This window comes from Callospermophilus lateralis, unplaced genomic scaffold, assembly GCF_048772815.1.
Source record: "Callospermophilus lateralis isolate mCalLat2 unplaced genomic scaffold, mCalLat2.hap1 Scaffold_96, whole genome shotgun sequence".
NCBI classification, from domain to species: Eukaryota; Metazoa; Chordata; class Mammalia; order Rodentia; family Sciuridae; genus Callospermophilus; species Callospermophilus lateralis.
This window is the reverse complement of record NW_027517776.1, coordinates 3,965,049-4,109,227: the sequence shown is the minus strand read 5'-3', so window position 1 is coordinate 4,109,227 and position 144,179 is coordinate 3,965,049. Positions and strand designations below refer to the sequence as shown.

At 43.6% G+C, this 144,179-nt stretch overlaps 2 protein-coding genes and 4 pseudogenes across 2 annotated transcripts; 3 read left to right on the top strand and 3 right to left on the bottom strand.

Moving 5' to 3' along the window:
- Window positions 1–46,588: 46,588 nt before the first annotated feature.
- LOC143641330 (olfactory receptor 287-like) lies at window positions 46,589–48,439 on the bottom strand (annotated as a pseudogene).
- A 15,927-nt stretch (window positions 48,440–64,366) lies between these two features.
- Window positions 64,367–65,288, top strand: LOC143641329 (olfactory receptor 226-like; annotated as a pseudogene).
- A 6,603-nt stretch (window positions 65,289–71,891) lies between these two features.
- LOC143641314 (shadow of prion protein-like) lies at window positions 71,892–72,447 on the top strand (annotated as a pseudogene).
- Window positions 72,448–75,374: 2,927 nt separating this feature from the next.
- LOC143641328 (mitochondrial ribosome-associated GTPase 1-like) lies at window positions 75,375–85,409 on the bottom strand. Its single transcript, XM_077108585.1, has 11 exons — window positions 85,301–85,409; window positions 84,933–84,997; window positions 83,031–83,135; window positions 81,602–81,682; window positions 81,145–81,201; window positions 80,835–80,925; window positions 79,170–79,231; window positions 78,663–78,759; window positions 78,239–78,320; window positions 75,889–76,001; window positions 75,375–75,529 (listed from the first exon to the last, which is right to left on the bottom strand). The coding sequence occupies exons 1-11, from the start codon at window positions 85,407–85,409 to the stop codon at window positions 75,375–75,377; spliced, it is 1,017 nt and encodes a 338-aa protein (XP_076964700.1).
- A 2,502-nt stretch (window positions 85,410–87,911) lies between these two features.
- Window positions 87,912–102,360, bottom strand: LOC143641327 (peroxisomal N(1)-acetyl-spermine/spermidine oxidase-like). The gene is given in 8 exon segments (XM_077108584.1): window positions 87,912–88,055; window positions 89,288–89,445; window positions 90,165–90,277; window positions 91,955–92,209; window positions 94,112–94,310; window positions 94,998–95,483; window positions 95,966–96,019; window positions 102,114–102,360. Coding segments are annotated over 8 exon segments (1,656 nt in total).
- On the top strand, window positions 102,359–109,934 carry LOC143641342 (enoyl-CoA hydratase, mitochondrial-like; annotated as a pseudogene).
- The last annotated feature ends 34,245 nt before the right edge of the window (window positions 109,935–144,179 follow it).

Below are 144,179 nucleotides of genomic sequence, written 5' to 3'. Positions count from 1 at the left end.
AAAGAAAGAAAGAAAGAAAAATTAAATGGCAGGGGATGCACTTCAGTTGTAAAAAGACCCTAGCTTCAATCTTCAGTACCAAAAGTAAAGTAAATGAAATAAAATAACTAAATGTCAAGTATTTCAAATGCCCTCAAAATCAAAATAGGTTTTTGCAAAATAAGATTTTCTTTGATTTATAACTTATATAGAAAATGGCATGATATGATAAGTTACTGACCTGAAAGTTCTGGTATTTTGTCTTTTCCAAGAGTATCATTAAAATACATAATTACAGAAGTAGAGTATTAGTTAATTTAAATGTTATTTAAAAAGTTATATCAACAGGGGGAATCATTTTAATAAATTCCCACAATGTCTAAATTACTAGTTTAAGAAAGAAACCTCCTTAAGTGAACTACTATATATTAGGCAAGGTATCAGAGGAAAAATACCTTGGGCAAACAGGGTTTTTCAAACGTACAAATTTCAACCAACACTTCAAGATCATTTTCTTAAGAGACTTCATAGTAGACCTGCTTAAAGTTTTCATTAACAAATAATGATTTGTCCTAATATCATACACAGCAAGCTTCTGTCTCCTCCAATATGGTTTACTATTGACATCAAAATACAGAGCTCTTGGCAGGGTTGATAGCTATGTTACTACACATTATTATTAAAGTATACATGCTATATAACTTTTAAACATTAAACATTATTATTAAAGTATACATGCATATATAATTTTTTAACATTTATATTACAAACTTAAATCACTGTTTTCTCAGCTCAAAACCAGAAATTAAAATATGTTTTTAAAAATTCAAATACTTTCCAGTTGTATCAGTCAATTGCAACACTTGTATCATTTCTGTGCATCTATATATCCTCTCAATTACCTTGCCTACTGCGTCTTTTGTCTTTTTATCTTCTCTCTCCCTGTAACTTGGTCCTCTACCTTGATCTTTTTCTGGGTAGAACTTTATAAGAATCTGTTCAGTCTTGTCTTACTTGCAGTCCAAGTAAGTTTATAAAGGCATGAGAAATAAGAGGTTTCTTCTCTCATCCATATTCCATCCCTTCTTCTTTGGTGCATTGATGGGGTAATAACATTTGGGAAACAATGATTTACAGATTTGTCTTACCTATTGGTCTATTAGGGGAGCAAGCAGATGTCCTCAGTTCTTTGTGAGAATATACTTCAGCTAATATTAATCAGTTACATTTGTGCTAGCTAAATCTTTCATGTCATTGTAACTTTTAATAATACTTTGTAATTTTTAGAATTATCATTTTATGCCAAATAAATTTTAAATGAATATAAGCTTCAACTCAATGCTTTTGAATTGATTTTTTAAAGAAAAACTGCAGTAGATTTGCAGATTCATACTTCACAACATTATTGGCATTGATTTTTTACCAGAAAATTGTTAGAATCAAGAAGGATCATAAGAGAAGGCTCCCCATATTCAATTAGCAAATCTTTTTTTTACTTGATATTATCCTATGAAAAGTATTGTTTAAAAGGTCCCAACTGCATTCAGTAAAGGTTCAAGCATATATTATTTTATAATATCAGCAATAAGTATGATATAACTTGATAAAATATATCAATTTAAGAAAAGTTTCCTGAACTTCAAACAAATAAAGATATGATCTATATTTGAATCAATAAAAAATATGATTACTGAGGTAAGTATGATAGATATTCTTTCTAGTTTAAAATGGATTTAGTCTTCATAAAAATAGTAAGAGTATTATTTCATCTGGTAATTCATATTTTCAATATAAGATATTCAATTTGTTGAAATGCTTATCCATAATATCTTCTTTATAGTCCTAGGATCCATAGTAATGTTTCTTTATTTCCTTTCTGATATTCGTAATTTGTATCTACACCCTTTTTGTTTTAATTAGTCTGCTGAGAGGTTTATTTATTTTATTAATATCTTTAATCAGCTTTTGTTTTTCTTCCGTTTTCCTCCTAATGTTTTCTGTTTAATATGTCATTGATTTTGACTTATGCTCTAAAATTTATTATTATCTAACTTCTTCTTGCTTTGTGTTTAATATTCTTTTCTTTACAGAACATCTTAGAGTGGAAGCTTAGGTTGATTATTTTAGGACTTTCCTCTAATAATCATTTGTGCTATAGATTTGCCTCAAAATACTGACTTAGCAGTCCACCACTAATTTTGGATAAAATGCATTTTTATTTCCACTTAGTTCAATTTTTCTTCTAATTGTTGTATTATTTATTCTTTTGCTATTTGTTATTCAGAAATATATTGATAATATACAAACATTTGTGTATATTTTATATATGTTACTAATTTCTGGTTTAATTTCTTGTCAAAGAACACATACTTTGTTGCAATTATTTAAAATTTACTTAAACTTATTTAATGACACACAATATAGTCTATATTGAAAAACATATATATTCTGCTGTTACTGCATCAAGTGCTCTATCGGTGCACTAGTCAGTTAATAATGTTTCTGTATTCTTATTGTTTTCTATCTTCTTTCAATTACTGACAGAAGAGGCCGAATTTTACAACTATAATTAGGAGTTTGTTTATTTATTTCTCCTTCAAGTTCTATCAACTTTTACATTATGTTTTTAAATTTCTGTTATTATATATTTAAATATTTAGAAGTATTAGGCCTCCTAATAAATTGACTACTTTTCTATTATTAAATATCCCTGACTATTTCTGGTATTTTAATACAGAAATACAATTAATACAATTAATCTAAATTGTATTTTGTGTGGATGTGATACTTTTCCCTTTAACTATAAAATGAAAAGTACCAGCAAAAATATAGTTATAATTAATTGGGAAAAAATGTCTTGAATTCTAAGATTTCTAAGATATTTTCATTAAAATATTAGGAAATATATTTAAATAGACATATTTTGTTATAAATCAATATATCACTAATAGGATTGGAGTATGGCATAATGAGAATAGCATGTACTTGAAATAAATATATCAGAGTTTCAATCCATGATTGCTTGCTAATTAACTGTGAATCTGTGTTGAGACCTCAAATATCCCTGACCACTTTAAAAAGAAACCTGGATCAAATGATCTCTAAGACCCCCTTCTTCCCCTGAAATTATATTTAAAATTGGTTTGTTTTATAAAGTCTTCTATATAATATTCTTTAATGCTTTCAAGAATATTTTGGGTGAATGTTCTGGAAAGGAAAGACAAATGCAATTTTAATTTTTAATAAATTTTGGTGTCATACAGACCAATTTAAAATCATGGTTGTCTACTACTTTCTGGGTATGTTACATTGGGGGAGTTACTTAATTTCTCTAATCCAAAGGTTTATCATCTTAAAATAGGAATAGCACATAATTCATAGAACTGTTTTGAAAATTAATAAATTAAGTTTGTAAAGTATGGTCCATAATGTGTATTCTAATATAATATGTGAAGGCTTGCATTAAAGTTTAGTACCTGTAAATACTTCTAATTAGAAATATGATCTTCATTAGAACTATAATTACTCCCCTCCATTTAGCACAGAGACTGGTATTTGTTATTGTTCAATTACTATTTAATTAACATAAATTCTCACTTCCTTTACCACCACATCACCTCAACCAGCAGAAATGCCCCACTCACAACCATCCTGCAGGGAATTTTGATTGCTTTAAAACACCGATATCCATGAGACAGAATGCAAGAGATTCTCATTCTCTGTCATATGACTAGAACATAAATAGAATAAAGACAAAGATCTTTGTCACATTTTATGCAGTTGACTATAGATCCATGCCTTAGTAGATAGCTAGTGGTCAAAATTTTTTTCGTCTACCTAATTCCAAACTTTCCTAGTATAATACATTAAAGATTGCACATAATCTGGGAATTAAGTTCATATATTAATTCTTTTTTGTTAATTCTCAAACTTCCTTCTAATTTTTCTACTTCCTTGTCAATAAACATTTGGCCCCTGTGAATTTTAAAAGTTTTCTGCCAGAGTTTTCTGTGTGTTTTGATCAGAAGTCTTATTTTCTAGTACAAGAGGACAGAGGTCTCATATATGCTGAGACTACCATGGGGACCTGTTTGGTGGCCTGTTATGGATGTTGTCTTAATCCTTAATACTATTTGGCTGTCTTTTCCCCAAATACCTAGCATGTCTAGATATGTCTAAACATGCATTTATTTCCCCATCTGCATCATCTTTCTTGTGATTCTGACATTTTAAATATCTATCTTTTTATGATGAGTTCGAACTTAATGGGAACCCAGATTGGTTGCTTTGCTTCTTATTATTGTCATATGATTGTGCCTGGCCCCAAATCGTAGATACTAATTTGCCACTTTGGGGAGCAGTTAAGAGTAACATGAAACCTTGGAAAGAGGAACCATTTTATCATGATGATATGAATTATATCTGTATAAATATATCTGTAATTTAAAAAGTAAAATATAAATATATGCACATAAATATCAAGTATATGTTATATGCATATAGCCAAATAAATGTTTGTAAAATAACTTATTTTTTCATGTCTAAACTGAGTAAACAGGAAATTATTTCAGGAATACTTGCTCCTTGGAATATTTTGTGCATGAAGAAATTAGTAGAATTTAAGTTCAGGATTTTAACTGGGGTCAAACATTTAGTTTAGTGAGCTAATGAATATGTTAATTATTAAGTTACCAAAACAACAAAACTTATTATTTGCTTACTTGTGTTTTAAGATTGGTTGACAACTGAAGTTTGGAAGTTTATTTATCCAAGATTACATAATAGCTCTCTCTTACCAAGGAAACAATTTAATTATGTGGATGTTTGTCTCATTACGATAAACATCTGAATTATCACATCTTATTTAAAAATAATGACAATCCTAATAAATCCTGGATTATCAGTTTTATTTATGTACTTTTATATCTAGAAATGTAATATCAGTGATATACTGAAATAGGTAGAATACAACTAAGGTGTCTTGATAATCTAATGGAATTCTTACCATTTGATGATCACTTCACTGAACAGGCAGAAATTTAACTCCATGTTTACATTTTATCTTATCTTAAAATTCTTAGTTATCAACGTGTGTATAAAATGATTTAAAGTTCTCATGAAGCTACAAAATCTCAAAAACACATTCATTGGTAGTTTAAAAATTCCTGGCAGAAAAGTCAATTATATAAGATTGCTATTAATTCTTGACCTGTGTTTATGATTACAGTAATGATACCCCATTATTAAAATGCCCTGTACCTTCATTTAAGTCAATGATTAAGTTACCTAAAACTCAAAATCAAACAGTTTGATGATTAAAAGATTAAAACTCTTTGGAGATATTTCTATTATTATTATTTTAAAAATATTTATTATTTAGTTGTAGTTGGACACAACACCTTTGTTCTATTTATTTATTTTTATGTGGTGCTGAGGATGGAACCCAGTGCCTCGCATGTGCTAGGTGAGCGCTCTACCGCTGAGCCACAACTCCACCCCCTTTCTATTATTTTGATACAAGATTTTTCTTGGTCAGTGTTAGCCATGGTTAAGTCTTACATTTACATGTGCATGACAGTGATTCAAAAACATAAAAGTGAGTATGAGTTTTGAATTGGGAAACAGGTATGTTACAAGTAGGGGCTGAAATAGCACAGGATTGTCAGGACTTTCATTCATTTACTTTCTTTTGTCATATTTTAATTCTGAATTTTCAGCTATACAAGTGTCAAAGTCTCCAGGTTCTCTATAATATACAAATGAAAGACAATTTCATTTCAAATCAAAGAAGATAAAACATCTTTTATTTTTTAATATCTGCCTCATATGACAAGAAGCCTATTTAATTAAATAACAAATAAAAGAAGCCCTGTGAACTGGTAAACTAAACTCAAAAACCAAGGAATTGTTATCAGACAATAAACTCAAAATAATAAATTGCTTCTTTATGAACTCTAGTGGCATTAACATTACAAGGCACATTGGTTGAAAACAGTTTGTCTTGTGGTTGCCCAAGAGATAAAAATAAAGCCAATTGTTCTTGATTTCTCCATTAATCTTGGAGAATGCTCACCCTGGTTTTATTGAATCTCCTGAAATATTTATTTCTCAGGAAAACTTGTCTTCTTGCAGTTTCTTTTAAGTCTCCATACAATGGTCTCAGTTAAATGTCACTTAAATATCTTGAACATAACCTACATGTTTTAATAAACCCAAATCAACAAGGGGTGCCATGTGAACAAAAAGCACTCTGTACTCTTCCTCTTGTGATTGTGTCAAAGAACTCACTAAGGGATTGATGAATGAAAGTGAGTTGGGCATTACCTAAAACATTCTAGGGGAGGGCAATACTAGATTTGTGATGTAAAGTGACAAGTTAAAAAACTATTGTATCATGCAATTGCAACAGAAGGGGAAATAATTGCAAAGAAATATAGCCTCTTGCCTTGAGACTATAAGAAAAGTACAAGTACATTGCCTTAATAAAGACTCTGGTAAGAAAAATTGAATAACATCTCTCTTTAATAAGCTTGAGTTGGAGGGGAGTAATTTTACTTTTGATAGGGCAAAAAATGTCTTTTGAAAATATTAAAAAGAAATAAATTATGATATGCTGTGAATCTTTCATTAGAAAATTTTTAAAAGTTGGAAGCCCATGTATTTTTCTGTTATTTAAACACAGTAACTCTTATATAGATGACTTTTCTCTAGCTGAATTTCCTACATGAGTTTTCTCAGCCTCTATTAACCTTGATTCTATTGCCAAATGATTATGTTATGATCTTAAGTGCTTACAAGTGGGATCAAAGGAATGTTTCAATGTTCTGAATTCCAAAGAGTGGTCTTATGTGCTATGATTATTCAGTCACCCAAACAAAGTAATTCCATGGAAAATTTTTTCATATTTCATTAAATTAACACAGATAAGTCTAAATACATATTCTAATTAGATCTAATTATTTACCAGATGAAGATGGTTCAAGGTATGATAGTTTTGTTTTAAATTTGTTCCAATATTGATGATATATGTTGATAAGTTGTTCACATATATTTACAAAACTATATATCATATAACTTTTATTCATAATTTTGTTTTGCAAAACTATACTGGAATCAAAATTGTGTATTTTTTCATTCTTTACAGGTATATGCCACTATTTTGTCTTCTGTATTTCTAAAATAACTTTGGTAACTTATTTATATTCATTGTAACTATCCCTGACATTAATGTCACATTTGTGGCAGGTACTACCCTAAATAGTTCACATTGTCTCATTTACTATTTTAACCACCTATTGATTAGGCAGTATTTTTACCCTCAGAATTTAGAGACAGAAGTTAAATAACTTACTTGAAGCTGCAGAGATGGAAAGGGGCAGGTTTAAAACACAACCTGACTTCAGAGCTAGAACCATTTCTATAAACCCTGCTAGAATTAGTTTTTAAGATCCACAAAAATCACAATTAAAAGAAAATATTTGCTCCCAAAAGCATTCTGTAAACTCACTTTATTGTCTTCAAAGTGTCACAGCAGAGAGTAAAGTAGTGGTCACTAGAAGTTGGGAAGGGGGACAGGAGTTTGGATAAGTCATATACAGCTCCATGGGAGGAAGAAGTTCTGGTGTTCTGCAGTGCAGTGGGTCACTATGGTTCACAGTAAGTTATGAAGAAGTAGAAGTGGGAGAGAGGATTTTGAAGTATCCCAGTGCAAAGAAATGATAGGGGCTGGGGGTATAGCTCAGTAGTAGAGGATATGTGTTTGAGGCCTTGGATCCAAGCCCCAACATGAAAAACAAAAAAACGAAACAAAACAACAACAAAAAAAACCCAACAATCAAACAGAAATGATAAAATGTTTAAGGATATGAAAATACTAACTTTGATATTTGATCATTACACATTATAAACATATATTCCATTATTATATTGTACTCCATAAGTACATGCAATATTTATGTGCCATTTAAACAAAGAAATTAAAAAACATAAAAGAAACCAGAAAATAAAAGGAGAAAAGGTGTCACAGTCATAGTAGAGTTTCACTTTTCTCTTAGAACCTTCCTGAAAAATAAGAAATTAAAACTTGTCCTCAACTTTGTCCTAAATTCATCCTTCAACTTATGATTCATCACAAAGAGAATGAGGAGAATTGCCCTTCTGGAGTATGTTTATTTTGTTGTAATAGGTGAGATTTCCTTTTATGGCAATGGGAGTAAATCTGAGCTCAGATGAAGGCTAACTATAGAAAAACGTATTATTCACTTTTCACTTTTCATCATTACACTATGCAAATTTATCATGGTGTATTTCCATATGTTCAACATAGCTTGTGTTTTAAGAGGGAAAAAGGTGATTCAAGTGTTCTTTTTCGTGGATTGCATTTCAGCATTACCTAAATATAGCACTAAACATACTCAATTTTTCCACTTCCTAAACATCTTTTATATGAGGAGGTAGGAAAAAAACTATCATTTTGGTTTTAGTTCCATTACTGTGGGAAAAAAGTAAAAGTATTAGGGGGCCTGGGGCTGTGGCTCAGTGGTAGAGTGCCTGTCTTGCACTTGTGAGGCACTGGGTTCAATCTCAGCACCACATAATGAAATAGAGGTATTGTGTCCATCTACAACTAAAAAAATAAAATAAATTAAAAAAAAGTATTGGGAAAATAACCTCCAAGTTTTGGGCAAATTCTAGCATTTCTTTGCCTTCTGCATTTTCAATTATGTCTTACTGAGGACCTCTGTTGTCAAAGAAAACAAAATTAAAAGCAATGAACAGAAAGGTGGAACATTTCTACTACAGAGCACAAGTCGACGAAGGGCACATAAAAAGCAGAGCTGAGTGCTGAGCTATGTTCTATTTTAGGGCAGCACTGGCCAGGAAACAATGTGCTGAGCTGTAAACGGTGGGAAGGTCTACATTTTTAGATCAGAAATCATCATTGCCAGCCTCCCTTCCCAGCCAGTGAGAAGTAACTACCTCTGCATGCTCAAGAGCAATACATTACATCTGAAGAGTGGTTTTTTGTATTCTGAATAATTTCCACATAATCTCATTTATCACAGAATACCTATGAATGGAGGTCTACAGGGGCTCAAATCTTTGCTCAGGTCCCACAGCTTGATAGTGGCTGTGAAAACACTAGAATATGGAAATAGCTTAAGTGGAGGAAAATTTATTATTATCAATACTTGTATAGAATCAGGGATACCTGCAAATGCATAGCACAAAACCTTAAGAAGTGCCAGGCCTAACAAATATGAGCATTAACAAACTTATGCTACTTCTCCAGAGTATATTTAACACTGTAGCTTTAACATAGTTTAAACATTTATATAAATTATGCCTTTTAACAATAATTTAAGGATAATTTTACAGCAGATTTTGTCTACTTTTTTTTAAATAGTGTAGGAGATTGAACCAGGGCCCTCTTGCATGGTAGATAAGTGCTCTACTGGGCTACATCCCCAGCCTTCATATCAGATGTTAAATATGTTTATCATAGCAAGAAAAATGCCCCTATATTCTCTTCTAAAAGATCAAGGCAGTACATTCATACCAAAAGTTCATATTTTTATTCATTGTTCATCCATGCAAAATATTTGACATTCTTTTCTTGCTTTTCCAGTTATTGTAATCGAAAGTTAAGTTGATATTCTGCACATGTTAGGATTCCATTTATCCCTTAGTCAATCCCTAGAATATTCTACCCTTTTTATTTATAAGGATAGAATACTTAATTAGAAGGAAAGTCATCATTAGAATAATCTTTCATCTTGGTTTGAAGTGATACCAGCATAAGTTTTAAATATTCTTTCTTAATTTTAACATTGACTTGATAATAAAATTCTACTTCGTTAATTCCTAAGTTACTAAATCACTTAAACTATTTTCTTTTAAAAATTATCATATACCAGACTATAAATATAGGATTGCTCTTATATTCTATCTTACATATAAAGTAATGGCCAGTGTGAAGTCTCTAGTCTGTATGGAATTAATAGACCAACAAATTTAAAGCAATATAATTTTGCAGACGCCAGTTTCTTTTCCTCCGAGTATATGACCAGATGCTGATCTAGCAAAAAATAAAAAAGTGTTAAAGAGTCACCTGCTAAACCAGGCATGGTGGTACAAGCCTGTAATCCCAGGAGCTCTGGAGGCTGAGGCAGGAGGATCACAAGTTCAAAACCAGCCTCAGCAAAAGCAAGGTACTAAGCAACTCAGTGAGACCCTGAGTCTAAATAAAATACAAAATAGGGCTGGGAATGTGGCTTAGTGGTTGAGTGCCCCTGAGTTCAATGAGTTCAATGCCAGGTACCAAACAACAACCACCACTACCACAACAAAAAAAAATCACCTGCTAAGTTCTCTCACAAAAAACTTATTTCCTTAGTGTAAGTTATCACTTTCTAGAGAAAGAATGAATCATGGAGAAGGGATTATATCCTACAGGGATTAATATCCAGGTGTCATAAATACCTTGTGTACTTACAAATAATCCATGAGTGAAAAATCCATTATATTTCAATACCATTTGGGTGTTTCCTGAGTATATATTCTCTTGTAAATGGACAGAACAAAAGTAGATAATGCAGGAAAAAAAGTTGTCGTATTCCTGGTATCATTTTAATGTATTATTTATGTTTTATGGCCTACATTTATGAATGACCACAGATTTATAATAGTAAAATAATTGGAAATCTAGCTCAGCAAGCAGTTTAGCACTTACAATTTAATGTGGATGTGTAACCAATGTGATTCTGCAATCTGTATTTGGGGTAAAAATGGGAGTTCATAACCCACTTGAATCTAATGTATGAAATATGATATGTCAAGAGCGTTGTAATGCTTTTAATAACCAATAAAAAAACAGTTTAGTTGGGTAGGAACAGTTTAGTGGAGTGGGCTGAGTGTCAGGATTGGAGACTCCTGCGGCTTCTGTATGTAAGCCCCAACTCCCTTCCTTTGCTAGGGACTAGTGATGCAGAATGACTTGTTGAATACCCTGTAAGAGGGAGGGAACCTGTCCTCAGCACACATAACAGGAACATGGAGGGAGTGAATGAGGCCCATGAAAGAATAGATTGCCTCTCTGTGTTCTCCACACCTGCTTCTGTTTCAGCCAGTGTTAGTGTTATTAGAGTTTGTATCAATTTCCAAGAGTGCCAGATTCCATGTCCCAATAATAGCATATGAAATAGAATCATTAATTACATGCTTTTGTTTTCCAAAATCTTCATTTCACAAAAAAATGGACTATAGAAGACTTTTTTTCTTTTGTCAGCAGACATTATTTGGTACCAATTGTTGAAAACAAAAGTAGTGTATGTAGCTGTACTACCAAATAATTTTTAAAAAGCCAATTAAGCACCAACCTGGTACCTTACTCATTACTGAAATTTGAAAATAAGTACAACAGGTCTGAAGAATTTAAGACAGCACTAATCAAATTGGAAATTGAGGGTGGAGAAAATCAAACACTCTGATAATCTTGAACTCACTTATTTGCATCAAGTAGAAGTGGTGTTATGGCCCTTATAAATGGCAGAACAATGATTCCAGCAGAACTGTAGCTCTTGGCACTGGGACCTCTTGTTTAATGGAATAAATGAATAGGAACAAAGGAATAATAAAGTTGGCTTATATAAAAATGCATAATATATGATTTTGAATTTCATTATGATATTGAGTTAAATATTGTGTGTGTGTATATATACACACATATACAAGCCATACAATATAATGAATTAAAATCCTTTTTATAAAGAAACTTAAGATGACTATGCATATAGAAGTTCTGACATGGTATGGTGAATGTTTGGGATCTCTTTTTACACATTTTCCAACCTCTTGGATACATACTAGTTGTTATAATTCAAGCAAAAGCAACATTTCATGACTTAAATTATCTCTTTATTTGAAAAGAAGTAATTGACAATTTAATTTATGTCAATGGCCAGTCAGAACCATAACCACATTCTAAGCAACAGTTCTGTATTAACATCTAAAAGTTATAATAATGGAGTCAATGTGAAGAGATTGGAATCTCATTGCCATTGTATAGGGGATCTGCGTTTTAACAGAATAAGTCTTTATAAAAAATGTCTTTCTGGAATCAAAAGCTTCCAACTCTGTTGATCCATCCAGCCTGGCTATTGCTCTATAAATTCAAGCACATAGGCTTTTTTTTTTCTTTTCTATGAATAGTAATACTCAGAACATTCCAAGGGACCAGACCATTAAAATGGAATAAAACAATGAGTTTATTATCATCACCAAAAGAGCATTTTGAATTTTATTAGAAAAAGCCAATTAAGATGTTATTTTCAAACAAAGGGCTTGGCATGGCTTCAGAAAGTTCTTTTCTAGAGTCGGGCAGGGTTTAGCTGGCACAGAGAACAGATCTTTAGTTTAGAGTTTTGACAGCTTTAATGCACATGCAATTGGGGATTTTTTTTAAGCTGATTCTCTTAAAAGCCATGCTTCCTGCCACTGTTCAACACAATTACCTCAATTTCCTTTTCCATTAGTACTTAAAACCTGCTGATATGACTATAGTTTTAAAACCTTTGTGTGAAAATGTAATTATGCAAATTTTTGAGGGGGACCTCATAATGCCTATGTTCTATGCAGCTGTATTTTTTATTTTGATATATAAAGTGGATAAACAGAATGATTTATGTGAGTATTGTATCCTTTGGCTATTCATTTATTGACAACTACGATGTAAGCAATTTTCTATCAGAGAAGTAAAAGAACATTCAGTAGCTTTATTTTTTTGACGGAAAAAATAGTGCATGTAGCTATACTACCAAATAATTTAAAAATTCTGATTTCAGGTGAGAGCAAATAATTGTTTTCTTCTTATTAAATTTGTAACATCAATATTTCTTTTATACTGTATTTGTTTTCAACAATTTATCTTCATGGAGTCTTTTATAACCATACATAATTTGTTTACTTCATCTTAACATCTACCTGATAATTTTCTGTTACAGTTTTGAAACTTTTTTGCACATATAATTATTGCTAGATGTTTCACATACCAAGTTAGAATTTAAAATTTAAAATATACTTACCCAGCACTTGAAATCCTTGCATTATTCTCCCCTTTCTGTGTGTGTGCATGTGTATGTATGTGTAGGTGTGTTTAATTCACATGAGAAAAATATCATCAAGCTCAGCCTGATAGTATTCATGAAATCAGAAAAGCTTCAGAGCCCAGGTGCTGATGGAATGTTTAACAGTAATGGATTAGAGGTGACTGAGGGTTAAGATGTGTCATTTTGCGTGCTTTGGAAATTGATATTCTAAGTGTCAGCTCTTAGATGAAATTACCTCTAAAACAATCATCTTTGGTTTCAAAATTTTACAATAAATATTTGATATTAAGGCAGAACTTTAAAACCTTTTCTAAAATTGCCTTGGGCTAAGAGAAATTAGATTTATAATAATTGAAGATAAATTTGCTGAAGTCTGTTAGCAGCATAGATGTTTTTTAAGGTATATAAATATCAGTATTAAGTTCCAACTATACAAGTTTCATTCATTTTAAAGTGGAACCTGGAAATCTGATTAGAATTGATTGTTGGAGAACTACAGATCAATATGAGAAAACATTTTTGGCTCTTTTATAAAGAACTTATGTCCCTATGTTTCATTCTTTTCCTCCCCATCCTCCTAGAGAGATACCATTTTATTCGAAAGACTAAATAATTGTATTCAATTCCATGGCAATTTTAGAATCTGCCTTATGCAGTGTTGCATGCTCCTTCTGTGGGTTCCAAGAGGAGTGCAGTATGAATTCTGTTGTCAGTGTCCTTCTCATGATAGTAAGCAGGATAAGACCAACACAGAGTAATTATTACACCAAGCAAACCCTAGGTATGCTTAAAAGAGGCATAGACACCTTTCAGAAAAGGACAGTTTTGAAAGAAAATTTATCTTAAATAAGTTTTGAATATTAGCTCTAAACTCATTGTAGGCATTAATCATTTTACTAGCAGGTATTGCAGTTTCATCTTGTTATAAACTAGATTGTGGGTAGATTAAATTGGAACACTAAGGATGAGGTTATTATATTTAACTAAGGGTTTCTAAGACTTTGAAGCAAATCAATTTTTCTGGGTTGTTTGTTTTGTTTTTAATGCAGAACTCTCATGGCTGCCTAACTGATCTATTGATAAGCAGGTTGACTCTTGTGTGGATAAATTGACTTTAAATGCCCAGGACATTCAAAGTCCTTAACTGTCAATAGTGGTGGTAGGGACTCTTTTTATAGTGATTTCCATTAATCTATTTCCAATTTGCTCTTGCTCACCCCAACACACACACACACACACACACACACACACACACACACACACTGAAAGGCATGAAAGAGCCTATGTTAAATATCATAAGTTCAGTACGACTTCATCATCAGAAATGTCTTTCTTGTCCAAGGACAAATTCCATGCCCAGAATATAAAAGTCTTTGTTTTTAGGGGCTTTCATTCTCATTAGAAGATTTGCACCCCATTGTGTGGTGACAAGCCTAGAAGTTAGAAGAAAATAAGACTTAAATGCAGTAGAGGAAGCATTCTGGAAATGACTGGTAAAGTTAAACCTGAGATCTTAGGACAGTGATTCTCAATCTTGACTGCATATTAAAGTTTTGTGGAAGCTTCTAAAATTCCTGATACCAAGGTCTCACTCTGAACCAATTGGAAACACTCCTCAATGCAATTGTGTTGGGAGGTAGTATCAAATGAGAGGCATCTAGGCCATGAGGGCTGAGTAAAAGTATTAAGGTTGATGCTAAGGAGACTTGAGCTGTGAAGCAGTTCTCTTGGGCTCTTGTACATGTGCACTCCCTCTCCCAATCGCTTGCGCACATGTGCCCTGCCCTCTGCCTTTCACAGTGGGATGATATAGCAAGAAGGGCTCACCAGATTCTGGCCCCTTAGTCTTGGACTTTCCAGCCTCTAGAACTGTGAGGAATTATATTTCTATTCCTAATATATTAGTCTAAGTATTCTGCTATAGTAGCACAAAATGGACAACAACAGTCAGAAAATACAAAAATAGGAGATCAAACCCTATCCAGGCACTCTGTTACAGGATCATAAGGTGGCCTTTCATAATATACTTTACCCTTCTTCTTAGCAAATTATCTTGGCTTAGGTTTCTGCCTTTGGTCTTACTGGTTTAGGTGTCTACTATAATCCTCCTACTACTATGTAGACAGGAGAGTCATGCATGAATGGCCCCATTCTGCTTTAGCAGACTATATACTATAGAAAGTAAAAGTCCATAGACCTCTAGATGATAGGCCAGGATTCCATTGAGGAATATTAGAAATTTCACTGGGAAATGGAAAGGATAAAAATACACTTTGTTATTATCAAGTATAAATAATTATATATTTATAATATCTTGGTTTGATATTGTACTGTCTTGATTAACACATTATTTTGTTTTAGATAAGTCAAAAAAGTTAAGTTTGAGTATGTAGCCAGTGGATATTTGTAATGTTAATATGACCAATTTACTATGTGTGGTTTTTTTAAGAAAAATAATAATTTTTCTACAGTTTGATGAGTTTATCTTTGTTTTAATATGAGCACATTTACATACTTTTATTAGATTATTAAACATAGCTACATATTTATAACTGGAAATATTATAAAAAAAACTGGGAAAGAGTTATGAAGAAAAAATAAATTAAGCAGTCATATGGGTAGGACAATTGAGTACCTTGGCTCTATGAAAACATCAGTGTTGGCTATAAATGACATGTCATTTTGTACTTTTTAAAATGTCAGTACTTTTAAAAATGTCATGAATTAAAATTTACATGGCCTTTGTCAAGATCTTATGATGTATATAATGTCTTAAATTATAGAAAAAAAAAAGATAAAAATCCCTCTTACAATTTTTTTTTGTGTGTGGAAGGTACACATCTATTGCCTTATAATTAAAATATACCTAATGTGGGAAAAATGAGAAAAAGCATATTCTTAATTGGATGCAGTTTAGGCAGGAGAAGAAAATCAAATAGCTACTTGATTAAATGAAAGAGCAGATAATATTCTAGGACTTCATATGTCTTTAGGATTGCAATCAGAGAAACAAAGATATTAATTCCCAGTTTCTACTTATAACTTTACTGATTGTTCTTTAATGGAAAGAGATGTTTCTTGCTTTGACAGAAATGGTTAGATTTATCATGCTACTATTATTTAGCACTTGGTGATAAGGCCTGGAATCTACATAGACAAAGTAAAGGAATTGACAAGTAAGAAATGCTTAAGATAACAGCCAAGAGTAAAATATCTATATCTGGCTTAGTAAGTTATGCAAAGCATTGTGTCTTAAAATGTAAATTTTACAACTGAGATTCTTCCCTGAATGGTACAATGAAATTGCTTTTCAAACTGGAAATTACTTCTGCACAATACTAAAATAGACAGGCTAGTAAACTATATGATCATGTAGTCAAAGATAGTTTTAATTTTTCACAGAACATTTCACTCACTTATTTGTGTTATAATATAGTTGACAGACCTAAATCTTCATCAATTCTGACTTGACAATTGGAAAAATTGCTCAACTTTGTTATAGTTTTCATTTTCCTAACATTTTGGGAGTTCACCTACCAAAATTGGGGGCAGTAATTCCTTAGACCACCCTGTAAGCCCAAAAAATGATGACTCATTTCCCCACCCACTTACAGCAGACTATTCAGCAAGGTGTACAAAATAAAGTATTCAAAAGCAATATTTTTCAATTTACCTTAAAGCCACACAGGCAATATATACAACAGCTTCTATTCTAGGCAGCTCACATGAAAACACAGATTATGCATTTCCCATACTTCATTCTTTTCTCTATTTAATCTCAGCAGTAAAAAAGTGGGGGCAAGGGGAAGATTGTAGAATGAGATGAGCATCACTACCTTAAGTACATGTGGGAAGACATGAATGGTATGACTCTACTTTGTGTACAACCAGAGATACGAAAAAGTGTGCTCTGTATTTGTAATATGAATTGTAATGCATTCTGCTGTCATATTTAACAAATTAAAATTTAAAAAATAAATAAAATAAACAGATGAAATAAAGGGGGGGAGTCAATGGAATAGTTATAGTGTAGGACAATAAACCAATCATGAAAGGAATGTATTTTGCGTATTCATTTGTTACATTTTAGAACATAGTGCCTGGCACTCCCACCCCTGTCTTTACTTTATTTAAACCAAAAAAGGAAAAACTAATTCTGCTTTGCCCAACCTCTACCAGTTCAGGCAGATGCAGGGAGCCACAGTGAGGTGCAGGGAGGGATTGCATGGGCTTTAAAATCTTTCTCTACCACTGACAATTGTCTCAATTCCCCTAAATTCATTTGCTAGACTATAAAATGAGAAAAATATTAGTTGTTCCTTAGTAATATCATTATGAATATTAAATAGGGTGATATATGAAAAGAATCCAGAGATTTCAGTTGATGATCTCTATTTCTCATTTTTATTGAAAAGTCAGAGAATCTATCCAGGGCAATGGGGGCTGAGTAGGGCTGCCCCTTCTGGCCAGGTTCCCTTTCCTCATTTGTGGTTTTGTGTCTGGAATCCTCAAATGTGGAGTTTTCTACTCTAGAGAAAAGCATTATGACTGACAAAAAAATTAATTTCTACATAAAAAATAGTTCTTCAAGAATACTGATGCCTTGGTAACATTGAGAAAGAGAGAGAAAAAATAGAATAAGTAGGATGATTTTTTTTTCAAAGAAAATACATTTAAAATATATCCTAGATTCATGCAGGATTTTTTTTAAAGGAAAGAGATCCATACATAAGTATCCTGATTCTCAATATAATTTGATTATGGAAACCTGATCCCCATGTCATATGAGCTGTAGTACTAGTGTGATTTGGTTCTGCTTCTATTTTGTTAAATATTAATAGGTGGACATTGCTTAGTACAGATATATCTTGAGCATATGATAATTCTCATTCTATCATATTTGCTATGACATATCTTTATTGCTATTTCTATTATTATACTTGTAACTCAGTGTATTAGATAAAAATTATTTCAAATTTAGTACTTGGTTTTTTTTTTAATTTGGGAACTTATTTAGAAAAAAATAAATCTTCTGGAAATAGTTGATATAAATGACAGCTAAATTTTCTCTTGTTTCCTTCATAACAAGTGGCAACCATGAAGCATGATTCATATTCCATTTTATTAGAGGGCACAAAGAGTTTACCTTTAAATTGTACATCTGCAAATCTAATTCACTGTGTTTTTAAAAAGGAAAAACTATACTTTTCAAGTTTATAAAGGGCTAGTTTCAGTATATGTTTATTAGAACTTATTTTTATTCTATACAATCTGACTATCCTAACCATTAATAATGATGTTACACAGTAGAGAATTTTTTTAAAAAAATTACCTTCAAAGTTTATAGCTAAAAAAAAATGCAGCACAGTTGCTTATTTGTTTAAAGAAAAACTGTGAATGTAACCTTCTTCCTCATCTGAACATCTATTCAGTTCTTTGTTTTCCTATTATCAAATCTTGAAATTCATTAAACATCTTCACAGTTGCCTCAGTACTCATTCTGTCTACCCACTTCTTTGTGTGTGAGCTCTCTTTTCTGTCTATGTTCCTGATCGAGTATACCTTTTTTATTAGTTTTTATTGGTGCTACCATTGTCTTCTCTGGAGCCCCCTGAGGGAGGCCAGAATGGACCAGGCTTGTAAGGGAGTGGGAAGAGTGTGGACTAAAGCTGACTTAATCAGTCCTATTAAGACTAAACCTCTCCTGTGGTCCCTGTCCCCAACTGGTGACATCACTTACCTCTAGAGAGCCACTTACTCCATAGGAGCAAGGGAAATGAATGTTGATGTTTTTATGAATTAAAATAAAGGTTGTTTCTCATTTTTATGTCTAGTTCTAGTACCATTCTAATCTTTATTTTCTAATAGTTACTAAAAGGGAAATTTAAAAAAAGAAGAATTGAAAAGAATTAGTACTTCCAGAACATGGGGGCTGGTGTTTTAGTCAAGTTGTGCAAGGTGCCTTGGGCACCCTGCCTGAGGCCCACACCTGATCACACAAGGCCCACCCCCTTGGCATACAGTTTCATCAGATTTCCTTTCTTGGGAGTTGAGACCAAAGATAAGTGCATCACTAAAAGGTGAAGAAATTGCGACACACAGGGAGAAGCAGATACTGGAAACTGTTAGTAGATTCCAAGAACAAGAAGAAGCCTTGATTCCAGAATCCTTGACTCCAGAAGTAGTTGGAACACAAGGAAGAGAACTAAGATGCAGGCTCACTAAGTTTCAGGATGGTAAGAACTAGACTGGAGCCCATCTAGTGGCAAGAACTGCTGAAGGAACAAAATTTCTCAGAAGGGAGACTGGAGGTCCCATTTAGCTATTAGAACTTCTAATCTATTCTAGCTGAGGTACCAAGAAACTATTAGGCTGATTTACTAGACTGCAAAGATGACTCTTCTGTTTTCCTTTTGTTCTTATTATATCTCTCTATCCTTGTTAAATGATACATATTTTATGGTATTTATATAGATATGTATAAATTTATATATACAGTATGTGTGTGTGTGTGTGTGTGTATATAAAACTTTTTTTCCAAAGGTAACCTGAGATATACCTGTTCTTAATAGTAGGTTTAGTACTGAGGCCTAGTTAAATGGTAGCATATAGGAATAACGAAACAAGCAGAAACTTCTATAGTGCAAAATAACTATTGGCTTGATTTGATACAAAGTATAATATTAAAATATTTACCAAGTAATCACTTTATGATCTTGATTTTATTGAGGCTCCAGCATTTCACGTTCTCTACAGTTGGATCAAGTTACTATAGAATTACTCATTGAATCCCATATTTACAGTTGTAATGCTATTTAAAGGACAATGATTTACTTTTTTAGGAAAAGAAGAAATGAAGGAATTTTTGAAATTATTGTTATATGAATTAAAATACTATGGTTATGTCAAAATTGTGGAGATATTATGAAGTACAGTTAATATGAAAAATTGCACAAATCTTACATTTACATTCTTGCACTCTGCATTTTCTCTATTTCATAATATTTTGAAATCTATTATAAAAAACATTAGAAAGCCTACAAATTTTATTCATATGCCTGAAGATTAGTCAGGAATTAAGATTGGATTTTGGGGCTGGGGATGTGGCTCAAGCGGTGGCGCACTCGCCTGGCATGCGTGTGTCCCGGGTTCGATCCTCAGCACCACGTACAAACAGGGATGTTGTGTCTGCCGAAAACTAAAAAATGAATATTAGAAATTCTCTCTTTCTCTCTCTCTCTCTCTCTCTCTCTCTCTCTCTCTCTCTCTCTCTCTCTCTTTAAAAAAAATGGATTGTGGAAGAAAACTTATGAAATAAGCTCATTTAAAATAATTAATTTCTGTAGAACAAACTCTGTTTTACATAGCCCTAAATTGAATCATCACCTTGATTTTTTTCAGATCACAGAGATGTTTTAAAGATAGAAAATGAGGTCACTATTTGGAAGTTTAACAAGAGATTTCTTTTAGGCATTTTCTTCTATGTGTGTGTGTGTGTGTGTGTGTGTGTGTGTGTGTGTGTGTTTTAAGTCCATCATTGTTTCTACCTAGATAATTAATAGATTGCATGTATTGCAGAGGCCCTTTCATGTTTAAACTCCATAATCTCTGCAATTTTCTAATCATTCTGTGCTAATTGTGTAGTTTGATGTACATATTAGGAATCTGAATGTGTATTATATACCAGATATTAGAGTTTCTAAAGATTTTTAAGCACCTTTATAAAAGTTTGCCACTTTGTTAAGCCTGGAGTCAAGCAACATACTTTAAAAATTAAAAGATCACTGTGTCTGAATATTTAATGCAATCATTATAGCCCTGCATTGTCAGTTTATATAGAAGAAACTAACGAGGCTATAAAAATCTGTTTTATTACAGTCTTTTACGAATGAAACAGCTGGAAAAACAGATGTAGTCAGCTGGCTTCCATTTTGCATTGCTTTCTATCCTTTAAATTCAGATTTCCTCTTATTCATGACCACATGCTCACCACACACATACTCCTTGGCTTGTTACTTTAAACCACATAGAGATTAACCATCTTTAGTGAAGACCAGTTTAGGAAATTTTTTAACTAAAATAAATGACACTTGGAAAGAGAATATGAAAGAGAATATGGATGTGTGTGTGTGTGTGTGTGTGTGTGTGTGTGTTTTCATGTGCATAGTGTAGGAAAACTAAATAAATTAGGTGATTGTAGTTGAATGCCACTGGTGATTGGGACATGTTTTATGTTGTAGTCTTATTTATAACAGTTTAAATGTGGTAAAATACTAAGTAATATCCTGGTGGCCAGAAAGAATGTGTATCACTTTCCTATATTTAGAATCAGAATTTTATTGCCAAAATTAAAATTAGATGTCATTTAATCTGGCCCTTTTCTATTATAGCTGAAGGATGCCCAACAAAATTAAAAATCTTGGCCTCTGGGCAGGATAAGTAGCAGTTGGACATATTGGTTACTTGTCCATCCCTAGCATCCCTCCATCCCCACTATTTTCTCTACCCAGCTGCTGAAGAAGTAAATAGCAGGATTGGGAGCAAACAGTGTAAAGAATGGTAAGAGATGAAGAGTAGGTCCAATCAGGATTCAAAAAGACATAAGAATGAAAGGTAAATTGAGATTTGTGAATTGAGGGCTAAAAACAAAGTTATCTGGTCTATTAAAATGCCCAGTGTTTGTAGGTAGAATTAAGATAGAAGGAAGAAAGAAAGCATGTATGCTCACCTACTTCCAACACCCCAAGTGCTAATTACCCAGTGTCAGGAAGAATCTAAATACACCTAACTTGGAAGCACCCTCGTTAGAGAAATTTGTGCTTTTTTTTTAAAAAAAAAAAATCTTTTCATGGAAACATGCATCCCTGAACTCTACATTTCTGAAAAATTGCCATAATCACTATGTGGGAAAAAATCTGAAAAACTATGTCTCGTAAAGTTTAATTCTAATGGGTGTGCATATTATTGAATGGCAATGTAAAGCTACTGTGCAACCATGAAGCACAATTTATATTCCATTTTATTAGAGGGGCACAAAGAGTTTACCTTTAAATTATACATCTGCAAATCTAATTCACTGTATTTTTAAAAATATTCTGTACCAAAAGCTACCAACACATTTAAATAAGAAAAAATAGTATACTTTAATACACGTTATTATAAATCTGCTGTAATTAAAATTGTTTGATTGCTCTAATTAAAATTAAATATTCTCTACTTAAAATGTATTCAGTAACTGATCTTCAGTACTTTGTATTTGCTGCCAAAGAGATGAATATTTATAGGTATATTTCTTAGTAAAAGCAAAAATAAGTTTATTTTGGGAGAGCTCGCTCAGCATTCATGTAGAACAAATATTAAAGCTGAAGTGAGTTATAGAAATAGTATTTGAAATATAGAAATGGCCTGAATTACTGTTCAGTCATGACACAGCATGAAAATTCTTGTAACTTTTTAAGATTTGTTTACATTTTTAAAATGCCTTTCTTTTTCATGATTGCTGAAGTGCAATTTAAGTTAATTTTTATCTGACAGGGTGATCTTTCTTTTGTTTTCCAATAATTATTTACGTATCTTATAAATGTCCTTTATATGGTCCCTGAATTATTTATGTAATCTCAGCATCAATGAGTACCGAGAATGCCATCTAATGCAAAATATACATTAATACATATTAAAATGACACCTCTCAGCCTTTTAAGATATTTCCTTTAAATAAAATAAATTTAAAATTCCGATTGCACACCTACTGTGTGTAAGCCTTCTCTTCTATATTGAACAGAACACCATTGATCTATTTCTTACTTTCTAAGAACCTACAATCCCATAAGGAGTTGAAGAGAATAATAATACAATTGATGACACTATTAGAAAGTAGTGTTGATCGAGAGATGAGGAAAAACAAGAAGGAATTCAAAATCCAAATTGTTCCTAGACAAAGGCAGTTTAAGAGTACACAGCCAGGAAAGATGACAGAGAGCATCTGATAGAGCAAAGAGGTAGACATCAGGTTCCCCAACTTGTCATGTCTTGAGTCTAAGACATCATATGAGGGACTAGGGCAATGTTGATTGTAGAGATTTGAATGCAGTGGGATTGGAGAAACCAGTGTGGCTAGTGTGTTGCCCAAATGATGATGCCTGTTGCCATGGCAATAGAGTTGGTTTGAGTTTAAGCTAAAACATCAGAATAAAAGGAGTTCTGGACAAGGAAACTATGGTAAACTTCCAAGAGGATAATGACTTTTAAAATAAGTAGAAATGCTTGATGTCATGTTTTCTCCCTCTTCCCCTTGAGTAGTCAGCTGATGAAGGAGTTGAGATCACAAGAGACTTCATGTGGCTAAAGCATAACATCAGGCTGCTCAGTCTTTTAACTACCACAATTCCTAGCTTCTGTTTTTTTTTCCATGTAGACTAGGAAACAATCTTGATAAACATCAGTGCCCTCTATTCCTTTAGAATGAATTCAACAGAAACAGTCTTTTCTTTTGTTAGAACAGTGAAAAATGGAGGAAACCCTTTATACTCCAACCTGGAAAGTCAGTAGGAGTTTAGTTATTGACTTAAGTAGATGGATTGCAAAGTACTTATGCTGAATCTTTAGACATTTTTTTAAAAAAATACATATTAGACAATATGTTTTCGAAGAATCTATGTGTGTCTGTGTGTGAACTCAAAACAAATATTGATATGACTTTAATGTCTGCTAGGCACTCTACCTTCATTCTTTTGTTTTCAAAGCTTTTTAGTGTATCATTTTTCTACAATTTCTGAGTACAGAGGAAGTTGTTAAATTACATTTAATAATAGAGCAGGGCATTTAATGTACATTAATTAAATATCAGCAGATGGTAAAGGGAATCCTTGCTGAGTATGAATAAGGAAAGAGAGAGTTCTAATTGCCATGTAATTAAGCTGAACCCGCAGAAACAATGGAGGTGCGATTACTTTTTTATTAACACATTATACTTACATGCGATGTGGAATTTAATTACTCTGTAACTCTTATTATGTTAATCCAAGTTGCTCTCACGTGGAGTTTGTCTCTGTTCTCAATAAACATGATGGAACAGCCTGAGTCCCATTATTTCTGAGCCTTTAGATTGTCATGTTGTGCAAGTTGAGAGATGGTCTCCATGTGTCTATGTGCCTCAGTGCCACAAGGAGGCTGGCAACTCACCTCTTTCCTGTTCGATGTTTGGAGTATTCCAAAATTCTAGCAAAGGGTAGAAATAGAGGCATGAAACTGTTTTTTCTTACTGTGATGTAGCTTGGAGATATCATACTTGACATTCAGGCCTTGACTGTGTAAATGAAACAGGAAAAGAGAAAACTAGTCAGTTCCTGCCTTGACATTAGTGTCTAGTTAGTATCCCTGAATTGATGGCAAGCCCATTCTCTGAGGGTATATTTGCCTTTTAATAATCAAAAAGGGTTTTGAATATAAATTTATTTATTAACCAGAAATTTATTGTTATTTTTGATGGTCATTGAGATATATTTTCGAATATCATAATAATGAGAGAACTTAGCTTTAAGCTTTTTCTTTTTTGTTAGTACTGGTCTAACTTCCACTAATGTTTAAATAGAATTCTCAACTAATTCAAGAACTTAGTTAAACAAAAACAAACAAACAAACAAACAAACAAAATAATACATTTTCCTAGTTTTACTGTGAGCAGGCCATGAGTAGTGCATTATTCTGGGATTGGTCTAGACCTACCAATGGGCACATGGAAACCCAGCCCTGGGAGACAGTGTATACACAGCCAACTCTGTTGTGATTCTCAGTATGATGGGTGCTCATAAGAATTCATGAGCAAAATGCCAATCTCTTTCTGGAGAGAAACATAGGTAGTTCTTCACTGATCCTAGTTTTTTACGTATCAGTTTTAGCAGACTAATATGCAAACCATAAAGATAAGCATTACTACTATTCATCACTCGAAGGTAGCCTTATATTTTTCTCTTCCTGTGACAGTACTTGGTAACTAACTGGTTCTCTGTACTCTTTCTTTTTTTCCCTAAGACAATAATTGCTTGGGTCAGGTATCACCTTTTTAGGATCTCTAAGTTCAAATATACCCAAGGCTGGGGATAATTCTGGGAAGCCCTAGTGAAACACTGAGGTGATTCAATTCAGTATCACACCATCCTAACTTGTAATCTCTTATTTTCATGTATGCTTAAGTATCAGTCTTCTTATGTGAATTTAAGATAAAATCCTCATCTTGCACTCTAATTCCTATAGCAGGATTTCCATTTCTGGGCTCCAGAATTGCTAACTTACCCCATAATAACTATCTTTAGAATTTAAGTAGAGGAAGTAACTCAGTCAGAATTCCACACTCCCCAGTTGATGGAGCTGAATTCATATCCAGGGCTGTTTGACTTTTAGTCCTGGAGTCAGTTAAAAAGTTCTGGTGACTTTAAAATTTGTTTGATTTTGGCTATATCTCTTGAGCTCAAAATTTTATCACTTTCATTTACCATCTTCTCTGAAATTCTGTTTGGAAACACGTACCCTAAAATTGTAACCATTAGGTTTCAGCGACTAAATAAGAAAGAAAAAAATTGAACACATTTCTGATTTTTTTAACATAGTAGTGGAAAAAAAATCAAGTACTGTATAGGCCTGACTGAATCACTGGCTGTCTGTGTTCAAGTTACTTAACCTCTCTGTTTATCTTTCTTCCCCTTAAAAGTAGAATGAGGCCTGGATCAGTGGTGCATGCCTATAATCCCAGGAGGCTGAGGCAGGAAGATCACAAATTCAAATGGTGAATACCTCACAGCTTTCTCAGGAGGCTGAGGCCAAAGAATTACTTGAGCCTAGGTGTTTCCGGCCAGTCTGGGCAACATAATGAGACTCCCCATCTCTTAAAAATTACAGAAAGAAAAATAAAGAAAACCGTTTGCTAAATAAATAAGTAAAAATAGAATGATAATTCCCACTAAATCAAATGTTGTAAGGATTAAGGAAATGAACACATTGTAAATGGCAAAGGTCATAGTCCTAGGCTGTTGATTTCAAAGCTTAGCCCAAACACTAATTAGTTGTATGACCTTGGCAAAGGTATTTTATGCCTCAGTTCCCTCATCTGTAAATGATGATCATAATAGTATCCCTCATAATTATAAGATTACAGTGAGGATTAAATTCAGTTTAATAGACAAAGCATGACCTGTCCTCTTTATCTGTAGATTCTGTATCTGTGAACTGAACAAAACCCAGCCCCAAAATATTCCAAAAAATATAGAACAAATATTTGTTTGTTGTCATTGTTACATTGTCTGGAACATAGTAATCATAATTATGTGGAAGAACCAGAATAATGCCTGATATGTGGTTAGTTGTTCAAAAACTAGTAGTTACTAGCCTTTGGACATTTTTAACCTTAACAGATAAATTCCAGTGATGACTAGGGCCAGTTGGTGACTGGGGAGTCCCAAAGGATCATGAGATCTTAGCAAGCCCCATAGAGTCTCAGGAACAAAATTATAACAGGAATCTCTTGTGATCACACGGTTTCTGTGTCCAAGATGTGTGTTTCTAAATGTTGTGTTTGAAGAAAGCATGTTTTCATTCTTCTTCTCCGAGGGAGACTTGAAGAAATATTCTAACTACTTACTTTTGTGCTATCTTGAGGACTTTTGAATTTGAAGATCATTTCAAAATATTAAGAGTCAGAGTTAAAAGACATTTGCTTCTGAGTCAAATATAAATCTGATCCAGGTGATGCAACGCCCTGGTTTAAGTATAGGGTAACTGAATCCTTGGCTACATGCAACCGTGTCCTAGGTCACATGTGGTTAGGAGCTTACACCCTATAGAACCTTCCCAGCTTGATACCAAAGGAAGAAAATGGCCATAGATACAGGTATTATAATTTTTTTTCATAAATACCTGCCTTTTCTTTCTCCATTAAGAATCTTCACTTAAAATGCTCATGGCCTCCTATATGACAATAATTTTGAAAATATTCCATTTCAAATTTGAAAGTTGTTTGAAAACCTACTTGCTCCAACTTTCCTTATCTTATTCTTCAGAGAAGCAAATAGACCCAGTGAGCTGATTTGCCCTACCATTTCCCATACCATTTAATCTATTGCCTCACCCTCACCCTAAGACAGTCTTTCCATGATCTCCCCTGAAACACCATTAGACTCAATGAGGTTGAAATAGCTAAATCATATCTGAGAAACAGAAGGAATGACATGGACACTGGTGAATTCAGCCCCAAATTCTTGTTGGAAACACTGCTTACCCGCAGGTTTTAATGAACAAATACAACCCATGTGTGAATAAGTGCAAGACCCCAACAAGCTCACTGGGTTGACAATAGCTGTGTTGCTATAGTTCCAGGAATGAGGTTTAGGCTTGCTCTCTGCTTCTGGAGCAGCTTGTGTCTCATTTGATATATGGGCCCATTCTCTTTTGAATCTATTGCTTCCTCCTTTGCTTAAATCCATCTAGAGGAATGTTATTGAGGGAGTGGCTTTATTATAAAAGTCAAATCTCTCTGACACATTTGTATTGTTTTGCCATGTGATACCCTCTTTCATGTCATGATCCAGCCCTCATAAGGTGCAGAGCAGGTGCTGACACCATGCTTTTGTATTTTCTGACCCTCTAGACCATGAGCTAGATAAATGCTTGTTCTTTATAAGTTACTTTGTTTCAGTATTTGTTATACAGTACAAACACAAACAGACTAATATATGCACAGTATAATTCCTCTTCTATTCATTCTATATGTATTGTTCAGAGTAATCTTCTTAAAACATGTTACTTTTCTAACTCAAACATTAAATTTATTGAATTTGGTTTTTAAGTTCCAATAATTTCCCCAGAAGGAGACACTGTGTTTTTTCTCCAGACACCATGTCTGGCCAGACCTTTTTATTTTGAGAGAGGGTCTTGCTAAGTTATTGAGGTTGGCCTAGAACTTGTGATCTGTGATCACCCTCAGCTGGGTGCTGGGATTACAGGCATGTACCACTGTGCCTGGCTCATTTTATCCATGAGTGTATAGTGAAGTTTTCTAGAGGCTGGCTATAAGATTCAAAATATTCTAATAGACTGCAGAAGCAGATATGAGAATCTACCTAATTATGGGTGAAAAGATGAAGCACAAGATGTTTTCATGACCTTAAAGTATGTCACCACAAGATACTTGTCTATTACAAGGGCAAAACTGGAGAAATCTGGCAATAATACTTTAATCCAGTTATGTAAAATGATATTGGTAAGCCATTTTTGCATCCTATAACACATATTTTTCTGATAAGGTGCTGAGGCATTACTTTGATTGTACTCTTGCCGAATATAAATAACCAAAATTTAATTATGAGGAAATACCAAACCCAAATTGAGGGACATTCTACAAAATAACTGGCCTCAATGAAGGTCTCCTTCCATTTCCATGCAATTTCCCTTTTCTCTCCCTTTTCCTCCCACCTCATGTCTCTGTTTAATATTAATCTTTTCCTCTTGCTCTTCCTCCCTGCTCTGATCTTAGTTTCTCTCATTATATCAAAGAAGACATTTGGCATTTGTTTTTTAGGGATTGGCTAGCTTCACTTAGCATAATCTGCTCTAATGCCATCCATTTCCCTGCAAATTCCATGATTTTGTCATTTTTTAGTGCTGTGTAATACTCCATTGGGTATAAATGCCACATATTTTTTTTTATCCATTCAACTATTGAAGGGCATCTGGGTTGGTTCCACACCCTAGCTATTGTTAATTGGGCTGCTATGAACATTGATGTGGCAGTATCTCTGTAGTATGCTCTTTTAAGGTCTTCAGGGAATAGTCCGAGAAGGGCAATAGCGGGGTCAAATGGTGGTTCCATTCCCAGCTTTCCCAGAAATTTCCATACTGCTTTCCAAATTGGCCGCACCAATTTGCAGTCCCACCAGCAATGTACAAGAGTACCCCTTTCCCCACATCCTCGCCAGCACTTGTTGTTGTTTGACTTCATAATGGCTCCTAATCTTACTGGAGTTAGATGGTATCTTAGGGTGGTTTTGATTTGCATTTCTCTGACTGCTAGAGATGGTGAGCATTTTTTCATGTACTTGTTAATTGATTGCATGTCCTCCTCTGAGAAGTGTCTGTTCGGGTCTTTGGCCCATTTGTTGATTGGGTTATTTGTTATCTTATTGTTTAATTTTTTGAGTTCTTTGTATACTCTGGATATTAGGGCTCTATCTGAAGTGTGAGGAGTAAAAATTTGTTCCCAGGATGTAGGCTCCTTATTTACCTCTTTTATTGTTTCTCTTCCTGAGAAAAAACTTTTTAGTTTGAGTAAGTCCCATTTTTTGATTCTAGTTATTAACTCTTGTAATGTGGGCGACCTATTAAGGAATTTGGAGCCCGACCCCACAGTATGTAGATCATAGTCAACTTTTTCTTCTATCAGGTGCAGAGTCTCTGATTTGATATCGAGCTCTTTGATCCATTTTGAGTTAACTTTTGTACATGGTGAGAGAAAGGGATTCAGTTTCATTTTGTTGCATATGGATTTCCAGTTTTCCCAGCACCATTTGTTGAAGATGCTTTCCTTCCTCCATTGCATGCTTTTAGCCCCTTTATCAAATATAAGAAAGTTGTAGTTTTGTGGATTGGTCTCTGTGTCCTCTGTTCTGTACCATTGATCCAACCGCCTGTTTTGGTACCAGTACCACGCTGTTTTTGTTACTATTGGTCTGTAATATACTTTGAAATCTGGTTTTGCTATACCGCCTGATTCACACTTCCTGCTTAGAATTGTTTTTGCTATTCTGGGTCTTTTGTTTTTCCATATGAATTTCATGATTGCTTTCTCTATTTCTACAAGAAATGCCGTTGGGATTTTGATTGGCATTGCATTAAACCTATAGAGAACTTTTGGTAATATCTCCATTTTGATGATGTTAGTTCTGCCTATCCATGAACAGGGTATATTTTTCCATCTTCTAAGGTCTTCTTCTATTTCTTTCTTTAGGGTTCTGTAGTTTTCATTATATAAAACTTTCACCTCTTTTGTTAGGTTGATTCCCAAGTATTTTAATTTTTTTTTTTTGAGGATATTTTTTTATTTTGACACAGGTCTTGCTAAATTGCTGAGGCTGACCTCAGGGAGCCTCCTGCCTCAGGCTCCCAAGTTGCTGGGATTACAGGCATGCACCATTATACCCAGCTTCATCTGGTTCTTCTAGAACTCAGTTAAAGATTTTGTTTTAAATATCTTCTGTAGATTTGGTAAACTATATTATCTTTTACATTCTTTATTTAATCCAGTTTCTGAAATTGATTTGCGCAGAACTCAACAAACTAATCTATTGTGATTTTTTTCCACATGGTTCTAGGAAACAATAAAACAAAATATATGAATTATTAATTTTATGCAAATTATTAAAATGTAAAAATTAATTTTTTTGCTTATTTGAACTCTCTCATTTTTCCTAGAATCAAAATGCTAATGATTTCTCTATTAATGTTTTAAACTTAATACTTTTTTTTAAAATTGTAGATAGACACAATACCTTTATTTATTCATTTTTTATGTAGTGCTGAACCGAGGGCCTCACACATTAGAGGCAAGTGCTCTATCACTGATCTACAACCCCAGCTCTTGTTTCTGTTTTTTAACTGGATACATTTTAAATTTTTTTCTCTACTAATTGACTTCTGCTTTGCTTTAATTTATTGGGTTGGTTTTACCTTTCTAATTTTTGAGTTAGATTCTTATTTTTTATTAAATGGTGCTAGGGCTTAGACTCAGGGCCTTACACATGCCAAGCATGCTGCCCTGTACCACTGCCTATATACAGTATAGTCTCACATTCTTTTTTTTTTTTTTTTTAGAATTTTCTCTGTGGGATGTCACTTGGGATGACTTGCTTACCCATTTAGTAGGCAAAAGAGATCTCCCAAGTGGAACAAGTTGAAATCAATAAAAATGATTATGAAACAACTTAGCAAGGCATCCAGAAAGTCAGGCAGCCCTCCAAGGAATTTGCAAAAATTCCACCAAGCAGGTGGCGCACACCTGTAATCCCAGCAGCTCAGGAAACTGAGGAAGGAGGATCAAAAGTTGAAAGTCAGCCTCAGCAATGGTGATGCACTAAGCAATTCCGTGAGACCTGTCTCTAAATAAAATATAAAATATAGCTAGGGATGTGGCTCAGTGGTTGAGTGTCACTGAGTTCAATCCCCAGTACAAAAAAAAATTAATATGAGTAGAGCAAAAGGATCTTTCAACTACAGTCCTGTCAAATATTTGGCAACTACTTGGGATTTGGTCAATGAAATTGCGAAGCAAGTGGGATGTAGTTAAATTTGGGATGGTAAAATGGCTCTTGCCAATGTGGTGGCACAGCCTGTCATCCCAGCGGTTTGGGAGGCTGAGGCAGGAAGATCACTTCAAAGCCAACCTCAGCAAAAAGCGAGGCGCTAAGCAAATCAGTGAGACCCTGTCTCTAAATAAAATACAGAATAAGGCTGGGGATGTGGCTCAGTGATTAAGTGCCCCTGAGTTCAATCTCAGTACCCCTCCCCCACCAAAAAGGCCCTAATCAAGCAACTGAGTTTGCAAAGGACAAGTGGCACCACTCTTCTGTGAGGGGGGGTATGGTAGTGGAGTTGTTTATTCTTTACAAACCTAAAAACCTCTGACTAGAGAGAAAGATATCAGCTCTCAAGCAGGAGATTCCACCCACCAGATTTGGGCAGGATTAAGGGACAAATGGAGAAGGCCCATTACTGGAGTGCCTCTGAGGGGGAGGTGACAGCTCCTTGTTGGTGGAGGGTGGGATAATAAGTAGCTCTCCACTGATAGCTCTTCCAACTCCTGAGAAAGGAGGGAGATATCCATGCTAAGCCAGTTTGTTCACTAGTAGAAACTTTTGGGGTACTTTGTTTAAAAGAGGATATGAACCAGACCAGTGTCCTAGCAGAAGGATGTCACTGTGGGAAAAACTACTCCTTCCTTATCTTTCATCTTCAAACATAGAATTAGTAACTATCTTATGCATCAAAGAATGTTATTTATTTGGACACTTGAGAAAAGCTTCACTTTGCTCACCAAAAAAAAAAAAAAAGAAAGAAAGAAAGAAAGAAAAAGAAAAAAGAATGCACTGAATTGGAAGATAAATAAACTAACTGTAAATTGGAATCCCTAAATATCAGTCAACTTCAATAGGGAAAATAAGAGAAAGTCTTTTTTGAGTTGGTTTTCCAGGCAAGGTCTAAGTCATATAAATCCTGGAAGAGGAATTCTAATTTCTACACCTACAATCTTAATGCCTCCACTTCTGGAATGGGGTATGAAGAAGTGGAATAGGGGCTGGGGATGTGGCTCAAGTGGTAGCGTGCTCACCTAGCATGCATGAGGCACTGGGTTCAATCCTCAGCACCACATAAGAATAAAGAAAAGATATCGTGTCCACCTTAAAAAAATAAAAAGAAGTGGAATATCTATTTACTTGAAATAGTCCATTTTCAGGAGAAGAAAAGATGTGGAATGAAATCAGGCTGGAAATGGAGTTGGCTGTGGAGAAGGGCAAAGGCTGGTTGGTTGTCTCTGACATATCAGCGTGGATTCCCCAGATGGAAGGTAGTGAGCAAGGGGTGGATCCTGAGAGCAACAAACCCAAATGTTCTCCATCTGTGGATAAAGAGAGGGTTATCAGGGCTGGGGATGTGGCTCAAGCGGTAGCACGCTCGCCTGGCATGCGTGCGGCCCGGGTTCGATCCTCAGCACCACATACAAACAAAGATGTTGTGTCCGCCAAAACCTAAAAAAATAAATATTAAAAAATTCTCTCTCTCTCTCTCTCTCTCTCTCTCTCTCTCTCTCTCTCTCTCTCTTAAAAAAAAGAGGGTGAGCAATTGAGCAACTGGGACCCACAAACAGCTTGTTCTTGTGTCTCCCCTTAAGTAAACTTATATCCTGGAGCAAAGAAAGGGAACTTGGGGAGTTTCATCAAGCAAATGGGAAAATGTGGCTTCAAAGAGGAGAGGCAGGAGACTCTAATTCTATGGGACAGACGTCTGGGAATTAGAGAAGCCAGCCAGAGCTAACGAAAGCCAGTTAAAGCCCAGTAGCTATCTTACTCACAGAGACTAGTTGTTTATTGAACTTATTGTTGCAACAAGAAACTGGTCATGAGATATCTCAGTCAGATAGAGTGGGGAGGAGATTGTTATAGTGTTGGAGTTTGTGTGGGTTGCTTGTAAGAAGAGACTGCTAGTTTTTGCAAGTGCATTATATATACCCTGTATAAATTTGGTTAGAAACATTGTTCTGTTAGCCTTCTCCCTGTCCTATTGAAAACATCATTCATTACAGTCTGACTCTTGGCAGAATCTGGCAAGCTCTGCTTGGAGTTAAGAGTGCTGGTTGGAGAAAGTAATTTGACTGAATAGAAGGCCATGGAAAAATCTCTGTAGGGGGCTGGGGTTGTGGCTCAGTGGTAGAGCACTCAACTAGCCCATGTGAGGAACTGGGTTAGATTCTCAACACCACATAAAAATAAATGAATAAGGCCTGGGGCTGGGGCTCAGCAGTAGAGCACTCACCTCACATGTGTGAGGCCCTTGGTTTTATCCTCAGAACCACATAAATAAAATAAAGGTATTTTGTTCACCTACAACTAAATTTTAAAAAAAATAAAAATGAATAAAATAAAGGTATTTTGTCCACCTGAAGCTAAAAAATAAAAATTTAGGAGTTGCGGTTATGGCTCAGTGATAGAGTGCTCGCATAGCATGTATGAGGCCCTGGGTTCCATCCTCAGCAGCACATAAAAATAAATAAACAAAATAAAGATATTGTGTCCAACTACAGCTAAAAATAAATAAATAAATAGATAGATAAACAAATAAATAAATAAATAAAACAAAAATGTAGACGATGGGATTGTGGCTCACTGGTAGAACACCTGTATGGCATGTATGAGGCACTGCATATGAATAAATTAAATACATATCCATTGAAAACTAAAAAAAACAATTTTTAAAAAATTTTAAAAATCTCTGTAGGGTTGTAATTCTAGAAGAGTAATCCATGAACAATTCTGCATAGGCAGAAGATAATGAGAACTATGACTTATGTGGAAATAGATGGCCACTGAACAACAGTTGAAATATCTAAGGTGAATCTTCCTTCAGATACTCATTATCTCTTTCCTGCACTCTCATGGAAGTGTTCTCCTATGACAAGATTTAGGGACAAGAAAGAAGACTAGGAACATGGGGAGAGAGTACCATGATTACACTCTGTGTTAGAAATTGCATGCTTCCCCTTCCTGTTGTGGTTGGCTTTCAGCTAAAACATCTTAAGAAATTTGGCTTTGATTTGCAACAGTTTTTCTCTTAGGTTTGCAAAGTTAGAAGCAATATACTATTTAGTATTGACTTGTTCCCTTCATTCTGTAAAAGCAGCAAGGTTGAACAAATTTAGTGTTACAAAAGCATTCTTTAAACTGAAAAGGGTTCAGATCTTGTGGATCTAAGAAACTAAAATGTTCAGAGTGACCCTGTAAACTGTGTGTGTGTGTGTGTGTGTGTGTGTGTGTGTGTGTGTGTGTGTGTAATCTAGGTAACAACTGAATCTGGTTGAAGACAAACTGGCATTCTTCATTTATGCTACTTTTGAGTGTGTTTGAAACATTAGAAAATGAAGTTTAAATGTGATTATGCACTGAATATACTACCTGGCACACAGTAAGCACTCATTATCAATTAGAGACTATTAGCATCATCATTATTATTAAGATTTCTAAAGTCAAAACTGAGATTAATTAGTTAGGAGGACAAAGAGGTAGCTTTGAACTCAATATAAGAAAAAGTTTTTAAGAGAGTTCTGGAAAAATGAAAATAAAGTGTTTTCTGAGTTGATGGCCAACAGAATATTCCTAACATCATCAGTTTACATTTCATGAGCACTTTTAACAGGGCAGAGAGGTCCTCATTTAATCTTCATGACAATGTCACAAGGTAGGTATACTCACTGTCCCCACAAGAGCTGTGCCAGAAGAGACTGATGGCTTGGTCAAGATGTTGCATAAAAGGGTCAAGGTAAATGGTTTTGCTTGTTGCCCTTTATCCACCCCTATAACCCTGAACTCTTCTGATTCAATGAACATGTCACTCATATGAATTGTGCAGTCTGGCGGGCTGGGCTGTTCATACTCATACTCATCCAGGGAATAGAGAAAAACTCTTACTTATGGAGAAGTCTTTCAACATCACCTTTCTCTCTCAAGCAGAAGACTAAAATGTCACCAGAATTTAATTATCTGTAGACACGTGATGATATTATCAACAAAATGCTACATTTGAATGACTCCATTTATCCATCTTCAAATTTCTGATAAATTAGAAGGGAACATCTTCCCTAGGCTGACATTTGACCAAGAAATGTCTGTGGCATATCTTTGTCAACATGTTTCAGAACATAAATCCAAATTACAAAAACTAAAGTTGGTATAAAGGCTGTCGTCATATATTATATCACTTGGAAAGAAATATTGGTGACCTTATCCAGTATGACTGTTATAATAGTAATAAAATTAAATCTTGGAAGATTACACTTCTGGTCAAAGTAGTAAAATGTGACCTTATTCTATTCAACATTGACATTTATTATATTAATTCATATGTAAAAAACTGCATTAAAATGATATTAAAGCCCTGGTTAGAAATGAAAATGTTGAAGAACTTCAGAAATTAGATTTAACTTTACCATCCCTTCAAAGCATTGAGCCGTTTGATGCAAATGAAACTAAATTTTCTTCACCAATCTCTAACTCGGTTGTAATTTCATTATTTGTATCATCTCATTCATACAGAATATATTTTTCCCAGTGTCTCCTCAAACATTTTATAAACTTTAACTCATTTTCATCATGCTTCAGAGAAAAAGATAACACAGAGCAATGAATACACAAAGCTGATTCAGAGGATCAAGCCACCTGCTCATGGTAGGGAAATCCTCCTTGGGTCAAAAAAACCCTGGTTAACAAGGAGCACACAAAGAGCGCACCAGGCCCTAGGAAGGGAGGAAACAGTCAGACATGTAGCAAGCTGGATTTCACAGAAAGGCCACCATGTGAAGAAATACATCATTTCACAATCCTATACAGGTAAAGTGTTGAGGTGTTTTATGATGTTTTTATTAATTTGTTCATTAGCTATTTTTTTTCCTTTTTTAAAACTGATCAAGATTTTACAGAGAGGCCCCTCCATTAAACATAAAATTTGCCCACTTTCACTTTAGCAGTAGAGTGTGAAATAACATTGAAATTAAAAATGTGGCCCAGCCACAGCACACAGGATTGTTTTAATTTAATCATTAACAAAGTTTCAGGCTTTCTTGCCATGGTAGGTCTCATCTCTCCCCACTTCTTCTGGCCACCTTTATTTATTCATTTTTTCTTGATACTGGAGATTGAATCTAGAGCCTCCCACATGCTAAGCAAGCAGTTTACCACTGAGAAACAACCCCCCAGCCCTTTTTAATTTTATTTTGAGACAGGGTCTCGATTAGTTGCCCAGGGTGGTCTCAAACTTGTCATCCTCCTTCCTCAGCCTCCCAAGTGGCTGGGATTTCAGGCATAACCCCATTGTGCAAGGCTCCAAGTCTTTCTAAATATGGTTTTCACCAATGTCACTACACTATTGGGTTCCAGTCAATTTTTTTATGTATTTCCTTATATACCTCACTGCTCTAAACATCCTTTGGCATTACATCATTAGATTAAGCTAAGTGTTGCTGTGATAATAAGCAGCCCCCAAATTTCAGAAACTGGTCACACAAAGGTTTATGTCTTCTGTACTGTCCATTGAGGTAGTTCTGTCCACGTTGGTTACATAGGCATCAAGCTGAGGGTGTAACCACCAATTCATAAACTATGTATAGCCATGCCAGGAGGAAAGGAAAACTATGTTGTAGCCTTGTACCAGAAATTAGGTGTGCAGTTCAAAATGACACAATTTAATACCATATCTAGTCATGTGGTTTCACCAAGCCATAAAAGTACAATTCTACCATATGTCTGGAAGGAGGAAGAAACTAAAAAATATTTGACCAACACTATTAATGACTTCCTATTTCCATGGATCCCAAATCTGATCATTCTTCCTAATCAAGTACAGTTCTACCTCCTTCTAAAAGATATCCCTGATTTTTTTGATAAAATGAAGCTATCCATAGGGTTAATGTACAGAGCACATTTTTTAACTCTTATGGAACTTATGACTCTGTCAGAACAGTGTCTCCACTGGGACTCTGAGTTTTCCACAATGCTTTGCTGGGTAAATGTTGCTTAAATGATTGAACAATATTGTCAGTATAATGAGAATTTCATCTCCAAAGACTTCAAATACCATGGAGGCCAGTAATACTTGATAAGTAATCAACCTTTTTTATTTTTTCCTTCTTATTTATATCATAAAGATACTTAAGGGGCTGGGGATGTGGCTCAAGTGGTAGCACACTCGCCTGGCATGCATGAGGCCCGGGTTCGATCCTCAGCACCATGTACAAACAAAGATGTTGTGTCCGCCAAGTACTAAAAAATAAATATTAAAAAAAGATACTTAAAACAACATTAAAATTATCATAAAGATGAAATAAAAATGAGCCCATAATCCCACTAGCTTAAACCAACAAATGTTTTTATTTCTTCTAGTCCTGTTCAAAGGGGCATTTTTTTTAATAGCTATATTCAGGGTACACATACACATCACACATACAGGAAGAATTCTAAATAGAAGATAAGTGACTGCTCAGTCAACATGGCATTTACCCTTCCCCACAGCAAGGACATGCTAGGCCATATCTTAAGACTGATTTTTACTTCTCACAGCCCAAGTGCCAGCAATTTAAAGCTTCTAAGTTACTTAATAGTGTCCCCATCATTCAGAAACATCAGTATACCCTTTATGCCACTCCTGTGCCTTGTCCCAGATCTCAAAGAAATTGCCCCTAGGACAAGAAGCTTGATTTTTACTATGAGAAGGAAAAAAATGGAGGAATGTGAGTTAAATAGTGTACAATTCAGTGGGATGGGGAAAATGTCAATGTCACCCAAGACCAAACAACATGCAATTTTTAACCTCATTCTCAAACTGATGCTAACAGCTTTTCATTCCATTTACCTAATCCAATTACTTTTATTTTATCACGTGTTCTTACTATTTTTATAATCTGAGTTGAACCCCTCTGGAACAGGGTGACTCACATATACACACATATGTGTGTGCATGCACGTGCACACACACACACACACACACACACACACACACATAACACAGTATACCTTTTTTAATTTATTCTAATTAGTTATACATGACAGTAGAGTACACTTTGATACCTCATATAAATAGAGTATATTTTCTCATTCTTCTGGTTGTACATGATGTAAAACCACACCAGTCATTATAGTTATATATGCACATAAGGTAATTATGTCTGATTTATTCTACTATCCTTCCTACCCCCATACCCTCTCCCCTATTTTTACTTAACCATACTATCAAACACAGAGTAGAAAGTCTCACCATAACTAGTAAACAATCCAGATGGTCATTTAACTCATTCAACTTACTTAAGATCAAACACATCTGCTTTGTGTTCAAAGCTACTACTATACTGAGAAGGTTAAAAAAAAACACCCAAACACCTTGCAATCTTATTAAATTTCAGAGCAATGACTTCTTGCCTATGTTCTATTTTAATAGCTGATAGATTATTAGGTTTTCAAGCTTTAATATTTTAAAGTTTTATGTTCAGTTTCTCAACCACTGCCACAAGCACACATAATTTATTCTGTTACATTTTTGAATGGGTTTATTATTTTATGTGCCATAGTTATTGATCTGAATCAAATCTTTCTTACCTGTTTCAACAGAATATAGTAGGAATAAAATGTGACTATTTACGAATGTCAACCACCACTATAATGCACACAAAATCCACCAAGCCTACTATCTTATGAATAATATTACATAATTTTCTATGAATCTGATAATACAAATATAAACATTCTCTAGAAATTTGTCAAAATAAAAGAAGTGACCTTAAATAGTATTTTCAGATGTGACTATAGACAGTTACTAGCACATTTTCCTTTAATTTAAATGTTGTCTCAATACCCATGAAATACTCAATAGTTCAATAGTTCCTTCCTGGAGATATGCCTTCATTAATGTGCAAAACATCATACACCTGGAATGCTGCTCAAACAATTCTTAAGGGAGAAATTCTGGTGACAAATGAAAGGGATACATTTTTAAGCTAAAAAGTCGTTGGTTTCTTATGAAGAATTTATATTCGAATATACCAATAGAGCAGAAGAAAGCAATATGAGAAGAAAATTAATATTCATTGAGAAACAGCTACCATGGTGTGAAATAGAGATTGTGAAGCCAAAGCTGAACAATTATCAAATTTTTATAAGGAAAATGATATACACACAGTGCCTAGAGTTCTAGTTATCTAATGCTGTGTACCAAACGACCTCAAAACTCAGTGAAGTAAATAGCAGTCATCATGAACTACCTTTATGGTTTCTGAGAGTCAGGAATTTTCTGTGAGTGTATAGGTCAGGAGGTCTTGGCTTTGGGGTTTTCATAAATTGCAGCCACACGATGACTCAGAGAGTCATCCATCCTGAAGGCTACATTAGGAATGAATCTGGAAACCCTAATGGGAAGACAGTTCAGGACACCCCTCTTTAGCTCTGCAAGTTATCCCTCAGTATACTCTCTAGAGTGTAACTGTGGCTTCAAGGTGGCCACAGTTCTCATAAGATGCACTGAGGTTCCCAAGAGATATGCCAAAAAGGAGAAAACCAATAAAGTCAAAGATCTGTTAATGACCAAGCCTTACAACTCATGCCACATCACCTCTGCCATATTCTATTGGTCAAGGCATTTACCAAGTTTCACCCAGATTCAAGTGGAGGGAACATATACTTCACCTCTTGGTGAAACACACCACATTGTAAGAAGAATATTTAGGATAGAACAAATAATGCTGCCACATCTTTGAAAAATTCACTCTTCTGTACTTAGACACATAGGACACTCACATCCATAGGACAATTCCCTTGCTATATTATCTGCAAGAGAAAAATAATAACCAAACTCCAATATTTACTAGGTATCTTCTATGAGCTAATATCATGTGAGGCATTGAAGACAAGTGAGAACTTCATCTCAGCCAGGAGAAGTCATATCTTTTCTGACAATCAGCCAGTTGCCACAGAAGAGCAGTTATATCCTCCAGACTAGTTGTGAGGACAGACGTGAATTTAGGGGCCAGCCAAGAAGAACTCTTGTGTCTACTTTAGGATAATACAAAATGATTTTGGCTGTTTCAAATGACCTCTACATGTGGGAAGATACAGAGTTATCTGGAAGTTCTGCTACACAAATGCTGCAAAACTTGAGGCCATGTTTTCACTGTGGATAATATGCCCCAGGACAATGGTTCTCAAGCATGGTTTCACACTATGATTGAGGAATGCAGTCGAGTGTAAGGCATACCTCAGGCTGTTCACACGGCAAAGAGGGATTGACCTCAAGCTGGTGTACGAAGGTTCAAGTAACATCAGGCAATTCTTGGTGACTCTCAGCAGCTTCATACATAGGGACTTATGCAACATGAGTGTCAGTGAGGAAAGAATTCTGAAAACCACCACTCTGGTCCATGGCTAGGAAGTGAAGTGGGAGGAATACAGCAAAAACAGTTATGAGTTATTTAAGTAAATGAGAGAGGATTCATGGGCAGTGGGTGAGGATGGTGGGGGGCCATTGCCCAGGAGCAGCCAGCTATGGCAGCTGCCCCGCCCCAGGCCTCACCTCCTGGGCCCAGCCCCTCTTGTTTTCCAGCTGCTGAGGTTGGAAACAGGCCAGCACACCCTGAACTCAGTGTTCTCATTGTAACTGACCTGCATCCCAATGTAGAAAGCCATAAGGCTCACCCACAAAGAACAGCCAAGAGGCCACAAAGCAGAAGAGAAAGATCCAGGAGTGCAGATGCCTTGCAGTTTTCAGTGTGACCATGACTTTATTGTTTTCAAACCACATCCTCATTCCTTAGATCTCCTCATGCATAAAACTGTATTACGATGTACTGATGGGGGTGAAGACAAGAGGAGACTGGACGTGCATTTATAATGTACTGAAGCAAATGGTCTGAGATCTGTGATTCCATTCTCTCCAGTGTGCTTACATTTTGAGGATGTCCAGGGGGGCCCTCCCTGGTCTACCCATCCCCTGAGCTCCCAGCATGCAGTCACCAGGCTGGCACTTGCCTTATCCACATGGTTCAGCTGCACCCGTGTTCAAGGGGCACCTAATCTCTACCAAAGCCAGAGTCGACAGCCCAACTCCAGCCACCACACAGTGTCCAGCACAAACCACCCCATAGCAAGGAGCAAGTTGGGTGCATGGCTGTGAGGTTCACCCTCAAAAGCACCTTTAAGCCACCAGGCCTGTAAAGAAGAGCACCCAGCAGCTACTGTGAGTTGTCTCGCTGGAAGAAAGGTCAACAATAAAAGAAAGGAGGGGAATGAAGCCAATTTTCTTCTGGGGGAGTTGACAGCTGTGAGACAAAGCTGGAGGTTGGCTTTGCCCTTGACTCAGCACTGCACTCAGCACTGCACTCAGGAGTCTGCCATCACCGAGTCACAGAGGACCGGGAAGCCATGCTGCTTAACTGGAAACTGTGGGGGCATCCTGCTCATCTTACCAGAGAAAGGTGACCCAAGTCAGCATCTGAATCACTCTGTCACAGCTTGGATCTGAAATGTCCCCCAGAGCCTTATGTTTTGAAGGCTTGTCCCCAGTGCAGCAGTATTCAGAGAAGAGGCTTTGGGGAAGTGGGGGCTCTGATCTCACTGGCAGAATAATCCACTGAAGGACTCATAGCTGAATGGATGACTGGGAGGTGGTGGTGAGAAACAGTTGGAGGTAGTATGTCCTTAAGGGTGTGCCTTTCAGACTCTAGCTTGTCCCTGGCCCCCACCACTTTCTCTCCCAGCCACAATGAGGTGAGCAACTGTGCTCCACCATACCCTGTCCAATATGGTACTCTGCCTCACCACAGGCCCAAGCATGGAGTAAAGTCAGGGACCAAAACAGATCTTTTCAGTTCTTCTGATAAACTGTGAATGAAGGCAGACTTCACTGGATGACTGAAATGTGTACCTCCTCATAGCAGCACATCTGAATTCTGAATTTTGTTTGTTTTAACACAGTGCATACCTAGTATTGCATAATCTAGAAAACAACATGGAGTTCTTATTCAAACAAGTTATCATCCAATTTCTAACTTACTAATGAAGAGGAGTAGAAATAATTGCCCTGTAGGGAAGATAGAGGGAGAAGTCCAAACTTCTGGAACTAAATCTCAAATATATCTGGATCCTTTGTTAGCAAAGTAAATGTCATGGGGGCTGGGGATGTGGCGCTCACCTGGCGTTCATGGGGCACTGGATTCGATCCTCAGCACCACATAAAAATAAAATAAAGATGTTGTGTCCACCAAAAACTAAAAAATAAATATTAAAAACTCTCTCTCAACTCTCTCTCTCTCTCTCTCTCTCTCTCTCTCTCTCTCTCTCTCTCTCTCCGTCTCTCTCTCTTTAAAAAAAAAAAGTAAATGTCATGGTTGATAACCGCATGTTTAAAAGACCACTTCATTTTATTCAGCCAAAACTTTTTACTTCAAATTAACATTGTTAATTTTAATTCATTTGCCCAACTTGGCTCAAATACTTTGATTATCTGCAATTAAAATCCAACCTCATAGTACAGAAGTTGTCCACGATTGAGAATGTGTGCATGACATAACAGTGCATACACAAGTGCACACACATGCAGTTCTAAATGCACACCCATGCAAGGATCACTGTTCTGAGTTAGGGGGAAATTCTAGAACTGCTAAGTAAGAGTTTAGCTTATCAGGGGCAATTCAAAGAGACCAACACTCCTTTGAATATGTAATTATTATTTCCTGAAATATACTTATCTGAAATTTTTTTAACTGGTGGTTTTCCTGTTTTTGTTCCTCTTTAAACGGGTGGTTTCCAATAGACAAGAAAATGGCATAAAAATGGTTTTATCTATTTAAGAAAATGGAAATAGAATTGCTAATACAATGCTCATTACAAGGTTTTCAGACCCTGTTCAAATGTAAAGCTTCCCATTCCCACCTGACATTGTACTACTTTGCTGTGCAGGAAAAACAGAGCAGCACTCTGCATTGGTGCAGGGACTCTGAAGACAGCCTGCCCCAGCTAAATCCCACCTATGCTGCATTTTAATTATGTGACTTGGGACAAGTTCCTGAGCCCATTAGTATCACATTCTTCATCTGCAAAGTGGGGTTAATGATGGTATCTCTCCTACATAGCTATTGTGCAGCTCAAATTAGTTACAATCTGCAAATATGCTTGTGAGTTTCTGGTACTTGGCAAACACAGTGTAATTGTTGGCTGTTATAACTACGTATCTATAGATTGGAAAATAGCCTGATAGACCTCTTCCCCTACAACCCCCGCCACCCAGTTGCTTTTTGTTTCTCCATATGAGAAAGGACACTGAGTCCCTATTAATTACTGAATTGATAATACGAATAAATATTTGATTATAAAAACAAATAGGTCTTTTCTCCTGTAAATCATTCCTCCCAGGATCTGGGGCCCTGCCCTCCAGAAGTGCAGCAGGGTCTTACACTCCAGATGACACTGTGCTGCTCCTCAGCATCTCTGGCCTCTAGCTAGTCTGCAGCAATGAAGGAGGAGGTTGCCCTGCTGGGGTCTGGGGCTGCTGCACAGCAGGTCCCAGTGTGGGTTCCTGCTTCTCCCACCACTGCCCCTCTCCCCACTGTCCCTCTCCCCCAGGTGTAGCTGAGAGATCATCAAGTCCTTGTAATGTGGGCCTTTACTGACCCCCATCTAGGTAGCAAAGGCATGAACTGATGAAATCAGAGTGCTCTTTAATTCACCTGAAAAGTAACTGCACAAAAGCACAAACAAGGCCTGGCACGGTGGTGCATGCCTGTAATCCCAGTGGCTCAGGCAGCTGAGACAGGAGGATCGTGAGTTCAAAGCCAGCCTCAGCAATGGCAAGGTACTAAGCAACTCAGTGAGACCCAGTCTCTAAATAAAATACAAAATAGGTCTGGGATGTGGCTCAGTGGTCAAGTGCCTCTGAGTGCAATCCCCGGTACCACAAAAAAAGCACAAACACTACACAGTTATCAGTAGCCACGGATGGTCTAGTGTGCAGTCCTTGGGGTCAGTGTGTTCTCTGGCCCCAGGAGAAAGAGGCCTGTGGGAACACCAACTTTGGCAAGGGTGATGATTCTTCCTGGCCCTGGGCAGATGCCTACAGGCCCCTGTGGCCTGCCCCACCTAGGCTCCCACACCAGAGGAGAGGGCAGAGCACAGAGGCATGAGATTGGACCTTGAAGAGGAATGGACAGGGACAGGAGATGAAGACCAGTTAAAGGAGGCCGGTCTGTGATAAGCCCAAAAAGTGGTATTTGAGCCAAGACCCAGGGACCCCATCAACAGGCCCGCTTCAGCTCTGGGAAGCTCCAGCACCCCATAAGAAGCAGAGAGGGCAGTAGGGCTGGGGCTCGGACCCTCTGCACAGCAGCTCTAATCCAGCCCACTCTAGGGCTCAGCCATCTCATGCCCCTGCCACCTGGATGACCACACAGCCAACTATGGGGCCTGGGTGGACCTGTAGCTCCAAGTGAAAACTCACTTTTACTGGGCCCTGCTAAGTTCCAAGTAACCACCCCTCATTTTTTATCCAGGCCAACTAGAGAGAGTCTAGTTCTCAGGGGTCCTTGATAGCTGAAAGATCAGAGTGGACTTTGGGTGGAGGACAGTGCCCCTGTCAGTCATCTCAGATAAAATAAGAAAGACAAGGGGGCTGGGGATGTGGCTCAAGTGGTAGCGTGCTTGCCTGGCATGCGTGTGGCCCAGGTTCGATCCTCAGCACCACATACAAACAAAGATGTTGTGTCCGCCGAGAACTAAAAAATAAATATTAAAAATTCTCTCTCAAAAAAAAAAAAAAAGAAAGAAAGACAAGGGGGATAACCTATACATGGTTCTGCTAAATTATGAAAATGACCCTTAATGTAGCCCTTCCTGGGCCCACTCCTTCCTAAGCTGGACACATTGTCATCTCATGTGACAAGGGATTCACCAGATGGCAATTTCACAGGGCTCACAGATGAAGCAACAGAGGTGTGCAGTGGTTACATAACTAGCCCAAGTCATTTGTTTCTAGCCCTATCCACATTGCTCCAAGAATAAGTAAGAACAGGCTGTCCTCCTAGAGGGTCTGACCAGAGCCTGAAGCCAACAGGTCTCTTGAGCTGCATGGAGCCCCAGCCTGACTCTGACCCCTCCTGTACCTCTGTTCCCACAGTTCAGGGTCTGTGGTGCTGAGAGCCATTAGCCAAGTAGGTATGACAATTTCCTTGCCAGGTACCCCATGTTGCTTAGAGGAAGGACTCGTGGAAATGGACTTGCCTTTGACATCTTGCAGTGACATTGCATGTAAGGTGACCTTGCTCAAGGACCAGGGCAGATCCGGGTTTAGGGCAGATCAGGGTTTAGGGCTCTCCTTGGGTTTAGGGCGGTTCCAGGTTTAAGGTGTACCCTGCTGGGAATAGGGCATATCCTGCTGCCTCAGGCGTGCCTGCTCCTGGAGTTCCCCTTGAGTTCTCCTGGGATTCAGAGAGTATTTGGGATTTTCCCCCAGAACGTGGATTGCCTCAGAACGTGTTTGTAGAGGGCCGGTGTGAGCTCGGGAATAAAGAGTTGCTGTTTGAATCTACAAAGCTGTGAGTGGCTCGTGATTTGTGCCCAGCCAGACTGTGGCACTGTGGGTGGTGTGAGACCTGTCAGTTGTGCTCTGAGGAACCCCAGTGTGAGGCAAGCCACACAGTGATCCTAAGCAGCCCTTGCAGGCTGTGCAGGCCCCTCAGAGAGGCTTCCACAGTGTGTCCATCTGTGCTCTGGCCACTGTAGTCAGCCCCTGACAGCACACTGTAGAGAGCTCAGGTGTGCTTTTCCCAGTGAGTACCTCTGGAGACCCCAGGTAGGGGTGGTGCAGTCTGGACGGTGGTACAGAGTCTGTTGGTCCCAGACCATATGACCAGGTCTCAGAGGCTGACCAGCCCCTGGTGCTGAGGGCCTTGCAACTGCACTATGGAGACATCTCCTGGGGGCTTGCACCCTATTTCTCTTCCAGAATTTGCCTGGACCCTGAGCCCAGCCTCTGGGCAAACCCTGTGATGGAAGTAGAAACCCCTGCCCCTTCCCGGGGGGCTGTACAAATTTATGGAAGACAAAGGCCCAAGGACGATCCAGGCAGTGATGGACACCACTCAGCCACAGGGGTGGGGTAGTTGTCCCAGAACTGACTCCCACCCTGCAGAGCGACCAAGGGGAGGGCAGGGGGAAGCTCGCCCCTCACTTCCCACTTATGGTCCTGCGCAGAGCTTCCTTCACATCCCTGTTCCTCAGAGTGTATATGAAGGGGTTCAGCACTGGTGTGATGATGGTGTTGAGCACCGTGACAGCCTTGGTCAGTTCCAGGGAGCTCTCCACCGAGGTCCTCACATGCAGGAAGATGGTGCAGCCGTACCAGATGAGCACCACTGAGAGATGGGATGAGCAGGTGGAGAAAGCGTGGTGCCGGCCCTGTGAACACGGGATCCTGAAGATGGTGACAATGATGTGGACATAGGAGACCAGCGCGATGCAGCACAAGCCCAGGATGACACAGAAGGCGATGCTGAAGGACGCTAGCTCCACCACCTGCGTGTCGGTGCAGGACAGCACGATCCAGGGCGCTATGTCGCAGAAGAAGTGGTTGATGACGCCTGAGTCGCAGAAGGAGAGGCGTGCGATGAGTGCGGTGGGTGCCACGATGGCGGAGAAGCCGTACAGCCAGGAGCCCAGCGTGAGGCACGCCGCCAGGCCAGGCATCATGATGCCACCATAGTGCAGTGGCAGGCAGATGGCCAGATAGCGGTCATATGCCATCGCGGCCAGCAGGAAGTACTCGGTGCAACCCAGCGAGAAGACAAAGTACATCTATGCGGCACAGCCTGCCATGGAGATGGCTCCAACCTGAGAGGCGAAGATGTCCAGTGTCTTGGGCACACAGGCCATGGTGAACCAGATCTCCAGGAAGGAAGGAGAGGTTGCACAGGAAGAAGTACATGGGTGTCTGGAGGTGGCGGTGGGCCATGACCAGGGAGATGATGGCCAGATTCCCAGCCACAGTGAGCAGGTACATGACCAGGAAGAGCAAGAAGAGCCCCACACGCAGGCTCTTGGGCCCCGGGAAACCCAAAATGATGAAGGGTCCCTGCGTGGACATGTTCTGGCCTTGGCTCCAGACCGTATCATTGTGTCGGGCAACCAGGTAGCCAGGAAGGGGGCTGAGGAACCCAGGCACTGGCCCTTCCCCATCCTCTTTGGAGTCTACTCACCAGGCAGGCCCCACATACTGTGGGAGCAAGTGAAGGGACAACACAGATCATATCCAAGCAGGCAGGAAAGGCCAGAATGCCTGTGGGTGTCAGCTAGTTGCTGCTTGTCATCTTGGGGGAGGAAGGGAATGGCCTTTTTCTAGAGTCCTTGTCACCCAGGAAGAACATGTCCTTATTCTAGAGTTAATTAGCCTTGAAAAAAGCAGGAACTGTCAGATTTTCACAAATGAAATTAACATGGTCTTGTTTTAGCATTTTCCTCCAACAAACCAGACAGTGTCCTAGTAGAACATCCTTATCATTGAGCACCATAAAGACCCTCCACAGGACAGCCTTCAGGAGTGGAGCCCCTGGATGGCCCTACTCCTCCCTACCTGGGGCTGTAACCTGAGTCTATTTGCTAGCTTAGAAGGTAGGGAGGTAGTCTTCCCAAAATATGGCTTTTGAAAACTGTGCCTCGCCTGGCCAGAAGTCAGTGGGCAGGAGAGGCGCAGGCAGGGGCAGGTGACTATATCTGTTCAATACATCCTATTGCCCTAAAGGATCAAGGATGGTCTATGTGGGGAGGACTGGAGCTCAAGGCACTGCTCACCGGCCACTCTGGGGCCTGCGAACCCAGAGCCATCCTCTTGCTCCCTCCCTCTCCCTGGCCACACACAAGCACATGTCCCTGGACCAGCCCTCTACCCCAGAGCACTTACCCTCTTCCTGACTGTAAACCAGCAGAGTCCACCACCCAGGAAGGCTCGTGGGTCTTCTGGCTGCCGCCTCGTTTGCAGATCCGTAGCACAGTCCTGCACAGCCGCCTTTCATCTGCTTCCATCTTCAACTAACCAGCACAATGGGCCACCTCAGGCCTGATCCAGACACCTGCCCAGGTGGAGGCCACACCCCGCTATGTGGCCCCTGTCCCAGGAGTTTCCAGCCATAGGCAGCCAGGCAGGGACACTTCCTGCAAAAGGAAACCCCAAGAAGAGAGGCAAAGACCACCTGGTGTTACCCTGAAGGAACAACCTTATCTTCCCCATGACACTGCTTCCTGAGGCCACCTCCTCAACCTGGGGAACCTGCCGGCTTACACCTGAGCTGGTGGGCTGGACAGCCCTTTCCCTGCAGCCACTCCTCCCTGGGTTGGGGGTCCTGACCTGGGCTCAGCACTGAAGTCCCTCAGCCCTGACTCAGAGAGCCTCTCCTTTCAAGGAACAGTTTTGCAGTTGACAAACTTCCTGGGCTGAAAGAAGAAAAGAAACCTGCAACTTCTGCTCCATGTGGGGCCTGACCACCCTCTAGTGACCATCCCGTACAGCCACCTCCAGTCTCCCACTGTACCCCACAGATGAGGAGGGGGCCCTGCTCAGTCTCACGTCCAGGGAGCCGGCCACGTGTGGGTGTGCAGGTGGGGGAAGCTGCACCACAGGTCTGCTGTCACAGACATTCCTTGAGGCTTGGAAGATGAGCTTGAAGTTCGAGTGCTGGGCCAGGCCACGTGGGGTTCACAGACCCTGTGTGCATGTGGGACTCACACTGTCCAGGAGGAGATGAGCCCTCTGAGACACACCCCATGTGGCCTGGTGCTCGGGGGTGGGGGATGGACACACAGGGCTGAGAATCCCCTGTCCAGGTTAGTCTAGGGCCAACTTCAGCCCCTCATGGGGGTGGAGGGCTGTGGGGCCATTCACCCAGCTCCATAATACATCCTCTGTAGCAACCTAGAGACCAGGAAAACCAGCAGGGGCAATTCATAGCCACTCCAGGCAAGGATACATCCCAGGCCAGGGGAAGCTTAACTGTCCTGCCTGGCTGACCTCGTATAAAGGTCTCCCATGGGCTGAGCCATTTGCTTTCTGCTGCCCATCTCCTCAGAGGAGGTGAGAAAGAAGGGCACAGGGGTCTCAGTCCACTCTAGATGCTCAAGGAACACAACACTCTTCTTCCCTCAGCTCCTCCATGGTGGTGGCCAGTGCTAGCTTCCACCTACCCAAGTACAGTCCCTGGGCAGACAGCCCAGGCCTCAAGTCCACCAGGCTGCTCTGCCCAATCTTCCCTGGCTGTGGTCCCTTGGAGCAGCCAGCCTTGGTCCTGCCCCTGCCCAGGGGACACTTCAGGGCCTGGGGGCACAAGAAGGGGACCGGCAGCACCTCTGCTGTTGCTCTGCTCCTAGGCTCCACTGCCACCAATGACTCCCACCAGTCCACCCAGCAATGTCCCCCTTACCCAAGCTCTGCCATCCATCAGCACATGTGCTGTCCAGAGACCCATCCCTGAGCCTACTAGCACTCACTCCCAGTCTCGATGACAATAGCATGAGACAGGGCAGCAGTGAGGTTCCCACCCTGCAGCCAACATACCTGGCCCACCTGCTTGCCCACAGGAGCAACAGGGCAAGCCCTGTGCATTGCAGGCAGCACCTGGTGCTCGGTACTGCTGCTCCACCTGGCCTCTCTGGGCTCAGGACCGGGAGGACCTTCTTGACAGTGACATGGGTGGCAAGAGCCTGGCCCTGAAGCTTGGCTGGCCCAAAGGGTGAACTGCCTGCCCTAGGGCTGTGCCCAACTTCTCACCCACCCCGGGGCCATCTCCTGGGGCAATGCCCCATGCCGGGAACCACGTGCCTGGGGGAGCAGCAGGCCAGGCACTCCAGGGAGTGGCCCAGCCATGCATGCAACACTGGGCATGTTGTTTCCCACTGTGAATAGGCAGTGGCCCCCACAGATCCTGCACCGCCCTGGCAGGGTGGGAGGAGGGTGGCAAGCTGCTCGCCCTTCCCCACCATCGCCTCCCAGGAGAGCTGTTCCACAGGGGCCTGGCTGGGCTCTTTCCTGCTGGGTCCCTCAGCTGGGCCTCTTCTCAGACAGGGGAGGGGGAGATGGGATCCTCAGCCCGTGGAGAGGGCTGTGGCCTGGGCAAGGAGCCACCATTGTCAGGCCCTTGAGATTCTTTCAGCTCCTGCAAGCAGGAGCCTTTGGGAACCTGCGTGCCACACTTGTGGGCACCTTAGGCCTCTGTGGCCAGTGCTGGACTCACAAGAGGCTGCATGCTGTTAGCCAAATGGCATCTGGGCATCAGTAGCAGGGACACAGCCACCTGGGGTAGGGGTCCTTGGTGGGCCCCACCCTACCTGCAGCTAATCTCCGTGGCCCCACAGGTATTTGGCAGCTGTTCAAGAGAAGTGGGGACCCTGACCAGCTACATGTGGATTAACACTGCCCTGGAACACCGGCTCCATAAAGCCACCCCAGCTGGGAGCTGGTTAAAGGTGGTGCAGTCCCCTGGTGCTGAGCAGGCCAGAGTGAGCATCTGGCAAGTAGCACCCACTGCAGGAGCTGTTATGAACAATGACCAAACAGACTCCATTTTACCCTGAGACTCCATATCATGTAAGAAATTCTTCTCCCATGGGAAAGCCCCACCTCTGTACCCATTAATAGGCAGCTACTATAGCATACTTGGCAACACAAAATAGCAATTCTTATACAATGTAAGATTCTTTTTTGGGTTCTCATGTTTCTTAGGAAATGTACCTTGTCAGAGATTGATTATCTAGACCTTAGTTACCATTCTCTATTGTACTTAACTAGGGTCATTTTGACCCACTTATCGTCTGCTTGCTTTCTGCTATGTCAACCTGGAAAGTCCCATGGGGAAGACCAGTGTACCCATTGCATTGTCTTGCTGACTGCCCAGTTCAGCTTCTATACATGCTTGCCTGCAGCTACATCAACCTGGATGTGTTTTTTGCGGATTTTGCCTTTAAGTATCCTAAAATGTTGAGGCTCGAGGCTGTTCTTTGCACTTATGAGTCCTGAGGGGAACAGTCACTAACCTGTCGGCTAAATAAAGACTCTTCAATTTGTACAAAACTGGGACTTGGTGTGTTTTCTGAGCAGCCTGCCCCTACAACAGAATTGCCCTGGTCTGGAAAACACAGGGCTGCTTTCTGTTTGGCTAAGTGAACTCCATCTTCCCACTTTACCAGCATTCTAGGACAGAGAAGTAGAAGAAAGCTTTTCAAAGCATGGACAGTAGCAAGGATTTGGTGGTGTTTCTTTCCCATTCCCTGAAGCTTCCCACATCAGCCTCAGGGTTCTTTCTCAAAAGCCTCTGACCCCTTTTCTTTCTCAATATTACAAGATGTTTCCCACACACTGCAGGCCACGCTGGTCACCCCCAGCCGACAGTTGGAGACCATCCCCTGGCTGCAGGTCCTGCTCTCATGCCCACACTGACTGACAGCTTTCTCTGGATGCCTGGTAATTTGCTTCTTGTAGGTGAAGGGAGTATTAAATACCTCCCTTCTCACAGAATTGTCCACTCTTGCGGCTCACCCTCCTGCCAGACCACTCTGGGAACCCCATTCTCCAACAGGGATCATTGTCTGTCCCTGAACCTCAGCCTAAAGGATCAATGTGACATGAGCCATAGAACACTAGAGACTGGTGAGCGTGGGGTGTGTCCCTGTCCCCAGGCTCCTTGGACATGTGTGCTTGGGGGGGGTGTGGAGGGAACAGTCAGAGCAAGACTGGTCCTGCCCACTCCAGCTCCACACTGAATGGGAATCACAGCCCCAGGAGAAGGGCAGACTTCATGTTACCTTCTATGATCATGAACGGTAACTCGGGGGGTTTTGCTGCACCCTGCCCCACCTGAAGACTGTGCTGTGACTGCACCCCCCACACTTATGCCCTCCCACTCTCCTCCCTCCCCTGTCCCTGTCCTCTTCCCCAACAGCCTCTCTTCAACTTTAGGGTCTTTTTTTTCAGTTTCTACATGTGACAGAAGACATGTGACACCTGTCTTTCCGTGTCTGGCTTGTTTTGCTCAGCATGATGACCTCCAGTCCCATGCATTTTCCTAAATGGCAACAGAATGCATTTCAATTCTTATTACACATATAGAGCACAATTTTTCATATCTCTGGTTGAACACAAAGTATATTCACACCAATTTGTGTCTTCATACCTGTACTTTGGATAATAATGATCATCACATTCCACCATCATTAATAACCGCATGCCCCCTCCCTTACCCTCCCACCCCTCTGCCCTATCTAGAGTTCCTCTGTTCCTCCCAGTCTCCCTCTCCCTACCCCACTATGAATCAGCCTCCTTATATCAGAGAAAACATTCTGCTTTTGTTTTTGGGGGAATTGGCTAACTTTAATTAACATTATCTTATCTAACTCCATCCATTTACCTACAAATTCCATGATTTTATTCTCTTTTATTGCTGAGTAATATTCCATTGTGTATATATGCCACATTTTTTTTTTATCCATCCATCCATTGAAGGGCATCTAGGTTGGTTCCACAGTTTAGCTACTGTGAATTGTGCTGCTATAAACATTGATGTGGCTATGTCCCTGTAGTATGCTGTTTTTAAGTCATTTGGATACAGACCAAGGTGTGGGATAGCTGGGTCAAATGGTGGTTCCATTCCCGGTTTTCCAAGGAATCTCCATACTGCTTTACATGTGGCTGCACCAATTTGCAGTCCCACCAGCAGTGTATGAGTGTAGCCTTTTTCCCCACATTGTCACCAACACTTATTATTGTTTGTCTTCATAATAGCTGTCATTCTAACTGGAGTGAAATGAAATCTTAGAGTGGTTTTGATTTGCATTTTTTCTAATTTCTAGTGATGATGAACATTTTTTCATATATTTGTTGATTGATTGTATATCATCTTCTGAGAAGTGTCTGTTCAAGTCATTGATTTCAAATTTCATTCCATTATGATCTGATAGAATGCAAGGTACTAGCCCTAATTTTTCATATTTGCTAAGAGTTGCTTTGTGGCATAGTATATGGTCTATTTAGAGAAGGATCCTTCTCTAAATAGACCATATACTAGGATATTCAGGATCTTCTGCTGAGAAGAAAGTGTATTCTCTCATTGAAGGATGACATTTTCTATATGTCAATTAAGCCTAAGTTATTGATTGTATTATTGAATTCTATAGTTTCTTTGTTCAGCTTTTGTTTGGAAGATCTATCTAGTGATGAAAGAGGGTGTGTTAAGGTCACCCAATATTATTGTGTTGAGGTCTATTTGACTCTTGAACTTGAGAAGAGTTTGTTTGGTGAATGTAGATGCTCCATTGTTTAGGAACTACTTTCAATTTCTCCTGAGGTTAGAGGGCATGCTTTTCAGTTAAGAAGCTTAATTAAAAAAAAAACAGGAAGATATACATCAAAGATGATGAAGAGATAAATCAGCTCCTTTATGAGATACATCAAAACTCTTAACTGTCATTAGGGAACAATACCACGCTATCCAGACACTGGTAGCTTAGATGCAGAAACACGGGAATGAATGTCTTAGAATGTCTACTGGGCCAGTTAGTCTCAAGCATTTAACTACTTGGGATCTATGCTGTGAAGCTATTTTCAACCTATTCAAAATTTATAAATGTTATCCTCCAACCTTCCCCCACTAGACAAACTACCTCCACAAGCTCAAAATAAAAAGAACTTTCAAAAAACGGAGAGCACACCTTTGAAACCTGTCCCCCTCCTGCTCCTCTCTCTTTACCTCCCATTTCTCTAGCAAAGATTCCATAAGACTAAGGTCCCAGCTATGCAAAGATGTATTGAGGAAGCTAAACAAGCAGGAGAAATTATTAAAGCTTTCCCAGTTTTGAGGACAAATAATCATAATCCTCAACATAATAGGCTGCCATTTGCACTTTTAAGGAATTACAAAGGTCAATGGAATAAAATGATATACAAAGTCATGTTACTGGAGTTTAACAGAGGAACTTGCCAGTGTATATGAAGGAGTCCCCAGGACTGGATGGCCCTGATGAAAGCCAGCCTTGCACTGCTCAGTACAGGCTACGATTACAGGAATGGAAAGATGAAGGGTCATAATGGCATTGACAATTTGAATAATGGCATTCTTATTTCTTTCAACCAGCTTAGTGGTCAAGGAGATTCTAGTACTGGGGCTCAACCAATTAATGATTCACATGCAGCTGGTCATCATCTCAGGCTGCCATAAAAGTGTGGGATAAAGTGCCCGACATGAAGACTCCTACAGGTCCTTTACCCAGATTCATCAAGAAGCCACTAAACCCTACATGGATTTTGTTAATAGACCAAAATGCTATTGAAAGGCAAATAGAAAATTCTGAAGTTGCCAACATGCTTGTGCTTACTCTTGGTCATGAGAATGCCACCCAGGATTATAGGAGACATGCTAAAGGCTTGTCAGAATATTGGAACTGAAACCCAATATACTCCCTTTGGAAAATATAAATATATACATGTAACCATTGATACCTTCTCTATTATGATCTTTGCTATAGTACAAACTTCTGAGAATTTTAAAACAATAAGAAAACATTTGCTATCAGCCTTTGCCTTCTTAGGACAACCTAAAATAATAAAAACAGATAATGGTACAGCCTATACATCTAAAGCATTTTCTAATTTCTGTAGTCAATGGAATATTATCCTTATACATGATATTCCTCATAATCTTCAAGGACAAGCCATAATCAAACATGGGCCCCAAAATCTTAAAAACATGCATTTTAAATAAAAAGTGGAATAGACTCATTCACCACATGAACAATTAAAACAAGCATTATTCACTTTCATTTTTTTAAATCAAATGATCATAAGTTAACAGCTGTACAAAATCATGTTTATAAAAAGGTATTAGAGAATACCCAAGCTGCAAAAACACCTGAAAATCTTTTCTTGGAAATGATCTCCAAACCCATTGTATTTAGAGTGTTCCCATGTGCCTTTGTATTTTTATAGTTTAAGTTCTTGGTTGCTAACATATAACACTGATAATGATGTGCACATGGGAACTCTATAAATTATAATGGGTTTGGCATTGGGATGAATCTAAAACATTCACCATAGTTAATACTCCCAAAACATATATTTTAGTTTTAGTCCAAATAATTAATATTTCTAATACATATATTACCTCTTGGCCCATAAAATATCATTAGTAGTAAAACATACTTGCATAACTCCTTGCTATTTGAGGAGTTGCCTTACCACAGTAAATACATCTGCTATATTAATCCTCAAGTAAGGAGATAATGATTAGATGCCTGCCCATCAGTCTTACGCTTCATTAGCATAACAAGGTTTCCTTAATGGATGTACCTAAACTGTTAAACAAAAAGATTCATTGCAACATGGACAGCTGCAATTGTTGCTATTATAGTCACAGCTGCCATCCCTGCCACCGAGCCACTAGCTTGGCTACTTCATTACAAACTGCACAACAAATAAATAGTTACATGAAAAATGTTACATCTCACAAGAATAAACTTTTACAGACCAACAAATCTTACAAAGCTTAGACCCTCTAGAAGCACCAGAGTCATGGCTTGAGGGACATCAAGAAGCCTTGTGGCTTCTGTGGTTCAGAAAAGCACAGATTTTGCATCACTCCATGACTACATAATGACTCCTGTGGAAATTTGTCTGTTATAAAAAATTCACTGTTGTCTGCATCTACTTTCCCATTGGGAAAGGTTGTAAATGCCTTGCACCAAGAACTGAATGAATAAATGCATTCTTTTTTAATATTTATTTTTTAGAAGTAGTTGGACACAACCTTCATTTATTTATTTTTAAGTGGTGCTGAGGATTGAACCCAGGACCTTGCACGTGCTAGATGAGCGCTCTATTGCTGAGCCACAATCCCAGCCCAACAAATTCATTCTTTAAAAGCACAAGGGCAAAGCAAAGCATTTCAACAGTGAGTTCAGTTTCTACATGATCCTTCTCCTTCTTGGTTTGCAGAATAAATCTTCAAGGATGGATCTTACCCATATTGTTGCCTTTTCCCTGGCTGATGATTCACTGTGATCCACCTGACCTGTTTGCTTGCTAAAGAGCATGAATCAGCAGTGTATGCCACCTGTCATCACTATGCCACTACCTACCACACCAGCACCAGAACTCACTGCTATGGCACTTTCACTACTAAATGTTTTTAAAGGGAGAAGTTTGAAATTCACAGTGAAGCACACTGACTGCCATGAGTGACTTCATTTGGTTTTCTGGCTCTATCCTGTGCTTGTGGATGATTTTCTAAAGATAGACCTTGTAAAGAAATAGGGCAAAGGGAAGTTTAAAACAACAAGTGCTGAACACAGCAAATTATCTATTAACTGAAAACAGAACTTCCAAGAAAACTGTGACATTATCGGGAAAGTGGAATTGAACATTAACAATGGGAGAAAAACATCTCATGTTTTTATAAAGTTCTCGTTTGCTGGTTCATAATGCTGAGAACTATCATAATCAAAGGATGAGGACAGAACTCAAAGCATCGCAGCTCACTCATGACAACTCATGAGTTGTCCTTGATTTCGCTGCACTGCCACCCCAGCTGGGTCCAGCAGAGTGGATCTACCAGCCCTGACCCTCGACCTCACCAGGAAAGGGAGTAGGCAGATCACCTGAGTCACTGTAGACTCACTGCCACCCTCATGGATGGGGCCTCACTGGGTTTTTCTTTATTTTTTTCTTTTTCGGGGCACTGAGGATGGACCGCGGCCTGGCACTAGCTAGGCAAGCGCTGTGCCGCTGAGCCACACCTCGCCCTCGCTGTAGCTTGGTCTATCTCCCTAACAGCTGTGGTGTTGATCATCTTTACGACTGGGGACAGACAGGCACCTGCAAAGACCAGGAAAGAACCCAAGAGGGCTCTGCTCAGGCGCAGAATAGGAAGCTGGCTCCAGGTGGCCTGGTGTACGAGCGCCCTCTGGCGGCTGAATCGGAGACACCCCCCCCCCCCCACCTAGCACAGCAGGCTGTGTCCTGGGTCTGCAGGCAAAAGTGCCAGGTGTCCCTGGGCTAAAGTCAAGGCGCAGGAAGAGCTGACTTCTTCCAGGCTGCAGGGAGAGCCCACCTCCTGATGAGGCTCCAGTATCCAGAGTGTATAAAGGGCTTCTAAACTCAGCAACAAAAAGAGAAACAGCCCAATCCAAGCACTGCAAAACACCTCACAGGCATTTTCCAAGCACCTATAAAGACCACCGACATGTCGCATAGCCATTGGAAAGACAGACCAACCACAGTGAGGGCGGCTGTGGCTCTGCGGTACAGCGCTGACCTAGCTCGTGCCAGGCCACGGATGCCACTCCCAGTGCCCCAAAACAGAAAAAAAGTAAAATAAAAAACCCCGGGAGGCCCCACACCCGCGAGGACAGCGGTGAGTCCTAGTGGAAAGCGAGCGCAGCTGGCAGAGGGGGATGCAGAGCCCTGGAGCTGCCGGTGGCCGCCAGAGGGCCACGCCTCCGGAGAGCCAGAGTGAAGTTCCCCGAGGGGGGCGCAGTCACCACAGGACCAGGAACTCCCCCAGGAGACTTGGAAACGGGCTTCAGCACCTGCGCGTGGACGCTCACAGCTGCAGAAAGGTGGCAGCCCACTGCCCATCAGCACTTCGGGACGCACAAGCAAAACCTGGAAGTGCGCAGCTTCTCAACTTGGAGGGAAAGGAGCGCCAAGGCGCCCACGAGGCTGCACACCCCGAAGTAGGTTCCAAGGAGAAGCAGAGCAGCACATCCATGGGGCAGAGGGCAACCTGCATGCATTCCAGAGAGCACAGGGCCCACGGGCGGGCTGGACGCTCTGCAGCGGTGGTTGCAGGACCTTGTGGACGGACTCGAGTCCACAGAACCGTGCGCTTTGAATCATTGATGTTATGTTATGGAGTCCCACCTCAATTGTTTAAAAAATAAGAAAGAGGAGAAAGCTAAGAAAGAAGGACCCTGAAGACACTTCACGAAAGTGTAGGTGGATGTCATTCCTGAAAGAAAGCAAGGAACCGGGAGCTGGAGACCGGCAGCCATAGCAGGAGAGCTTAATGTCAGAGCTGACAATTAAAGGCATTTCTCCATGGACGGAGAGAGCGGGGCAGGCTCAGGGATCAGAGCGGGCCTGGGTGCAGGCGGTGAAAGGTGGCGCTGCTGTGAGCAAGTGGTGAGCCTTTCTCAGGAACGCCCTTGGGCGGGAAAGCCAAATTGTCCTTAAATGGCTGCTGTCACTTAAGACGGCCATCCAGATGCTAAGCAAGTGATAAATCAAGCCTAATTCCCTCTTAAGATTGGGAGTCATCTCACCACAAAGGCATGAAAAGCTAATTTCGGCTTTACTATAAATTACTGGGATTTCTAAGCTGGGAATGCCTGCTCTGCCTTGAACTCACCCAGGTCTGGCTTTCCCTGAGGAGATAACAACCCTCTCTGAAACTTTAGTGGCGCCTCATAAGTTCTGGTTTTCCCTGGCCAGATAAGGACCCTCTCTGAAAGCTGTGATGACTCTCATAAATTCTGATGTCAGGGCCAGATAAAATATTAACTAGCCTTTGTGTTATTATGCTTGTCAAAATTCTGTTATCTGTAAGTTCTCAAGACACCCCCCTTTTTGTAACTTTCTGGGCTCTAAAGCTGTGTTCCTAGAGAGCTGTGGGGCTGTCTTCTGTTCCCGTGGTTTTTGGGAGAGATAGCCTGGCTGGTCGAAATTATAAGCTTGTTTTAATTTGATACCAATTGGAATCGGTGGTTTTTTTGTTTTATTTTTTGTTTTTTGTTTTTTGATGTTGTTTGTTTGTTTGTTTGGGGTTTTTTGCATCAGGGTCTAACACAAGGACCTTACAATTCCAAATTCAGGGCAGCCAAGAGCTGCTCATGAACCATGAAAGATGGAAATTTGGCTGTATCAAGACTTGACTCTTCACCACAGATACCTGGTGGGAAACACAAGAAGGTGTTTGGCCTGCTTTGTTTTCCTGCTCTGACTGTTCTCCTTCTGCCACTGCTCCCTGGTGTTTCTGGCCCCTGACACCCCATTGCTGGTTTTGCTTCTGCTTAACATTTCATAGCCCCCTGGGCTAGACACACTCCAAGCCCATCCTGTGCTTCTTGCCTCACCCTGGAAGCAGCTCCTCCAAGGTGTGCTGGCAGCTCTTATTAGGTGTGAGTACCAGTGGGGAAGAACGGCACAGGCACAGGGTGATTGCACAGGACCCAATTGTGTGTGTGCTCACAGGTCTGTAAGCTTGTCTCTGTGGCTTGTGGTTTTACTGGTCTTATGTGTTGCCTTTCCCATTTTCTATTCCACTGATTTCTGCTCTGATCTCCACGACTTCCTTATTTTCCTCATTTCGGGCTTCACTGGTCACAATATCTCAGCTCCTTCAGGTGGAGGCTGTCACTGATTTAGGACCTTTTTCCTGTTCTAATACAGTCTGTGGTGTTATTTCTAAGTACTGCTTTAGCAGCATCCTGTGTCTTTTGATGTATTGTGTTTTCATGTTAATTTTGGATCCTTTTTTTTTCACTTTATTTCTTCCTCTCTTTCTTCCTTCTGTAAGATTTATATTTTCTTTTCTATCAAAGTTAAACCTGTAATGCAACACAGGCATGTTTACTGCAACGTAAGTTTCATGTGTATAATGGAGCTGTCTTAAGTTAGGGAATCTTGTGGTCAGCACAGAGCCATTTTTAAATTCCCTAACAGCCCCAATCCTGATGACAGCCCTTTTCCACGCCTGCCCCAATGTTGAATTAGCTGATCATGTAGATTGTCCCTCTTCCTGTCAGGAGCAAGGGCAGTGCTTCCTTAAGAATAGATATTGGCCAACTGCCTGCCCAGGTGTGCTTGCTCACCAGATTCCCTTTGGGTGCCCTTCTGCAGAAGTACAATTGTGCCTTGCCAACCTACTGCCGACTATTTGTTTAATTTCTTGTAGCATTTCAGCATTTCTAATACTTCTGTTCTTTTTTTCAGTGCTGAGGATCAAAACCAAAGCCTTACACTTGCCGGGCAAGTGCTCCACCACTGAGCCACACTTCTAGCCCTCAAATATTTTCTAATTTCCCTTATTTCTTCTTTGACTAATGGACTATGTAGAAATGTATTGTCTGGGTATTAGGACATTTTCCAGAAATATCTCTCTTTTATTGATTTTTATTTTAATTATATTGTGGTCAGAAAGCATACCATGTGTCATTTTGAGTTATTTAAGTTTGTGATTTCTTTCATGGCCTAAAAAATAAGTCTATCTTAATCAATGTCCCATATGCACCAGAAAAGAATGTGTGTGCTAGCCAGGCATGGTGGCAAATACCTGTAACCCCAGCAGCTCTGGAGGCTGAGGCAGGAGGATCACAATTCAAAGCCAGCCTCAACAACTTAGTGGGACCCTATTTCTAAATAAAATATTAAGAGGCTGGGGATGTGGCTCAGTGGTTAATGACCCCTGGGTTCAATCCCTGGTACAAAAAAAAATGTGCATGCTGCTGCTGGGCGAGCACTCTGTGAATACCACCTGGGTCACCTTGATGGAGGGCCAGCCTTCCATGCCCTCTGGCTTTCTGCTGGCCCCTTTTAATGGGTTTCATGGAAACAGATGCTTTGGAGCCTGCTTCCTGGTAAGCCTGATGCTTGCTCTTCCACCAGCTCTTACTTCTTCTGGGGACATCTCCATGTGTTGGACACTGCTGGAAGGGTCACTTGAGGGAATGGTTCCACTCACTCTGATACTGACTTCCTCCAGAAGGGACTGTCTGTGTGTTTACTTCCTCCAGACACATGGTGGAAGTCTAGCATCATGTGACTCCAAGTTCAAGGTCTGCACTTTGACATGACTGGCAACCCCAAGTTGTCTTTGGCCCACAGAGGCTGAGTCCTATCTACTGTCCACGATCCTGGGTTCAGCCCCTGGAACCCACCAGGCAGGATGGGGTCAAATAGTCCCTGGCTTCCAGGGTTTGGAGGCTTAAAGGGCTGGCATAGGCCTGGGTATGAGCCCTATGGCACTAGCCTTTCCTGCCCCTCAGCCTGGCAGCTCCTCCCTGACTTTTACCCTTGTGGGGTAAAATGATGGATGTCCCTCTTGTTAACAACATTCAGGGTGGCAACAGAATTGTTAACCTGTACTCTGTAGTGAAGACTTCAAGCAAGGTAGGGGAAGGGGAGCTGCAGAAGCTGCAGAAGCCCTCCAGGAAGCCACACATGCACAGGACAGACTCCACAGAAAGACAGGAAGTAGTGACCAGCAACAGAGGAACATGTCCAGAGCCTCAAATGGCCATTATGAGCTGGTGTGTCCCACCTCCAGCTGGCCAGGGCAGACAGGAATTGTGGAGAACCTGGTGCTTTTAGCAAGGACTCTTGGCCCCTAAGACCTAGACCCCTTGGGGCAAGCACTGTGACTCTAGACTTGCTGTATCGAGCTTAGAAAGAAGACTAAAGGGTCACAGTGACTCTACTTGAGCTAATTGTCTACCAAAACAGAAGATAGAACACTCACACACACAGTAACATAGAGCCCATGACCTGAAGCCATGCACGATTTATTACATACACAAAGGAGCAGAACTATAAGATCCAGAAGCAGGAAGAAAGTCTATCAAGAGAAGCAAAACCCTAGTGGCAACATCAGAACTAGACATCAAATATCTTCAAATTTCCATCACAAATATGATCATGCATTAAAGGAACACATGGGTATAATTAGAGAAAGGGGAAATATATAAAAGAAACAAGTTGGAAATTCTAAAATGAAAACACAGTGTGTTAGCTAAAACTTCACTGGATGGGCTAGAGTGAGGTACAGTAAGACTGCAGACACAGAAACGACATCAGAAAGAGAGTTGGTGCTCACGGTCACAACAGGCCAGGTCAGCCAGCAACAGGAAGGACAGGAAGGGGTAGGAGGCAGGAGGAGGGGAAGGGCCGGAGCCCCATGGAGTTTGGGGAGGGACAAGCGCCACAGGGTAGCAGGATCAGCAGGTCCCCCAGGGTCAGCAAGGACCCCACACCAGGGGACATCAACCCACACAAGTGCTGTGCTCAGCAGTCACAGGACCCACATGCTTTGCAGGTGCATGTATGATACACATAGGGCAGGGCTAGTAAAGTTGGAAGGTTGAAAAAACTGCATACATTCTAACTACAACAAAATTAAATTTAAAATTAACAACAAAAATCTGAATTCCCCCATATCTGGATATTTTTTTTAAACTTTTAAATAATGACCTGCCAAACAAAATATTCTAAAACTATTTAAAGACATCCACTTTCAGCCAAAATGAATTAGCAGAAAATGAAAAAGAGGCTTTTAAGACACTGCACATCAGGCAGTGAAGGACAACAAGGCCAACAGATGGAAATGATCAAGGTGAACCTGCAAAGGTCCCAAGTGAGTCTTCAGGCCTCTGTGCAGGCATGAATTGATATGGGATGAATGAAAGAAAGCCAGGCATCTCCAGATGTTGGGAACAAATAAAGGAGAAATTAGAGGTTGCAGAGAAAACCCCGCAGCCATGCAGAGGGTCCCCACATCCAGAGCCTCCTAGCATGTCTGGCAGGAAGCCTGTGGCTCTAATCACATTGCCTTCCATAGCAAATGAAGCTAATCTGCAAGGAAAAGAATCACAACAGAGCAGGGATGGCTAGGAAAGGGCATCAGGACATCTCTCAGCCAAGGAGTTACCTTGTTGAGCGTGATTTCCACGCACGTATGTGCACTTTGGTCAAAATCCATCAAACTCAACACACAGCATAAATTACACCTCAAAGAGATATTTAGAAAGTGATTTTTAAAAATAAGAGCTCCTACAAATCAAGTAAAAGAGGACACCATTGGAAGAAATGGACAAAAGATGGGGCACCTCACAGAAGCGAATTGCAGAAGTAGAAGCTGAGCACACAGAGGAGCCAAGGACCTCAGACTCCCTCCGCACCATCAGCCCAGAAGAAACCCAAGTACAAGCTAGGAGAAGAGAAGCCTTGAGGAGCAGCCGCAAGGCAGGGCCAGGAGCACCTGGCAGGACAGTGGGACCCTTCCTCAGCCTGTATCTCAGGCCACCTCCTCCATGCAATCAGCCCATCTGCCCTCAGGCACATACCTGAAGGGGTGTCCTAAAACAGTTCCCAAACTGCACATCCAGTTTGAGGCTGGGAGAGGACATCTTCCACCCATTCCCCACAGCTACTTTGCAAGCTCAGAAAGCGCAGGCTCCAGGCCAGGCCAGTTGGAACCTTGAGGTGGGGACTCGCTCCCACCTCTCTACAGCCCCCAAGTTCTATTCACCCTGCAGGTTGCCCTGCAGTTAATGAAAGTAGTATCCTTTCTCCCTGTCTTTCCTGAAGCATGAGGGTCCCCTGGCCACAGAAAGCAGTATGAACCATCCAGGAGGCCTGGGAGTCAGCAGGGAAGGTAGGGAAGTGCCCCAGGGCACCCCAGGCAAAATAAGTCTTCCTGATGCTGTGTGTGTTCTGGCGTGGCCATGTGTGTGTACACCTCCAAAGTCTGTATGTATGTGCATCTTGGTGTGTGCATCTGATGTAGATTTCACCTGGGAGTGTACACCCTTGAATCCATTTGGTATGTTGAGGCAGGAGAGGATATATGCCTGAGGGCATATTTGTGAGGAGTGTCTCTGCTCAGACAGGTGTGTACAGGCCCTGTGGCCACTGATAGATGTTAGCCCTGGGTAGGTGTGCAAGTTGAGCTGAGAGGTGAGGTTGGCTGCAGTGGGTCCCAAAGGTGTGCTGTGGTCATGATGTCTTCTGTTAGTCCCTCAGTCCTTGGGCAGCCACATGGGGGTGGGGGAGGGAAGCCCTGCCTCTGAGACCCCCAGAAGGAGTGCAATGTTCACAGCTGCTCTCACCAGTGTAGAAGTAAGCCTAACCCTATCACGTGTCACATCTTAGTGTCACTGTTCCAGGGTGCTTAGAAGTGACTTCCCCTTCCAGGAAGGGCCATGAGCAACCCCAACAACACCTGGGTGGCAGAATTCATCTTGCTGGGCTTCCCCAAGCTGCACCACCTGCAAGGATTGCTGTTTGGGTCATTCCTTACCATCTATGTGGTGACAGTCCTGGAGAACCTGGTCATCATGGGCGCCATCAGGGCCAGCCACCAACTGCACACACCTATGTACTTCTTCCTGGCCAACTTGTCAGTGCTGGAGACTTTCTACACCACAGTCACTGTCCCCAAGCTGCTGGTCAGCCTCCTGGCAGGAGTAGGGATCATCTCCTTCTCCGCCTGCCTCACCCAGCTGTTCCTCTTCCTTTCACTAGGCTCCTCTGAGTGCTTCCTTCTGTCTACCATGGCCTGTGACAGGTACCTGGCCATCTGCCACCCACTACGCTACCCAGCCCTCATGGGCTGGAGGCTCTGCCTGTACCTGGCTTGGTGGCTTTCTGGCCTCCTTTGTGTCCATAACTCTCATCTCCCACCTCAGATTTTGTGGCCCCAATGTCCTCAATCACTTCTTTTGTGACATCTCACCCCTGCTGCAGCAGTCCTGTTCAGATACCACCACCATCGAAACACTGCACTTTGTGGCAGCCCTGGCTGTGCTTGCCACCTCCCTGCTGGTGACTGTGGTCTCCTATGCCCACATCCTGGCCACAGTGCTAAGGATTCCAGGGAGAGGCAGCCACCAGAAGGCTTTCTTCACCTGCGCCTCGCACATGGTGGTGGTTGTCATCTTCTACACTACTACCATCTTCATGTATGCCCAGCCTCACGCCATCAGCTCCTTCAACCTCAACAAGTTGGTGTCTGTGGTCTACTCGGTTGTCACTCCCCTGCTCAACCCCATAATCTATTGCCTGCGAAACCATGACATTAGGGAGGCCCTGACCAAACTCCTCCAAGTCCATGACCCCTCCTGAGGACCAGCAGCAGGATGCACACCGGAACTGCTGACCACTCTGCCCTGCTTGCAGACACTGCCTCACCACCAAGACTAGGCCAGCTGTCTCAACTGGCAGCAGAACTTCCTTCCTTTCCTCCCCCATCCCACCCTAAATTAGAGCTGCCCAGGACACAGTGGCCTCAAGTGGACATCTGAATGAGCACAGGAGGTGACTGAGACCTAAAGACTTATGTCCAGGCCCTGGACACTGCTGCCCAGGAGATCAGCACTGAACAATGGACAGCTCCCAGTTCTTCAGGCTTTTCCCAGTGAGATCAGCACTGAACAGGGAACAGCTCCCAGTTCCCCAGGCTTCTCCCTGGGAGATCAGCACTGGAGCAGGAATGGCTCCCTAGCTCCCAAGACCTCTCCCAGCAAGATTAGCACCCTGGCAGCCACTCAGCCTGAAAAGCTCAGTGCAGAGTCAGAGGTAGTCCCTTTCTAGTGCCATTCCCCTGACCACTGGGGTCTGGACTGCTTTGGTGGTAGCCAGTCCCCTCTCCCTCTCCTAAGCCCTGCATCCCTTACCCCCAAGCCTGCATGGATTTCCCTCTTCTCATGAGAACTTCAGAAGGCTCAGAGTGGGCATCAAGGAGCCCCAGGCCGCAGGTCTCAGCAGCACCCCAACACACAGGTGACACCATTCCCCAGAAACAAGGGCATCCTCCTGCTTGATGCCTGGTAGGTTTTGTGACCATATAACATGCCCGTGCCCGAGTTTTCTGCCCCCTTTCTTCTCAGGATCATGGAACTTGGTAAACCACGCACTCCCTGCCCAGTGCTGTCAGGGCAAGACCTCTTGCACTTGATTTTTACTCCTGCCCCATTTCCTTAGTAATGGCACCAGGAGGTGAGCCTTGTTAGTGTGTATATGTGACAGATGTATCCCATGGTCTGTGTGAGAGTTAAATCTATGCAAAATTTTGTGCTATAAACATCATCTTTCTCATCATGTTGCTTTGTGCATTTTAAATTATATCAGAATGAATACAAATTTAGGGTCATTTTATCATCTTGGTCAATTTAACCTTTATCATTAGGAGGTACTACTCTGCCTCTAGACAGTTCCCTGCCTTAATGTTTAAGGCTTAAATTCTACTTTGTCTGACGCTAATTTGGTGACATCAGTTTCCTGTGGGCATTTTCCTGATACAGGAATCATTGCCTCTCAGCTCCTGGCTGCCTGCCATGCTTCTCCATGTGGCTCTGTAGAAGGCTCAGTGTCAGTCTTATTTTTATTCCTTTTGCAGGTGACTTGGGTTTCCTTTGCTTCTGGAAGCTTTAAGATATTTTTCATGGGGCTGGGGATGTGGCTCAAGCGGTAGCGCGCTCACCTGGCATGCGTGCGGCCCAGGTTCGATCCTCAGCACCACATACAAACAAAGATGTTGTGTTCGCCAAAAACTGAAAAATAAATACTGAAATATTCTCTCTCTCTCTCTCTCTCTCTCTCTCTCTCTCTCTTTAAAAAAAAGAAGATATTTTTCATTTTGACCTCCAGCGTCTCTCCTGCACTGCTTCTCTGTTTCTGTTGCTCTTGGTTTGGATGCTTCCAAAGCTCAGATTTGCCCTCCTGTCCATTTTGGAAAGCATTTCCTTGAACAGTGCCTCTACCACATGCACTTTCTCCTCTTCCTCTGGTTCCAGAATCATGTACCAGACCTTTCCAGTGTCCCTCTGCTCCCGCCCTAATCCTATGGTCTCCTCTGTATATTTCTTCTGATCTTCCATCTCTCTAGCCATGTCCAATCTTCTGTTTTCACTTCCAGAATTTTCATTTTGTCCTTTTTATGTTTTCTGAGTAGATAATATAAACTCAGTTTCTCCAACTCCTGCTCAGTAGTCAACACAGAAGACTTCTGAAGCCAAGCAGGGGTCCCCACACACTCAGCAACAGTCTTGCAGCAGACACTGCTGGGTGTCCTCTATTCGGCTCAGTCCTACACTGTTCACCTGGAGGTAGCTCAGTTCCCCCCAGACTCAGACTTGAGGACCTGACCACTTCCATGCCAGTTTTAATCCTTGGGTGTTTTATCTGCACTTCTGACAAACTGGCTATAAACTGGCATCCCACAACCCCTCGTTAGGTTGGATTATTTTATTAAAGGAGCTTACAGATCTCAGGAAACATTTGCTTACACATGCAACTTATGAAAAGGACTTCAGGGGATGCAGATGAAGAAATGTATGATCAAGGTATGGGAGAGCAGCTGGAAGGAATGGTCACCCATGCCCTAGTTCCCTGTGCTGGTCTGCCTGTCCCTTGCCCAGGATGCTTCCTTACCATGACTTTCTGTGATGCCTCAATATCTGATATAGTGAGTCCTCTTTGATCTTCTTTCTAAAAATCATCTTAGTTAGTTTAGGCCTTTATGTTCTACCCAGAGATTTTGATCCCTTGGGTCTATATTAGTTTTAGTACCATAACAAAATGCCACAAATAGCTTATAAGATAGAAATTTAGCAGGAATGATTCGTAATTTGGCAGGAATGGTTCCTTCTGAAGCCTATCTCTATGACTTGTGGACAGCACCTCCTCTCCTCCCTGTGTCCTCACATGGTCATCCTTCTGTGCATGTCTGATCTCCCCTTCTTAATGATACCAGTCCTTTGGATCAGGGCAGCTCCTTATGACCCCAAATAAACTTGATTATTTCCTGAAAGGTCCTGTCTCCAACTACAGCCACCAGGGTTTGGGAGTCAGCATATGAATTTTACAGGGGTGCAGCTAAACTGACAGTGGGTTCCTTTAAAAATCATATCGAAATAATGCTCTAATAAAAAAATGTGCAGGAATTTTTGTTGGTATTTCTTTGAACGAATTAACTTGTGGGTGGAGAATCATCACTTCCACAGTCCTGAGCTGTCCTATCCTCGTTCATGCCTCCATGCAAGCAGGTCTCCCTTTGTGTTCTCGAACAACGCCATCTCATTGTGGAATGCTAATTGCACTGCTGACTGCTTTCTCATTCTGGGGAGAAAAGCTAGTGCATTTACTCAAGTCTAAGATGCAGTTTTGCTGACACAGAATATCCAGTTGATAACTACTTTAACAAGCAGAGTCAGGAGGCCAGGTATGCCCAGCACAGGGCAATGGAGCTGCCGCGACAAGCAGGGACCCAGATCTCCACCCACCACCCTCACTCTGCCAACAGCACCCTGGGCACCATGTCCAGGCAGGACAGAAGGGTACAGAAAGGTTGTTCAATCTCTGCACAGATCCTCTTCCTAGGGGGAACAGAGACCCCCTGGAATGACCAGAGCCCTCTGTGTGGGTCTCAGGGGCCCTCCAGTGCTTTGTGGCCCCTATTGCAGGTGGGAATTCAGCACCAGTGGGCAGCAGCAAGTGTCCTGCCACTGCTGACTTCACCCACTCCAAACACTGCTGTCTTGTAGGTGGCCCTGCCAGTCCTGTCTCACACAAAGTGGTGAAAGCAAGGCCATTCTCATTTGTGTTCTCAAAGGAGTGCATGTACAGCCCCACCACTGAGCAGGATGTTTGCTATGGTTCTAAAACACAGCAGAGTAAAGAAAATTCATTTCCTTGACTCACTTTCTTGGCCTTTCTCCCCTCACCCCCACCACAAATGAGTGTTGGTTGAAATCCAAAGCTTTGTCTTCCTCTTTTGAGAAAATTAAGAGAGTCTCTCCCTCTACCCACTGAGGAATGAAGTCGCTGGCATGTCTTGAGACAAGACCTGAGTCCCACTGGATGCTGGCATGCTTCCTGCCGCACCACCATGCACATTTTGCTAGTATTTCATTAAGAACTTTCATGTTCACACTCAAATATAAAGTAGCCCAAATGTTTTCCTTGCCTCCCTACATATCCTGAGACCATCCTACAATCTTCAGATAAGAGGAGGTGAGAGGACCTCTCCCGCGCATTTCCTGCTGGGTCACTAACCCTCCTGCTTCCATGTTCACCCTTGCACAACTGTCAGGGGTCAGAGCCCTCTCCTCTCATATTCTGTCTTTTGCCTGAGATTTCCTTAGCTTTATGACTCAATCCCTCTGTTCTCTTTTTTTTTCAACAAATTGAGATTAAAAAGTTTCTTTTATTCTTTTTTCACAGCAACCTATTCTTATTTTATAAATATTGTAACTGCCAGTCATTATAAGCCTTTGAGATTATGTATCCTTTAATGTCTGTTTTGAAGTTTCCCTCAGATTCCTTAAACTTCTTATTCCACTGTTCCATCTCTTTATCTTGGTCTAGCTTCTGTGTGTTGTAGTGCTCTTTGAATGTCTGAGAGGTTCTGGTTGTCATTTATGCTGTTGCCATAAATCTGTGGGAGGCTTCCTGGGAACTCTATGTACTTGAGTGGGGCCCTTAGAATGAAGGGCAAGGAGCCAGGCACCGGGCTGGGCTCCTCCTCACTGCAGGTGACAGAAACCCAAATCTAACTGGCTTCAATGGGAAGAGAAGTTTCCCTCACTAACCTGGATCTGCTGGGGCAAATAAAACTGGGTCACCTTGACCAGCTCCCTTCCTCTGCCCCATCTGTAATAGGCTCCACTTCAGCTTCTGTGGGGCTCCTAGAACTCAGGCTGCAGACCCTGTGGCCAGGAAACTGCATGCTTTTTGGAGCAGAGGTCATGCCCCTCTGAGGGCCAGGGAGGGCACAGCAACAGACTGACCCCATGGCTGGCTCCCCAGGAGAGCAATCCCAGAAGTGGTCCCAGAGCCAGGCCTGGCAAGTTCATCTAGTGCCATCAGGATACTCCCAGTGGAGCACAGGGTACCTGGCAGCATTTTCAGTGGCACTGCAAGAACAACAGGATGACCATGAGTCCCAAATTATGGTCAGGGGCACATCCCAGTGCCCATGAGCAAGTATCACAGACCTGGGAAGGGAGCCTGTTGCTAGTGGGACTCAGAAAGTTGGGACCCTGGGCAGGCATCCCCTCCTCTCCTCCTGGCATATTTTTGTGGCCCCTGTGGCTGGGATGTCCACTCAGGTGGGGATAACAATGTGGAAGACCGGAAGGAGGAGCGTGGATGGGTTGGGGAGAGGCCCTGGGGAATGGGAATGGACGAAGTGGGCAGGTGGGGAGGGCACGGAGGGAGGGGGCTGGTATGTTCCGCTGGGTAAGACACAATCAGAGACGCCTGGGTGATGGGGACAAGAGGGTCTTTTGTGGGCAAGTGAGGAGCTGGGGAGCGAGGCGGGGAGAAGGAAGGAGGAGGGGGTGCGGCGACAATGGGGGCCGGACAAGAGGGGCTGCGCCCTCCTCCGAGCCTGCCTTATTTCCTCCCTTCCCCTCGCGTCTCCCGGGGCTGAGCCGCCGCCGCCACTGCTACCCTCAGTCCTCACTGAGGCCTCGGCAGCATCCAGCCGCGCGGGTTGGCAGAGGGTCTTCCCACTTGGCTGCGGCCCCGGAGCAGCATCTGGGCAGAAGTTCCGACCCAGGCCCGCAGCGGGTAAGTCCGAGCGGGGGGTCTGGGCACGGACCGGAGAGGCTGGAGTCGGGGCAATTGCGCGGTGCTGGAGAGGATGGAAATGCCGCCCAGACCCTCGGTGCAGAGCGGGGTGGGCCCATCCTTGTCCCCTTCTCCTCCCCCACTGCTGGGCCTCGGCCTGGAAGGGTGGGGCGCGGGGCGGGGACAGGAAGGGAAATTTCTGGGGTCGGGGCCTTCCCGGGTGGAGTCCAAGCAGTGTTACCAACCCCGCACCCATTTCGCCGCGGCCACTGGCTCTAAGGCTGCGGAGATTCGAGATCGGGGTTGCCAGTGAGATCAGCACTGAACAGGGGACAGCCCTGAACAGTTCTCCCTGGGAGATCAGCACTGGAACAGGAATGGCTCCCTAGCTCCCAACGGGGCTTGCCAGGTCGGGTCACATGCCCGTTCTTTCTCTAGATGCTGATCTGAGTGTTTGGCATCCTTCAGTCACGACCCCCTCCAACACCCCCAACATGGCTGCGCAGAGCCGGGGATATGAAGCCCCTACCGCTAGGCCTGAGCACCCCCACCACAGGCGCTCAGCACCCCCCAATTCTGCGCCCCATCCCACCCCAGGCACATAACAGTCCTGCTGTGTTAATCCCTCCCGGCCCACCCCATACCCTTCCCAGTTGAACAGGACCCCAAGCCCCTACCCCAGGCCTGAACACACACACATAGCCCAGTCCAGACTCATCACAAGTGGTAAGCCTCCCAGATCTTCACAAAAGCAGCTCAATATGTCCTCAGGCTCTGAGCCCCTGTCCCCAGATCCTGAACCCTATCCTCCCAGGACTTGAGCCACTTCACCACTGTCAGCAAGCCCTGAATCCCCTAACCCCATCCTGGTCCCTAGATCACAAACCTCTGTTGCCTCAGGCCCTGAACCCCCTCACCCAACAGCCTGGTCCCCAGGTCCTGACCTATATCTCCTCAGAACCTGAGCCTCCCAAGTCTCCAAGCTCTCATGTTCCTGTATCCAGACCCCGAGCCCACTGGTCCCAGACCCTAATTCCAGACCCTGTCTCCGGGCCCTAAGTTCCCTGTCACCTCATCTCTGCCCCATGCCCTTGTGCCCCTTCTCACAGAAGCTGAAGTCCCTTCTGCTTCCTTTCTGCAGTTTTGCCAATGAAGATGAACTGGACAGCTACAACTTGCTGGGCTCTGCTACTGGCTGCAGCTTTCCTCTGCGACAGCGGTGCAGCCAAAGGTGGCCGTGGAGGAGCCCGGGGCAGCGCCCACGGAGGCCTGCACGGTGGAGCACGCGGGCCTCAAGGGTGTGCCTGAGGCCTGCCCTCCCCTACAGCGGAGCGGGCTCAACTCTGCGCTTGGCAGCAGCAGGGGCTGCAGCAGGGGCTGCGGCAGGGGCAGCTGCCAGCTTGGCTGGGGGCCCAGGCTGGAGAAGGGCCACAGGGCCAAAGGAGGGTGGCCGGGAGGATGACGAGGTGCTAACCACTTGCCTAGGGCAGGTCCTGAAGATTTCACAGCACAGTAATGTTTTGGGGAGGAAAGCCATCCATTCCAGAAGGACGACGAGGACTGGGCACCCGGCGGCAACGGGACAGGCAGGGGTGTGTGCAGCTACTGGACCTGGACTTCTGGTGCAGTGTCCAGCCACCACCTGTGCCTCTGCCTGCTGCTGGGTGGTGCCCTTGGAGCTCTGTGCACCCTGGGGCTGCTACAGCCCTAGGCACAGCTGGGCTTGGGATCCATATCCTGGCCCCCAGCCCAGCCTTCTCCATAGGCCCCTCAGGCTGTCCCAGAGGCCAACAGCATTTGAACACATCTTCCCTCCACTGCCCACAGTCCTCAGGCCTGGAGGACCCCACCCTCCACCTAAGACTGTCCCAGCCTCCCCATCTCCTTGCTCTACCATGGAATCAGCAGCCCCCAGCTCCAGGATGTCAGGGTGCCCTGAGAGAGGAATTAGCTGTGGCTCCTGCTCAGGCCTGCAGGCTGGGAGGTGTCAAGACCAGACATTCAGGATACTCCTGCTCCCTGGCCTTCCCGGGACAGAAGAGTGTAGACAGTGTTGACCAACCAGGCAGAGGCCACCTTCAGAAAGGTTCCACTCTGCCACTGAAGCCCTGAGGATGGAGGACCAAGGGCTTCCCACCAGAGCCACAGGAATGGACTTCCCACAGGAGCAGAATATCAGCGAGGGAGGAACATTCAACTAGGCTGCCGTGAGGAGTGTCAGGTGCTAACCACTTGCCTAGGGCAGGTCCTGAAGATTTCACAGCACAGTAATGTTTTGGGGAGGAAAGCCATCCATTCCAGAAGATGCCCACTGTGGTTCTCAGAGCTCCCAGCAGAACATGCCCTGGGAGGGAGGCCACGGCAGCATCCCTCTCTGCCTGGCAGACTTCCCACAAAGCCCTCTGCCAGGTGATGGTCTCTACCTTAGAGCCAGTGGGCCCTAAGGATCATTTAACTCATCTTGAGATCCATTCTTGGGAAAAACCCACATTCAAGAGAATTCCATTTTCTTGTAATTTAATTTCACATCCAGTGATCACTCAGGGGACAGCAGCTGCCAATCCCACTATAGAGTCCCCCTGTGCTGTAAGTGGTCCTACACTTCTGGTGAGCAGCAGCATCTCCAACTGGGCAGTCCCTCCCTCAGAGCAGATGGACCAGGTGGAGACAGAGGGTCCTCAGTAAGGTTGTGGCACAGTGGCCGAGGACAGACAGGAGATACCATGGTTCATCAGACCCAGGGCCACCTGCAGGTCTTTGGAGGAAGGCTGACCAAAGCAGTGGGGCCAAGGCTCCGGCAGGTATAGTCAGACAAGAGCAAGCCTGGGCTCAGGACAGAAAGTTGAGGTCCTTACTCCACCAAGGGCTATCTAAACATGGACATCTTGAGGGGAGGAGTACCCAGAACAGCCTCAAGATGCTGGCAGTACTTACAAGGATTGCCTCGAACTCCCAAACACCTCATGCATAGACTGGCCCCTTGTGTCTCCAGGGCCCACCAGCGCAGTGCCCATGAGCCCAGTTCAGGGGTTCCCAGCTCTGCCAAGATGTCTATCTCTAAGCACCTGAGGCCATCTCCTAGGTGCTCTTGTGAGACCCTCACCCACAGACAATCTATTTCCAGGACTTGCCCTCACCCTCGGGACCAAAAAGCCTTTGTGCTTAGCCAGAACAATGCTGAGATCAGCATCTCTCCATCCTGCACAAGGCTCTGGTTTGGGGATAGGTTTTAAGGCTACTGTCAAGACCTGGGCCAAGCAGTCACAGGACACTACCCCTTGCATCCTGTCATCCACACTGCCATTGCTCAGGGCACAGCCAGCCCTGATGCTCCTCCATACCTTCCAGACCAAGGTGGATGCCACCTAAGACCAGCAAGCCAAGCCCAAGCCCACTGATCTCTCAAAAGCAGATGAGATCCCTCCATCATCCAGTTTGGTACAGGGAGACCCACCAAAGCCCTCTTGGCTTCTCAGATGCCTCCCTGATGGGCTGCACTGAACCAGACCGTTACACACCACAGCGCATGAGTGTCAAAAGGTTCCAGAGGCAACGAAAACATTTTTCAATGCTTGCTTCACGCCAGCCTCACCTCAAGTGTGTTTAGCTTTTTGCACAGCCAAGGGCCCTTGGATACCTCCTCAGCAAGACACAGACAATGCTAAGAAGGCACCCTCAGAATGGGTCAATCATGTGGCAGTTGCAGTGGGAGGCACCACTCGAAGACCAGCCTCTGGGAGCAGCTGCCCACAGCATGGAGAGAGTCAGCTGAGCATCAGAGACTGCAGATGCTCAGGCACCTGTGGGAAAGCTAGGCCACCACCAGACAATGAGGTCAGAGCTATTCACCAGGTCCAGGCTCACCAGCACCTCCCGTCTGTGCTAACCCAACCACCCTGCCTTCCAGAATGCAGGCTGCTGACAGCAACATTCCCCACACAACGCTGGGATGGGTCCTCGGCACCTCCTCTGGGCCCCCCTGAAGCAGAGGGCCACTGTTCCATTGGCTAGGAGGTGGTCTGGGTCCCCTTGAAGCACAGGGCCACTGTCCCCTTGGCTAGGAGTTGGCCATCCATGACTCTCTGGCCTGTTGTACAGCTAAGCCATGGGCCTGTGGCTTCCTGAAAGCGGAGCACTGAGGGGGAGGGAATCCTTGGGTTCCACTACTCTGAACCTCCATCCATGTTTATGTATTCATTTAATAACAAAATTAACCAAAATAAACCCCTGCACTGGGTATAAGACTCTTGGTCACTGCAGGGCCATAGGACATTGAGGGCCCCATTCCTGACTTGCCTGTTCCAGCTTTCACTGGTAAGAGGGACTTTAATATGTGGGCCCAAGGTAGCATGGGTGTGCAATGAAAGAGCCAGAAGAGAGAGATCTTTTCATCCAGAACTCTAAACATTACAGATTACAGCTTTAGCTCCTCGAGTCAGCATTAGCCTCTCCTTAGAAACACTAAACAGGAACCGCCTCACCAGGCCAGTCATGCAGGCCTGCTCCATAGGGCTGGCCAGGCCACAGTGATTGGGAAAGTGGGGCCCTGAATCAAAGGGACCAGCATGGTTGCTTCTGGAAAAAAGTGGGAAGTTGTAAGCCTCAAACACTCTGTCCACGTGAGGTCCAGGAAGCCATCTACCACTCAGTAGGTGCTGAGTCTCTGTCGGCAGGGGGGCAGTCCTGCAGAACATCATGGTCCAGCATCACCGGGCCAAACAGCCCACTGCGGAAGGTCCGGAGGAAGTCGTGGGCTGCCGCAGAGTAGTTGGGCTGGACGACATTCACATCCCCTAGAGACAGTGGGTCTGATGAGAAAGAGTCTTCCAAGAAGGATGGCCCAGCCAGCCCCAAGACAGTCACATTGGGCATCAGTGAGTAAAGCTCAGGCCAGGCCTGTTCATAGAGAAGAACATAATGTCCACTCAGACCACCCAAGGACAGGGGACAGGGCCAGTCCCACACTATGGAGCCTGGACTACAAGCTCCTTTCTCTCTAGATACTTCAATAGCTCCTCTGCCCAATCCCCAACCCCAGGACAGCACCACCGCCCATGCATGTTCCAACCCCCATGCCTCCCTCCTCCTGCTCTCCTCTAGGGACAGCCAGGGAACACACAGACCCTGAGTGCCATAGCACAGTCTCACTCACCGGTGCCTGTAAGCACTTTCACCTTCCGGGTCTTCCGCAGCCACATGGCCACTCTCTTCAGCACATGCTCAATGTTGTCAGAGGTGCCGTCCAGGCCATAGTGCTGCACGTACCTACACACAGGCCACAGCCACATCAGACCTTGGGAGCCTGCTGACCACACCCCAGAGCAGCCAGTGGCCAAGCTCCTGAGCATCCCAGGACGAGGCTCAAGAATTCCTTCAAGAAAGAAAGATCCATGGCCCAACAAGGTGAGATCCAAAGTCTGGTACCTAATAGCACTGACCAGCCTGCAAAGCAAGTCAGATCCCAAATGAGAGAAAAATTGAAGTGGACCGAGAAGTGGCAGGTATAAGAATGTACAGACTCACATTCACATGCCATGTGGTTACAAGAACAGATGATGACAGAAGGCAGGACCTGAGCTTTGAGGGTCCTGATAAGCAATGGGATAGGACGAACAGCAGACCAGACACCACAGAAGACAGTGACCAAAACTCAGCGAGGACCCAGACAGGACCCAGCATCTCAGAGCAAGCAGCACACAGGCCAAGTGCCCAGCAGCTGGCACCCAAGCCCTGGTGAGCAGGAAAAAGGCAAAAGAAACACCGAAGAAATAACACTGGAAATTAGCCAAGTGAAACAAACACATGAAGTCACAGACCAGAAACCAGCACACTAAACCACAGAAACATGAAGAAGAGCACAGCAGGGCCACATAACAGCTCAAGGAGTGACCAGGAGAAGTCACTCAAAGCAGCTAGAGGACTATGAAGACAAAGAACAGGAGGGCAGGAAGCAGACCCCTCACCAGAGGAAAACCAGCACGAGGCTGGGTCACCCATCCCACCAAAAATCTGCCCACAGGGAAAGCATCTCCCTGTGAGGTGAAAGGAGACAGACAACAGGAGCTAAAAGGACACACCTCAGCAGACCCCTTCCCTGAGAGAGGGGGCAGGCAGACCTACCCCACAGAGGGAGGGGCCAGGCAGACCTGCCCCACAGTAAAGATTGAAGAAAATCCTTCAAACACAGTGAAAGACCAATAAACTCAAGAAACAAGCAGCACCTTGAACAGCAATGTGCTAGGTAAGCATATAACGTGCTCTTCTTACAGTCTGAGTCTCCTTAAAAGATGACTGTTTATGCAAACAGAAGAGAAGGAAAGTGTGTGCAGGACTTATCCAACATGCAATGGTGGAATGTGTGATGACAGTGGCAAGCTCATCAGGTGAGGAAAAGGGCCTGCCTGAGTGCTGCAGGTGACTCTTGTGACTCCTGAGACTCCTGCAAACCTGAAGCATAAGACCACAGGCACCAGACTAACAAAGGAGATGGAGCTGGATGTCAAGAGGCAGAAAAGGGAGAGAAGACACAAAACTCATGGGACAACTAGAAAACCAACAGCATAACACATTCAAACCATCAATGATGACACAAAACATAAATAGTCTAAATATCTAATAGGAAAGGTAGAGATCGCCACATTGGATAAAAACAAGGCCAAACTCTACGCAGCCTATAAAAATGCACTTTTACTATAAAGACAAATGCACAAAGTAGAACGGTGGGCAATGATATACCATGATAATACCAATCAAAAGAACCTAGCATTCTGTGCTGTGGACAAGGGGCCCAGAACAGAGAGCTCTCTGAAGATAAAGAAGCACTTCACAACACCCTGCACACTACTGCACCTACAACAGAGCCTCAAAATGCACAGTGCCAGTGCAAGAGGACGCCCAGGGAAGCAGACTGGTGTGTGAGGGGTGAAGACTTCAATGCCCTTCTCAACAATCAGCAATACAGATCGAAGGAAAATCAGCAAAGTATAAATGAAGAAACAACAAAGACTGAAATCAGTGAAGTAAAAAACAGAAAGATAACAGAGAACATCAATGAAACCAAAAGTTGACTCTCTGGAGATTAAATAAAAGTAAATCTCTGGCCAAGATCTGCAAACAACATGGTGTCCACCCACAGGTGACTGGATAAACGTACTGCAATGTCTGAACACTGAGCACCACTTAGCAGGTCACACAAAGATAAATTTCAAACAAGCCAATTGTTTGTGCAAAATTCTAGAAAATTTATATCTAGTGACAGACAGCAGAGGGCTGCCTGGGCGCAGAGGGCAGGAAGGGAAGACTACAAAACACAATGGGCAAAGGGAGTGCCCGTTTTCTTGATTATCGAATGGTCTCAGGTGCATTCATGTCAGACTTACCCAATTTTTAACAATGTGCAGATTATCACGTCTACAATACCTGTGTGCTGTATCTAGAGCCGCACCTGGCCAGGACAAGCAAGCAGGGGCTGCCCACCCTGCCCTGCCCTCACTGCCACTCACCCAAACAGCTGGTGTCGGTTAAGAGTGTAGAGGAGGTAGTTGGCCATGGTCTCCTCCCCGACCAGGTGGTCCAGGACGGTTCCTGGAAGATGTCGGCAAAGGTGAGCACATCCAACAGCTGGCATCTATGTCCCCAACAAGCTTGCGCGCCTCCCAGTCCCAGCTGCTACAGAGACTCTCCACAGAACACAGCTGTCATCCTGACCTTCCTCCCACTTGGCTAAGCCTTTGCTATAAGGTCTGACTGCCCACATCTGTCAAATGGGAGAGTGAAAGTCACTCTCACAGGGCAGGGTCAGATAGCAAGCAGCATGCTTTGCGAAGCATCTAGTAGCAGCCAGGGCAAAAGTGGAACAACTACTCCTGCTGAAGGTCTGTACCAAGGTCACTCGAGGTAGGAGGGAGGGCACCAGGCTTAGCTCACCACACAGGGCCAGCTTCAGGCCCGTCTCCACACTTCCAATCCGAGGAGCTAGCACCCCAGGGGTGTCCATCAGGAATATCAGAGGCCGTTCACACACCTATGTAGACAGAGTTCACAGTGAGCCCCCACAGCAGCCTCCTGATGGGCTGGCCCCACACACTAGGCCTCAGAGGCTCTGTGGGAGGGCCCAGGAGCAGACCTTCCCTCAAAGGGTCATCATTTTCACCAAGCACAGGGGTGGCCAGAGGTTCAGATTCACCCAATTTGGAGAGTAAATAAGAGCACTAGGTCCCGTGGAGAACAAAAGGGAACGTGTAGAAAGTGGGTCTGCTCTTTCCTGACAGTGGTGTGTCCTGGCAGCTGGGCAACAGGACAGGGCAGTGCCTGGCACAGGTGAGTACCCAGTGGAGATGCAGTGGAGTGTGGGAAAGGACCGTCATGGGCAGGGCCAACAAGGTTGCTCAGCAGCACCAGGCAAGCACCTGTGCCTGGCCACAGAGGACCCACCTGGACTCTGGACATCACAGCTCTGGTGATCCCAGGCTCACCGCCCACCCTGGCAGCTTTTCCTGTAAGACAGAGGGGGCTCTCGTGTGTTCAAGACACACAACTACAGAACGCGTGGTCAGACACACGTGTAACTAACCCATTTGACAAGCAGAATGAAAACCCCAAAAGCCAAACCAGCTTTCCAGGGCTATGATTACCCACATTTAGCCCCAACAGCTCACGCAGGGGCTCTTTTTAAAAGCCAGATGCAGGGGCCACAAGGCTTGACAAATGCCCAAGACTCATTCCCCAGAGCTGGAAAGGCCCACAACAGCAAGACCTGAGCTGTCCCTCATCATGCCCCACCCTCCTGGACTTGCCCACCTTCCAACAGCCCGCAGCAGGCCTGACCAGCCTGCCCAGACTCTGAATGCCAAGGCCACTGCACAGGTCCCAGCTGAGGGCACACCCCAAGGACTGCTCTACCCACTGCCAAACCAACTCAGGAGTAGGAGGAGCAAGAATCCAAATAAGCTTTGGCGGAGACACAGCAGAGGACACGGAGCCCCAAGAAGAAAGAGTTCTGACAGGAGCTCCAACACAGTGCACACGGGCAGTGCACTGCTGATCGCAAGAGCCTGTCAGAGGAGGGCTGCACTAACACAGACTGGTCAGACACAGACAGGGGCTGCAGGGGTGGGGGGACCAGGAGCTGTCTTGCTGTAAGTCTGGGGACAGTGAGGATAGTTGAACAACACTAAGAACACACGTAATGCCACTGACCACAAAAGGACAGAGAAAAATACACAGATGTCTGGCCAGGCATGGTGGCACAGGCCTGTCATCCCAGCAACTCAAGAGGCTAAGGCAGGAAGATTGTAAATTCAAGGCCAATCTCTGTAACTTAGCAAGGCCCTAAGCGACGTAGCAAGACGCTGTCTTAAAACAAAAAATAAAAAAAAGGCTGAGGGCTGGGATATAGCTCAGTTGAGAGAGTGCTTGCCTCACACGCATAAAGCCCTGAGTTCAATCCCCAGCACCAAAAAAAAAAAGAATATAGATGTGGCTCAGTGGTAAAGTGCCCCAGTGCACCCCCAACTAAAAAAAAAAAAAAAAAAAAAAAAAAAACAAAAAAAAAAAACCAGATCACCAGATAACTATGAACTCTCCAATTAATGCCAAAAATACTCTCTGGAATAATGGTTCAGCATGGCTTAAAGCTCTCAGATTTTATATTGTGAATAGATTTGTTAATAAACACTGTAATACTAACATGAACAACAAAATCAATACAGTTATATCCAGCATTAAACTTTAAAATTCTCAGTCAAGGCACTGTGAATGAGCATAGCAGGCCACATTTTTATCAAACATGAGGATGAGCAGGAGACCGGTGCTGAGGGCTCAGGTTTCCAACTAAGTCCAGGAAACCTGGCATGAGAACACCCCCGCACCCTCTACCCTACAGCAAGTGGAATCATCTGCACCAAAGGGGTTTGAACAAATGAAAAACAAAAACCATCGAGTTTAGAAAACCATCCCACATGAAAGCCATTAGAAAACAAATCCAGTGTAAAATCCAGTGCAACAAACAGCTGACCCCACACTGCCCTCTCCATTGCTGTCCTGGCGGAAGAGCCCATGAATGCAGGGCCAATTCAGCAGCAGAGGGCACAGGCTCACCTGTCCTGAGGTGCTGTCTCCTCAGGGAGTTGATGAGGGAGGACTTGCCCACGTTGGGAACGCCAACCACCAGGATGCAGTAGTCCAGGTTCTACAGAGGCAGGGAAGACCCTCAGGCCCATCCTGCCCAGGCCGTGGACTCTCAGCCCAGGAAGGAGGTCAGGCAGAGACTTACCACCTGATGGGCCACCCAGCCCTGCTGGCTGAAGAGACCCAGGAGAAGGGCCAAGCCTCCTTCTAGGGCACTCCCCGTCCTCTCACAGGCAGGAAAGGGCTGGCCCACTACCAGCTCTGGGCCCCACTAACCAACCTCTGATCGGTGGTAGCGGTAGCTGCTCCCAACCAGTTCTGTGACCTTTGGGATTATCTGAAACAAAAAGCCATTCATTTAAGCCTGACAGCCCCTAATGCACCCCGCCCCCTGCAGCCACCTCCACACACCAGCATCAGGGACCCTCTCCATGCCACTTATCAGGAGACACGGACCTCACACACAGACTCCAGCAGCTGACAGGGAGGCCTGAACTGCCTGAATTTCTGAAGGTAGTACTCTCAAGTGCCCAGATCACAGACCCAGAGGCAGACTGTCCCCACCCCTACACTAGGGAGGAGTAGGTGGCTCCCCCGAGGGGGCTTCTATGACAGCTATACTCTGGCTGACTGCCCACATCCCTGGAAAGCAGAAGCCAACCCCAGGATCTTCCCCAAAACTGCTTCTTATAAAATAATGTTATAAAGCAGAAACATGTGAGCAGAAAAAGGCCTACCTGCTTGACGTTCTCATCCTTTATGCAGTTTGTAAAAATGACATGTTTTAGGCCTTCTCCTGCTAAGTGCTGCTGAATTTTCTGAAAGAGATATTGCCATTTTACATATTAAATGCAAATATGGGTGGCACGGCACAATCAAACTCCAGGACTGAGCTCCAAGGAACAGTTGGCCAGGAGCACCGTTGCTCAGAGCCACCTGAGCTCTGCAGTCCACTAGGATGTGCCAGTCACCCAGAAAAATGAAGGCACTGCTGCTGCTGCAGCAAGGAAATTTCCATGCTACTAACAACTTTTTAAAAATTGCCTTGAATTTAAGACCGTGACACCACTTAGCAAAGGTCTCGACCACAGAGCAAGAAAAGCAGAAGCAGCACCTCCAATAACATTTCCAGCCTCCACATTTCCTGGTCACACAGAAAGTACCCTCCCACCTGTGCCCAATTCGGCTTGGCTCTGGAGAAACCAGACCTCCCACACCTCTCCCAGCCCTTCCAGTTTCCGGATCACTGTGTGTGCTGAAGGCAGCCAACCACAGAAAACCTAGGGTTAGGTTGGTGAGTGCGGACACCTGGGGGTGCTGCAGTCATCACAGACCTCCAGACTAGACTAGCGATGTCCAGAGCTGCAGGCATTGGCCTCATGCAGCTTCTCAAACTTAATTAGAACCAGGTAAGATGTGAAAGTCAGTTCCTCAGCTGCAGTGACCACTGTTGGCCAGAGGCCACCACGTGGGGCAAAGTAGACACAGCATTCATGGTTTCAGAAGGGCCTAAGGGAAGGCTCAGCTGTGGCGGCCTCCAGTGGCACACTGCCACCTCCTGGGGAAATGGTGTCCATTCTGAGCATTTGCAAGTAGACATCCAAGATCAGGATGCCAAGCACACTGTGCTGGGCAGCACTGGTCTCTGTGATGGCTGCAATGCCCCCAGACATCCATGCTCACCAGCCTGAACCCAGGTTTTCTGCTGCCAGCTGCCTTCTGTACACCCTGTGATCTAGAGGGTAGAAGGACTGGGGGTAGGGAAGGCAGGCCCAAAGTAGCTAACAGATTTCTCCAGAGTTAAGCAGAATGGGGACAGAAGGCCCAAGGGAAAAGGAAACATGGAGACTGGAAATATTACTGGAGGTGGTGCCTCTGCTTTTCTTGTTCTGTTGTCAAGTCCTCCTGAAAAGCAGAGATGTGGGCTGGGTTGTGGCTCAGTGGTAGAGCGCTCGCCTAGGACATGGGAGGCCCTGAGCTCAATCCTCAGCACCACGTAAAAATAAATAAATAAAATCAAGGTACTGTATCCAACTGAAAAAAAAAAGCAGAGCTGTTTCTGAGGCAGATCCCGCCTAGAGAGATAACACTGAGCCTGGATGATTCTGAGTCTGTCCAGCAAAATCTGTGTCAGGCTCTGCAGGCATCTTTTGGAAAGGCCCTCACCCGCTGCTCTGTGAGGTCTGCCAAGTCCATCTTATTGAGGACCAGCAAATGAGGCTTTAATCCAAGGATCTCCTGAAACAGAGGGTTGCGGCCTGAAAGTGGGATGTGGCAACATTAAGGCAAAATTTCCTCAAAGCTTTACCAGCCCCTCAACCTACTTTACCTTAACTACCTCCTGTCAGTAAGAGCTGAAGGCAGAGGACAAAGCCCTATCTCAGATCAGGAGCCAGCCCAGTCCACTCTTCCACCCTAGCGGCTGCCAAGCCAACCCAGATTCTGTCCTTCAGGCTGAGGACAGGGTGTACCTCCTGCAGTAGCCAGGACAGGCAGTCAGCAAGGCAATGGCTTCACTCAGCTTCCCAAATGGGAAACCAGTTCAGAGGGAGGTTTTATAAGCAAGTTACTATTTAGCTGCCAAGGCACCTGGGCTCAAAACAATGACCTGATCACTCAGGAAGAACCTCCCATAGAATACCTCAAAGTACCACCCACCTATGGCCACCAAGGACTTGGGGGTCGCTGCCACCCTACAGGTGGGTAGACCTTCTCCCAGAGATCCCCAAGGAAGATGCTGCCTTCTCAGTACTGCCCTCAGCTAGGGACTCTGGGACTGAACGTGAGACTAACACAAGCAGGCAGCAGCTTCTTTCTTCACTGTGTAGAGACCACTGGCTCTCCTAGTACTTGTCTCTCCCAGGGCGTCTAGCTTTGAGAGTCCAGAGGTCTCTGACATGCCCTAGTGAGGCTTCCTCTCTATCCGCTACCTGCCATACAAGGGGACCCTCCCTCAGTGCTGACCAAGTCTCTGCTCATTCAGTCATCCACCAGCCTCCAGCACTCTCTCCCAGGATGTTACTATCCAATACCGGTTCCCTGCCATATCCTAGATAAAGTAGTATGTTCTAGAGATGAAAGGTGGAAAAAAGTCCCCTCATCACACACACTAAATAATGACTAGGGGTTTTATTCATTTTTTAAATAATCAGACATAGGAACAGGAATGTAGCCCATTACAGCACTTGCCTAGCATGTGTGAGGCCCTGGGTTTAATCTCCAATACTGAAAAAAGGTAAAAGTTATAATGTTTAAAGAACAATCAGACATATAATTGCCAGTAAACACCTTTGACCATCTGTCAGTAAATCGATATATATTCACAGCCCAATGCAAAAATTCCTGCTATTTTGTTACTTAAGTTCCAACCAGCCTTTGAGCCCTGAAAATGGTCATCCTCCACTTCTACTTCCAGAGACTCCAGGCAGTGGAGGTCTGGCACACATTTGCACCTGGCTATTCCTGGGTGGTCCACAGGGACAGGCCTATGGGGCTGGCATCCCCAGCTTTTCTTGGGTTACACAGGCAGATTGGTGACAGCTGGCAAACACCACCACAGGAGAACCTCCACACTTTTTTCAAAAGTGTGAAAACCAGGTCTGAGCAGTACAAATTAATGAGCACAATCACCATGTCTTGTCCATGATTCACTCAGGTAAGAGGAAAGCCCCGGTTGGCAGGAACCTTTAATCTCAGCTTTCATACCCTACCTAGAAATTTCCATGTGGGGTACCCTGGAAAGCCTGAGTGGCCCATTCAGGCACCAACGCCACAGGTGTGGAGCTTCAGAACACATGTGGCCTGGACCCCGCAACACAGACTATGATCTGAAAGGGGGCCTGGCAAACAGCGTGTTTAAAAGCCTCCGGGTAATTCTGACATATAAGAAGGTGGAAAAGCGCTGATTTAAATGACAGTAAGGACAAGTCAGGCCGATGGCTGCTGCAGGCAGCTGACCGGACTAGGGCCAGGGCCAGGCAAAGGTGGGCGGAGACCAGCACTGCCTGCTTGCTGTCTCATGCGCAGTCTGGCTCAGGAACGGGCCCCTCCAGCGCAGCGAAAGGATATCCGAGCGTCATGGACCTCGATGACACAGTCCACCAGTTTCAGACTGCTCTGCATCTTCTTCAGCCCTGCAAAACACAAGGGCACTAAGGGAGGGGCCCGTGGGCTTTCGGAGGGCAGAGTTTTAGTTGGCCTGACAGGGAGGACACCCCCGAGTGAACGCCCTTGGTGGAGTCAGGTCCCCACAAGGTCCCTCAGCCGGCCACACAGGGCCAAACGTGGTGTACAATTGGAGACTCCGAGGCGGGGCAAACGACCACAGAAGAGCGACAGCGCTGCAATACCGCAGGGGGAAGCCCTGCGCCTGGAGCGACCCCGCTGCTCTCCGCGCCGAGCAGCGCCCGGACAGCGCGCCTCCCGCCGGACCTCACCCTTGGCCATGTGGCCCGGGAACCAGAGTGCCACGTCGCAGCCCTGCATGGGGAAGCATTCGCGCCAGGCGGCTCCGGCGGCGCGCAGCGCGACCGCGGACAGCCGCATGGCATCGCGTCCCGGAAGCGCTCTCGGAGCACAGCCTTGCCCGGCCTGCGACCCTGCCACAGCCGCGCTTCCGGAGCTCCGGGTGTAGCCGCGAGGTTACGCCTGCGCACACCACTCTCCTGGCCCTGAGGAAGCCTGTACAGGCCGGCCCTCGGGGCGGGGCGGGGCGGGGCGGGGCGGGGCGGGCCCTCAGGGCGGGGCGGGCCCTCAGGGTGGGGCGGGGCGGGGCGGGGCGGGGAGGGCCCTCGGGGCAGGGCAGTTCTCGCTCAGGTTCTGGGTTTTGTGGGATTTTTCTTAAGCAATTAAGGCATGTATTAACCCTAGTTAGATTTAAAAAGTTCCAGAGATTGGGATGCATCTCAGCGGTGAAGCTCTTGCCTGGCATGCTCAAGACCCCGAGTTCGATCACCAGCACCGCAGAAAATAAAATTAAAAACTGAAAAATCCCAGTTGCCCCTTAAGCATATTCTGAGTATATATAGCAAAACTTCGTGTCAATGTTTGGCCCCTTCTTACAGACTTGTTTTAAAACGCTATCATACTTTAAACTTACCTTATACACTTAAACAGCTCCACTTCTTTTTCAAGTACTCCAAGTTTAGTGTAACAATGCTTCCAAACGCTGATTGCAACGTTTAATTATACAATGAGACTGCAGTGCTCCTCCTGGCTGCAGGACAAGATGAGCCTGCCCAGGCTGCCCCCATGTGAGCAGGCCAAACCACTCACCCCAAAAGGGCTACAAGAGCCTCCCTCCAATGGCATCATTGAAACAATGTCCTAAACACTACACATGCTCAGATTACCATGTTATGATGTTATGATGCTTAACCTCTAACACTGAGCTCCCAACGCTCCTGGATTGGATCTGGGTCACCACAGTACACAGCAGAGCCCTTCCCAATGAGGCATTCAGAGCCTCTCTTTCCTACAAAGACAGGGCGGCCTGGGTCTGTGAAAACAGAAATGTTTCCTCAAGGCATGTGAATTGATGAAACTTCAAAATCAACAATGAAGATCTTTGCCGTTGAAGAAAGCTGCACTTTCATATCCTGGGACCATAAACTATAACAAAGCATTGTTGAATGTTTCCCACACCAGTCTGATTGGCAGGTGAAAGGACTCTACAAAGCACTGGATATGACATGCTATGGGGGAAGCCTGAGTAGTCTCTGGGCCATCTAGGGGTCACAGCACGCCCTGGAGGACTGATAAACCCAGATATGAAGTATGAGAAAGGGCCAGGGGCTGGGGATGTGGCTCAAGCAGTAGCACACTCGCCTGGCATCCGTGCGGCCTGGGTTCGATCCTCAGCACCACATACAAACAAAGATGTGTCCACCGAAAACTAAAAAAATAAATATTAAAAAAAATCCTCTCTCTAAAAAAAAAAACAAAAACAAAAAAACAAAGGGCCAGGCAGAGCTGAGCTGGGCTGCAGAGGTAAGGTGGCAGCTCTGGAGGGGTGTGGCCTTGAGACCTTCCTTCCAGATTCTGAAACCAAATGGGGATGCACAGACTGTCCTGAGGTCCCTAGGCCAGGAGCTCCCCACACAAGCCCTCCAGCAGCCCCCCAGCCTGTGGGGGTGGGGAGCAGACTTCTGATGTTCTTGTGCCTCCCTATAAAGTGCCCCCCTCCCAGCTATACCCACCTGCCCTCTGGCCATAGTGCTCCAGGAGAAATGTCAAGAGCCCATGGTAGCTCTGGTGCAGGGCAGTTACTCAGTCTGAGCTTTCTGTCTCTTCTCCTGTGAAACAGGAGTAGCATGGCTTATCCCTCAGAGCTGCTATAAGGATGCAGTAAGATCAAATAGAAAGCACCCAGCAGATCCACCCCAGCACTGCCTGGCTCCCCAATACCCTGCCCAGGCCTACTGCTGTGCTTGACCAACCTGCCCCCCCATCCTCCCCTTCTCCAGAAAACTTGGGACCCCCAGGTGAGGATGGGGTGCCTCATGCACCATCTATCTCTCCAGTTTCTCGCCCTTGCCCAGCCCATGTGCAGAGGGTGCCTGATGCAGGATGCAGCATCTTTGATGGGTAAGGTGGGGTGGCTCGCCAACCACACTGTGGCCCCAGATTGCAGCAATGGGAACTTGGGGAGCACCTTAAGATGCCAGGGATCAGGGGCCAGGGGCAAGGGTACCCAGGGACAGAGTACACACTAGGAGCACAAAGGGTCAGAGACATGGCCCCAACCTGGCCTGCAGCACAGCAAGAACAAAGGTGGCAGTTTCTGCAGCCCCAGGTACAAGGACACCTCTAGACAAAAGGAGGTGGCATTAACTGCTTTATGTACATAGCATCCCCAGTAGCAGTGGCATCCAGTGACTTCCAGATCAGTCCAAGCTCAATCCTGGCAGGTTCCAGTGACAGACATAAGAAATGAGGTGACCCAGTTATCCAAAAAGGACTGTCAGTGAGGTCCTGGAATCTCAAGCCAGACTGAAAGAAGGCAGGTCCCAGCATCCCCCAAGGGAGCAACCCAGGTAGAAACTGAGCTCAGAGCCGGGGTCGGGGCTGCTGGGACTGCAGGTCCCACAGACCAATGAGGCGGTCAGCCTCCCTCCAGCCAGACAGCAGGGCCTCATGCGTTGTAGAGTAAAACGTCCGATGTGTGGCTTCCCCTGCAAACAGGATCTGGAGCTGCAGGAAAGGGTCAGGATTGGATGCAATTGTGACAGCTGACACAGAAACAGAAAACAGAGCCCCATGCAAACCCATTCACTCCCAAAGCTTGCAGGAGACCTCATGCCTGGACTGTGCAGGTGTGAATAGCACCTGGAGAAACCAAGCTGTGAGGCAGTAAACAGTGACCTCACCAGAACTGCTGAGTCCCCCAGGAGGATAAGGAGAGACTCCAGAGCCAGGAAGACAGAGAAGTAGACAAAAGCTAGAGCCTATGAGCTGGGCAGAAAGTGACCAGTGACTTGGCCCATAAAGGAGCTGAAAAAAGATCATAAGATGACTGGAAAACTGAATGGTGAGTACTGGATGATGCTCAAGAGTGTTTCTTTTTTAGTGTGGTAATAGTACAGCTACATGTTTGCTGGGCTTTTTGTTGTGGTTATGGTTTTGTAGTGCTAGGATTAGAACCCAGGGCCTCGTGCACACCAGGCAAATGCTCTACATTGAGCTGCACCCGACCATACTTTTAGAGTGTCCTTATTGTTTAGAGTTACACACAATATATGTGCGTATGACCATGCTCAGAAACCATGGGTCGGGAGGCTGCTGAGGACAGGGTAGGCCCCTGCAAGCTTCTGCCTACTTCTGTATACATTTGATGTTTTCCATAATTTTTTTATAGTTGTAGATGGACAGCATACCTCTATTTTATTTATTTTTATGTAGTGCTGAGGATTGAACCCAGTGCCTCATAAATGCTAGGCAAGTGCTCTGCCACTGAGCTACAGCCCCAGCCCCTCCACAATTTTTTTTGAAAGTGATAATATAAACATGTGCTTTACAGAGAGAGTAAATTTAGAGATCAAGTCAGCTGAGGGGCTGAGGATGTAGCTAGGGGTAGAGACTTGCCTAGTGTGCATGGGACTATGAGTTTATCCCTGCACCACAAAAAAAAGAATAAAAAAATTGTTTGAAAGAATAGTCTGGGTAGGAGATGAGTTGCCCATCAGCTACTTTTGTTTTACTTTGTTAGCCAGTATTGTAGAATTATGACTCTTGAAGCTATTTGCATAAATAGTTTTGATATAACCAATGTACTTTTAAATTAACTTTTAATTTTGAAAAGAAAATGGCTGAGTCTGGAGGTCCAGCCCTACCCACCACTCACTCATACTCTAGTGCCTCTGGGTCTTCACAGGGACTAGATCTGCAGTGGGATGCTGGTACCCCACCAGGGCCTGCCATCATACCTGGGTGCTGGAGTCATCCACAGGGAGAGGCTGGGCCAGCAGGTCTATGTCATCTCCAGTGCTGCCCACGGCCACGTAGCTGTAGGAGCCCCGGGTGTATGGAGCACTGTGCCAGCAAGACCTCAGCACACTCTTAGGCGCAGGCAGCTGTGGGTTTCCTGAACCAGAGATGTAGCATGTCAACCTGGAGCCCTCAATCATGTGTCTGCAACTGGCATTCATTTTAAAGACTGAGGAATTTAAAGTGAAAGACACTGGCTAGGGAAAAACTGAGCCACCAAGTGCTTTCCTTCTTTCTTTTACCTGGTGCTGGGGATGGAACCAGGAGTGCTTAATATCCAGTCCTTTTCATTTTTTTATTTTGAGACAGTCTTGCTAAGTTGCTGAGGCTGGCCTTGCTTGAACTTGCAATTCTCCTGCCACAGACTCTAGAGCTGCTGGGACTACAGAGCATGCACCACTGTGTCCAGCTTCAAGACTGTTCCTAAGAGGCTCTTCCCTTCTCAGCTGCTCTGCTAAATGCTGCAAACACAGCCAGGGCCAACAGGCAACACCAGAGGCCAGAGACCCTGCTAACCTACTGACCCTTGGCTACCTGAGCAACTTTTCTGAGCCTCAGCTTCTTCACCTGAAAGTCTCTGTTAAAGGACAAACAGCATTTATTTTGGTGGCAGATTTTAGAAAAAAAAGTAATAAGTGTTTATAAAGGCATTTTAGTTCCTCAATGATAAGAATGTTATTGACTCCACCAGTAGGAGCAAGGGCTGTCCTGGAGATGCACAGAGCTGATTTAGTTCTCTGTTCTGAAATGTAAACTTTCTGCCTACAGATTACCCAACAGCACAAGGCAGTAAATCTGCTTTGGCGAGTTAAGCACCTGTCACTCTCTGGAGCACTTGGGTTAGAGAGAGAAGTACTTCTTCATCAGACAGAGTCTCCATAAACTCAGACTCCAGGCCAGCAATGAAGCCGCAGAGCACGTGCACAGATCTGCTAGAAAGAGACCATAGAAGAGCCACAGCTAGCCCAGCTCTGCTGTCCCTCTGCAAGGACCCACACTCTGTGGACCCCACCACACCCACACAGTGTCCCAGAGCTTTCCAGGACAGTGCTCTAAGGGTCCGAGCAACTGCATAACACCAAGATGATGTTTGCTGCTCTGGCCATCATTTGCAAAGATGTGCACTGGCAGTGACATGTTGCAAGGTGCCGGGAGCTGTGAGCATGGCCATACGCATGTGCAGTGAACAGTGCTGACTATGCTGGCTTCACTCGGGGTCCTCACCAAGAGACTTTTCTGAGATTGGTGGTGACAGGGTTTCACGGTGCTAGGCAAGCCTTCTACCATTGTGCCACATACCCAGCGCCAAACTTTTTCTTATTATATAACAAAATGTGTCAACATTTGGAAGATTGCAAAAACCAATATTTTCTGAATGACCAAAATCAGAGATAGGTGAAGGATCCATTCAAAGTGCCAGATAGAAAAATGGACTTCAATGGAACAAAGTGCAAAGTCCCTGGATATGACCTCAGACTCCACGCCTGGCCTTCAAGAACCACCACATGTTGAGTGGTACAGCTGTCTGAAAGCTGTGTCTCACTACTCCCTCCTTCCAGCTGCAAGTCTGTGTAGCTCGGCCCTCTTCCTGTCCACCAAAACAAAACACCGCTGCAGGGTAAACCCAGCAGCAGCTTTGAGAACCAGCAGCTCTGGAGCCAGACTCCAAGAGATCTGCAGACAAGCAAACTCCACCACCCTTCTCATCAAATTTGTTTGAGAAATATAGTTATTTTTAATTGTGAAATGCTACTAATGCTATGGAATAGGTTTATTACTGTCATCTTAAATAAGACATATCTTTAAATTTCTGAGTTTCAGTTTCTCACATGGTAAGTGCAGACATGATCCCCATAGATGAAAGCTCTTGAGATCCTCACCACTTTATAAAGGGACCTGGTCACAAGTCTGAGAGCCACACATTATCTGCCACACTGTTTCCAAACTCTTGAAAGTAAGTTTTCTCTTCAATGAGAGGGGATAGTGGAAGGGCTGCTCAGAGGCCACGCCTCCTGCTCCCATCTGGGACCCTAGTATTTCATGCTGGAAGTAAGGTTCTTGAGTATAATATAAACTTCTCTTTGCCACAAGACCACAGAACACTGCCTGTTCTGTCTCACCCTCTGATCATACCTGGAGCTACTTCCTGAATTAGCACAAGCTAAATATGTCATGCTGCTGGACCATGAAATCAAGCCTTCCCCTATGGTGCTTGATCCATTACTTATGAGGATTCAGTAATCGCACCCCTTCAAGTATCATCTCTTCCCAAAAATGAACAGACCCATATTTCACATTTCTTCTGCATCAACAAGTCCCAGTTTCCTACAGAATCCCAGTAAGTGCAATGGAATCGAACATTCCTTCAACCCACCAGCACATTCTGGCCCTTTGAGACACTGAAAACCTGTGTGCAGTTAACCTCCATCTGTCCCTGCAGGAGTGAGGCCCAGGATGTCAGTAGTCAGACCCTTAGAGGCTCATGCCCCCCCCCACCCATTAAGCCCTCAGAAATGGCTGGCAGTGAGCCCACGTGTTGTTTTCTCAAGCAGACAGACCTAGTGAATGGGCCAGCCTCCCTCAGAGCCCTTAGGACACAGACATACCCGAAGGGTGGCAGGACCAAGAAGCCAATGAGCTTCTTGAACCAAGCATCCTGCAGTGAGGGAGCTGTGTCCTGAAGGGGTGATGTGTCCTCCCATACCACCTGGATGAGCTGGCAGTCGGGCTCCCAGAAGGGCTCCTCAAACTCCAGGAAGATTTTGTTGTTGGTCCCAAAGCCTATTTTCCTGATTGCTTCTGCTTTCTCAGCAGGCAGTGGAGGATCAAAGAAGGTATTCTGTTGTTCTTTGAGAAAACCTGGAATTCAGAATTAGATGTGATTCACACCACATAGTTCTGAAACTAGAATTTGTGCCAACAATATCCCAGCCTGAATGACAGTGAGGCATCTAAACATGCCACATGTTCATTCAGGACCCTGGGGACACAGAGATGAGGCTGGCCCTGCCCACTGGGACTCTAAAGGAACACTACAGGCCCAGTGGCCACCACTGGTCATGTGGAACAGTTTGCATAAGGGAACCCACACACTGCTTTGCAGGAAATCTCATTCCTGAGCCTTCTGTCTCTCCACTCTACAAGTCATGTGGCTTGAGATCAGTTAAACATATAGGCCCATACCACATCAGAAGCTATACAAAAATTAGTCTGCATGGCAAAAATGTAACTTCAGTCCAGAGATAGACAAGAGGATGAACAACAAACCAATAGCACAGTCAAATGAGGTGATGGAACATATACAGCACGTGAGACGGCAAGCCAATTTCCCAAAGTCAGTGAGGAAAGGAGGAACAACCAGCAGCAAACAGCAAGGTCATCAACAGGCAGTGAACAGCAAGGCCATCAACAGGCAGTGAACGGGGACAGGGCTCCCTTGTGTGGTCATGGGGACACAGGTGGGGTCACCCTGTCCAGATCTTCAGCCAGCAACTCCCAGCTGGAATCTACTTTCAGACCAGCCACTCAGTCTCCAATGCACACAGACACTGGTGACACAGGCAGTGAGGATCACTGCATGCCCATCACTATGATTAACTACCATGTGGTGAAAAGCAGACATAAGCCTGGAGCACTGCCTTGTGAACGATGTGGACACAAGGGTCAGGTCAATCTACTGACTACATACCCAGGGTTCAGCCCTAGCAGCTTGGTTAGCATGAACTGCAGATGTACATAAATTAAGCCATTGGTGTTCAACAAAAAGAACTCATAACAGATCCATACATGCTGATTTGGAGACATAGAAAGCTCTGTTAAAAACAAAGGAAGCTGTGGCTGGGGTTATGGCTCAGTGGTAGAGCACTTGCCTAGCATTTGTGAGACACTGAATTCGATACTCAGCACCACATATAAATAAATAAATAATAAAAGTACATCAACAACTAAAAACATATTTTTTTAAAAAAAGGGAAGCAGAGCAGATGCTAATATTCCCAGTATGATTCCATTTGTAAGAATAGCACAAACTTGTCCATCCTGGGCACATAGCATGGCAGCTGCAGCCACCTCAGGGCTTTCATCTCACACCCTCGACCAAACCTAGACTCCCAAGTCAGCTCTGGCACTTGCCATGACTTGGGCAATCAAGTGAATGCTCTCATCACCTATGTGTTCAAAGCTGTCCAACAGCAGGGAGTGGCAGACACTTCCTGAAGCTGCTCTAAGGAATAAAAGACCCAACAGAAACACAGATCCATGGGTTTGACACACACACAAAGCCCAACTCCAGTCCACAGAAATTACGCTGGCCACTCCACCTTCAGCCAGCCCTGCTGCTATCAAATGGCCAAACAACTTTGGCTCACACACTTAGGTGTAAAGTACCAGATCTGGAATTGGGCAGATTGGGCAGATCCTTGGGCCCAAGGATCCCCACAGGACGTAATCTGCAGATCAGATTCTTTCTGCCCTTTCCTCCCCCAGAAAGCGGAACTTCACAACGCAGTTCCAGCCTTTCCAGTCCCCCCCATACCCCCCGGCCCACCAAACAAGCAGAGCATACTTTTACTTGCATTTTCTTACTGTGAAACCCTTAACCCAAAGCAGGCAATTGCTACAAACATGAGAGTGGTTCCTTCCCTCTATCCAAACATTATCAGAGTAAGAATGGGAGCCCACAGCCCAGCAAACATCCCAGAGCTTATTCAGCCTGAGGCCATTGTACCAGGGAGGGGTATTGGGACTGAAAGTGGACTCTATCTAAGGGAACGGTGACAATGACATGATGTGCTGGAAGGCAGCTGCCATCCTCACACTCCACCAACACAGGAAAGGCCTCCCCAGAAAATGTGCCCTCCTGGAAGGACCCGTTCCAGTGAATAGTCTTCACAGGCATGTTGAAAATCATCACGTCCTTAGGCAAGGAGGCCATGATGCATTTGGTAAGTTCCTGGTAGCCCCTAGGAGAGATAGATGTCAGAATTGCTTAAGAGAACCATAAGTCTGAGGGAAATAAATCCTCCAAGTTCCCACAGATGTCAAACGGAGCACCACTCCCAGCCAGGCATGGGGAGGTAGGTGCAGAGTCTGCCCAGAAGTGGGGAGCAGCTCCTGTGGTTTTCCTGTCAGCCACAGGAATGCTAACACCACCTTCCTGAGATAATGGACAAAAAGCTGTCCAGGTAAGCATGGAGAACCAGGGCTCCCTCCTAACCACCCAAGACTTCTGTGTCTGCACAGAAGTCACAAATGCCCATCTCCTGGGCAGAAGCCTCAGGGCTGACTTCTGAGAGTCCAGTGGATCAGCCCTGCAAAGCCACCCTGTCACAGGGGAGAGGCCTGCCTGGCACTCTGCAGCTGAAGCCCCTCTGGTAGCACTTTGTACTTAAGAGGCCTCAGGGACAGGAGAGAGAAGGCATTCCAACATATCTTTCCTCTCCCAGTTGTGCTTTTGAAAAATAACTGTCTTTTGCTTAAGTAAACAAAGCTAGGAAAAATAGTGACTGGTTTTTCTGCATGGGAAGGGCAAATGTCTCTAGTTTTCCCCCACCTCCTCTGCCTCTCAAAGTCAGAGAACAGAGTCCAGCCAGCCCCTTGGCCCTGGGGTGTACAGAGGGCTTTCTGGGGAGGCAGGGCCACATCCATATCCAGAGAAGGTGCAATCCAGCCCTGGCAGCACGGTGTACTCTCCAAAGGGCGCAAGGGACACCAGGTCCATGCTATGGGTGCCACTCAAGCAGCACTCCACGTGGAAGAAGGTGTTCAGGATGACCAACTTGAGCTTCCTGGTCTCCTCATTCTCTGTCCAGCCGGTTACCTGCTAGCTGATCTCCTTCTTGAGGTACTCCCCAACGCTGGGCACTGGGGTCTCAGTTGCATGAAGGAACTCCCGGGTCTGGTCTATCAGCCCGTAAAACAGACTGGCCATCTCTGCCACCAGCTCAAGGCTCACACGTGCCCCAGAGCTAGTACAGCACACAGAAGGCAGGCCCACATGCCCACCTGTCTCCAACAGCTGGTTCTCCTTGGACAACTCCTTCTCCCCTAGGAGACCATACTCAGCAGCCAGCTGGAAGACAGGTTTGCCCTGGGAGGGCCCATGGATCCAGTGTGCACCCACCTCCACCACGCCACCTGAGGGCATAGGAAATGCCATTTGGAGGTCCCCTCTTCAGAAAGGTCACCCCAGCCCTCCCCTTCCCAAGCATGCTCTGAAGACCAATTTGAAGGCCACGCTTCCCAGGATAGCCATCGATTTTGTCCTGGAGGGCCAGGTAGTTCCCACTGGCAGGACTCTGACAGACCTGGCTTAAGGGGATCACCCAGGAGAGGTGCTGACCTGCACCTGCTTCCGCAGGGCACTTATAGGAAAGACTTGGAGGGAAAGAGAGGGTGCCTGAAATGACCCTGGGCTGGAGCGGGCACGGTGCAGGGCCCTAGGCTGCCTTCCCCTGGCCAGACGCCTCCTGACTAGCTTTGGGTCATGTTTCCCGCCCAGAGAGCTTGGGCTGTGTGGGTGAGGCTACCGGCATGACACCCTTGTGCCCTGGTATAGTGGACTGGGCTCCGGAGTGGGGATCAGGAAGGGGTTCCGCGAAAGGGTGCGAGGTGGTTACCGAAGCGGCGTTCCGAGCGGATGCGACCCCCGGCGCAGGCCATGGCTTCCAGGACTTCCTAGTTCAACTAAGTAGCCAGCACAGTCACCCAGAACCCCTTTCACAGGCGCCGTGGAGTCAGTTTAGGAATCCAAGAACGGGTCTGGGGGTGCCTGGAGCGAGGCTGAAAGATCTCCGCTGGAAGCCGTGAGATAGCCCGGCAGGGACAGGGTGTGTGTGTGTGTGTGTGTGTGTGTGTGTGTGTGCGTGTGCGGGCGCTTTCTTGTTTACCTGGGTTACCTCCTGATAATCCCATTGTAAACTGAAAATATCGCCAGCCTAAAATGCATTTAATTCCTTCAAGTAGGAACATCATAGCTTAGCTGCGCAGTATGCTACAGCATTGGCTGTTTATCCCCTGCATCGTGGCTCTCAGAGAGCAAGATGGTCCTACATTCTCCTAGCTGAAGAAAACATCAGAATTCAAAAGTCAGCTTCTACTGTTGCTTTTACACCATTGTAAAGTCTAAAGACGAGAAGTCAAACTATATTAAGTAAGGCTCCTCTATCAGTCACATGTCTGTGCATAGATAGGATGTGATAAAGGTTAAGTGCAAAGTTCAACATTAACAAAGGACACGTGGAGAAAAGTCTCTTAGTCTCTCCTCTCCTCCTCCTGGGCTTCTCTCCAAGGAAGTTGACTGCTATTCAGCCAGCGTCCCAATTCAATTGGGTAGTTCTCCACTGCATTGCAGTCCAAGGAGCTGGAGGCCTTGAACTTCCCTGAACACCCAGGGGCACCAAGTTTCAGCCATACACAGGGCCTAGGAAGAAACACCCCCCACCCCTCCATCTGTAGCTGCCTGTTACTCTGGGGTGAGGACAGCCAGGGACCCAGGCCATTCCAGGCTGGGGTTTGCCCTCCCCTCCTATTGCTTCTCTGGCATTCTGGGAAACTACATGCTCCACCTCCAGCGCAGGTGTCCAGACAGTTGATAGGCTTTGTTACAGTGCAGCTGACCCTTGAACAATGGAAGTTTGAGCTGGGAAGGTCCTATATTTGGATATATTCTTTCTCTCTCTCTCTTCTCTCTCTCTCTCTCTCTCTCTCTCTCTCTCTCTCTCTCATCCTTTTTTTAATTTTTCAAGAGTTAACACAATTTGAAAAAACTCATAGAGATAAACCTTATAGCCTAGAAATACCAAGAAGAAGAAGAAAAATGTAGGCATATAATAAAGGCACAAAGTATATATAGACAAGTGCCTATCATATCATTTACTAACATAACCATACACAAATCTATTTTTAAAAAAATTAAAAATTGTCAAAACTCACACAAATACAGGTCAAGCATGGAACTATTTGCAATTCAAAGAAATGTAAACAGAAATGCAGAGGTAAATCTTAACTACATGAAAGGCACTGTCTTGTCTACTGCACTGCTGTTAACAATTTCACAGCAACCTTGTTGCTTTTGGATGCAGATACTCAAGGTCTCTGCTGAGCAGTTTTTCTCTGGTAAATTTCCTATCCCAGTAAAAAGCCATCTCAAGTATGCTTCTTGTATGCTTTCATCATATATAATATGTACAATATATAATATGGGTTAATTGGCTGCAATGTTATCTCATAAGTTTTCCATCAGAAGCAGATTATTATTAGTTCAGTTTGAGGAAGTCAAAAGTTACATGTGGATTTTTGACAATGAGACGGGTCAGGCCCCTACCAATACCCTTGTTCAAAGGTCAGCTGTTTTCCACTGCCCCCTCACTCCCAGCCCACCTCCCCTCTTCTCCACCCTATGACTTGGGGAAGGGCCAAAGCTTGCTCCCAACCCCTGAAGCCTCTGCAGTCCTACAGGGACCTGGAATGAACTGAAGGGTTTGCACATAGTTGGCAGGGAGGAAGAGGAACTAGGATGGGTATGGGGCTGATTTTTTTTCAATATTTTTAGTTGCACAGTATCTTTATTTTATTTTTGTTTGTGGTGCTGAGAATCAAACCCAGTGCCTCACATGTGCTAGGCAAGTGCTCCTCCACTGAGCCACAACCCCAACCCCTGGGACTGACTTGGGAGTTAAACTTGGAATTTCAACTACTTAATGAACCAATGATATTTACAGTGGGAACAGTGTGTACTGTTCACCAGATTCACCCAGTGCCAGGATGTGCCAGAGACTCTCTTAAAAGTAGCTAAGATTCTACAGTAGCCCTGGGAAAGGTCCCAGGTCAGCAAAGTGGCCTCCCAACTGCAGGTACAGACATACCCCACACACCCCTTTTAAGACACATCCTTGCTTTACCTGGGGAAGACTGACAAGGAGAGAGCCAATGGCCACTAGAAGCAAAAGACAAGCTTGGCTGGTGACACACATCTGTAATGGAAGCTACTCCAAAGGTTGAGGCAAGAAGATTGCAAGTGCAAGGCCAGCCTGGGCAATTTAACATAAAAAGAGCAAAAACATAAAATGTCCTGAGGATACAGCTGAGTGGTATGGCACTTGCCTAGCACATGTGAGTCCCTGGGTTTAATCCGCAGTACTGAAAGAAGAAGGAGGAGAAGAAGACTATTTGGGGTGTGACCACTGTAGCTCTAGTATCACTTGTTTCTCCTAGGTAGGGTTGATCTCCCTTAGAGGGGACTTGGTCCTCTCCCCAACCCAATGCTGCCTGAAGCAAAGCACTAGCTCTACCTCCCTCCACACACAGGTTGTCTACAGGCTTGAGCTGGGAGCTGAAGATCCAGCTGAGCTGAAACCCAATGGTCTCATGTGTTGCTATGGTTCAGATCACCCAGTGCCCAACCTCTGTCCTTAGCAGATTAAAATCCAAATTGGCAAAAGCCTTAGGTCGCATGCATATGCCCAAAGTGAGGGCTGATTCCTGAAATTGAGCTGCAAGTTAGACAGCATGGCCCAGCTCCCCACCCTCTGTATTGACACTGTGTGTGCCATGTTGGACTCCTGTGTGTCCTACACTAGTGTTGGTCTCATGGCTCCAGGCAGATGGCCACATCAGATCTTTGGCTCATCCTGGGGTCTGTGGTAGTGCTTCATGGCTGCTGCCATGTTTTCAGGTTGCAAAGTCCTTGTCCCATTCTTTAATGCCTATCTCATGTTTCCAGCTTTCTGGACCCTATCCAGTCTGCCACTGGCCAGCCTTTGTTGGAATCCAATCTGTAATGGGCAGTAGTCAAAGTATAAGTGATGCTCAGTCCCCTGGTGCCTCGCATCACCTCCCCTTGAGGCAGCCCCTCAATGTCAAATCAGCAAATTTATACCTCTCAGCCCAGTCCATCATCCTGGCCAGCCCTTCTCTGGTTAAAGATCAGAATGATAAAGGATCTCAACCTCCCAACCAAAAGTCTAGATTCTGCGATGACCACCCCTGGTCTTGGGGCCAGCCTCCTGGCATACCCTCCTAGTAAGAATCCAGCCATGAATGACCTGAAGTGTTCAAATTTATTTTTGGCTCAATCCCTAGACTCCTCTGTCAATCATGAAGCTGAAGCATGAAGTCAAGAACCACTTGTCTGGGAACACTTCTGGTTAACCCCACAGCAGCCTAAGGGTAGAAACCCCCTGTCCCACTTACATACACCCCACACCTAGGCTGGAGACCTGATGGGGTGAGGGTGATAGGAGAAAGGGCACCTGGCCTGGAACAGGTGCCCTTATGGCTATGGGGAGGACACCAACTCCAATGCAGGGGATGAGACCACCATGGACCCCAAGAGGTGCAGGGTGGGAATGATCAATGTTCTTCTTATCCTCTAGACACTGTGACCTGCACCTTGGTCATTCACCCAGCCCCACATACTCTGTGTCAACCAATGGGGACTAAGTCATGTGCTTCTCCTGACACTGAGGGCCTTGGTGATGCCTTCACGGGTGACACTACCCAGACGGCTTAACCAAATCAGGTTTGTTTCATTTCAAAAAAATAGTTTTATGGACATAGAATTCATGTGCCATATTCTTTGCCCGTTCAAGTATACAGTTCAATGATTTTCAGTGTGGAGTTGTGCAGCTCTGACCATGATCAAGTTTAGAATGTCCCCATCACCATAAAAGAGAATACTCCCATCTTTAGCAGTCACTCCCATTGCCTACTCCCACCAGCCCCTTGCAACCGCTAATTACTTCCTGTATGCTTTGTTTGTTCTGGATGTTTCACATAAGCAGGATCATACATCAGGTCTTCCTGTCTGGCTTCTTTTACTGTCATGCTTTCAAGGTCCGCCCACATTGTGGTGTGTATTAGTACTTCATTCCTTTTTATCCCCAGTATTCCAGTGTATATTCGTGGGGGAAGGGGATCCAACACAAGGTCTTGTGGATACTGGACAAATATTCGATGATTCAACTGCACCCTTGGCCCCCAGGGTATCTTCTAGTATATTTTAATGTGTCAATTGTACAAAACATTCATTAATTGGTGGGCATTTGGATTGTTCCACTTTTTGGCCATTTTGAGTAGTGCAGCTATGAATGTTCACTTATATACACTCATGTGGCCATGTCTTCACTCCTCTTATGCTTGTATCTGGGGTTGAGTTTGCTATTTAACCTTTTTTTTGGGGGGGAGGTACCAGCCCTATTTTTTTGTGTGTTTTATTTAGAGACAAGATCTCACTAAGTTGTTTAGCACCTCACCATTGCTGAAGCTGTTTTTGAACTTGTGATTCTCCTGTCTCAGCCTCTGCTGGATTACAAGCATGTGTCACCACGCCCAACTGCTGTTTAATACCAGACTGCTTTCCAAAGTGGCTGTGCTTGGCACTGGGGGTGTGGCTCAGTGGTTGAGGCCTGCCAGGCTTGTGCAAGGCCTCAGATTCCATTCCCACCACTGCAAAAAGAGGAGCAAAGTGACTGCACCCTTCCCCTCGCCAGTAGAGGGCTCTGTCTTCTCCATATACTCCCTCATCACGCATTGTCATCTCTTTGTTATAGCCAGCCCAATAGCTGTGAAAGCATTTGGCTTGTACCATACCTGTGAAAAATGATGTTGAGCATCTTTTCGTGGACTTTTCAGACACTTTTGTGTCTTTATTGAAGAAATATCTATTCAATACTTTGCCTTTTTTAGTTGGGTATTCTTTCATTTTTGGGTTTGAGAGTTCATTACACATTCTAGACACAAGACTTTTACCAGGTATAAAACTTGTAAAATGTACTCTCATTCTATGGGAGTCTTTCACCATCTTATCTTTTGAAACAAAAAAGGTTTTAGCTTTACTTAAATCCAATTTATATTTCCCTTTTACTATTTTTGCTCTTGTCCCTAACTTCCCTTACAAAAGACAGTAGCCCTGCCCTCAACACCAGCCCTTGGTTGTTAGAAAAACTTCTTCAATGTTTGAGTCATTTTATTTTGGGTCTGTCTGTCACATGGCTTAAAATTTACTAACCCTTAGTAAAAGTATGTGGGTGATTGGTTTCCGTTAATATGAAGATTTTAAATTTTACCTCAGAAAAAAGATTCAAAATTTTTTAATTTTTAAATTTATTTCAAAATAATTGAATAGAAATATTTTTTTGAAAATATCAGTCTTGCTTTTCTGAAAAGTGATCTGAAGGTGATGTCTTTTTCTCCACCCTAGCATTTGCAGAATCTATGCAAGAATCAGATGAAAGAGCCAGGCGGAATGGCACTGACCTGAATTCCCAGCAGCTCAGGAGGGTGAGGCAGGAGAATCTCAGGCCAAAGCCTCTGCAACTTATCGAGGCCCTAAGAAACTCAGTGAAACCCTGTCTCTAAGTAAGACACAAAAAGGACTGTGGAGGGGGGGTGCTGGGGCTCAGCGGTAGAGCGCTTGCCTTACACAGGAGGCACTGGGTTCAATTCTCAGCACCACATATAAATAAATGAATAAAATAAAGGTTCATCAACACTTAAAAAATCCGCTAGAGATGTGCCTCAGTGGTCAAGTGCCCCCGAGTTCAGTCCTCGGTACCAAAAAAAAAAAAAAAAAAAAAATACAAATAAAGGCCCAGTCATACTTGTCTAAGTATTTAAAAGCTATGATTCAGAATTATTTAAACTAATAAAAATCACATTGATTGTAAATTCACTTAAGTCCTATCTGTGCCCTGGTCTGGTTCTGCCGCGAGCGAGCCTGCTGGGTCTGGGCCTACCCTGGAGCGTCTCGCAGCGGCCGTCACTGACCCCGGTGACCCAGGGCCTCCGTGTCGGGAAGAGTGGGAGGGCCTCGGCGGCCTGGAGCCTGGCGAGTGCACCGCCTCGATGCGCTAGGCCGACCGCGGCCGCAGCCAGGACCGGCCCAGCACAGCCAGAGGCAGGACCGGCACGTGGGGTCGCCACGGGGCGGGGCCTCGGCTCGCCCCGCCACGGCCTGGCGCGGCCTCTTCCGCTTCCAGCCGCTCGCGGGCGGAGCTGGTAGTTTGGACACCATGGCCTCCCTTCGCGCCTTACTGGTGGGTGTCCGCAGCCAGCTGCAGCTACCTGCCCGCTGCCCAGCGCTGCGGCCCTTCGCCTCGGGTGAGTGCGGGCCGGGAGGGGGTTCGACGCCCCGAGGCCCGAGGCCCACACCCTCCACTGGATCTTGGACTTCCCCGACTGACCCTGACCCGCACCCCCGACTTTCACTCCCCGCCTGACTAGACCACCACTGACCCCGGGCCTCTTCCCCAGACACTTGATTCTGAATCCACCCCAACATCCCACCCCGACTCGACCCTGGACTCATGACCCGGTCCCAGCCCTTAGCTCTTATCCTGACCCCGACCCACACCCCTCAGTTTGATCTCGGACACCCTCGTTTCCCGACCTTGGGCTTCTTTACCCCTCTCTTGGACCCAACCCCACACACCTCCCAAATCTTGGCCCCCATATTAACCCCAGCTACATCACCCTAACTTTCCTGATCCCGGTGCCTGCAGGTCATGTCCAGAGTCTGGGTGGGTCAATACTGTTTTCTCAACTCCTGTACCTAGACTGAAGGCCAAGACCTGTGGCCTACTGGGCACTTGAATGTTGGCTGTGAAATTCCACATGTGTTTAGGTAGCTTTAAGAGCACATGTAATCCTGTTGAACAAATCAGCCTGAGAATTGAAAATGCAGGCTTTGCTTGACTCAGTGCCCCCTGTCCAGGCACTTTCACTGCCCATTCCTCCCTGAGGCTGCCCTTCAGCTCATCCACTCAGAAAGGCTCATGCTTACATTCAGGTTCCTCCTACAGCCGGCTGTAGATAGGACAGTCCTATCCTTTACTCCCGCTCCTTCACCTTGGCTTTGCTCTCCCGCACACACCACTGCTCCAGTATTGCAAGGAATTCTTGGCCTTACCCCATGCTGGGTTCCTCCCATACCCTGTGGGTCCAACTAACTATCCAGTGGTGGATAGTAGTTGGCTGCACCCCCAGTTCTTGCCTGTTCACTTCTGCACTCCAGCCTGGGGTTGGCAGCAATTCCTGGGTTTCTTAATGGCAGACACATTGCTGCTCAACATTCACACCCAAGGACTAGGTGCAGCTCAGTGATTAAGTACTTACTTAGATGCACAAGACCCTGGCTTCCATCCCCAGCACCACACACACAAAAGGACACTTACTCCAGGATATTTTAGTCATTCACCTGCATGTTCATGGGACAGGTTCTGTGAAAGAGGACTGACCACTCAACATATAGATGCCCCTTATCAGGCTGTCCTTCCTCTCGAGTCCCTGACTGCTCCCTCCAAGTCTGAGCTAGCTGCCCCTCTGTCCTTTGTCTCTGTCTTCCTCCTGCCAGCCTGTCTACCCTGTATGACCAGAGCCCTGTCCTGCTGTCCCCCGGTGGGCATTCGTTGTGAAAAGGCATTTTCCTCTCCTTGATGCCAGGGAAGACTGACCAGGCATATCAGAGGGGACAGCTGTGTTCTGTGCTGGGGATTTTCTTTAACTTACGGATTCAAGCAGAGTGGTGGGGCTGTAGGCTGAGTACCTCTGTGTCCCTACCTTTGACACCTGTGTGACAGAGATCTCCTTTTGCTCTCTTGCCCTAGGGGCTAACTTTGAGTACATCATCACAGAAAAAAAGGGGAAGAATAGCAACGTGGGGTTGATCCGATTGAACCGCCCCAAAGCATTCAATGTCCTTTGCAACGGCTTGATCAAGGAACTCAACCAGGCACTAGAGACCTTTGAGGAAGACCCCACCGTGGGCGCCATCGTGCTCACTGGTGGAGATAAGGCATTTGCAGGTGTGCTGGCAGCAGTGGTGGCAGATGGGAGGGGTGCTTATGGCCTGTGGAAAGTGGCAAGACAGACTGGCCTCTCGGTGTTGGCAGGTGTCTTAGGATCTACCCAAATGAGCTGCTTAGATGAACAGCACTCTTGGACGTTCAAGTGTGTTTCATCAGCAGAAGGCCGCATATCCAGAGCGATTCAGGTTTTTACCAGCCAGATTAAGTTCTGATAAACAAGACTGTCTTCTCTTGAGTCCACCAGGCCATCTGTTGCCTGCCTTGTGACCTTTCTGCATTATCTGGTCACAATAGGCATCTCAGTATTGGCTGCTCCTTGCTGTTCCCAGAGCCTGACATAGTCCATGGGATGACTACTTGTGGGTTTGGGGTTTATAGGACTGGTAGGATCTCTGCTGCCTCTTTTCCACTCCTAGCTGGAGCTGACATCAAGGAAATGCAGAGCCGGACATTCCAGGACTGTTACTCTAGCAAGTTCTTGAGCCACTGGGACCAGCTAACTCGGGTCAAGAAGCCAGTCATTGCTGCTGTCAGTGGTTATGCTGTGAGTGTGGACATCAAGGATCTGCTCCTGGGGTGGTTGATGGGTTCTGCTTGTGAGAGGGAGCATGCACGATCCTTATCTTAGAAAGGCCTTGCGTGTGGCTTGCATGCTAGCAATCCCTTTCTGCTGGTAATGCTGAATGAGGAATAGGAATCTTTTGCATCCACTTCGTTTTGTGAATGCTCAGCTACTGGTTCTTTCCAAATGGGTTAATGGACATTTCTGTATTAATATAATGTTATCAGACCTATGCTGTACCTGCAAAGGCATCACATCCTCTATTGGATGTATCAGGGCCCCTGGCGTGGATTGGGGAAGCCATACGGTCATTTCACATGGTGTTAATTTAATGAAGTCCCCTTCCCTGTGTGCCACGTTCTCCACATCCACATCCTCTGTGGCTGCTTTTGAGCCACTATGGCAGAGCTCAGTGTCCTCAGAACTGAGAATACTTACTGTCCACACTTTGCAATAGAGTTTGCCCTCCCAATGAGCAGAGCAAGCAGACTTTGATTTTCGGCCTGGACTTCCCTGGAAAAACTGCTGAACACTGTCTTGCAGCTTGGTAGGGGCTATGAGCTTGCTATGATGTGTGATATCATCTACGCCAGTGAGAAAGCCCAGTTTGGATAGCCAGAAATCCTTCTGGGGATCATCCCAGGTGAGAACACAGTAGCAGGCACTCTGAAGGTAATTCTTCAAGGCTAGCCATGCCTTGGGGCCTACAGCTTGCATCCAACCAAAAGCCCCAGAAAGACAGCCCCAGGTCTGATTCGTGCTCTATTTGTGGACCAGCACATGAAGAACAGAGTGGAAATAACAGCTCAGAACACAGCTTGGTTCCTGTGGTTACAACCATATCCCACTTCTGGTGACATAAGTTCACGTGAATCTGGCCCCCAGCCACAGTTGTTCTTTCCTGCTTGTGATCCATACTTGAGGCGGATCCCTATAGGTCAGAAACCTTGGAGAGAAAACAGTGATCTCGCACTGATGCCAGGAGATCGGACAAGTGTGACCCCAGCCTGTCCATTCCCATGTCATTGATTGAGGCAGGTCACATGGCTTTACCAAGTTCAGCACATGCAGATGTCTAGATCCCCATCATCCCCTGCCAAGGAGGGAGCTGGGGTATTGGGCATAGAGCAACTCTATCTATGTGCAGGGGTCCACTGGTAGACCTGGGGGTGGGAGCGGACCTCAGGGGGATCAGCATACTCCCAAGAGCCTTCCACTGCCCTTTGGGTTCAGCCAGGCAGTTTCTGAGGTTTTGTGCTACAAGGTTCATGAATTTTCAGGGTATGTCTTGGATGGGGCAGCAATTGCTAAGGATCTAGCACAAGGAGTGAGGGAAAGCTGGAAGTTCCTAGAATGTTGGTGAAAACCTGAGGAGAATCCACATATGCTGTGCAACACTATCCTAAAATTGGGGGCCTGAGCTTGGAAAGGGGCCTGCCCTGAGGTTCTGAGCCCTTTTTGTTCCACCTGCTGACCACTTGATTCTGCCTGACCCCTGGCTAGAACTCATCTTAGGCCTTATCTTCAGCATAAACTGGTAAGCAGCACATCTGTGGTTTATTCTCTCTCTCTCTCTTTTTTTTTTTTTTTTGACCTCATGTGTCATGTAGCCAGCTACAATACGCAGTCTCTATCCGTACAGGTGCAGGGGGCACTCAGAGACTTACCTGTGCAGTCGGCAAGTCCCTGGCAATGGAGATGGTCCTCACTGGTGACCGCATCTCAGCTCAGGATGCCAAGCAAGCAGGTGATGCAGGTCTACCCTCGGGAGCTGGGTAGAGACTGGCCCGGGTGTCCTGGGAATTGGCACCAGAGCTTTTAGATCCTGAGAATCTGGGAGGTTGACTATTTGGGGGTTTAGATCTTGAAATATTCTATGTTCAAGAGAGTGACAACATACTCTCAGGTTTAGAAGGAATAGCACAGCATCACATTTCCTATAGAACCAAGTAGGCTATGGGAATCTAGACCCTTGCAGGCCAGCCCTTTCCCTGCCATTGGTGGCCACAGTTCACCTTCCTTCTCTCTCTACTGTTCGATGCTGTAGGCAGCCTGACTGGGCATCTGTGGACTCAAGCAGTGGACTTGTGCCAGATCTGCACTTCACTTACCTCCTTTTTTGTTGTAGGTGATGTGAGCAAGATTTTTCCTGTTGAGACAATGGTTGAAGAAGCCATCCAATATGCAGAAAAAATTGCCAGCAATTCCAAAATTATAGCAGCCATGGCCAAGGAATCTGTGAAAGGTAGGTTCTGCAGGAAGAGAGTGGAGGGTCCCAGGCCGTAGCAACGCAGATGTAAGGCTCCACACAGTACAAATCAGCCTGTCCTGGGCAGCAATAGAAGGGTTTTCAGGACAGTGATTCTGCCATTAGAGTGCTGACTCCTAGTCTCTCAGGCTGTGGAGATGTTCTGAGTGTACCTTTGTACCAGGACTCGAGAACTGGGCCAGACCTGAAAGGTGATGGTGACACAGTGCCAGATATGGAAGGAAGAGGCCAAGAAAGGAGCCTGGTCCCCATGCTCAGCCTGTCTGTGGCTTTCGGGAAGCCCTGTTTTCTCCTCCTGAGCCCAGGCTGCATGGTTCCTCTCAGCACAGGCTGACCCCAAGAGCATCCATGTGAGCCTCAGGCAGACTTCACACTCTCCTTGGTCTGGACACTTGGTTCTCTCTCTGCTGGCAAAGCAATCTGACTGCCCTCCACAGAACTGCTTGAACCTGAATGTGACAGTCCATCTTGGCATTCAGAATGAGACAGCCTTTCCTCACTATAGTGGCTTGTCAGAGTCAGCCCATCACAGGAGATGTGGCCCATGAAGTCCCCCAGCCTCTGTGAACCTGATACCACCTCCAGAGAGAACTTGCCTCCAGGGTTGCTGTTATCCTTAGGCAGATGTACTAGTTCAAGGAGCAGCCATGTGAGGTTTGGGGGAGCTGAGATCTTGGGCAGGATCACAGCTGAAGGCACTTCTCTCCAGGTGTTTAGACAGCAGCACACCTATGTCCTCCACTGAAAAGAAAGGCCTGGAATGAGGCCCAGAGCATACGACACTGCTGGTATCTGCTCATTCTCTCCTGATTTTCCTTCTTATCGTTTCTCTGTGCTTTGGGTTCCTTGGCCACTCAGATGCTCACAGTTGAACAACTTGTTCTTTTGGCTTTCCTTCAGTTTCTTCTGCCACCATTGAGGGACATTTAAAAGACCTGGGAGAGCAGTTTGTTCAGCTGGGGCCATATGTGCACAGGGAGGCATGAGCTGAACCAGGGGAGGCCTGCACAGAGCTGGGCCTCCTGGCACTACTGAGTCAGGTTTCTATTGGGTCCACAAGCACTACATGGACACTCTGTGTTCCCACATGTAACATCTGAGTTCATGACCACCGGGTTTCTCTTCTAGCCTTTGAAATGACATTAACAGAAGGAAATAAGTTGGAGAAGAAACTCTTCTATTTGACCTTCGCCACCGTGAGTAAACCGTGTTCTGCTGAGAGTTGAGCGTATTCCACTTACAGCAGCTGCTGGGAATTCTTCAGATTCTATTATTAACTACCATTTCCTTTTGATCGGAACTATTAGAACCCTCTGGCTGGACCAGATTAATTCTATCACTGGGCCATGTTTTTAGCAAGAAAGTAGAGTGTATGGAGGTTAGAAGAATGGGAATACTCCAAAAGGCCACTTCCTGTTACACACCTTAAGCAGCAGTTCCTAGCTAGCTGTATGGTGGCACCTGCATCCCAGCTACTCAGGAGGATCGCTGGAGTGCTTGGCAATATAGTGAGACCCCTTCTCAAAAAGAAATGGAAGTTTAAAGAATTAAATATAGTTCACTTCACCCATATTTTCCCTAGATCATACCACTTATTTGGAATGTGATTCAAATGTATTGTAATAACTCTAATTCTACACTTTCAAGCAACATTTCTAGGATTTTTGCTAGTAATTTAAAGGAAAATGTCTTCTAATTGCTATTGTAATTCACCTCTTTTGTTATCAGAAAGTCATATTGAGGTGTTTTATGAAAAAATTAGAATGGTTTTGGAAATGGCTTTTTTTCCCTACTTAAACCATCTTTATTTACAAAATACTATCTTAAGAATTTTAGTTCCATTGAGCTTCAATTGGAGGTAAAGTATAGTCAATTACTGAAGTAAAAGCAGTTACTTAAAAACTAAAAATGAGAGATAAGTCAAATTACTTTTGAAGAGAGAGCAACAACAGGTTTCTGGTTTGGTTCTGGATGTTAACAGGCTTATTTGCAGGTGGAAGGAACCCTTCAGGGAACTCATTGTATTTTCAGAATGTGGGGGTGGGGGGACGAATTCCAGCTCCTGGCGGAAGGTCTTGAGGAAAACCCCTCCCTGCATAGACATTTTGCATTGGAAATGGAATGGGTGGTGGGGCCGGTGGAAAATAATCGCCTGGTTCTCCATACCAGTTTCCTGGGAGAGGTGGAGGAAAAAAAGGTCCTCTTCTCATGAACTGACTCCTTGGGTCGGCTGGAAACAAGGCACCTCTGACTGGAGGGAAAGATGCAAACACAGAGCCAGAGCCAGTTGCTTTGTTTTCAGCATGGAGAGGTGAATCAGGCACATCAGAATCCCCGAGATCAACTATGGTCTCCTTTCTACTGGATTGGAAATGGCTTTTTTTACAGAGAAAGTGAAGGTGTTTGCATGTCTGTGGGTGCACGTGTGTGCGTGCATGCGTGAGTGTGTGTGTGTGTGTGTGTGTGTGTGTGTGTACATGCAGCAAAGGAAGAGACAGGTGCAGGGCTCCACTGTGGTCCTGCTTAGTGCCTCTCGTATGCTGTGGACACAGACCCTGCCTCTGCTATTTGTGGGCCAGGGTGGCCAGAGGTTACCTCTGAGACTTTCTGAGGTGTGACTACTCTACACTCACATGGGTAGTTCCTGAGTGACTGTTGCTTGGGGTATAAACCTCCTCTGCAGGCCTAGGCCTATTGGTAAGGAATTCTGTTCTTCCCAGGCTACAGGTGAGCCTGCTGCAGAATCACCCTCCCTGCCCCATGAGCATGGACAGCAGACCGGGAGAGAGCAGCAAGAGCAGCCCTGAGACCCCCACAGGTGCCAGGTGATACAGGTGCATGCACCACCTCTGCTGACCTCCCTTTCTTGCAGGATGACTGGAGAGAAGGCCTGGCTGCATTTGTGGAGAAGAGGAAGGCCAGTTTCAAAGACCACTGATAAACCAGCTTCCTGGGCCTCAATCTTCATGGAGAGGGAACTGCAGGCTGTCAGCTTAGAAGCAAATAGATCACCATCTTTGAAAAGGTAGCAGAGACCACATAGAGTTCTTGCTGATGGCTATGGAACTGTGGTCATTGATCAAGCCTTCGCAGCACAGCTAGCCAGTGATTAGCAGGATCAGTCACCTGTGTTCTGACTGGAGCACATTTTCTAAGTCAAAGGTCCTGTTGAGGAACTTCCAGCACGTTCAGCCTTTTCTTCACCTCAGGAGCTGAGGTGCTTGCTTGGCCACCACTGTGCTATGTTTGGGTGGAGGCAGGCGCCGTCTGTCCTGTGCCTGCAGCTGCTGGATGTGGCTGCTCAGAAGGAGATGCTGCTGTTGCTACTTTTGAAAAGAATCATGATTAAAGTGACTATTTCAAATTAGTTCTGCCTTGTAATCATCTCTAGAAGGTGAATATTCTATAAATTAGTGTATTTTTTTTAACTTTCTTCATTGTAAATGAAAGCATTCAAACAAAACAGAAGTCCATAAGGCAAGCAATCCCCATACCACATCCCAGGTGTCTGACTTCTGTGAACACTTGGGTTTGTAGCCTCCTTTACATTTTTCTGTGCCCAGTACCTGCTGGTTCCTGAAGCACAGAGAAGCTGATCTGGGAAGTATTTTCATGCTTGGTGCTGTTTGCCATGCAAGGCATGGAGACCTAGTCCTCAGGGGTGGGAGCACCACCCTGAGGGATGGGCTTCTATCAAGGTTCCTCTGGTTGCTGCACACTCTGGGAGGATTGACCTTGGGCTGAATTGCTGTGCAGCCTCTGGCACCCAGTAGAGCTCAGTGTGGTGACCTGGTTATTAGAAACCGCTGCCCCTGCCGCCAAGCATCCTCTTTATTCCCAGAACACTAAGTTCTCCAAACTGTTCTCAAGCAAGTGTCTATGAGAGTTGACCATCCTGGATGACCTCCCATCCTATATGGTCTGAGGCCTAAGATGACATTGGCTGACCCAGGTCAGGGGCTCACAAGCCTTAGGGAATCCTGAGACCTGCTAAGGAGAGGCTGAGAAATCTGCATCTCTACTGATGCACATTGGCTTTGGCTTTTGAGGGAAAATAATTGTAGGCTGGTGCTGTCATGAGCCCCCACGGGTACCCCTTCAGTGCCATGCAGGACTTTGCCTAAGAGAAGGGGGTCTAAACCTGCCTGGGACTCTAGGGTAAGGAGCACTCACAGTTTATTGAATAGCCAGTATGCACCCCAGGCCACAGGGACCAGCATGGTCATCACACAGTGTGCAGCTAGGCCAAAGCAAATGATGCCTGTCCTATTGGGAACTAGGCCTTGGGCCACTCATCTCATGGGAAAGCACATGCCCTCCAGCTTGCTAACCATGTCAGCACCATATACTGGCCACAGCTAGGAGTAGGAGGGTGGTCTGAAGTATGGTCACGGCTTTGGGCTGGCATAAGCCAGGAGCCTGTGAGGACCAAGCTGGACAAGGGGAGGATCGCCCACACTGAGAACTAAGAACTTTCGCGCACCTCAGATGACAGCTCTTGTTCAACTTCATTTATTCAACACAGCATGTCTGCATGCACTGTGGGGACCATGTCCCTTGCAGGTATCAGTTCTGCAATCCCCCCATATCTGCCTGTATTGTTGTGTGCTGCAACCAGGAATTGATGCAGGAGAAAGGAGCACATCATGGGTTCTGTTGACTCACCCACCAGGGGCAGCACTGAATTCTCACACAGTTTCCCCTTCACACAGGAATGATGTGTTGCTGATAATCCTCAGGATCTTGAATTCTTTGGCATGTGCTTACTTACAGAAATAGGGCCAAAGGGAATTTGATTCAGGCCAACAGGGCAGAGCAGACTTTCCCTGAGGGCAGGTTGGCCCTGGTGACACTGGATGTGGACTTGCTCATTGACTAAAGCTGAACACACCTGGAGGTTTGTGCTGGGCCACCATCAATCCTAGAGTCTGGAATAAGTGTGTAGAGGAGACATCAGTTTGAAGTATCCAAGCAGGAAAACCTTAAAACTGAGAAAATCCATTTATTTGTGTGTTAGGTTTCTATAGCTGTGACAAAATACCTGAGATCATCAACTTGTAAGCAGGAAAAGGTTGTTTTGGCCCATGGTTTCAGAGGTTTCAGTCCATGGTCACTTGACCCCATTGCTTTGGGCCTATGGCCACGCAGTACATCATGGTGGGGAGCTCATGGTGGAACACAGCTGCTCACCTCATGCGGCTGGGAAGCAAAGGCAGCAGGAGAGGTCAGGGTTCCAACCAAATTCTCCGAAACCTTTTTCTAAGCCCCTCTTTCCAGTATTTCCACCCCTCACCAATGAGACTTTGGGGAGAGCTCCAGTTTCACAGTATAATAGTTTAATTTTTCTTTTTTTAAAATATTTTTTTTAGTTGTTGATAGACCTTTATTTATTTATACACGGTTCTGATGAAAGAAACTGAAGTTAAAATGTAAAGGACCAGGTATTGTAAAGTTTCTAAGCTGCACTCAAAGCCTGAAATTCCTGTGGCAGTTAAGATAATTCCCGGAACTGCCCATTAGATGTGTGTTGAAATCCCCCCTTGGCTATCTAGTTGCTTAATAACCTGGACCCTGTGCAGCTCAGCATGTAGGCACCTCAGGGCCTAAACCAATCAGTTTGAATATATCCCCCTCGTTAGGACTGACCTATCACCCCTGCCCGATCTGTTCCTGCCAATGAATGTACTAATCATGTTTGAGAGTTGTTTGTTTTTCCCGCGCCTCATGATGATTTGCTCTGATGTATGCAAAGCCCCCGCCTTCCCCCAAAAGTGTACTTAAGCACTGCTTAACCCCTGCTGAGGGCTCTTGGCCGCTCTCCCTTCTTGAGTGAGCACAGAGCCCCAGCGCGCTGGAACTTCAATAAACCCCTGTTTGCGGTTGCATGAGTTGGTCTCTTGGTGGTCTCTTCCTCCGTCATTCGCCAGTCCCTTACAATATGCCAGGCAAGTGTGCTAATGCTGAGCCCCAGCCCCAGCCCCAATATTTAATTTTTCACACATGCTGGGCGTTCAGCTCCACAATCTCACTTTTAGCGATTGAACCCTAAGTGGTGTTGTTTTTCTCAGTGCTAGGATAGAATCCCGGGCCTCGCCCATGCTAGGCAAGTCCGCTCCGCCTTTCCATCAGATCCCATCCCTCCATCATGTCCAATCCTGGAGTATGCTGCATGGAGGGCTCAAGGGTGTCCCTGCACTGCTGTCCACAGAGATGCTGTACACCCTGGCACAGATGGGACATGGAGACAAGATCAGTTAGCGCTTGGGTTGTGGGGAGCCCCGGGCAGGCGTGCTGTCCACGCTCATGCCCTCTGCAGGGAGTCTGGGAGGTAGGGAAGCCACAGCTGCCCCCTGCCTACCCCTGCTGTCAAGTCTTCAGTGTCTGGCCCTACGATCACAAGGTGACCCTTGGTCAGCCCTGTGTCTGGGTCAAGGAACCTGAGCAAGGTGCTGGGAGGGCCAGGCTCGCCCCCAGCTGCTGGGAGGCCAGGCCCATCTCCAGCCTCAGATCCTTCCCAGGCCAGGCCACCCTGGTCTTCAGCAGTTTCTCTCTCCAGGTCCCAGAGCCAGGTTGTGCAACCGGAAGATGGGGTGGTCTGTCCCTGGCCTTCTCACACCTCTGCCTTTCTTCCTTACTTCCTCTGAAGGGGGGTGGGAGTGACCCATGTTCTGGCCCACTGACCAGGGTAGGAGCAGAGGCCAGCTGACCTACAGGTGCTGGCTTCTGCATTCCACCAGGGGTCCATGCTGACCTGGGCCTGGCTGACCAGCTCTTCAGTTTTGCAGACGTGAACTTTCCTACCTCCTCCATCTGCCAGTGAGGGCCAGTAGAGTCCGAGCAGATGCTGAGCCAGTTGCCAGTGGCAGGTTGGGAAGTGGGCAGTGGTCCTAGTTCTGTCCTGGGTCCTAAGTCATCATTACCTGTGACTTACTGAGGCTCAGGAGTGAAAGTTGGTGAAGGAGGACAGGCCTTGGGGAATGGCCCGAGTCTGAGCCTAGCTCTTCCCCTCCAGCCCTGGGCATCGTGCAGCTCCTGGCTGCTATGCTGAAGTTCCTGCCTCTGGACACCTACTGGGGAGCCTGGTGTGGGCCCCAAAGCTACACTGCTGCTCTGAGCCTCAGTGTCCCTTTCCTATATTTCACAGGGTCACCTACCTTGGAGTAGGTGGTGGAAAGGGTTCCTAACCAGATCCATGGAGCCCTGAATCATCTCTAGCTGGGAAGTTCTGAAGGTGCCCAGGACCACAAAGCTGACCCCTGCCCGCCCCCAGGCTGCTATCATGGATCTCCCAACAACAAGGAGAGGGACCTGCAGAGTCACTGTGAAAAGATTATGAGTCTCTTTGTGGTGGGCTGCACAGTGAGGCTGTGGGAAGGGGATAGGGACTCTGCCTCCTGGAAGCTCAGAAGAGTGAAAGATGAAGTTCCAGATGCCATCACATGGCCCTTATGCACAGCATACAGTGCTCAGGAACACAGGCACTTGTCCACTGGCTGGGACAGAAGAGGTGCATCTGGGCTTGTGGCTGACTCCGTCTCTGCCCACTAGCTTCCCACCTCCCTCCTAGGATCCTAACCTATCTGCCTGGGCGTGGGGAAGCAGACTGGGAAGAGGTTGTACCAGTGGAGCCAGCTTTGGGGAGGGGGGCTCTGGACTTCCTGATCTTCCAGGGATGTGTCTCCAGGCCCCAGGTCTCCCTGCTTGCCACCCCACCCTGGCTATGCTCTGCAGTCACATGGCTCACACTGTTACCGCTGCTGACCGGTGACGAGTCCTTGCTTCCCCAATGTTGAAGAATAACACCAGAGAAGCACTCCAAGGCAAGGTCAGAGTGGAAAGTAGAAGTTTATTAAAGTGTAAGGGTAAAATTTGTAAGCTGTTTCTAAGCCGCAAAGCCTGAGTTAAAGTGTAAAAGACCGGGCATTGTAAAGTTTTTTAAACTACAAAGCCTGGGTTAAAAAGTAAAAGACCAGATATTGTTAAATTCCTCTGCTACCCCCAAAACCTGAAATACCTGTAGCTGTTAGGACAATACCCGAATTGCCCGGTAAATATTCCCACTGACTCTCTGGTTATCTAATAACTTGGGACCCTGTGCAGCTTGTCACGTAGGCATTTAAGCCCTAAAACCAATCAGTTTGAATGTGTACCCCACTTAGGAGTGACCAATCACCCCCGTTCAATCTGTTCCCGCCAATGAATGTACTAATCATATCTCAGAGTTGTTGTTCAATTTTCCTGCGCCTCATGATGATTTGTTCTGATGTATGCAAAGCCCCCACCCTCCCCAAAAAGTGTACTTAAGCACTGCTTGACCTCTGCTCTGGGCTCTGGGCTGCTCTCCCTTCTTGAGCGAGCCTGCCTGGAGCCTCAGCACACTGAATTGGATCCTCAATAAACTCCCTCCTACTTATTGCATAAAGTCAGTCTCTTGGTGGTCTCTTCCTCTGACGCTTCGCCGGACCCTTACAAAAGGACAGCAGAAAAGACTTCTCCCGAAGGAAGAAGGGGACCCAAGTGATGGAATCCATGGAAGTGCAGTTGTTTCCCCTTTTTATAGTTTCTTTCAGTGATGGCATGTAGGTGGGAAGGCCTGAGGATCGGGGGGACACAGGTGGGCCAAAGAAGTAATCTGGGCACTTCTGAGTCAGCATCTTCAAGTTTGCTGGGGGCTGTTCATTAACACTTCTTTGGGATGGGCTCTGGCCTTGGGCTTTTCCCAGACTTCATTAACATTCCAAGAGTTGTTCAACTTTTCCCGGAATTCATTCTCAACATGGCCTCCATTTTAGATCTTACTCGATATTAGACCCGATTTACCTAACTACACTGACTACCTAACTTTAAATCTGGCTTCATTACCCTGCCAAGTGAGTGGACACACCCATCCCACCCCCCAGACCCCCACCCCCATTGGCAGGTCTTGAGCAAGAGTTACCTCAGGGAAGCAGTCCAGGGACTCTTATCTTGGAGGCAACTCCCCAAGGCAGCTCAGGGGCACTGGAGGACTTGCCAAGCTGCCCTCAGACCCAGTCCACCATCGGCCCTGGACAGGGCATGAGAGTTGCCCCATACCCACTGCCCAGTCCTTAAAATCCAAGACTGAGCACCCTTGGGACCTCTGCACCAGGAGAACCAGAGAGGTAGACTAGAGGGCCACGACTCCCGGTGCCCCCAACTTCTGCCCAGGGACTCAGGGCCCACCTGCTAGAGTTTCTCAGCTAGGTCCCTCCAATTGGTTCATTTCTCTTCCATAAAGCCCTGGAAAAGATAAAGATATTTGAGTTTTATGGAAAAGGCCTCTGCTGTTGTTGCAACTGGGTACGTTCTAGTTGGCCCAGGTGTGCCCCTGTTCATGCTCCTGAGAAGACCCCTACCCCTACCCCTGCTTAGCTCATGTCCAGTTGAGACTTGAGGTCACCCAAAGGGGGCATTTGGGTGGGCAGGGTCCCTGTTTGCCCAAGGCTGCTGGTGTCTGGACCTACAGTTCAGAGAATGAAAGCAAATGGGATCCATTCTGTGTCTTGAGTTTAGACCCTGGCTCATGGGACCCGAGTCTCTGCTCCTGCCCCAGCTTAGCTTGGCTCCTCCTGAGGGAGATGGCATCCTCATCCTCAAGAAAGGAACACCCATCCTCAGCTCGATGTGGTAAGTCTGGTGAAGACCACTCCAGAGACAGGAGAGTGGATGATGCCCTGAGCCCAACCAACAGCCCTTCCTAGGGCAGAGCCAGACCAGGCCCCAGCCAGGGGATCAAGGGTCTGGCAGATCTGGGAGGGCTCTGATGACCAGAATTCCCCTGATTTATGAAAGTGATGGGGGAAATGCAGTCAGTGTCAGCCTTCAGCATAAAGACTCTGTTCTTTCTCATTGACTTATCCCTGAGCTCAAGGCGGCTACTGGATCCCCAAAGAACAGGCCCCTGCCCAGCCTTGATGCATACTCAGCTGTGAAGAGGGAAATGAGGTCTGGGGATGGGGACTGGGCAGAAAGCCAGCAGGAGGATGGAGGTGGGTTCAGTGGCTGCTGGGTGACTTGAGTCGGATGGAGGCTTCTGCACCAGCCCCAAGCTGCAGACACAGGTGGTTCTTGACCAGGACCCCTTGCTCACCCCTAAGCAGGAGGACAAGTGTCAGGGCTGGCCTGGACACTTTGCAGGGAAGATGGCCAAAAGTGATCATGTCAGATGCCAATGAGGGTGGTATAGAGTAGAGAGGCCTGTTGTTATGGTTTTGATGTAAGGTATCCTCCAAAAGCTCACGTGTGAGACAATGGAAGAAGGTTCAGAGAAGAAGTGACTGGATTATGAGAGTCTTAACATAATAAGTGAATTAATCACCTGATGATATTAATTGAGTGGAAACTGAGGCAGGTAGGATGTGACTGGAGGTGGGGGGCATTGGGGCATGGCTTTAGGGTATATATTTGTAACAGCTGAGTGGAGTCTCTCTGATTCCCTCTACCATTCTTCTGCCATGATGTCCTGCCTCACCTCGATCCCTGAGGAATGGAGTCTGCTGTCTATGCACTGAGACCTCTGAAACCATGAGTCCCTAAATAAACTTTTTCTCCCCTACCATTGTTCTGGTTGGGTCCCCTTAGTCACAGCAGTGGAAAAAGCTGACTAAAACAGATTACAAGCAATGCCCCTACCAGACCCCTGTTCATCGGTGGCTGTGTTAGTTCACATTCCCACCATGAGGGGTCGCCCAGCTTCATTTCCTGGGTGCTCATGGTGGCCTGACTGTTACATCCTGTTGAACAAATGAATTCTGTATTCCTTAGGTTCTAATTTGCATTCCCCTACTGGTGTGGAGCATCTTTTCTGGGTCTGTTTCTCACGTACGGATTGTCTTGGCTGATGCCAATACTCAACTCTCATGTCCAATTTTCACTAACATTAGACTTAAGTCTGGGTCCATTCTCTTCTGGGGAGTCCAATGCCCACCAGCTGTCTGTTGGGCCCAGCTAAACTTCAGATTTACATGAGAGCAGAGGCCACCCTGCCACAAGTCCACTCAGTGGAGATGTTGAACCAGGATGTGGCTCCCAGCCTGGGGATCAGCTCAGGTGTGTGAGGATGAGTGAAGGGCACAGCTGGCTGAGGCCAGATCCTCTTTGCAGCATCTCTGGTCACAGTTCTGTAGGCAGTGTCCCAGGTTCCCACTAGGCCATTGCACTCAGTGAAGCCCAAGCTGTGCCTCCTAGACCTCCTAGAATTCAGCCCTCCACCACTTCCTCTGTTCCCCAGATGTGTTGACCAGTCACATCTGAGAACAGAGGAAAGTGACCTAAGATGAGCACCACCCAGGCAGCCACACCTGATTGGGGTGGTTAACCTTCCCTGCAGGCTCTAAAATTGCAGGATTGAGCTGGCCAGTTGCTTCCTTCTGCCTACCTGACCTGCCCACCATGACAGCACAATCCTGAGTCTCCTGGTCACACTCAGTAGTTAAAGAAGTGTCCACAGTGAGTCCTGCCTCAGGCAAGACCACAGAGAGACTTAGCCACAAACACCATCCTAGGCCAGTGGCAGCCTTTGAGCCTGACAGCCCCAGTAACCCATGAGACCCAGGGAGGGTGAATGGGTAAACATGGGGAGACCAAACCTTAGGGCCACTGACTACCTGTGCCTGACGTGAATTAGCCTGGGGCCTTGAGCCCTCACAAACCGCAGGAACTCTGCCCACCTGAGACTCTGGCAGGATTTTGGAGCTTCTGTGAATGCTGTGCTGCCAGGAGTGGTCCAGGAGGAGGGACATGCGGATTCAGAGAGCCCCACTAAATGGGTATCAGGATAACAGGGAAGGTGCACCAAGGCAAAGCAGGACCTGCTCGGCCTTATCAGGCAAGACCCTGAAGTTCACTCACTGTTCCACCATGGCCAGCTCATCCACAATGTGGGGAGGCTAACTCCTGCTCACAGGGTTTGAGGCCAAGGCTTGGGCATGAACCCTCATGGCTACCATTTGTATCCTCAAGGGAGTAGAGACATGCAAGGAGACACAGAACTTGAGGGCACATGAGGTCACCTGGACAAAATACTGCAGTGTGTGCAGGATGGGCACCCAGGATTGAGAGCTGCTTCAGTTCCAGCTTAGCTGCCAGAGCCAGAAAGAATGTGACTTGGGACTTTGCCCTGGTCCTTCCCTCTCCCTGCAGTGCAGGGTTGCCAGTCTTCAATGCATCCAGTGTGTGAGACCCCAAGTGGCCTGTGCCCATGCCAAGCATTGGTCTGTTGAGCAAGGACCTGAGGAGGACTGGCTTCCAAGATACAGCTAGGCAGCTGCCCAGAAAATCTGGTCAGAAAGTGTGTCCTGGCCTGTGTCCTGCTCCACTCACCTGAGCCCCTGTATGCTTGTGTACCTGTGCACCTAACTCCTGAGCCCATCTGTCCACTGGTGCACAAGCATGCTTCTGCACCTGTTCACCTGAGTGCCCACTGATGCCATCATCTTGCTCCCCAGTCCTCTCCTTTCTGACCCCTTCTATGGGGAGCTCAGATTAAACTCCATTTTTCTGCTGAGACTGGTCCAGTGCTCCCCTCTGGTTCCCACCACTCACTACCGTCATACCCCTCACCCCATCCACACATGCACGGGATGAGCCTGGGGGACCAGAGTAGTCAGAGCCAGGGTCAGTTAGCCCTTGTGCAGTCTGGAAGGCTCTTGATGTGCCACAGAAGGGGCAGACACAGCTCACTCCTCCTGGTAGAAACAGGCCCACCTTCGTCACTGGTCTAAGGACACATGTGGCCTTCCACCTCTGTTTGCAGGCATTTATTTTTCTAGCTGGGAAGGATTAGCAGAGGCAGCAGGTGGTCTTCAGGCAGAGGTGGGAGAGCAGTCAGGGTTCCCTGGAGTCCTCCATAGGGTGGTGGATGTGGTCTAGGTCTTCCTCTGGTCCCTCGAGCACCTGGTGAGGCAGCAGCACTGGGGACCAGGGCCTTTCTTTGCCCTGAACCTCCTCCACTGGAGGGTGGTACAGACTGTCAAGATCCAGTTCAGGACCCTGCTGTGGGATCCAAAAACGGCCCAAGATGTCCTCAGTCTGCACCCATGCTTTGGGGCCTAGAGACAGATAAATGGAGGTGTAGCCTCAGTTCCTATCTCAAGGCCCTCCCTCCACTGGCCTGTCCACTGGCAAGTTCTCCAGCTTATCCCTTTGGGGTCCCCCTGTGTGGTATTGGCCCCAGATTACCTGGGTGCTTCTCCTCAGAGGCTGCAAGTTTCAGCTTCAGCATTGGGGGCAGCCCCACCAACTGACCATCCTTCTTCAGAGTCTCTACAGCTTGGATGCCCCAGGCCCTGCCCACAAGCTAAGTCAGTCCACATGCAGGTAGCCAGCCCACCAAAGAGAGTGCTCACCAGCCCCAAGATGCTGGTCAACCCTCTCTCATTGGTCTTCAAGGGCCAGGGTGGTGAGCAGTCATCCTGTTCCAAGACTGAGCCAGCATGGGGCCAGTGGGTAAGAGAGCTGGCCAGAGCCCCCAGGGTCCCCTGCTCCTGGCACAGATCTTGTTGCTGATGGATGGATAGCTTTTGGCCCTGAGAATTGCCTCCCATGGAGAACTACAGGACAGGATTCCTCTCAACCCACCATGTGCATCCCAGGTCCAACAGGTCTAGGCTTCAGGGGTGAGTGCAGTAGGGCTTCTGGGGACACTTACCTTTCCACGTCCTGCTCATCTTTTCCCTTGTTCCTGATAGGGGCCTGAGAGAGCGAGTCACAGTTGTGAGCACTGCTATTCAGGGGCTGGGTTGAAGGACACATGGTGCAGAGGCTGCTCCACGTGACTGAAATCCAACAGTATTTTCAGTTCTGCACAGACATTTAGGATGGGGCTGAAAAAGTTCGAAGGTCTTAAGAGACAAATGATACTTAACATGTTAGAGATTTTAGTGTGTCTACTCCCTCAATTCATCCCCGTCCCCTTCTCCATTTTTACTCTGCAACTCTATTCTAGTGTGTTTATGCTGCTAAACAAACAACCCAAAATAAAAACAAGTGTGGACTTACAGTCCACTCAGTAGTGAAAAAGCCCTGAGCGCTGAGTCAAAAGATTTGGTTGCAGTCAGGGCTCTGTCAACTAAAAGCCTTGTGACATTGTGCAATCAACTTAAATTTTCTAGAATAATCATATAATAGATACTGTTGGTTGTCTAAAGTCACTTTCCTTCTCTTTTTCCAGCTGACAAAAGACTCCTTAGCTTTAGGTACAAAGCTGGGCATATGCTGGGAATGTTAAGGTCCTATTCCCAAATTTCCAAATAATTCTCTGGGTCCTTTGAAAGTGAAGATAAAAGCTTTACTTTCCAGCCAGGGCTGAAAGTACAGAGAACCAAGCATTCTCAGAAAAACAATCTTGCATTAGTCCCATAGAGCAAGGATATTGTGGTCAGGGGGCAATTAGGTGGGGGTGGAGGTGTTAGCTTCTATGTGAGTGGGCATAAATGTGTGTTTGTTGCGGGGGGTAATTTCACATGGGGTGAGGTATCTGAACAAAATGGGGTAAGTATGGGCTCATTTTCAAATCAGCCCATAACAGGAGGAAGGTGAACTCCAGCTTCAATTCCAGAGGACTAACTGCTTTTATTAAGGACTGTCAGGATGATCACACTCTTCATTCTCTGTCATGGCTTTAGGGGAGCACATGTAACCTAAAAACAAAAAAAGAGGAAGATGTTGGCTCTGATATTAGTTAAGTGTGTCTGCAAGGATTCCTGTTTTGAGATTTAATTCCATTTATGAGGGAATAAGAGGTTAGGAACTTAATCCAACTATGGTATGTGGAGAGGGGGCTTTGGGATGTGATTGGGATTAGACTGAGTCAATAGATTGGAGCCTTCATGATTACAACATCCATGCTCCCTGTCTCTTTTCATGTCTCTTTTCCTTGCTAATTGCCCTTGGACTCAATGAGCAAGGACATCATTGCTACATGTGGTTCTTTGACCTTAAACATTCAGAACTTTGAGTCAAAATGAACATAAAACAACAGAAGAACAATTTAGCCCAACTGTGGCACTGTGTTAGAAACAACAGAAAATGGACTAATTAATGACTGAAGGACTTTTGGCGAATATTTTGAACCCAATGAAAAGAGAAAGTGTAAGGAGGAAAATGACTATCATCATTCATTCTTACCTTTTCTGTACTGGAGGCTACCCTGTGGTCCAATGAAAATTGTTCTAGCAACTTTGAGAATATGAATAGAGATATTAACAAACCTACATGTTAGAGTAGAAGGAAAAAACTATGATGGTTTTTCTTTCCCAACTTCAAACTACCTTACTTTATTGTTCTTCATTAAACTTATATATGCGTACATATGTATACATACACACACACACACACACACATACACACACACACACACACATATATATATATACTTACATTTATATATGAGCATATAGAGAGATATTTTTATATCTATTTTTTAATGTTTCTCTTATCTTCAAATCCAAACACAAATGTAATAAAATTTGAAGAGATTAATGACTTTTTTGTTCCATGCTAAATCCCCAGTGGGACAAATGAATTTAATTACTATATAGATCTCTAGATTTCTTATAAAGTGAAATGGATAAGCCTGTATTATTTAAATGGATTTTACCCCATGTTGCTATGTATTGACAAAATATTGCAATTTACATAATGTACAGCACAACATACTCTAAATCTATAAAACTTTTTTAAAAATGGTACCTTGTTTATTTGATGCCACTTGGACAATTAGTGAGATTGAGTATCTTTCTATTCTTGTACTTTCTTCTTTTATCTACCTTATGTGAAGGATCTGCTGATTCCTTCTGCAAGTCAAGGTTTTATTTTTAGGAAGACAAGAAGAAGGACTGGGCATGTAGCTCAGTGGTAGAGTTGCTGCCTAGCATGTGCAAGTATGTGAGGCCCTGGGATTGATCACCACCACAAAAAAAAAGACTTAAAAAATGATTTCCAAACTTATTGCATAATTTTATTTTTTTCCCTAGAATTCTAGACATCCACAGGAGAATCAACTAATAAGAATTATTATGCTAGGCACAATTAAAAGAACATATAAATGCTACAATGAGACATTCTTGTTCTCAAAATGCTTATACTCAAGCTTAAAAGCAATCTGAATACATACACAGAATCAGAAAACAACAACAACAATAAATATGCAATGTATTCTCAATTATGTGAGAAAGCAATAAGAGCTACTCCTGTAGCAATCTATATTCATTCAGCTTTGTGCTTAATTTTCCTTATTAAATTAAAATATTTTTATTTACACGTTTATTTTTGCCTCTTGCATATAAGAATTTTAAATCCTTTACCCATGCAGCCTAATATTTGCATGTCTGGATGCTGGTAACTGCATCTCAGCACAGTGTAAGTTAACAGAGAATGAACAAGTGATCAATGACATATCAATAGTTTGAAAAGATTCCCAGAAAACTTGGTCTTAGGAATTGAAGATGGAGATTTAAAAAGGCAGAGTGGGGCTGGAGCTATGGCTCAGCAGTAGCGCACTTGTCTAGCATGTGTAAGGCACTGGGTTCGATTCTCAGCACCACATATAAATAAATAAAGGTCTATCAACAACTTAAAAAAATATATATATATTTTAAAAATAAGGCAGATGGGAGTGAGGAATGTTACAGCATGGAGAACTTAATGATGTAATTCACTGAGCTGGGAATGACTATTGAGAGTTCATGGATCAGGAAGGCAAGAGAACTTGACAAGGGAAGGATGTAGGTATAGAACAGAGAATAAAAGGGAAAGAGGTTCAGTAGGCAGAGATCACAGGAGTCCTGGAAATTCAGGATAAGAAATTGAAATCCACAGGTATTGCAAAATGGATAAAGAGCTTTGTACAGAGGTGTGACCATGGAGACAATGACTGAGCATGTGGATTGACCAGAGAGGGACAGAGTGAGCAGAAAGACCATTTGGACAGATCCTGTGTGACTGGCGTCAGCAACAGAGCAGTAACATAATGGCTTCCAGTAATCTGACTTTATCATCTAAGGACCACCCTACAAAGGTTAGGTGTCTGACAAAAGTAGATATATGCAACTCTATTGAGCTTTCAAAACTGAGGGAATCATTCATTCATTTATTCAATAGGCATTTCTTGAATATAATGTGCCGGGTGTATGGAATTTATTGGGATTTGAATGTTTGGAAATTGATTAGGGATTTAAAATTGAACCACTGTCTCAAAATGTTTAGCTCAAATCTCTAATTTTAATTCTAAAATTTTGAATAAAACACACTTCTTTTTGTAATTTCTTGTAATTGATTATGCCTTTAATACTATGGCACCAAGCTTTACTTGGTTGTATTATATTCTGATGGTATACTATCTTGGGTTCTATTAGAGACCTGACTGCTGGTTAAATCAATAGTAAATAGAGCTGATGTCATTCCAGAATATTTAATCTTTTGATAGAATTATAAAATTTCAGATGTAGTAATTCATTAAGTACTGCAAAAATAGGGCTGGAGAGAGGAGATTGAAGTATGCATCATTTTACTCTTGCAGTTGAAGATGAAAAATTCTATCCCAAAGGTCATTATTAATCACTGTGTTGATTTCTTCTAGGGAAGGTAGACTGCTGTAGTATCTATTAAAATAATTCCATGAAAGAATATGTAAGCCAAGAGCCACTAACAATCTAGTAGAAGAACAAATACCTGAGGCTTCCCTGATGACTCTGTGCTTCCAGAGATGTTGCTGCTTGGATTTGCAATGGCAGAAAATGGCAGGAAGGGCTGATTTCTAGTAACTAGAGGGAAATGGCTTAGTTAGGGAAGGAGTCATACGACAGGGTAGCTATAGTTTGTTGGGGAGATCATATGGAATTAACAAGACTATCCTAGCCAGGGGTAAACATGAGATCACTGTAACAATAATTATAATAGCATTTCACTATGTTTATCATTTCAATAACAACTCCATTTTCCTCTAATTCTTCTTTATTTTGATGAGGTCAAAAGTTAATTATATTTGCTTTATTTGTTGCTTTTCTATTTTTTTCCCTCTCTGCACTGTCCTTGCATTACTTATAAGACTAGAGAAAATAGTTACAATGTATTTCAATCCAAATAGTAACTGAATGAAATCTCCAGGGGGCATCTTATATATTCACAAACTTTTGTTTATATTTTCTGTTTTGTTTTTATTTCTCCTCAATTCCATCATTTTCTGCTGAGACCAGAAAATAACGTTCCTTCTAATGTTCCTTCTTTCTATGGTCCATGTTGTTGCTCACACTAACTTTCTTATTTGGCATTTTCTAATCCCGGATGCTAGGAAAGCTATTTCACTCTTCCATTTTTGACTGATTCTTTTATTCAGGTTACACAGTGGAACTACCTCATTTCTTTAAAGATTTTTAAATAGTTCAGCAAGGGAGATTTTTTATTTTTACTGATTTTTATGAAAATCTAACCAAACTTCAGAGCAACTGAGCAATACATCTGTGAATGGTCAATGTTCTTCCCTATTTAAGATGAATCTTTCACTTTTACCACCATACCATTGTTCTTGGACCACCTTGTTGTTCCTCAATATCTTTTTTCTTGAGTTATTTCTTGGAAGCTACTGGATCTATTCTATAAATACACTTCTGGAAGAACTGAATCACCCATCTTCAGATATGGCCAGACAAATCTGCAACCTTGGGAGAAAATAGTTTTGTTTCCTATTAGGAGCACTCACTTCAACATATACATGCCCAGTTATTAGTGTATTTTACTGCTACTGTATTTTTTTTCATTGTGTAAAAGTATCTATATATAAATTTCAATGATACTCTTGTCACAGAAGCCCTGGGTAGTATTTTTTATATATAATGCATTTAATGTTAATTATTAAAATAATTGGCATCAGCTTTTGATTTTAGTATTTTAATAGTTTAAGCAATTATGGTGATTTCTTTTTATCACTTGGTTCTGATTATTTTGCTATATATCTCCATTCCGGATTGTAACAAATCTTTCTATCAAAACAGGAAATAGGGAGAACAGAGAGACATACCATTGCTGTACTTGTGTTTGAATTGTGACAAAAGCTTTTATCTATAATATCCTAATATACTCAATCTCAAAAGTAAGTATATCAGTTATTGTGTGGTAGATCAAACCCCAAATTCTATACTGCAGAAACCATTTCCTTTGGCATCAAGTAGCTGTAATATTCATATCAAAGAGGCTATATATTTCTGAAGATCATTTTCAGTTTCGCAATATGAAAATCCTGTATCACCTTGAAGTTATTTTAATTGAAAATTGAGAGCAAGGTTGAAGGCACAACTTGTTAGAGGCTGTAATTTGCACTCAATGACCCACAGTGTAGGTCTGATTTATTATGCAAATAAGGAGGCAGAATAATATATTCTGTTTAATCAAGCAGAATTTTTTTAATATGATGGAGTGTCCAGGCACACAAATGAATATTTTATGAGTCCAAAATCTACTTCAGAATTGAAGGTGTTCATATGGGGTTATAATAGCAAGGTTTCAGAACTTTGATTTATAAGAATTTGCTTGGGTGATGTTACAAAACAGTTTATCTTTAAACAACTGAATTTTATAATGAGAAAATTATCAAAAGCTTCGAGCTACTTAGATTATTTAAGTGAAATATGAATTCATCCATTATAGGCTATAAAACCCATTGATTATTTCACTTGATTACTGAAACCTTATGGCCTAAGAATCTTGTCTGGCTGATATATCCCCTCTTCAACCAGAACGTATTATTGAAGAAAGATTTTATGATATTGCAGCATTTCAGGTAAGCACTGTTCTCTCCACAAACACGAAGAGATAATTCACATAGGCAAATGGTAATATATTTGGAGCTTAGCAGCAGGTCTGTGGCAGCTATTTTACATTCCCATACCAGTGCCAAATCTTGCATCTCTAGTCCAAAAACTGAACTCATTGGGAGAACCATGGATGCTTTGTTTCTAGCATTTTGTAACCAAATATTACTCTCTAAAGACTAATATTCATCAGAAAAGAATGGTTGGAAAAAGAATAAATATGGGGATCAGTGCTAGATTTAGGTTACTGTGTGTTGTTCGGAGACTTTAAAACAAATATTATAAAATGCTTAATTCCTTTATGCTAAATGTTTCGGTAGGTGCTTTTACATGTATTTTGTAGATAGGAAGTCTTTAGACAGGTTAAATGGCTTTTCCAAGAGCACTCTTCTAAGAAATTGCATGGTTATGATTTCAAAATTGATTTTCTTTTGCATGGTCTTCAAGATGGAAGCCTAGTAATTCCAGACCTTGATATTTACAAAGTATGAAAGGGTCATATAGAAAACAACTACCAAATATGTAAAAACTACTCATACCCTGTGAATATATTAATATTCTATGGACCTATATAATTTGAAAGTCACCTTTTAGTTTTACTTCAAAAATAAGATCAGCACAGTTGACTAAGCTTGTAAGGATTGCAGTCTTCAGTGCTGTTCTCTAATACCCAAACTGAGCAGGATTCTTCCAGATTTCCTTTTATCTCTGCAAACCATGAGAGATCGATGAATTATTTCAAGCAGGGAAATTTGAAACTCTGTATGTTTTTTTTTTCTTTTTTGAAAAAAGAAGAACATAAAAAGATACAATTTGCACTCAAACTGGCAGATTTTAAGGATATGTAATTTGTGATGTTTGAAGTGACTGAGGCCAAGATTAACTCATAATCTTAAAATGATGATGACCATCTGCCTTCTAGTATGTTATGTAGAACCAATCTCTGATAAATATTCCTCATTACTGAAATAATAATGCAGAGTGCTGTGCAAATTTTATTTATTGGCTGTATCTGAAGCAGCCCCTGATGCTTCAAGGCCATTTGTAAAAAAATTCTTCCATAATATTTGGAAACAATTCTGGTTAATTTCTACATCCACTCTTGTTCATATACGCCATATTTTTGTTTTAAATTCTTCTTTAAGGCAGTTGAATGGAAATAAAACCTTTGGTTTAAAAGTTTGTCTATTCCTACTACTCCATTCTTGAAGTTATAAATTCTGTTTTTATCTTTAGTTGTCATGGGAATGAATGAACAGCTTTGTTATAGAGAATTGGTTGTGTTCTGGTTATGTGATTTGGGAAAGAGGAGGATCAGATTTCACAAAATCCCTTTCATGTCCTTTAAAAAAAACAAAGCAATGAACAATAGAAATGAGAAATAGACCCTCCAATGGTGGTTCACTGTGTTTGCATTTCTTTTCTGTGGTTGTACTTTATGAGCATATGTTTCCTCTGTGGTACTCCATGTGTGGCTGGGAGCAGTACCGGATCCAAGGGAAAAGCATACAAGAGGGGCTTCCACAATATTTAATGGTTGTTCAACATAATGTATGACTACAATTTGGCCACTGGACTGTAAACTCTGAAAGTGAAAACCACTGATGTGTTGCTACTGTGTCTCCAGTATCTAGTATGCAATGGAGCAACAATAGTTTCTATTTAGAGACTAAGACTGGCAATCCCACTCTCTTCTTCTACATCTAGGTGTATCAGGTCAGAAGAACTCCTAATGTTTGGTTACAGGACTAAAAATTTGTCAAGAGTGATAATTAGATTACTTCTTGGGGCAAAGGTTGGGGTCATCATATGTGTTGCCTAAAAGGACAAACTTGGTGGTGATGTGAAAGATAGATGAGCAGAGGGATAAATAAACTGTGGTAGATTGCCGCAGTCTGGCTGGGCACAAATCACGAGCCACTCACAGCTTTGTAGATTCAAACAGCAATTCTTTATTCCCGGTCTCACACCGGCCGTCTACAAACACTTTTTGGGGAAATCCACGTTTTCTGCCCAAATCCACCACTCACTGGGCTTCTGTCTCCCAAATATATTCTGAATCCTATGAGAACTCAAGGGGAACTCAGGCAGCAGGATACACCCTATTCTAAACAGGGAATGCCCTAATCTCGTATTGTGCTAAACTGGGAACACCCTAAACATGGATCCGCCCTGGTCCTTGAGCAAGGTCACCTTACATGCAATGTCACTGCAAAATGTCCTATTTCCATGAGTCCTTCCACTAAAGAAACATGGGGGTACGCTGGCAAGGAAATTGTCATACCTACTTGGCTGATGGCTCCCAGCATCTCCCCACTTCTGATTAATTAAACAACAAGTAATGTGGCTTAAGGACCGTGCCTGGTAGGTTGTCCAATTCAACATATGGTTCTTGCCCGTCATTGGAAAACTGACCTTTAGGCGTCAGCCTCCTGTCTTAGGTTGATACCACTGCAACTGGATCATACCCGTCACTGACTACCGGTCCAGCATACAGCCATACTTGTGGATAGGTCTATGCACCAGTGGGGGGGGGGGTGAGGTTCTTTGCCTCACCTCTGTTGGCCCCCAAATTTGGCCTTGGTGCCAGTGGGGGAGTGAGGTTAATGTGGCTTAAGGATAGTGCCTGGTAGGTTGTCTAATTCAACATATGGTTCTTACTCGTCTTCGGAAAACTGACCTTTAGGCGTCAGCCTCCTGTCTTAGGTTGATACCACTGCAATTGGATCATACTCATCACTGACTACCGGTCCAGCATATAGCCATTGGCCCCCAAATTTTAGACCATCACTAGAAGAAGGGAGGAAGATACAGAAATGCCACGACACCAAGCCAATTGACAGCTCCTTTGCAAAAATTGCATCACTGGTGACACCATCAGCAAAGATATGCCAGCACTACTACATTTAACATGGGATGCGCTGGCAAGGAAATAAAAATTGCATCACTGGTGACACCATCAGCAAAGATATGCCAGCATTACCACAATTCGCTGTACCAAACAATAGTTACATAGTCTAGGCAAGTTCTGTAAGCAGTTCAAAGTGGAGGAATCTATCAATATGTCCATCTCCTCCCAAGGCCCGTTTCCTCTCAAAGTAAGTTGACTCCTTGATTGAGCATCACTTGTTGAGTTATATTCATTGATGCATCAGTTTATACAGTTTACTGTGATAGCTATCATAGAAGCTGTAGTTTGTCTTCACTGGCACTGGGATGAAGATAGGAATTCTGGCAATGATGCTAAAGAGACATTATCCTGAAAAGAATTATTAAATATAATGAAAAGGAAAGGTGAAAGTAAACAAACAGATCAGTTAACCTCCTTTAAAAACAATCCTTAACAGCTGTTTACCTGATTTAAATTAGTAAACAAACAGATCTGTTAACCACCTTTAAAAACAATCCTTAACAGCTATTTACCTAATTTAAATTAAGCCATTTAAATCACGTGAATAAAAAAAATAACAATTTGGATCCATTTTTCATGAGTGCTCCTCATATATGAAATATGGACATACGCACACACAGACATACAACACAAAACACAAAAGTACAACACATAAGACAATAATAAAAACCTTGTAGCTTTACCTAGGTGAAATCTCCATTGCAATGTTTAAAAACTCCACAGTCAAAAAATAAAACTGATCAAAAAAAAACATTAACCTAGGTGTGTATGAGCTCAAAAAATAAAATAGAACCTTATGATGTGGAAAAATGCAATAATAAAATAGATATTGAAAAAAGCACCCTGGTTAATCACTGTCACAGATGTAAGAATGGCCAAGCTGGAGTTCTGGATATCAGCTGTTATGGATTTGAGTCAAATTATCTTCTTTTTGGTCTGTAGAAATTGTTTTAGTTAGTCTTTCTGGAATCCAAATCGGTTGCTGTTCTCCCTGTGGAAAAACACAAACAGAGCCCTGACTCCAGACAATCACAGGGTCAGAACCTTTCCATTGTCCTGTTAGAATATCTTTCTAAAGTACTTTAGGCTTATGTACATTTTTTGGATACATATGCCTTTCCACAGCACTAAGTCCTGATGAATTCAAATTTTAAAAGTTTAGAGTAAAAAGAGTTATTTTAAGTTTATCTTTGAGGGATATATACCCCTTTCCAATTCCCTCTTTTTGCTTTAATAAGTACGTTTTAATAGTTTGATGAGCTCTTTCAACTATGCCTTGTCCCTGTGGATTGTATGGGATTCCTGTTATTTGAGTAATACCAAATGATGAGCAAAATTGTTTAAAAGAGGTAGAAGTATAACCAGGACCATTATCGGTTTTTAACTGTTTAGGAACCCCCACAGTGGCAAAATTTTGTAAGCAATGAGCTATAACATCTTTAGTTTTTTCTCCGGCATGAAGGGAGCCCATCAAAAATCTGGAAGAGCTTTCAACTGTAACATGTAAATATTTTAATTTTCCAAATTCTGGCAAGTGTGTGATATCCATCTGCCAAATATGGTTAGGTATCAGTCCTCTAGGATTGACTCCAAGATTAACTTGTGGTAAAAAGATCACACAATTTTGACATTGTTTTATTATATGTCTGGCTTGTTCCTTAGTTATTTTAAAATGCTTTTGTAAAGTATTAGCATTAACATGGAATTTTTTATGAAAATTCGTAGCTTCTTCTAGTGTAGAGAAAATATGAATGTCATGTGTAGTTTCATCTGCTAAATCATTGCCCAAACTAAGGTCTCCAGGCAATCCTGTATGTGCTCTAATATGTCCTATTAAGAACAGATCTTTTCTGTCCCAGATTAGACTTTGTATAGTGGAAAACAAAGAGAAAACAGTAGAAGAAGGGGAAATCCTACCAGCATCTTCAAGAGATACTATAGCATTAACTACATACTGACTATCAGAAAATAAATTAAATACAGAATCTTTAAACATCAAAAAGGCTTGTAAAACTGCATTAAGCTCTAGCCTTTTGAGCTGATTGTTTGGGTACTAAAAATGTAAAAGTTTTATCAGGGGTAACTACTGCTGCTGTACCATTATTTGACCCATCAGTGAATATATTTGGAGCATTCATGATAGGGGTTTTTCTTGTCATTTTTGGAAAAACTACAGGATGCTTAGACCAAAAAGACAACAAAGGATTAGATGGTAAGTGATTATCAAATGAAACATTAGATTCACACATGATTATTGCCCAAGTATTTAACTCATTAGCTAACTCATCAATTTGATCCATAGTATATGAAATAATAATTTTATTGGGAGAAATTCCAAACACTCCCTTCGCTGCTTTTATTCCTTTGAGTATTAATTGTCCTACAGCCTCAGGATACCGAGTAAGAATAGTGTTAGGAGAATAAGATAAATGAATCCACAATAATGGACCTTCTTGCCAAAATACTCCTGTAGGAATATTTTTTGTTGGTAGTACAATAAATAATAAAGGCAAACTTATATCAATTCTATCCAAATGTATATTTTCCATATATGTTTCAATAATTTTCAATGCCTTTCTTCCTTTAGGAGTTAACATGCGAGGTGAGTTTGGATCTGATTGACCTTTTAGAATATCAAATAAAGGTCCCAACTCTCCTCTTGGTATGCCTAGATAAGGCCTTATCCAATTTATGTCTCCCAATAACTTTTGAAAGTCGTTAAGTGATTTGAGTTGATCTACTCATATTTGAATTTTTGGTGGACGGACCATGGTTGAGGATAATAGAACTTCTAAATAATTAATTGGAAAATTTAATTGTACTTTATCTATTGCTATCTCTAGATTATAATTTTTTAATAAGTTTGTAAGTGTGGCATAACGTTCCAGCAATATGTTTTTATCTTTATGTGCCAATAATACATCATCCATTTAGTGAAATATTTGTAGTTCAGGATTTTGATTTCTAAGTGGCTGGATTGCTTTGTTAACATATATTTGACACATAGTTGGACTGTTAGCCATCCCTTGAGGGAGTACTTTCCATTCATATCTCTGATCAGGACCTTCATGATTTAATGCAGGGATAGTAAATGCAAAACGTGAACTATCCTCGGGATGAATTAGAATTGAAAAAAAAAAAAAACAATCTTTAATATCTATAGCTAAAACATGCCAGGTTTTTGGCAAAGCAGACAATTGAGGAATCCCTGATTGAGCAGTTCCCATAATAATCATCTCATTATTAATGGCTCTTAAATCTTGCAATAATCTCCATTTACCAGATTTCTTTTTGATGACAAAAATGGGAGTATTATGGGGAGATATGAAAGGTTGTTTATGTCCTTCCGCTAATTGTTGTTTGACCAGATCATGGGCTACTTGTATCTTTTCTTTAGTCAGGGGCCACTGAGGAACCCACACTGGTCTTTCTGATTTCCAAGTAATTTTTATTGTCTCAGTGGCCCTTTCTGAAAATCCAATCCATGTCTGTCTGTTCCTTGATCTATTTGAATTGGTGCTGTGATACCTTGTCCTTGTTTTCCTAATCTTTTCTCTTTCCTAAAACCTTGTCTAGTCCTAGTAGTGGGTGCATTAGGATTGATGTTATTTGATAACGTCAAACCTAATTGATCTAGAACATCTCATCCCCATAAATTTATAGGAAGATGATCCAATACATATGGCTGTATAGTTCCTTCACATCCTTCAGGATCCTTCCAATCTAATACCATTGCACTTCTATGGAGATCAGTCGCCACTCCTAGGCCTCAAAGCGTTTGAGTGGCTTGTTGTAATGGCCAATGTTTTGGCCATTCCTGACTAGATATGATGCTAAGGTCAGCACCTGTGTCCAGTAGCCCATTAAAATCATGTCCTTGAATATTTAGTTTTAGCATTGGGCGAGAATCTAAATTTAAAGAAACATAGCCCAATCTACACCTATGGAGCCTAATCCCCTGGAAGCTCTTTTTACACTATGACTAGGAAATTTATTATGTAGGCTGGGTATTAACAACTGTGCTATTCTATCTCCAGGTGAAATTACTGATATGCCTTTTGGAGAACTAGCTATAATTTTTATTTCACCTACATAATTGGGATCAATTACCCCAGGACTTATCATAAGTCCTTTTAATGTAGACAAACTACATCCCAATAATAAGCCTACTGTCCCTTGGGGAAGAGGTCCTTTTATTCCTGTGGGAATGATTTGAACTCCCATCTCTGGAGTTAGTACTGTCTGGCAGAGGCGCAGATGTCCAACCCTGTGCTCCCTCAGGTTTGTATGATGAGGGATTTAATGGACAATGTGTCCTGGGCACTACCCTGATGGTGTTGTTGGGTTCCTCCACTGCCCTGTATATTTGTGGTTGTGGGCCCCAGAGCATTGGGCCCTCTTGTCCGTTTTTTGGCAATGGAGCCTGATGCCTTTCTCCATGATATCGTGGGTAAATACCTGGTCCTTGTTCTTTTTTTGATAAGGGAGTACCCTCTATGGTGGTTTGAGAATGGCATTCATTAGCCCAATGTCTCCCTCTACGGCATCGTGGGCAAATTCCTGGTATTCCATTTCTTTGATATCTAGTTTTGTTAAACCCTCATCCTATGGGGCAACTCCTTTTAAAATGTCCTGTTTGTTCACAATCATAGCATGTTTTTGGCCTGGCATCTAAAGTCTGTTGTACTGCAGCTGCCAAGACTTGCCCTTGTTCATTAATATCTCTACATAATTTAATATATGTGTTTAAATCTTCATGTCTCCATGGTCTAATAACCTCTCTGTAGCAATGATTTGCTTGGTCATAAGCCAGTTGTTTTATTAATGGCATTGCTTGTTCCGTATCCCCAAAAATTTTGGCAGCCATTTGAATTAGCCTATCTACAAAGTCAGCGTAAGGTTCATTAGCTCTCTGTATTACCTTAGATAGCTGACCTTGTAAATCTCCATGTCCTTGTAAAGTCTTCCATGCCCTAACTGCGTCTGCAGCAATTTGTGCATATATAGCAGGATCATATTCAATTTGTTGCCGCTGACCCTCATAAGGTCCTTTTCCTAACAACATTTCTAGATTTCTTTGAGGGTAACCAGTTGCTGCATTTTACCTAGCTGTCTTCGCACAAAATTCCTCATTGGCAACCTTCCATAACAAATATTGTTCTCCATTTAACACAGATTTACACATGCTAGCCCAATCTGCTGGCATCATGTCCAAGATCGTAATGGACTCGACCATGCTTACTGTGAAGGGAGCTTGGGGACCATAGGTTGTTACAGCCTCCTTTAATTACTTCACTGTTTTAAAATCTAAAACACGGTGAATTCGCTGCCCTCCTACCTGTTCAAGTACAGGGCACGCTAAACTTTGAGGTCCTGTCTCAGGATCCCATTTATCAACTACGGGGTTTGAGGGCCACTCAGCTGTCTCTATCAGTGGGGCTGTTGGTTGAATTACGCCCTCTTGTGATAAAACGGAGTTAGTAACAGCCTCCTGTTGTGGCCTTTTTCCTAACAACCCCTTTTCCTTTAAATTTTCTTCCTCTGTCTGACTAGCTCGAGAGACCTTCTCTTTTGCTTGATCTAAAATGTCTTTCTCTATGTTCTGAACCTCTAACAATTTACTTAACATCTTTTCAGTTTGTTTTAATCTACTATAAAGATAATGCAACCCAATAAGATAACACAAAACAAAACCGAAACTGAATGAAACAAAAACGGAATAAAAAATTGTTGTATCAATTTTCTCTTCCTCAGGGCCGACAAACTACAAACCTTTAGTCAACCATTTTTTCCAGTTTTCCTGAGAAATTTCTAGGGATAGACAGCTTGAAAGAAAAACAAAATAAATCAAAAGAAGAACACATTGTTTTTTGAAATGCTCACCCATTCTCTCACCTTCCCTCAGGGGCGAGCAATTTCACTTACCCCCAAGCCTCAGGCATTCAGCGTTTGAGCCACCAGATGCCGCAGTCTGGCTGGGCACAAATCACGAGCCACTCACAGCTTTGTAGATTCAAACAGCAATTCTTTATTCCCGGTCTCACACCGGCCGTCTACAAACATGTTCTGGGGAAATCCACGTTCTCTGCCCAAATCCACCACCCACTGGGCTTCTGTCTCCCAAATATATTCTGAATCCTGTGAGAACTCAAGGGGAACTCAGGCAGCAGGATACACCCTATTCTAAATGGGGAACGCCCTAATCTCGTATTATGCTAAACCGGGAACACCCTAAACACGGATCTGCCCTGGTCCTTGAGCAAGGTCACCTTACATGCAAAGTCGCTGCAAAATGTCCTATTTCCATGAGTCCTTCCACTAAAGAAACATGGGGGTATGCTGGCAAGGAAATTGTCATACCTACTTGGCTGATGGCTCCCAGCAGTAGATTATTTTACAGCCGTATGAATTCAATGGAAAGTGAGCACCAGAGGCTTTGGAAAGAGATCTGAAACAATTCCCTATTTCAGTTACCTCACATGGTTATTATGAAGGGCCCAGTTTTGAATCACATGGAAAACTGTGAATGTGCCAGAAACTGTTATGGTAACTCAAATCTCCTAATAAATCACAAGCATCTGTTCTTCTGAGTCTGAATCAATGGACAAGACTTCACTTTTGCTTACTTAAAGACCATAGTAGGAATGAGATCTTAGAATAAGCTTTCTCTCATATCTTTCCTCTCCAAGTCTGAAATTCAAGTGAGGGAGACTGACTGGATCTGTAGGACATACAGTTACCAAGGAAAATTGTGACCAAGCTCATAACTTTCAGCTCAGAAAGACCAAGAATCCAAGATTTAAATGGCTCAATGAGGGTTAAACTTATCTGTCTACCCAAGGGAGAAATAAGGATTAACGGCTGCTGTACTTTGGTAATGTCAGCAATCAGATAATAATGCCTCTTCCAATGGGGAAAAGATACTGTTAAGGGAGGACAGAAGGAGAGATTCCTCTCCCTGTAATCTCTGAGAGATAGACAGGGATTCCTTCTATATGATTGGTAAGAATTGGGAAAGACTCATTTTTTTATTGACATTATTTTCTACATTATCACTGTGGCCTCTGCTTTTTTTTTCTTTTCAGTGACATGGGATCCAACTCTCTGAGGATCTTAGGGCACAGGCTTAGTGACCCTTCACATGTTTTTTTCATGGTGAGTGAGAGGAGTATGAGGGTTGGTTAGCTTGCTTGATTGCTTTCCTGGCTACCCATGACCCATCTCAATGATGCCAGATAGTGAACTTTTAACCCTGTATGTTCCATACTCTGGATATTCTTCCTGGTATCTACCTGCCTAGGAGCTTCTTACCCTGTAAGAAGGATTGGATGCAAGTGCCTTTCATGAGTTTATCTCTATTACAAGAGGCATGACAATGGTGGCTACAATTATAAGGTGATTAGGTGGTAATTGACAACACAAGTGTACTGAAGTTATGTTCCACTTGTTTCAATTGTGTTTAATATAAGTGGTAATCTGTAACTTTTAGCAAGTGAGGCTTCTAATCAAGGCACAAATGATCTTCTTAATTATCTGCCATTGTATGACTCTCTGGAATAAAATGTAGTTTTGTTTAGGAAAATGAAGTAGGTGTTAGAATAATCCTAGTTTTTATCAGCAAGCCCTTTTTTTCTCTTTACAATGACTTTGTCAGCAGAGACAGGAAATCAGTGCTTATACATTGCAAGTCTTGTGCATTCACTGAGTTGTGATTGGGCCATATTTTCTAATTGTACATTCAGTGGCTTCAACTGTCATCAGTCTATAAAGGGCTTTTCTAGCCAGTGGTTCTTAAGCCTGAATGCACATTAGCATCCCCTGAAAGATTTTTATGAACAACAAATGCTCACATTTGAATCCCATATCAACTTAATAAGCATCTCAAGAGATAGGACCCTTATGGTAGATGATTCTAATGCCCACTAAAGTTGAGAATTATACACTTTGGCCAATAGATAAAAGTCTTTTTTTTTCTTCTAGAGGGCCAGATGGGAAATATCTTAGACTGTGTGGGTCTCTTCCACAACTACTCAAGTCTGACATGAAGGCAATATGCAAATAAATAGGTACAACTTTGTCCTATAAAACTTTATTTATAATCAGAGGCACTAAATAAGACTTCGGTTGACATTAAGGATTTGACTGAACAATTCAATGATCCTGATTTTAGTCTCAGAATCCAATAATTAATTTATAAAATGAACACCACAATGTTACAGCAAAATATAATAAAGCATATATTTGAGCCTTACAGTTAAAAAGACCTCAGTTTAAAACATTGCTTCAAAACCACTACCTAATGTACAAAAACATGGGAATATCTGAGATGCAGTTTCTTCCCTTCTAAAATGCGATAATGAGATAATGATACCAAGTCAAAGAATCTGGATGGTGCTGGTCATACCACTTTATTATTTGACACATCCACAGATTATGTAACTTAGACCTAATACCTTTGCAAGTGGAGCCACATAAACTTGTTTACAGGCAGGACCCAAACATCTGGAAGTGTGGCAGAAGAGCAGTATGCTCAAGAAGAAGAGACAGGGGACTTGAGTTTATTTCAACATTCCGGCTGTAGAGCTCTGAGGATCTGAACTCACTATGGTGATGAAGACAGAAGGAAAGGAGGATGCAGACTCAAGAATAAACATTGGAAGCTACAAAGAAGAAAAGCATGATTGAACGGGACAGAAACCAAGAAAGAAGTCTGAATTCACAGTTTTTAAGTAGTGGTATGTTACCCCAACTTGGGAAGTCTCAAGGAAGAGGTGTGGTAGCTATGTGGTAGATTTAGTGTGACTATGCTCAGTTGGAAGTATTCAGAGAAGAGCTGTTTGACAGGCAGATGAAATTTTGAGAGAGAACGAAAATCAAATGGAACCTGTATTCCCAGAAGTTGGGTGAACATCATGAGCAAATTTCTGTGCAGAAATAACCTCTTCATTTTTTTGTTGGCTCAAGATTTAGTCCCAGCAGGAAATTATAAAGGAAATACTAATTGTCCACTAAGCTGAATTCATTCCAACAAATCAATGATTTATTCAAATTGTATGCCAAGGGTAAGGTTTCTTTTCAACTTGTCATCATTTGGAAGAGATTGACTGCACATGTCTCTGATGAGGTCTGTGTTTTATAGTAAGTTACTTTTTTCCCCTATGTTTTCATTTGATGGTTGAGATATTTGATAAAGTTTATTTCCTTACTCAAGGAGAAAGGACATGAAACATTTGAAGAAATAATCAATTATGAAATAGCAAAAGGAAAAAATGTGTACAAAAGCTCATGTAGCTGCCTTTACTTGTTCCTAAGGAATAGTGGACTCATCCTTGATATAGTCCAACTCTTTGTGTGGGCCCAGGTTTTATAAAGAACATTAGGGATATGGGAGAACATGAAAGAAGCTGGGTATGATTTAGGGGTAAATGGGGCTAATTGGGAACCAGGAAAAGTTTTGGAGATGAATATTGGAACAACCGTATTTTCAAAGTGAATGATACATACTATATTACATAGAAGAGACTAAAAGGAAATAGGTGAGTCAGGAAGCTCTTGAAGTGGGACCTAAGATTGTGAATAATGGAAAAATATATGAAAGATACTGCAGTAGTAGAGTTGATCATGCTTAACAAATGATTAAATAAAAATATATCTGAGTCAAAAGCTGCCATATTTTTTAAAACTCCACTGGCCCGAAGAAAGGTAGACCTATTTAACATGTCAGAAAAACGGCAGGAGATATGACTCTTTTCTTTGTCTTGGAGTGAGGAAGGCTTTGAACATGAACATTAGGTTATATGCTAAGAATGTTTGAAGAAAGAAGCCATGTTTATGCAATGATGATCAGGAATGGAAGGAGGGCTTCTGTCGGAGTTGAACAGGTGAAGGGGACATCTTTGCTTCATAGACAGGCTAACTACGAAACCTATCAGTGGACACTATGCTACTATTTCCTGAGAAGGTTTCTGGGGATTAACTTTTAGGAGGCATCATGACAAGACATTGCCTACTTGGCAAGCCCTGTCTCAGGAGGAATGCCACGTACTTGATAGGTTACCACCTTAGGGTCATCAAGGGGAGAGGAGGGGGAAAGCAAAACCGTGGGCTCAGCTCAGTGCATGCACCATCTCCTGATATCATTTCAGTGTTTTTGGCTTTTTTCATTTTCATTTTTATTCTTCTTCTTAGATAATTCAAGATTCCCCACAGCATGCTCACCAATTTGTAGTAGTTCTAGAAAAGTAAAGACTTTAGAATGTTGCCTTCTAAAAACACTTTTAAGGGCCAATCTGCATTTCACATCCTGTCCCGTTGCATTTTTTTTGAAGGGTGGGTAGCTGCATTTTTGCTAAGCTTTGGGGTGCACATGTGGCTAGCCTAGAAAATATAATGGCAGGTAACAACAGAGTGTGGCTAAATTTGTTGTGGTATGGTGCTGCTTTTTGTGATCACTATGTTTATGATGATTAAACTAAAACCCTCTATTTTTCTGTGCTTAAGGTGCCACAGCCTTAACCCAAAGTTTTCTTCATGAAAACCAAGAAAAACCCACAATATAAACTTCTATATCATCAATTACATTAGTTAGTTAACCAGTTGTTAAGAGACACTCAACTGTTACTGTTCCTTAGTTACAATGAACACATCTCTGAATTATGAAAAGGAAGTGGATGCTGTTTTGGTTTTGGTTATATTCAATTCTGCTATATTCTCTGGCCTTGGGATGAATATCAAAATTCCTTTCCCCACAACATAGTACAACCATGGCCTGTACCAGCTTCATTTTAACAGTTGCTGTTGATCTCATTATTCTAAAAGTCAAAAATTATTTACTTGAATTAACCAGATTTGTGCTGGTAGCTAATGATACTTTTATACTTCTCAAGGAGGATTTATTACCAGGCTAAAGAAACTATTTCATTTGATAATAATGTATACCTCCTGTTATCTTCACTCATTTTTTAAAAAAAATTGATATTGTTCGTTTCTGGTAGGTTTCCAGGTCAGTAGCAATTTCTATATTTATTATCACTCAGATATGCAAGTCTTTACATTGCTGTGCATTTGTTTTGGTCCCTTAATTTTTTTTTAATGAAGGAGAAGCTTCCAGATTCTATGAGACAAATTAACTGCTGAAGAGGGAGATTAAATAAACCCATCGCTATTGTGTTGCAATGAGTGAGCCCACAAACAGGTGCCTTAACACCAGTAATTATCATGTGGCAGCTTTCATTTCAGAAGGTAACAGTGAATGGAATCACACCAACCCATCTCTAATGCTGCTGGCATGACAATGAAGATAAGAGAAATTGCATGGAGAAAAACCCTGTGTAGAAAACAAAACAACAAAGCATACAGGGTCCCTAAGAGGTTTTCATCAGCATAAACATTATTTGTTTAGTGATGACTCAGAAGTAGGAATAAAGAGGGTCTTGTCTTGATAGGTGTGTTATAAAAGCAGAATAGACTTCCACATGCAGGTGGTGGCGGTGACAGGATTTTATACATATAAATTCTCTCTTAGAAGATTTTACTCTTTGTTTGCTGCAACTGACCTTATCTCCTTATGTTTTACTTTTTATTGAGATTAGGATGATCATCCTTAACTCCTCAGAGCACTCATAATTCCCTATTTTTCAACTGAATGCAGCCTAACTAAAGGGCTAAAGCTCATAGAAATCTCCTGGGCCACATCCCCTTCTCAAAGTCATGTCAATGATAAGTCCAGTATCTGAGCTTGCTTTACTCACATGTATACTCAGGATCTCAGTTAATATGAGTAGAGCTTGATTTGTTGCATGTATCAGTTCTGTCCTCCTTTTATATTTTTTTATTGTATTCTTAACAGTTTCCTACCTTGTAGGGTCTGTACAGACCCAGGTTTTTATCTTATCAGCAAAACAAATCCAGTAAATCCAACACCTTCATTTCATAGCTTATGTCTTAACGCCATATTTGAATCGGTCATGCTGACTCACTTGCATGGAATGCATCCAGTTGGCCAGGCATGGTCATCTGTCAAAATGCAGGAGGAAAGCAGAAGGTGCACAGTCCCCTGTTAGAGAATCAGGGTGTATTTATTAGTATATGGATATGTGGATGCCAGGCACACATAACGATTTCCAAAATCTATAAGCCTTGGAATTTATTAAACCCCAGGTTGTTCTTTTTCAGTTCTTTGTGAATACAGCCTCTTTTTGTTCAAAACAGATCCTTCACCACCTGTAATATTCATAATGCTCAAATGGGCTTAGACAATAGCGTTTATAACACTGTCCCATAATTATAATCAACATTACCGTGTCCTCAGACATCCTTCTCTCCCACAAAAATGTGAGAGGCCATAAAAACAGTGAAAAGGCACTTGAAAAGAAAAGTCTTGTATAAATTCCAACAGTGGACACACAATAGATCCCGAGTAATTGTTCATGTCTCAAAGATTATTGGTTCACATATATTTAAACCAGGGAACTCTGGTTGACTCTTTTTTCTTCATTGAGTCCATCTAGGCTTTATTTGTTTTTATTTGTTGTTTATATGTTAGTGCTGCTTCTTTTTGGAGAAGACTCCAAGAATGGTTTTTACTTTGTATTTTCATTCGTAAATCAGTAAAGGCAGCTCCTGGTCATCTTCTCCAGGAGGCACCCTTCTCTTTATAGATCCTTATCTGCTTATTATCTGTGCTCCTATCCTTTCTGGCTAATGATACCATTTTATATGTGTTTTTTTTAAAAATCATGTCCATTCAACTATGTTGAAATGCCATATCTTATCTCATATCCTTCTCAAGTTTCTCAGAGCAGTCATGTGATTTCTTGATCAGTAGCTGTTACATTGAAAAGAGTGAGGCATAAGAAATAAAAAGGGAGAAAATAAACTACAAAGTTGAAATGGTTGAAAAGACCTCAGCATTTTTTTTTTCTGTTTTTGATACTGGAGATTGAACCAAGAGGTACTTTACCTTTGAGCTACATCCCCAGTCCTTTTTACTTTTTATTTTGAGACAGGTCTCTCTGAATTGCTGAGGCAGGCCTTGAACTTGCCATTCTCCTGCCTCAGTCTCCTGAGTCTCTGCTTTTACAGGTGTGCACCACTGCAACCAACTCATTTCCTAAATTTCTACCACAGGTATGTTTTGTTTTATAGTTAGAAAAACATTAGGCTCTTCAAAAATCAAAAGGGATTCATTTGGTTTGTTATTCATGTCTACTATAAATAGTAATTTTGACATCACTTATACTGGTGTGTGTATTGTGTATGTGTGTACATGTGATTATATATGATTTGTAAAAGTAAATCAACTCTGATCATAGGTGTTATAAATTCTGAGTTATGACATTTCAAATTAATGACTTTTATTTTTGAATTTACTATTATATTAATTCCTGTAGAAATTTCAATCTCTTCAATCATTATCTCTCCAAAGATACAGGACTAATATTTAGATAATCGAATGGTTATCTTAAAATATTATATAATAACTCAATAGGGAAATAAAAGACCTAAAATTGGATTTTTTTAAGGGAGGGACAGGCTCTGGGTTAAAGGTTCAGCAGGGAAAGTAGCACAGGAAATTTGTGATTAGTCTTACCTGATTAGTGTCCTTGGGTTTTGAGTAGAGGAAGATCTATATGCTTTAGATGTTCACATGTTCAGGTGAAATAAATGCATATTCTATTTACATATCCATCTTGGTTGAAAAGGTTAAAAAAATGAGTCAAATGAATATGTTTAAATATTCCTGGGCAAAAATTTAACTGGAACTCCCAGAATTTCTGGGTACTACTGATTGTCTACCGCTTAGCTGGCTTTAGTCAGGGTACATGGGACAGGGGAGGCATAATGCACAGTGTATATCATCTGAAACCTCCAAAGATGGTAGAGGGATAGGATAAAGAGTGTTAAATGGCTTTGGGAGACTGGTTGGCTGGGCTTGTGCTCAGTGGGCAACTGAGTCTTGAGTTAGATCAAGTGCCTAAAGGAGTTTATCAGTGGACAAAGGTAGGTTAGGGGATGCCCAGTGGGTCCTGTATGATCTCTAATAGAAAATTTTATGTTGATAACTTCAAACTGTGCTCTGTGGTTTTTAGTACAACTTTGATCATAGTTAACTCCTGAGATTAAATGCATGTAAAATTAACTTTAATTAATATAGGTCATTTTCTTTTCAGAGAACATCTATTAAAAACAGATTTTTAAATGTGATTAATATAAATGTCTTCTATTTCACTATAGTTACCTATGAGTCCAACACCTTAAGACATTTTGAAACTTAACTAATTTCAGAGTGTTGCCTTAACATGTTAACATGTTCTACATTTTCTTTTTTTAAAAATATTTATTTTTCAGTTTTCAGTGGACACATCATCTTTATTTTATTTTTATGTGGTGTTGAGGATCAAATCCAGTGCCTCGCGCATGCCAGGCAAGCGCATTACCGCTTGAGCCACATCCCCAGG

Excerpts from the sequence above, each read along its gene's own strand:
- LOC143641328 (XM_077108585.1), bottom strand. The coding sequence starts at position 85,409 with ATGCGGCTGTCCGCGGTCGCGCTGCGCGCCGCCGGAGCCGCCTGGCGC. Across the intron at positions 81,202-81,601 it reads AGGATGAGAACGTCAAGCAG|ATAATCCCAAAGGTCACAGA; the intron begins GTAGGCCTTTTT and ends TTTTTGTTTCAG. Across the intron at positions 78,321-78,662 it reads CCTGAAGCTGGCCCTGTGTG|GAACCGTCCTGGACCACCTG; the intron begins GTGAGCTAAGCC and ends GACATCTTCCAG.